The 121700-nt window shown below is 41.6% G+C and overlaps 2 protein-coding genes and 1 long non-coding RNA gene across 5 annotated transcripts; all 3 read left to right on the plus strand.

Annotated features, from left to right (window-relative positions):
• Window positions 1–4371: 4371 nt before the first annotated feature.
• CHN1 (chimerin 1) lies at window positions 4372–99258 on the plus strand. The gene is made up of 14 exons (XM_066189897.1): window positions 4372–4469; window positions 4708–4832; window positions 26110–26148; window positions 29368–29423; window positions 36755–36786; window positions 37655–37768; window positions 51257–51545; window positions 70985–71062; window positions 83851–83935; window positions 93895–94068; window positions 94782–94859; window positions 96001–96138; window positions 97126–97231; window positions 98331–99258. The coding sequence occupies exons 1-14, from the start codon at window positions 4387–4389 to the stop codon at window positions 98500–98502; spliced, it is 1569 nt and encodes a 522-aa protein (XP_066045994.1). The 5' UTR covers window positions 4372–4386; the 3' UTR covers window positions 98503–99258.
• A 459-nt stretch (window positions 99259–99717) lies between these two features.
• LOC136292977 (uncharacterized) lies at window positions 99718–107789 on the plus strand. Its single transcript, XR_010722032.1, has 3 exons — window positions 99718–99925; window positions 106096–106130; window positions 107481–107789. It is a non-coding gene; the product is annotated as an uncharacterized lncRNA (long non-coding RNA).
• A 2967-nt stretch (window positions 107790–110756) lies between these two features.
• CHRNA1 (cholinergic receptor nicotinic alpha 1 subunit) lies at window positions 110757–121078 on the plus strand. 3 transcript variants are annotated; one of them, XM_066189252.1, is made up of 10 exons: window positions 110757–110772; window positions 111872–111929; window positions 113698–113843; window positions 113985–114029; window positions 114488–114597; window positions 114827–115022; window positions 115634–115871; window positions 116975–117198; window positions 118510–118749; window positions 120686–121078. In XM_066189252.1, the coding sequence occupies exons 2-10, from the start codon at window positions 111887–111889 to the stop codon at window positions 120815–120817; spliced, it is 1374 nt and encodes a 457-aa protein (XP_066045349.1). In that variant the 5' UTR covers window positions 110757–110772; window positions 111872–111886; the 3' UTR covers window positions 120818–121078. The 3 variants fall into 3 exon arrangements, with proteins under 3 accessions (XP_066045349.1, XP_066045350.1, XP_066045351.1); XM_066189253.1 differs by lacking the exon at window positions 110757–110772 and adding an exon at window positions 110804–110885; XM_066189254.1 differs by lacking the exon at window positions 110757–110772 and adding an exon at window positions 111719–111777.
• Window positions 121079–121700: the final 622 nt, after the last annotated feature.

Raw genomic sequence — 121700 nt, forward strand, 5'->3', positions numbered from 1 at the left:
CACAGCACATTCTTTAGATTTCAAGTAAACAGCATTAGTTTAGTTTTAAAATTAAGACTGTGCTTGTGTGCTCTTCCCATTAGATCTTACAGCATTCACTTCTACTGTAACCAGAAAAAGATCCAGCTCCAAAGGTTGTCGTTGTCACCTTTTTCTATCACATTTTTTTGATGACCCAGAGAGCCGAAAGCAGGTGTGCTAAGCCCATTTTTCATTTCACTGATGTACACCACCCACTGTGTACCAAACTGCTCTAAGTTGTTGTGGGACGTGGTGCAAGTCCTGTGGACCAGGATAGGATGCCAAATGTGAGTTTCTAATGTGGTGGTTAGGATTTTGTGATTTAAAACAATCATTGCTTTCTTTAGCAATGATCAGAAAATTCAAGACGGAAGTTCCCCTAGTAGCTGTTATTTTGCTAGTCTGTACAGTGCAGATAAAAGAAAAAAAAAAATACCTCAAAACTCTACAGACTAGCATAGATGCTAGTAAAACACTAATTATGTCTGATTTGCTAAGGTTGTTCATAGCTGCTGCAGTTGATGCAGGTTTCTCTCTCCCTCTATGCCTGCAGAGTGTTTGGTAATATTTGGCTTAAATGATTTTGCCATTAATAATGAACAACAGCAGCATCCAAAAGACAGGCTCAAATGGCAGTTCTGTCATCAAAGGGAGAAAGATTATCCAAACTGCTGGCAATATGCAATGACTGTTCTGGATTTGGTAATAGGCTTGATGTTATATTCAAATAGCTGTCATCTATATAAATATTAATTATAACTAGCAAGCTGGCTGGTCAGCCTTCAAACTTTTTATTGATGACTTTTAAATTAGCTAAAATAATTGAATTTATCTTACTGAAGAAGAGATAGAAATCTGCCTTGCTCTTTTCCAGGGAGTAAATGTTCCATTGAAAATACTGTGAACTCCAATTCAGCTTGGTAAGGCAGCCCTTGGCCACTTCCCTGCCTGCCCCACAAACTTCCAGCAATTACACATTAAAAGCTAAATTAAATTCTGCACATGACAAGGCTTTTACAAATGCTGTTGTCCTGCTGTCGAGGGGATCTGTAGCAGGAAGACACTAAGATGCTACCCTATTCATCAGGTAACATCTCACCATGTCTTCACTTCTACTGCTTCCCATTAGTAAAGGACAGCCTTAATTTATGGTGGGTTGGTTTTTTTTTTTCCTTCACACAACATATTTACTAGCTAGGAACCTGTTTTTACAGTTACGTATAAATCTTTAAAAATGTCAGTGATTAATTTTAAAAATCTCATTTATCACTATATGATTAGTGAATTAGTTAAGGTTTGAAGAATAAATGTCAAGTAATTAGAAGCAATTTTGTACCAGACTCTCAGACAAGGTGATGGATCACAGAAAAGCCACTGGAAAATGGGCCACTGGAACCATGGTGCTCAGCACCCAGAGCAAGACAGCAAAACGAGAGGAGCCCAAAAAAACCCCAAACAAACAAACAAACAAACAAACAAAAAGACCACACCCTAAACAGTAGAAAACAAGTCCAAACTCCAGTGGTGATATTTTACATAAATAATGAAGCTGTAGTAACTGACTGCAGTTTTTAAACAACTTTGAGGTTTGAAAGATGAGGCAAGAAACCTCTGAAGGACGATGAGAAGGCCAGAAACTAGCATGTTACACGTGTATTTCTCTTCTGGAGCCTTTATCCTTCAAGTACATTTTGTAAATACACCCGCAAATATTCCTTCCCGGTGGCAGATACAATAGCACCTTTGCTATGCAGTGTTGAGCTAACAAGCCAGTTTTGCGAGGGAGGGCTTTTCAAGAGCTAAAGATCCACGGGAACAAAACACCAAGCTCATCCTGGCTGCCATTCAAACCAAGGTCGTGCACACCGGAGTTCTCTTCTGTTCTCTCCCCTGCGAAAGGGCAAACCTATGAGCTGGGGGTCTCTCGGAAGGAACAGCCCCTGCGGCCGAACAGGGCCAGGTGGGGGCTGTGTGCCGGCTGCTCCCGAGCATCCGCATTTCCTCCCTTGGTCCCTGTGCACGGTGATGGGGGCTGGTGCTCGGGGAGCTCCGGCTCTTTTCTAATGAAATTACCAGAGTTGTAGTCAAGTCATTGTTATCGCTTGTGCATAAGATGTGCTGGCTTGATAAGGCATTACGTAATTTTAAGATAACGTTGTTATTAAAGAGAAATCTCCATGAGGATTTCAGGTCCATTCAAAAGCAGGATGTGGTGGCAGGGACCTTCGCCTGGTGAATTTCGGGCTGATGTTTTTTTCTGCTTTGCACCTTTGATTTGCTCCCGCTGTGCTGAGGCTGTCAGCCCTTGTAAAGCCGTAGCTGCCATGGGAAAGGTGGTACAGATGTGTACGGGCACAATCCCTGCTGGCCCCGTCGCTTGCCAAGACCCGTGAGGGCTCTGGGCATGAGCCTGGGGGTGAAGTCCTTCCAAAAGCTGCTGCTGTTCCCTGAAGGCTGCTGGAGCCGGGGCCAAAACATCCTCCTAAGCCAAGCAAAGAATTCTAATCAGAAATAACCATTGAGCTCTGTTTCGAAAACTCTAATCAGCTCCTGTTCCAGGCACAGTAACTAACTGTGAAATGCCCAACATGCTTCCCTAGGTTTTAGCAATAACTGCACTAATAGCAAGGGCACTATTAGACAATTGAAATGACTAGTCAAATCACTCAGGCTGATCTTAACTGTAGTATTGATACTGCCTATTACAAAAAAATAGTTTTACACTCTGAACAGGAAAGAATTTGTAATGTAAACATGCAGTTGAATAGTTTGCAAAAAAAGATTTGGGAGTAGTGGAAGAGTAAAAGCTGGCCATTTAATTGAAGGAAGTTGGAATGAAAGCTTGCGTTTTAATTCCAGGAAATGTAAGGGGGAAAAAAAATCTGAAGATCCAACATTTTTCCAAAAAGCCAAGGAAAACACTCTGCACACAAAGGTCAAATCGAGTAAGCAGAATTGCAAGATTTTTTTGCATTGCTTTTTTCCAAACCAATTTTCATCTATTTTCAACCTTCTTTTAACCCTGCAATTAAAATATTATTTCTTGGTAGTCCATCTGCTCAGTAAACGTTTGCACTTTATATATGCAAAATGAAAATGTTTTGTAACATCAGGTCCATCACAATAGAATTTATTTGGGAAGGACTAAAAAGAAGGAAAAAAATCACTCTTGCATTTATTTTTTAAACTTTGCACAGTAAGTGAAGTATATAAACATAAAAACCGATGTTTTGAAATATATGACAGACATTAAAAATGCTTTGTTTTTGTCTTAAAGAATATTTAGGAATATTGAAAACTCCCCATGGTGTTTTCCTTTGGGTTTCTATAACAAATATTAGGCAGAACGTTGAACATGGAAACCTGAGTGCAGCTGACAGCATAAACCACCTGTTTTTCAGACAGGCCTTTATGCTTTAGTTGCCTTGTGGAAGAAAAGGTGTTTTATTCATTTGCTGAGCCTGAGCTGCATTCACAGAACTGCAACCATTAATTGCATTAATTTTCTTCCTTCAGGCTCTTCTCTGCCAAAAGCCTTGTCTTTCAGGCAAGCTTCCCACTGCATGCCCGCCACCACAGTGCCGCAGGAGCAGGTAGGACAGGCTCCACGACGCCCATGAAAACACCTGCAAAGCCCGCTTGCCCTGGCTGAGGTCTGCGAAGCCTTTGCTGAAGGAGGTGGATTCACACAGCTGTAGCGGATTAAACTTGCGCGGATAGTGCTGCGGCTGGATTTGAATTCTCAGCGCGCACAGCCCGCACCTGCGAGGAGAGCGAAAGCTGGGGCCGGGGGAGCGCCGATCGCCGGGAGACACCGGGCTGGCCACGCCGCCTCTGCCGGGGGCTGCCCAGTGCTCGCCAGCCTCTGGGCTAAGGGTCTGCTTTCGGGTGGAAAATGCCAGCTGCGCCAGCCAGTTACACCAGGAGCGGGCTTGCCTTTTCAGTTAGGCGGTTTTAGCACTGAAATTTACGGTCCTGGACAGCGAAAAACCATGACAACTGGGCTGGCTGAAATTTCTCGCACAAAATATTTTGAGGGGAAATCTGTGTGTTTGCTCTCTTCATGCTGGCATCTAAGTGGAAATTTTCACCTCGCTTTAAAGAGTCCCGTTCTTCACAGGACCGTCGGCTTTTCTGCCGGACTAGGCAGCCGCAGCCTTGTCACGGCCGAGGCGGCACCGGCCGGGGGAGCGGTGCTTTCCACAGGGCATCTCCTCAGAGGAACAGCGGTGCTCGGGACGGCCCCAGCGGTGCCCGAGGCCCGGGCCGGGGCCGGTGTGGGGATGGGCCCCGGGCCCTCCTCGGGCCGCCCCGCCGGGGGGACGCGCTTCCCTTTGTGCCCGGCGGCGGGGCGGCCGCGTTGCCATGGGAACCGTCCCGGCGGCCGCGGCGGGCGGAGGCGGGCCGTGCGCGGCGCAAGATGGCTCCCCGAGGCGGCGGGACGCAGCGTGAGCAGCGGGCGGGGGGCGGGCGCGGGCTGCCCCCGGTGCCGCGCGTCCCCAGCCGCCCTCCCGCGACACCCCCCGGCCCGGCCCGGCCCGGCCCGGCCCGGCCCTGGCCTGGACTACCCTGCCCAACCCTCCCCTTCCCCGCGGGCTGTGCCCGCCCCGCCCCGCGGCAGCAAGTGGCAGCGGCCGCCGGTGCCGCGGGGCGTGCTGACAGCCCCGCGCCCAACTTGTGTTGCAGGCGCGCCCCGCCGCTGATGCGAGAGCTGCCGCCGCGCCAATGCCAGCGCCGCGCCGCCCGGCCAGCCCCCGCCGCCCCCCGGGCCCGCCCCGCCGCCGCCGCCGCGATGGCTCTGACCTTGTTCGGTGAGTAAAGCGCCGCCGCCTCGGCCCGGCGGGCGCGGGGCTGCCGCCCCCATTGTCTGCGGCGCGGCAGCGCCTGGGCGTGGGCGCCGCCCCGCAGGGCCGGGCCCGGGGCTGCGGGAATAACGCTGCGCCTGGCGGGGCTGCCCCGCTGCCGGCCCCGCGGGGCTCGGCTGCGGCGGGCAGAGAAAAGTTCGGGTGCCTCGAGAAGCCCCGGCAGCCGAGGGGCTGGCGCGGGAGGGACCCCCGGGAGCGGCGGGGCACACGGGGCGCAGCTGCCCCCGGTCGGTCCGGGAAAGGAGGCTGTGCGAGGGCTGCTCTGGCCGTGCTTCACAGCCCGGGACGGCGTGGTGGGAACCGGCTGGAGAAAACTCTAGTTTGAACTGTTGAATGTGTGGGTTCTGCTAGGTGACGTTATTAAATTAGGCTTGCTCATGCTTCACATGCACAATTTTACAGCGGGCAAACAAACAAAAAGGTTTCAAATTGTGTCTGGCAGCATTAGGTAAATGCAGCGATGCAGAGGAAGACAGACATTAGTGTAACTCAGGTCAGTACAGAGTTAACAGGATAATCGGGATACTCTTTATTGAAAGAAGCTCGTGCACAAGTGATTTGTAGTGAATAGAGGATGTGAAGTCTGTTCATTGTGTTTAGACTGTGGATTTTATTTCATATGTAAACAAATGGCTTGCTTTCATTCATCTCCTGATTCTTGGATTGGTACAATTTCTTAAAAGATTGAAAGCCGGTTTTTTAGGTTTTCTTAAAAATTGACACCTGCTATATTATTCTGTGTATTGAGCTCCATCTAAGAAAAAGTTTAGCACGTGCTGCAGGATAGCTCTCTGCAAATAAAATCTACGCTGTGTTGGATTTAGCTACAGTGCTGCCTCCCATATTTATGTTTCCTCTTCGAGTTTTTCATGATGTAAACTGTTCATAGCTCACAGTAAACTGTCACTGTCATTATATGCCTGATCTTGTCACTGAGTTCACGGGACTTTAGGAGGTGCAGGTAGGGGGGCCCTGCAGGTTGTCAGGTGTAGAGTGAGGATCAAGCTCTTTAACTTAGAAGTGAAAGTGAACACAGAGATCAAATGGCAGATTGGGTCTTTTAAAACAACAGCTGTCTATGTTGCATTGTATCATTTTGAATTAGATGGTTAGAAAATATGTAGTTTGTAACACTGGCACTGGAGGTAAATATTGTAGTTTTCCCTAACAGAAAAAAAATTTTAGGCTGAAATACACACTTTCTCCATGCTGAGTGCCATTATAATTTTGTCTACAAAAATTTAAAATATTTTAACTTTTAATGAAAGTGGCGTTCCTATATTAGTTTTTGGTTTTTTTTAAAACTTATGTGATTCTTTTCCAATTTGCATATGTTTGATCGACTGCATGATACATTCTGTTAATTCAGATTTGCCTTACAAAGTAACTTGGTGGTTTTGTGTGTCATCACATCTGTTGTTACAGTAAATGTCATTGATACATATAAAAGAGTCAGGAAAAGATAGAGTGGGGTGCTCTGCTCTGTATATCTGTTTTTTAGACATTATCTTGCTGAGGGTAAAATCTCAGGATAGCACCCTTTTAAGAAAAAAAACTGACAATAAAACAATGCAACAGATATGGCTCATATGCATCAACAAATGAACGTGGTGCTTTTCACAAATGTAAAATCTTTACAGTATGTCTTAAACTATGAATGCAGGAGTGTGAGTTGTGTAAATGCAGAAATGTATGTGAGTGCAATATGTTTGCAGATGTGGTTGTGATTAATTTATGGTTAAGCTAGCACAGCTTACTGTATTGCTGTGAGTCCTCTGAGCTGAGGTAGCTTGCCACACTTTGTCTCAGCACATAACAAAGACTACAACATGCTTGCTTTGAGCTTCAGGAACAGTGTTCAGCCTTTATTTTAAATGTTGACTGCTGGTAGGTAGTTGTATTTTCAGTCATTGCATTGGAGCTGACCCATAGTATATCATTAAAGATATAACCCACAAAAGAGAGGGGTTTTGTTTATTTCAGCATAACCCCCTACCAAAGCAGTATAGCAAATCTGAGGAAAGGCAAAATAAATGTCTGAATGAATGTATCTGTTTTAAGGCATTAAGCAGCTGTAACTGTACTATTGTAAGTTCACATCTATCTTATATTGGTAAAATTGTCTTGAGCAAACAGGTCTCAGGAGAGTGGTTTCTTTGGTTCTGCTCACTCGCTTAAATTCTAGGCTCAATATTGCATTTGTGTTTTCCCTATCCCATAATGATGTATCACACTGAACCAAATTTCACCATTCTCAGGCTGCTTCTAATAAGTTGTGCTCCAGAAGTATGTGAAATTTGAGATAAATTGCCATGTCAACTTTGGTGGGGGAGAAAATTCCCCAGGTTTTCTGGGTCCCTTTTAATCAGTGTGTACTTGTGTGAGCACAGCAAGGGAGAGGAGAGGGTTGGGAAATGTCATAACGTGCTTTCTACATACTCTTGGGAGTGTTTTATGGTTCTTTGGTGCATAGTCCAAAGACTGTGCTAGAAGGGGACAAGTGTAGAGACCAGGCTGACGTTGTTGCAGATCCTGGATTAGCAGGGACATGCGCTTCTCAGGTAGTTGAAAGTCAGGTCCTGTTGGAGGTTGCCCTTTGCCGTTGTGCTCAGAACAGCCCCACATTGCCACAGGAGCACTGTCTGTAGTTTGCAGTTGGTTGTGAAAAAAGTTTCTAGTATTAAGAGTGTATTAACAGCATTTTTCTGCAGAAAACCACATAAAGCCTAAGGGGTTCCTGACTTAGACCTTTTCAGTTACAGCTAATTGGCAAGATTATGATGCAACAATAAAGTACAAGGGAGGAAAACATTAAGACTCTTCACTTTATCAGTTTTAGTTATTTTGAAATTCTTTTCTTCATGTTGTCATTGTCTCTCGCTCATGACCTTCCAAGATATCCTGTGTTGACAGCTGGCTGTGTGGAAGATACATAGGGGGCTGCCCATGTTCCCCTGGTGCAGTGGTACAGATAATGAGTCTGTTTGTGCTGTGGGTTATGGGAAAGAGGAGTTCAGCTGCTCCACAGATGGGAAGAGGAAGAGCAACTCCTCTTGGAATTAGTCACCAATGGGAGAGCCTGGAAGTTGTTAGCTAAAATCATACCTGTTACCTCAATCATGCTGGCAACTTTAGGCAAACGTGTCATCCCAGCAGGGTTCATGGTTACCTAGAGTTAACACTCACAGGCATGTGCTGTGATTTTGGCCTGTTCGGGGCCAGAACTTAGACTCCATGGTCCTTTTGGGATCCTACTCAGGTTATTCAGGGACTGTGTGATAAAGTTACAGCAGCAGAAATAGCCTGTTGTGACCATAGGTGGTCACCCATATGTACTCTGCTTTTTCATGGTAGCAGCCAAAGTAGGGTTTTACCAGTACATTCAGTTTGTGTTCCACTGGCCAAGCACTTGAAATGCAAGTTTGATCTAACAGTGGAAAGCAGATCATGCACAAGGACTGCATTACCAAAAGACTTGGAAGACGGTAACTTTCTCTGAGAAGCAGAACAAAATTAGTGTCTGATCCTTTTGTTTGTTGCAAGTAATAGATGCAGTAGGTTTGACATCCATGTGAATTGCTTATTAAGAGCTGGTGGGGATTTTAAAAACATCTTAGTCCACAAAGATGTACACAATTTTCACATGCAGTGTGTGTAAGTGTCTGGAACTTGAGCAGGTGTCCAGTTCTAGTGCTGTTTTCCCTCCAACAGCACGGTCGTGTTGCCTTACAAAAGGTTATGGTGATTACAGGTGTAGCCTCCTTTTTCTTTCTGACTATTTCTTGCAGCAGCTGGAATGGTGTATAAGCTGGTGTCCTTCTCTGCCATCTCAGCACAAAGTCTGGTGGCTGCATGCCCAGCCTTTGGGAAGCTGGGCTGAAGCCACTTGTCTGGTTTAGCAGGGAGGTGGTTCAGGGGTACCCACCAGTCCTGCTGTGCTGAATCCCTGCGGGGTAGCAGCTTCCTAGTGACAGGAAGAGCAATCAGTCACGTTTCTATGGCTAGACTTCCTAAAGCCATCTGTTAATACCCTAAGATGTGAGATTGCACAGTGACACGGCTAAGGTGCACACTGTCATTCCACTTGGATGACTCAACTATTGGAAAGATAACAAACAGTGTAGTGTAGGGGGAAAAGGAGGGGAAGTATTAAGTTATCCCACTGTTTTCTTGTGTCTTTGAAAAATGTTTTAAGAAAGTCAACACTGTACTTTGAAAGAAAAATAGTTTTGTTATGTTTAGTGCTTGGGAGTTGTCCTTGTCTTTTATGAATTCCCTTCCTGTTCTTTAATTTGCTCATCAACTCTCTTGTGTGAACAAAGGAAGACATTTCAAAACAGCCAGGAGAGATCTTCATGGACATATTTGTCATTAGTTATTCATGCTTTTGCCTTCTTGCTCAGAGCCTGCCAATGGATGAAAACATCCCTGAGTATTGGTGGTTAAGAAATGAGAAGCGAAGCAATTCTCTTTTAATCTTCAAAGTGCTTGCACTCTGATGAGTGGCTACAGATGAATGGGATTAGAAACAGAGCTGTAGTCAGCATGACAGATATAGTTTTATAAGGAGATGATGAACAAGGGCAGTTTTTAGAGAAATTTTAGAGAAATTTCTCATTTTAGAGAAATCTTTAGGGAAAATATCAGAATAAAAGAAACAAGCAATACACTGCTACAGGCAGAAAGGGCAGGGACAAAGAAGCCAACGACATCTCTGTTACAGGTATCCATGCGTTTCTGAAAGAGCACGTAAATAGTAATTTGCTCACTTAACAGAATTGCTTCCCCAGCTGTGAGCTCTGATGTCACACTATGCAGAATTAATTTTCTATGACTATTTACTACTATGTGTATGCAGTGAACCTTTTGAAATAAGTTCCTCCATACTTGAAATACTAATTAACAAATTACCGTTTCAAGTTCTATGCATCTGTGATTACTGTTCTCCATGCAAGCTGTGCTTACTGACTCATGACTGCTTCAAAAGGTAGGATATACTTATGTTGGTTCAAGCACATATTTTCTAATGTGTCAGTCTTAAAGAGGGAAATTTTTCTCTAAATACTTACTTTCTTTTCCCGGGAAAGGAAAGGCATTACACTTTAGGGTGCTTGATTAGCGCAGGTACGAAGAAAGTAAGTGTTCCTCTAAGAAATGGCTCACAACAGGTAATGCTGCAGATTCTCTGTAGGGTAGGAAATACTTAAAAGTTAATCTGCTTATTTCTTGTCTTGTGTGCAGAGCCTTATAAGAACAGGAAATAAACAGATCACATACAATTCAAGTTCTTCTCTATATTTGTGTATGTGGCCCTGAGCTATGCTTAAAACTTGTGGCTACCTGTGATTGTAAAGTTTACTGACAGTCCCTTAACGAAAGAGTCCAGCTGTACCAGAAAAGTGTTCTCTGAATATGCTCCTTAACTGAAGTAGGCAATGGAAGCTTGTTCATGGAATTGGGACATTTATAGCAGGGCTTTTGACACAACAGGGAACATAAATGTAGAATGATAGGAATGGTACCTTCATGGTTGCTTCTAGGCCAAAAAATAAAAGTGGAAAGAACTTTGTTGCTTACCTTATGATCTTCAAACACTTTTCAAAGTGAATACGTATTCTGTGTGGCACTGCCTGTGCTAGGTCTTTTTCACCAGAAAAACAGTGAATTCAAAGTGATCTTTTTCACCTGGTTGCAACAAACACTCTTGAAGTTTTTAGCTCTTGCTTAAAATACTTGGGCTTCATTCAATACTGACTGATACCAAGCTAATTTTAGAAGACATTTAAGCAATTTAACATCTAGTCACAATGGGAACTACAAATAGCCTAATTAGATTAAACAATTTAGGGATATTAGTACAATGTTTAGGTTTGGGGTTTTTTTTAATATTTAAAAATGAAGGTTATTTGTTAAAAATTGAAACCACTTTAGAGAGGAACTTAGACCGTCCAACTCCCATTCATGCATCTGGGAGGAAAAGTGTCCAAGTGCTGAGAGTTGTAAGAATATTTTCCCCTAGGTTCTATGCTAACCTTTCATAATTTATAGAACCTAATGAAACAAATAAGGAGAGCAGGCTTGAAAAGGTTTTGCCAGCAATGCAGTCAAGAGAAAAACCTGTGTAGGATCTATTAACTAGTAAATTTGTATAAATGGATCAAAATGCCAGGGAAGTGATACTAACAGTGTGGACAAGGATGAAAAAATTTGAGTCATGGCTTCTCAGCTTAGTGCTTAGAAGTGTGCCCCATGCAATGGCAAGTATAAAATTGTGTTTCATTTCAGTCGTGAGTATTGTATAAGAATCTAAAGAAATCAGAAGTTTGAGAATCGTTGCTGAAACTGGAAAGAACATGTCCAGTTGTGTGCTCAGGTAATGAATTAAGGTGAGATTTGTGAATTTTCTCCGAGGAGATTCTCTCGTGCTCTCACCAGCTCAGGCACATCATTAACAGTTGCATCTCTTTCCTCCTTGACACGTGCAGATCCACTAAGAATGGAGACAGTCTGTGTAACACAATCTCATCTGATGATGTTGAAGTGAAAGACACTCTGAATGTGAGGATCTAGAAAGCTTTCCTGATGGAAAGCTTCACGTTAGCCAAGGGCTGATGTTTCAGGTGTAAATGTGGGGTTTCTTTTATTTGTTTTGGACTCAGCTAATGTTTTTTGCTAGTCAGGTTTTGGGACTTTATTCTCTTACTAATTATTCTCCCTGAGAGGTCTTAACTGGTTTTTTTAGGTGTACAGAAAGTTTTCCATTGACAGAAAGCACATCTCAGTGTCAAGAAGAGATTGTGTTTACTCACGGTGGCAGTACTATAATCAGAATTTAAATTCTGCTCTAATCAGTAAACTCAAAGCACAAGCCTTTTGAAAGACGATGCTATTTGTGTTGAATAAAGGCAGATTAATTAGGGTCCCCCAGGGGTGCAGACATTGGTAGCTGCTCTGTACAGTCTAAGCTGAATGAGCATTGTTGGACAATTCTGTTTTTTCTGAACATGGGTTGCAGCACCCACAGCTCAGGCTACTGAGCTGCTCCACCCTGTGGACAGAGATTGTACAGTTCTGCACACAAATGTCCTCACAATGAAACGAAACAGACCCGAGACCTTGCCCAAGGGCACTTTAGTAGCAGAAGATGAGATGCTTCCTCCTCCCTCACAAAATCATCAACTGGCTTGGTTATTCTTTCAGTGCCATGGATTGTATCTGGCTTGTGCATCTTCACAAATTATGGCATAAAATTAAAAACCCTCTAGATGCTGCTCTTTTGAGTCTGTGTTGAAACAAGGAAAAATGCCATTTAAGGTCCCTGAAATGTTTGGTCTTCTAAAGCATTTAACAATATAGCTAGGACTTGGTAATTTCATGGCATCTGGACCTCAAGCACCCTCACTGGCCGTGTCCAGGAAGATGCTGGGAAGAGTTCCTGCAGTTCTCCACATTGTTCTGAGGGTTTGGCTGTTTGTGGAGTGAGTGATTGGTCATTGTCTTGATTCCAGTCAGGGGGAGGGAGGAAGGTTGATCACAGCCAGCTCGGAAGCCAATAGTACAGCTGTGTGTGCAGCAGTCTCTGTGAATGTGTAAGGATTGGTTGACATTTGACATTTACAGCACTCTGAATGGAAGAGGTCTATAAAATGAAAATTATATATATGAAGTGATTTCAAAGCTACTGGAAATTGTGCTCATAAAATTCTATTTATTCCTCTGTGAGTCTAATTTCCATGATATATTTTGATTCATTCATCCCTGAATTTATTTTCATAACTTTATTAGCTGTTCCATGATAAGCATCATGGAAGGCTGGTCACGTCAGGGCTGGTTTGTTTTTGTTAAAATTTTGTTAATTCTTACAGGATGTGATAAAGTAGTCTGTTTTTCCTGTGACCGAATTTAGTCCCTTGGGTGAGTGCATTAGGAAAACTGCATCCTCTGGTTGTGGCCCTTGAAGAAGTTGCAGGTCTCTGTCAGTTCTGTAAGGAAGCCCCCTGTCACATCCAGCTTTGTTGTAGGTGGCAGGATCTGGCTCTGCTGAAAACATCACATGGTTGGGTCTGAATCTGAATGCTCCTGGTGCTGGTGGGAGGGAGGTGGTGGTTTCCTCTCTGCTACAGTCCTCATCTCCATCTCCTTCCTGCTTCCTTTGTTGCAAGAGCAGTCTTGGCCGTTTAAGAAGCTGAAATAAAAATACATATTTTCTGATCTTGAATGTCCCAAGGCAGCTTGCTTGTGTGAAATTTCACTCTAAACATCAAGGTAAAACTCTGCTTCCTAAATACTAGAATTGTTTTGTTGCCTACTGCATTGTGATGTGCTACCACTTCTACAGAACCACATTTAAATTACACAGCAAGTACAAGTAGAGCATTGTAGAGTCACAGGGGGGTTTCAGCTGGAAGGGACCTTAAAGGTCATCTAGTTCCTACACCCCTTGCCATGGGCAGGGGCACCTTCCATTAGAGCAGAGCCCTGTCCAACCTGGCCTTGAGCACTTTCAGAGATGGGGCAGCCACAGCTTCTCTGGGCAACCTGTTCCAGTACCTCGGCACCCTCACAGTAAAGCATTTCATGTAGGAAAGTTTTAGAGTACTGCTGCAGCAATGTATAAGGAGAGACTAAATTATTTCTTGTGTGGTATAAATAGGGGACTGTGAAAAAAGGAGAGTAGTTCTGAAAAACAAACTCAGTACCTTAGTGCAGTACCTGACCATTCCTTGTGCTTGCATTGGCAGGGTACAAGTCAGTCTCCTCAATGCTGTATTAGTATCTGATACATACGCAGTCCAGAGCAGACTACAGACTGTAAAATTTGCTGATAATTATTTGGTAGGGCCAGTCATCCAGTGTTTTTCAGCTGTCTTTTATGGTTTCCTTGTGAATCTGGACACAATGTTTCAGTGCAATCTTGGATCATTTTTCATTAAAAAACCAGCCTACTAAAACCCCCCAAAGAGGATGTACTTCTTCCTCACCTCTCTCTTACAGGCAGAACATTCACACATTGGATAAACGTGAGTTTATCTTTCCAATGAAGGAAGCATGATTTTGACACAGCAATTAATTCTACTGATTTCCTTTTCAGCTTCTTTTTTTTTTAAAGCAGTATATTTATAAATGGGTCTTAACAAGTGTTGAGAAAAATCTTCAGCTGTTTAATAGAAACAGAAGAAGAGGAAGCTTTCACAGCATTCATTTCCAGTGGTGAGCTCATGTGCCTGTAGCTGTGCTGTTGCTTTATTGTGATGCTTAAGGAGCTCCTGGCTGACCTGTGTATCTGCCTAAGTCATCATGCCAAAGCAAGCTGTGGTCACAGTCCCCTCCCAGCACCCTCCCCTCATGTGCTCCTCCTCAGTGGCAGAGCAGCAAGCACAGCAGTAACTTGATGGAGCATCTTGTATTCTTTAGATTTTATTGAAATTGTACTATATAAGAAGATGGCCCCACCCCAATCCACCTCCAGCTGCATCAGACCAAAGATGATAATTTACCTTTGACTTGCTCTTTTGCAGGCTCAGAATTAGCAGGAGCTGAACTGTAGCCCCTTTGTCCCAGTTGTCCCAAAGCATAGTGAGCCCCAGGGTGGGACAGAGCATGCAGCACTTCTGGGACAGAAACCCAAGCAGCCTCTGACATGAGTGAGTTGCAGACTGCTCTGTCAGAGGGAGAGCTCATTCTGACTAATTCAGCTTGTTGACTTCTTTTCTCATTTAGTAGAGAGGTCTATGAGAAGCAGAAAGATCTTTTTTTTATTGCTTTTTTTGGTGGGGTACTGTTGATGCTGCTGTTAGTCATAAGTTTTAAATGTAAAAAACTGGCATCTTCCTTCTCCCACTGCTGTGCAAGAGCAGCTGAGGAAGACAGGCAGGGCTTGCAGTGTCTCAGAGCTGTCTTAGCATTTGCCCTTCTTTCTGTACAGAAATCCTGTGTATCACAGTCTCTGACAATTGCTTGCAACTTTCTGCCTCACAGCAGTTTTCACCAAGCTGGGTCAGGCCAGGACCATTTTTAAATTATAAAATGGATTTTGATCTGTCACATCTTATCACTATCCTTGTGTCTGTCTCTATGTGTTTTCCTGTGCTGTCAATTGCCGTGATAGGTTTCTTTTAATAAAGTCAAAGTGTGGCTGGAAACACCAAAAAAGCTGTTATCCAGAGAGACAGTGCTGGCTGGGAGAATACTGGGTTAGCAAGGCTTGGGAATAGAGATACTGATCTTTCTTTGATGACCTCATCTACAGGGGCCTCTGCTTCTTTCACCAGTTACCGTTCCTATTTTCTGTTTAGATGTCTTATTATGTGGGACTAAGTCTGCTTTTCACTTGTGGACATTTTCATGGGGTCCATGGGATCTTAGTTCCAGTAAGGATGATTTGATATCCTACAGATGAAGCTAATAATTGTTGGAAACCTGTTTAATGTAGTGCCACGATAACATGAGAGGTAATGACCTGTTTCTGTTAGTTGTGGACCAATTTGTCTGTCTTCTAATTAGTGGAAAAAAAGGAGAAAGAAAACAACTTCAAAACAGAGACAAGAAAACCATCTGAGTTCATCTCCTGTAGGAGACATGGAGTTACCTGAAAAAGGACCTGGAGGTTATCTCTGAGCTTCGATCATATCAAGCTTTCCAGCTTGATTTCTCCCATTCCTTCAGGGCAGTACCAAACCTTGTTCAGCTCTCCTTCTAGCAGCCTGTTTCCAGCTCCCCTGCTCTGCATTTCTCCTCCCAAACCCAGAAGAAACTGAGGACAAAGGGAAAGGCCATGCAGAAAACCTTTCAGTGCTTGCAGAGCTGCTAAAGCACCTCTGAGACCGTTTGGATGTTGCTCTGTCTCACAGTGTGCTGGGAGGTGCAGGAGGGGACCCAGAGCACAGCTGCTCCATGGACTGGCCCTGCTCTCCTTTGTCTGGCTCCTGCCTAGTGCAGCAGATGAGCCTGCCAGTGAGGAAAGTCATTATGAAAAAGATGAATGTAATGCTATAAACTGGGAGGTGCTATTGGGTGAAAAGCTTTCACCATAGTTCTTTGGCTGCAGTTATAATAGTGAGCCATTGGCATTGCCAAAAAGAAATGTGAAGTTTTCAGCTTTTCTAGCTGAAGCATCCTAATTAATTTCTTGGGGGGGGGGCTCTTGAATGTTTTATATGAGAACCAGAAGAGGTAAGGGGTGGTACATCTCTCAGACTGAAGCACGAGAGAAGCTCACAGCAATTGGAGAATGCCTTTTGGAACAAAAACTTAAAATTCCAATTAAAAAAAAAGGCATCCTACCACACTGCTTCCATTTCCTGTTTCAGACTCTGCCAGTAATTTTTTTAGGACTTTCCTTCATGACACTATAAAAAACAATCATGATCCTGGGCAGGGGTACTTGACTTGGTAGTTGCATCTGTTCTAAAAATAAGGACATAAATACAAACCATATTTTTGCCTGAGCAATGGTGTGTGCTATTGACAACTGTTTTAGAAAATGAAAAATCTGTTTGTAATAGGAATCATAATAGGTTTGTTATAACTTGATGGTCTAAGAGTTTAGAGGGGACAGGTTTGAGGAAGGAGAAACTACATCTATTTGACAACCTGACAGAGTTGGAGGGATGTGCTTTAGAACATGTGAGTCTGTCTTCATACCAGTTTTAACGGCAGTCAGAAATCAGATCTGCTCTTAATTTTCTCTGGAAGGCTCTGATTTTTGCCTGGGTTGCTAATGGGTGGTTTGATTTAGAGGGTTTTTTTAAGCCAGGAGGCTAATGAATGCACAGCAGCTATCTTAATGCAAGGCTGGACAAGTTCTCATCAGGTTTTTACCAAGGGATAGGGTGACAGAGTCAGTCTTGTGCTCTTTTATCGAGGTTTAGCTTTTGGTAAAGCCACAATGCTCTACTTAAAGGTGTATTTTACAGTAGGAAAGTGAACTTATGTTCATATGTTGGTGTTGTGTGTGGAAAAACAAATCAAAGCAACCAAGCAAACGGTGATAAAGCATGTCTTCCCATTCAGCAAATTAGGCCATTATGCAATAGATGGAGGGGCTGTATTTCAAAAGTGCTTGTCCTTTTTTTAGGGTCTCTTCTGCTCAGCTTTGACTGGACAGACATTGTATTCGGGGGAGAAGATTAATTTACAGCTGGAAGACACTTTTACACCATATCAGGTTGTTCTTTTTCACTGATAGGGTAACTTCAGAATATTTGTGTAATCAAACTCCAATCAATATTCCCTTTTAGATGTGTTAGAGAAATGAAGACAAAAAAGTATTCCTGTGAATGCCTTGAGGCCTTGGCTATAACAGTTGTCACTGGCTTGAAGTTATGGTAAAACTGATGTGTCCTTGTTAGTATGATCAATCTTTGGAAGAAGTGAAGCAAGCGATGGGAAATGAGCTTTTTCTCTGTGCAGGCAGACTTTTAAAATAGGAGACAAAGAAGGATTTGCAGAAGAAAAAAATAGGAAAGGAAATGTCAAAGGGTAAATGTTTTTTCCTGTATTATCCCTTGCTACGGTTGCAATGAGAGAGTATAAGAGCAATGGCCTCCAGAGATATTTCTCCAGCCTTCCATGTGAACTTCACTGGCCGTGACCAGAACACTGTCTACAAAGAAAACCCATCTGGGTTTAAAAACAAAGAAGTTTGATTGCAGTATTCAAACTTGTGTAACTTGACATTACTCTGAATTTACAGTGAACAAGAATTTGCTGTACTTATCTAAAAGATAATTGGAAAAATTTCCTGTTAAATCTAAAAGAGGCAATTCATCCAATAAAGGCCTATTTCTGAAAATTTTGACCTTGCAAAATTAGTCTGCAATAGACCTTTCAAATAATTCATAGGGAGGATGGGAAACTGCCAAACTTACTGATCCATCTCTTCAGGGCTGCAGTCAGACACGGTCAGTTTTGTCAAAATGAATTAAAAAAAAAAAAAAAAAAGAGGCTGTTTTTCTTTTAAATAGACGCATTAGAGAGGCATATTTGATTTTGACATCTTTAGTTGGAAGTCGTTTACTGTGTAAATTAGACATTTCAGGATACATGTGGTGATATAAATCAGAGGGTTATAAGACAGCCTTTGGCCTGACTCTCTTTTTTTACGTGCAGCTGACCTGCAGAGCCACGTCAGGAGACAATTCCCATCGTGTCTGTCTTTTCTTAGAGAGCAAAGGTGGTGTTCCCAGGAATACTGAAAATCAGCAGCAGTCTGTTGTCTGGAGACTGAGCCCCCTGGAAACAGAAAGCGACATTAAATTCTGTTTTTATTAAATGCCCACAAGGTGGCACTTTTCATCTTTTTACCTCTCTGAGAGCCAAATTTTTATACTTTCAGCAGCACTAAGAAATAATACTAGATGTTTTGAAACTTACCCTAAACAGTAAGCTACCTGTGCTTTCATGGGGTGTTTCCCCACCTCTCCATTAAACTATTGTCAAGAGAGGGAGAAAACCAGCTATGTTTTACTTGTCACCATTGCATATGTGAAAATTTCACCTTAAAATTTAATTTTTTTTGCTGTAAAGGGTTTTAAAAAAAATTATTTTTCATTACTTATGCAGTCATATGCCAGTGTTTTATCTGGCAAAGAGGAGGAAAAATGAGTGCTTGCTTCCTTTGCTTTAGTTAAATGAAAATCTAGAAATTAATGATTTGCAACCTGGTCTAATCACTTAGAGGATGAGTTCATTTCTCCTCACAGCAGTGCTTGTGAGGAGCAACATATTACTTCTTAAAATTTCCCATCATTCATAACGAGGCAGTAATAGAAGACCTGCTCATAAAAGGCATTGAACTCTGGCTGTTTTCAGTGGGTCTCTCATTCAACCCCATTAGAAGCATTCCCATGGAATTTATTGTTGCCAGATCAGATGTTTGTAGAAACAGGATGGCAGCGTGATCTGTTTTTTCTTTTTTTCTTTCCCCCTCAACACTAAAGTTGAGCATGCCCTTCTTTAGGCCTCTTCACTTATGCTGAGTGTGCTTTCTTGTCTCCCCCTTGGTCACATCACAGAAATGCCATTAGCCCTTGCAGCTTTCTGGGGCTTTGTTCACACTGACTTTCTCTTAATCATTTTTTCTCCACTAATAATTAGAAACCTAATTGTACTTTTTTTGGAGTGGTAAAAGCAAAAGCATGAGAGGATGAAAGAGAAAATAAAAATAAGTTTTGTCCAATTAAAAATTCCTGGGGCACAGTGTGTGTGATATAGTGCCATCTTGCAACTGAAGGGATGCTTTCATTATTTGGTTTGTATCTTTCCCTTAGATTGTATTTTACTCTTGTTCTCCTCCCAGATGGGGATGCCTCTGAAAAAGAGTAGAAAATACATTGCACTGTTTTCTTGCTTAGATAACTCAAACATCACTTAATTTTAAAAATCCAAAGATGACCATGTGCACTTGAATTATGGGCTTCGAGAAGTGTAGCTACCTGTGCCAAAGGGCAAGGTAAAGGAGTAAAACTTTGTTATAAGAAGAGTTGTCACTGGTGACTGTCACCTCTACCCACAAGCTTGGGCACATCCCTGTGTGCGGATGGCTTTAGCGGTGGAGTACCTTTCCTGTGTGACAGCTTTCCCAGGGCTGGCCTGGGAGCAGCTGGATGTGCTTGAGCTGGATGCCTGTGACCTCTGCCGGCAAATTGCCATCCCCTGGCAGGAGACAAACCACCTCAGCTGGCAAAAGCTCCTTTTTGGACCTAGAGGCAGTTTGTTGGGATTTAGTTGGCATTTAGCAGCTGCCTCACTCCAGCTGCCCACTGCGGTGGGTTGTATCGGCAGCATGGTGGGCTCAGAGCAGGGGATGCTCTGCTGGAAGGGTTAGCTGTCTGCACACCACTGAGGTGCATGCTGAGCTCTGACACCTGCCAGCATGTTGAACTGGATGCCTGCTGATGTCTTTTCCCTGCCTGGAGAAGGTGGAGAATATAGATGGTGGTTTGTGTGGAGACTTTGCACTGAAGCTCCTTACAGGATTGGTGTCTTAGGAAGAGCCTTGATATGTCTAAAAGTTTTCAAAGTATTTTTCTTTTTCTTAATTCAAAGGAAATTGTGTGCCAAAGATAACATTAAAGAAGCATCAAAGACTCAGTAACATTGTAGAAGTATCAGTCATTATTGCTGAGTGACATACAGAAATGTGGTGCTTATTGCCTGGGGTGTTCTCAGCCCTGTGGGGATCTTCATAAACAAAGGAAATTCTGTGATGCCTCAGTTGTGAAACCCTAAGCGTTTTTTCCACGTGGCCCCAGGCCATATGTGCCATCAGGTTCTTGTCATTAATGTCTTTGTTTGAAGTCACTATTAGAGCAACATTACATTTGGGTTAATATTATTTGTTCAGTGACTTCTAAACCTCAGCTTTTTTTTGGCAAAATAACAGTATAAGAGGTTTGGTTTAAGAGAAGAGGACTATTCCAAAACATTGCATGTCAGATCTTTAAAAGTGTGCTGTAAGCCCATGCAAGATATTTTGGTCAGAAATAGTTTGTTGCCCTGTTGCTTTGGGAAGGTGAAGGCAGGACAGATTGAGCCGGAGGATCATTTCCTTTTTTGTATTCATGTGAAGGACTTAAGTGCTGAAAAAGTATTTGTTTCTAAGAAAACCTTTCTTGCCAGGTAAGAAAGCCTGACCACAGCTTCCTGTCTTGTTTATTGATACTGACTGAAGTGCAGCTCTCTGCAGCCTTTGGCCGCTGTGTGTGGCACCCTGAAGCCAGGGTAGGCTGGGTTGCTTTCCTCATGTAATGGGCAGCAGCCACGCATGTGACACTTGCTCTTTGCCTCAGGGTCCTGCTCTTGCCCACCACCCCATTACAGATTGTTGTCTAACTTACTGCTCCTGATAGCAGAGGGGTGGAAAGAGTCTTTGTGCAAAGAAAGATGCATCCTAAGGTCTTGTGTAGGAGCAATGAAGGATGTTTGGGGTGTGCTCCTTACTTCTTCACTACACATGCTATGGACAGGGACGGATTGGTGTTATCTGCACCCTCCACCCTGCTGCCCCTCTCCAGAAGCTGCCTGTCATCATCATCCCCTCCTGCTGCCAGCTACACAGGGACTTCTGCAAAATGCTTCCAGTGCTGCTGCAGCCAAGGATCAGCTTCTCATATTTACCCTGAAACCACGGAGTTGTAGCCCATCTGTTTTAGTGCTGCTGCCTAGGGCAGTGGTTGTATTCATCCTTCAATTAACTCAGTGCTGTTTGAGTTTTATTTTGGTGTGTAAAAGCCTTCACTGCTGCTGAAAACATTTTGTGATGGCTTGAGCTTAGTTTCTGAAATGCTGTTGGCACTTATACTCTGAAAAACAGAGATCAAATGACATTTTCTGTTCAAATGTGCTGTTTTTTGTGGCTTGAGAATCTCACCAGCAAATGAGTTATGGATTTGTTTCTCTAAGTCAAGTGATTTTCTTTTATATGCATCCTTTGGGCATAGAGAAGGTGCTAATAAGGAAGATCTAGGGGCTGGAGAGGAATTTTCTAGAAGTTGCTTTTCAGGCAGAAAAAGGAATCTGTTGTATGGGTCAGCAAATGGCCACATCCACTGGGCTTGTTGTGAGTCCCTCCAGGAATTAATTTTTGACACATGCTGCTGCCAAACAAAGCAAGATTAGCATCTTACAACACACACTTTCTGGTTAATGCCTAGCTGTAGTTTATGGAAGAATGTTTATGCTTTCTTGCATCTTTTCATGTTTGTGACTTACACTATTCTTTGGTCCTAGACCAGTTCAGAACATGAAATCAGATTTTTTTTTCTCCTGATCATGTTGGTATTTTGTCCACATGGCTGAAAACTGGCCTCTTCCACAAAGTTCTCCACCTGAGGCCTCACATGTATTCGACAGAGACATTATCAAATAAAACCAAAGGTTGGGGTAAGAGCTGCTGTCTCAGCAGATAGATGAATATTTCCTCCCAGACACCATTAATCACTGATGTTAGAAAAGACCAAGGTGCAGGTACTGCCATCCAGTAAAATAAAACTAAAACTGAATTCTCTGCAGGAAATCTCTCTGTAAGTCCTACATTGCATTATGGGGTTATGCAGAGTTAAGCTGCTGCTGCTCCTCTACCCTTGAACTGGCTGATCTCCAGTGCGGAGAGAAACAGCCATTTCAAGCAGAGGTAAACATTTTTATTCTTTCTTTAAAAGGAATACACAAAGACAAGCACTCTAAACAGTTTGAGGCAATAGTAACAGTTTTCATATCTGCAGTTAAAATGTACACTCTGAAAGTACTGCAGTTGTCCAAATTTATATAGTGAATAAAACAGGAGTGGGTAAGAAAGAAGCAAAATAATGTAGGGAAATGCTACATTGTAATGTCACAATTAGTCACATTTGTGTTTATGGAAAATCTGAGATGTTCTCCTAGTGTTTGCGTCTGTATATGAGCTTTCAAATGGCTGTATGCCTGTGTATTGGCAGAAGCCCATTTCTGCCATGTGAGTAGTGAGTATTTCTGATGGTCAGTCTGTTTTCAGTTCTTAATTGCAGGTGATTCATGCTCAAGAAGCATGGTTTCCTTGTTTTTGGTGAATTGGTGTGCTCAAAGGAGGGCGTTCTGGACCCAGAGAGCAATGCATCTGCCCACTGTGACATTTCTGACTGTTGCCAGAAGCTGCCTATCGGGCTCTCCTGGGTTTTCCCACTCTGTTTTCTCTGCATTTAAGCAAATAGTAAGGAACCTTGGAGTAGATATGAGATGAGACAAGGTGGCTTGATAATGAGATGCTGAGCAGACAGAGTGGGATGGATAGGTGAGTCATAACAAGACAACATTGGGAAGCAAACTAAAGCATTGCTCAAGGATGAGGGGAGAGGTCTGGCATGCAGGTTGAGATTGCTAAGGCTAGGGGAAGACAAAGTCCTGGAAAAGACAGGAGTATGTTGTGAGTAAAGAAGATGATGACAGGCAAGTGCTGAGTGTCCAGAATTTCTCCTGTGATTAGAATATAAGGAAACTAAAGGTAGATCTTCAGGAAACATTGTACCTCTGAATGAAACCAAATGAGAAAGGATGAGCTATTTGGATCATATCATCCTCAGGATTCTACATATATGAACTGATGGCATTAAATATTGCTTGTACAAACTGCCAAAGTAAGAACAAACACTATGTCTGAGTTGCTCAGAGTAAAGTTGGTGTAACACCACGTGTCAGAAGCTTTACAGAAAGCTGAAGAAAAGTGTTTACTGTCCTACGTGGTAAATTTGCCTTATGGAAAATCTGTGTGGTTTTTAAGTACATATCATCTGCACTGTGTTTGTAGCCCAGCTGATTCTGAGGGAAAGTATCTGTCAGCTTGAAACTAGTCTCAGTTTGAAATTGCAATTTATGTACTTGGACAGTGTCTCTGATTTGAAATGTCCTTGCTGTTGGGAGTGCCTTCATACTGGTAAAAATCTCACCAGTGCTGGTAGGATCGCATCTGGACAGAGCTGATAGCATCAGCTTATGTATTTATGTTTTCTGTAATGCTCTAGGCCTTTGGAGAAGAGTAGCTTTAAGTTGAATTGCATCTCAGGGCAGAAAATACAGTTAAGATAGAACCTGATGCACAGCTTGTAGAAAATTATTTTATCCTGGAAACATTTAGCAGAGCTGAGTTACTGTGAAAAAAATCTGAGAACTGACAGTGTGGAGTTTATTGCGTTAATTAGAAAGTGCTGCAGCATTAGTGAGAAAATGTATTTTGGATTCCACATTTTCTGTGGGTTTGTTATCATGCCTGTTAGTGGTTTTCAGATACCTAATTGGAGATGCCATACATGGAAGCTTGTTCTCTCTGAAAATCAAACCCTTTTCCTAATAATGAATTTCTAAATACTTTTGATGTATTAAATGAGACCACATCTGATAACCTTTAAAAACAGGTAACTAATAGATAGGGCTGGTGTTTATGCTTGCTCTATTACATCTTTGTATAGTAGGATAGTTTTAGTAATAGAAACATTCTTGCTCAGAAACAAACCCTCTGCTTCACTGTTTCATTGTGCTTGTGTTCGCTACTACACTTTTTTTAAAAAAATCACAATAGAAATGACCTTTTGTTTTTTCATTACCTCGTGTGGGATGGCCGGAGGGTATTCTCACACTGTAAAAGCAATAAAGCTCACCGACAGATTTTTTTTTCCTAACAAAATCCTTCTGCACAGCTGCAGAACATAAATCATTCCTTCCCATTTCTGAATGTTAGGTATTTCTTGTATGAAAGTAACTGCTGTTTTTGGCTAACTTTAACAAGGTTTGAGTTTTTTTGTTTGGCACAAATATTGTCACTTTTTAGTTTTATAACCACAATGCCCTTAGCTGTAACAATTGCATGGCTTGGATGTGAGCAAGTATAGGTTAGACTGCCAAGGTGTTTGTATATTCATAACAGTCAGCTCATATTTTAAAAATACTGTGCATGTTGTCCTTTACTTAAATTATTTATTTGTGAACTCAACTAGTGCACATATTGCCAAAACCCAGAGTATATCAAAAGTAAATTCAGGTGGTGGGGTAAGAATTGTCTTCTGGGACTAAAGCCATTATTTTTACTTTCAAATTTTGCCCCCTTTCCATGCGACATTGCATTGCTAAGGGATCATGTTACAATGCTTCTGGAATGAATCCACTTGCACTGCCTTAATTAAAGGTATCAAAGTAGGAATGAATAACCCTGGCTGCATCTGTTGCTGCTGATTTGCTTTTACTACCACAGTGGAGCAGATTCAAGGTGTTCTTGCTGATCTGCAGGATGTGGTAGAGCATCTGCAGGACCTTGCAAAGATCAAACCCCATCATATTCAGGGGAATGGCAGTTAAACTGAGTGCTGCCTTAATAAGAAAATCATATTTTTAAAACCCACTGCCACCAAGGTGGTCTGCAAGGACTGCACCCTCTTCATGCGTAGAGCTAAAATATGGGGTAAAAAATGGAATAAAATTACAGTGTAGTCAGGGCAGGGAGTGTTCTGGGAGGGTCTGGCAAAGAAAGTCTATGCCAGTTAAACTGGAAAATATCTCCTTCCACTAAGCTCTAGTTTAGAGATTTTTGACATGAGTATGTGTGAAAGGTGGAATACAGCAACGATCTGAAGAAGACAGATTGTTTAGTCTAAGAGGAGGCAAAGCAAAATCTCAGCTTCAGGCTCAGTTTTGCAGGCCTTAAGGACTCTCAAGTGGAGATGCCACTCAGGCCAAAATTCAAGCAACAGGTTCCCAGATTGCTTGATCTTTATGTAACCTTATAATAAAAACTAGAATTTTGTACTTTGTTGGATGCAGCAGGTAGTTGCAGTGAGCCGATGATTGCAAACAGAACTCAGGCCTGAAGGCTGCGGTCAGAAGTGGCTTCAGACAGCAGGGCTGGCTGTGGGGGTGGCTCAGCTTGTGACCCCACGGTGTAATGAGAATGGAATAATTCTCACCAACTCCAAGGCAGATAAGCACAGCATCTTGCTGAAAGCCTTGGTGACTTGTGGCATCAGAACTGAAGCTGGTCACAGCAGTAAAACAGTGGATCAGAGTCAAAGTTTGCAGCACAGTCCTGAGCTCAAAATGTCAGATCAGTTGTAAAACAAGCCATAAGGATGACAGAACTAAGAAGACATTGGGATTTTATTTTTTATTTTATTTTATTTGATAATTAAAACCTTGGAGTAGAAATACATTGATACTTTTAATAAATACTCACTGCTTCCAAAAAGAACTAGTACTCTGTATGAAAAAACCCCTTTCTTTTTTCCAAATTATTTCACCATCCTTGCATACTCTAATTTTATTTTAAGAGTTGTTAATTGCCATCCAGAAGAAGAAAAAGCTAATGGCAGGAATAAATTGGATGGAAACTCATTTATTGGAATGTAACCTGAGATTAAAAAAGTCTTTCTGGCGTAGTTGAAAATGGAACTTAAAGATATATACTTAGTAAAATAATATACATTCTCCTTCCTCCTCACAGTATGCTGGCTTCTGATCTGCATGTTTGCTGTTTTTCATATTTGTTCCTATAGTTTTTATTCTAGCTGGATAAAGAAAATACCTTTTCACATTTTTAGTTTAGGTAAAAAGAGGGAAATTTTAACAAGTTGTTCTATGGTAGTAAAAAGTGAGTTCAAAACTAGGGGCAATATTATCCTAATAATTCTGCAAGTGCTTCTGCAGGTTTCTTCTGTGTTAGAATGTTTTCTATGCAACATTAAGATTTTTTGTTTTCTTTCAGATACTGATGAATACAGACCACCTGTTTGGAAATCTTACTGTAAGTATCTCAGCATTTTGGGTTTTTTTCCAAGTTGGAGCTGAAAAAGTTTCAGTTGAATGCTTTAAAATACTCATTTTTCTTTACGTGGGAATGTGAGTTTAAGAAGCATCAAAGGGGTTCACTTCTGTTTAGAGATAGGTGCAGTTGAACTACCCCTAAGGACAAGTGAGCATAGATTATTTAGTGGAGTAGGTTCTCTGCCCCTTATTAATGTGAATTGGCCCACTCCTGCTTGGTCTTGCTTGTAGTGGTTTGTCTGCCTAGACCAGGGCTTACATAAATTCCATTCATGCCTTAAAATTGGTATCCTTGCAAACTTCTAGGGCTCCTGTGACCTAGTGCCTTGCATCACTAGAGCTGAGCTTGAGCTGGTTAAGAAAACTCAAAATAAATAGTTTTCTTCAGGAATTTGCTGATGTAATAAAGCAAGGGCATTTATTTGGCCTGGTATGACAAATCAATCCATTTTATTGAAGCCCTTACTAGAATGGCCTGGTTTGTTACCAGCCTGCCCGTGCTCTGCAGTTCTTGGTGTGTGTGTGCCCTAGCCCAGGGGAAGCTGGCCTTGCAGACTGCCCTGGTGAGGTGTGCAAGGCTGCCCTGAGATCAGAGTGCCACTCTCTTGGGAACTTCACAACTTGCTGTTTTCATTTCAAAAAAGCCAAACCCAAACCAAACCCACAAAAAAAGCAAACAGCCATTTTTAAATGCAAAACAATTCCATGTAAAGCACTGACCTCTTATTTGACTGTGCAAATGGAGTTTTAGGGACATGGAAGAGAACAAGAGAAAAATGTAAAAGAGCATCGTAGCTTCCCACAGTGGCTCACCTATAAATTCTAGTTCTTTGCAGATAGAAAAGCCAAGATATGAGATGTTTTGAGACTCGAGGAACCACAGCAAGAAAGAAAAGTCTTCTGTGAAAAGCAGATTTTGAAAACAGAATGTTTGTGTGCGTAACACACTTAACGGTTTAGGGATGTCAGACTAACATTTGCATTACTTTGTATATATTCGGCTTGGTGTCGTCAGCCTGGATAAAGGGTTTTGCTCAAGCAACATTTCACATTGTGAAAATGTTTGCTCTCTAAAGGTTGAGGAGATTTAGCGCTTGAGAAAATGTAGTTACTTTAAAAGGTTTCTATCCTGCTCTGGGAGACTTTTTAATCAGAGGTGTGGAATTAAAGGCTAAGTGAGAACCAGGATTAGAAAGAGAGCAACTGCAAGAGGGCAGATTTGATTATTTTTTTCAGCTCTGTACCTTCTGTGAACTCAGGGAACCCTGCTTCCTTGTTCAGCTTATTCCATGCCATAATCTATAGCAGGGGGGTTGAACCTCTCTAATACCAGATCTTTATTGGCAGCTTGACAGAAGCTGAAAGCCTGGGCATGTGCAGATGTGTTTGCACCCACTCTCCAACATGGTTTGCATGTATGGTTTGTGTGCACCTACTCTCCTCCAATATCATGGTTTGCCTGCTATGGTGAAACTTCCCATGGTTCAGAAGTAAGGTCTGAATCCCGAGGCTTGATTAGATTTCTCTCTCATGACAGACAAAGAGGAATGTGTTGTTTGACTTCCCTGGCAATAATTACAGCAAGGAAACTGATGTTGAACAGTTTGAATTGCATATGTCAGTTAGAGGAGGAGGGATAAGAATCCTGTTTTGTAACTTAGCTAGTCAGCCTGCTGTGCTTCTTACTGGAAGAGGAGAAAGGTATTGCCACTGGTGAAAAAGAATTTCCTTTCAGAAAATCTTTTCAGCCTGGCTTGAAGCAAGGTGGGAAACAGTTTTCAGCCAGTTTCGGTGGAGCATGCTGATTGGGGGTCTCCACTGCTCTTTTGTGGAATTCAGAAAAATATTAACTTGCTCTTTCATTTTATTTTTTTTTCCTTTGAACTTGGCTCTGCAGTTCTCAGAATCAGATATGGACAAGGTCCAGTGCCAACAAATACAGCTTTTACAATAGAAGCTAGGGAATCTATGTGCTGGCAATATAAATGTTCATGCTATGCCTAAAATTATAATTGCACTTTTATACACCAGTGTGCTGTTCTTCATCATTTGCAAAAATCATTTTTGTAGTACCAGCCCAGCATGGAAATGACTGATTTTAGTAGCAACAGGAAAAACCATTAGGTTTTTTTATTTGGAACAAAGATTTTTTTTTTTCCAGTTTATCTTATGATTTAATGATCATTGGGCATCTTGCCATTTTCTCCATTCCCATGTAGGTTGACACATAAATACAGCATTTGCCAGTGGAAAAGACTTGGGATCAAATGAGAATCGTAATGCAGTCAAATTGTATTGGTTAAATTAATGTATGGTCTTATTATGTAAAGAAGGTGATAGCACAGTGTAGACCTTGGTATTCCTAATGATTGAAATATAATTTAATTTTAAAAGATTACAATTCCAAATGTCCATTTGCCATTTCTACTGTACTATTGAAATACTAACTTAGTGTTGACAGAAGTTGAAAGTCATTCCTTTGGTATTATACTAGGAAGTCTGCACATACTAGTAGCATTAGATTTATAGCTGGGTGCTAAGATCTGTTCTGGCTTGATGAAGCTTATTTTAAAAATAGAGAAAAAGGAGGAGGGAAGATATAAATGTAAGTAAATTATGTCATAATTTGGACCTCAGCTGTTTTACTCTACTACTCAACTTGTTATGTCTTTAGATCTGCACATCTAAAGAGAAAGAAAGAAAGGCCATCCTTCTCTTTCTTCAGGAGGGTCCTCACTGAGTAGTGGCAAAGGCAAAGGGTGTGACAGTGCACGGTTCTGAGTGATTCCTGTAAAGTCTTGACATACTGCAGGTGACTGGGTGTATGCCCAGCATAGTAGGATTGGTCTCCTTCTGCTTGCTGAAGGAAGTCTGACAGCAGCCTGATTTGACATATAATGAGCTTTAGTTTGCATTTATTATGATTCTTTTTCTGATGTGTTTGTTGGAAACTTGTCTGATCTCACCTAGTTATTCCATATTACTTGATCAATTTGTTGTAAAGAAAACCAATATCCCTTTTTGGCCTGCAACATTCTTTTTTTCTGACCACTTCTTAGTAAATTTCTGTATCCTTGGTAGTCTTGAGTTAAACTTTGCAGAAAGTCTTCTTTTTTTAAACCTCAATGTTTAATGTTAAAATTCCTAACTTATACAATGATTTTGCATTAATTAGAATTTAACTTCTGCCTTCTCCCAGTGTATCAGTTGCAACAGGAAGCTCCCCATCCTAGAAGAATAACCTGCACTTGTGAGGTAGGTACCACGCCGTTCAGTTTTATCCAGTCCAGTAATTCCATTACTGTACTTAATTGTGTCCAGCCCAAAGAGTGGTTCTTTGGGACACTTTGTGCTGTGATTGGAGTGAGTAGCCTTGGGGCACTGGTACTTGGGAATCCATTTGTTCTAAAAATGGAATTTAAAGCATCTTGATGTGTATCATCGTTTACTGAGAATCATTTACTACTTTTTGATTCTTAGATCCAAGGAAACATACCTTTTCTCTTCCTTTTCTCATCAGAAATTGACAGAAGCAAGAGCAGAGCTGTACAGTGGAACTATGCACCTGTTCATACAGACATCACTGCTAGATGTGTGAAATAAATCAGCAGAGGGAAGACCAAAACCTCCCCTGGTGCTGGTGTTTGAGTCATAATACTTAAGACTCATTATTAGCAGGAACTAAGCTATGCAGAGCCACAGATGTTATGGACTGAAGTGGTGACAATGGGATCCCATTGATAAGCGGTGGTACCGAAGCACCTGCTCATGGGATCAGCTGTTGCGGTAGATCCCACATTGCTGCTGTGCCCTGAGCTGCCATTCAGCAGAGCAGTGCCTCTCCAGGGCTGTGGTGCTCGAGGGTTTACCTGACACCAAGCATTGGTGCCAGCAAGGTTTGGTCATAACTACATCTATCTTGCACCTTCACGGAAGAACCTGGGAAGCATTGATTTCAATTGCAAAAATGCTGAATAGTTAGGCAGTATTACAAAACACAACTCTTACTGAATAACTGGAAGTTATTACATTGCTGCAATAAAACTTGAGTGTTTTTATCATGTGCTAAGAGAAAGAAAATTAATCTTTGAGATATGCTGGTTGCTTCGATGTAGCATTAAATACAGAAGGATGTAGCGCTCTCCAGAAGGTACATTAATAGCTTATAATTTAGATCACAAGGAGAAATATTTGACAGAATTAAACAGGCAGTTCTCTGTAATTTTTTTCAAAAGTCCAACTATGATTCTATGAAGTAACCAGTCAATTTTCAAAATAAAATCAGACATTTAACAAAAGTGAAGTACTGCATTTAATGGAAGCACTCATTTTCCTCTGTTAATTTGATATTTCTAAAAAAGGTATAGCTGTAACTTACTGCACTTAAGCAAGATGTAGCTATGGGAAAGAACAATACATGAATTTTACAAGAATTATAACCAAAAGGTTTGTTTTGACAAGGATTTCTACTGTTTATGAGCATCCAAGCCGAGGTATTCTGGTTTAAATTGTTGTGCAGGTGTGTCTTAGGTACATCAAATAAGGTTGGATGGAGATTTGAAGGAAAGATAGCTACAGAAGGTAAGATCCAGGCTGTGAAAAAAATAGAAGTTTTTCCCATTTTTTATTCCCATTGAAACATTGTTAAGAAGATTCTGTTCTATTTTGAGCGTTCTCTATGGTACATTTTTTCTTTACATTAATATACAAAGTATCTGAAGTCTTGTAAAAGCTTAGTATTACAATACAGGCTAACGATTCAGAGTGCTCACCTGGATAAGAAAGTATTTTATTCCCTGCCTCCAATGGATTGTGCTTATTGTTGTAAAGTGCTGTTGGACAGTTGCTTTTTCCTTCCTCACCTCAGAAGTATTTCTAAAAAAGGTGGAAGAGGTGGTATATGTGTGTGGTTGCGTGTATACAGGCATATTGTAAAACCTTGAAGAGATTTTTGGTAGCCCTCTAACACTGTTCCTTGAGGTGCTGACATTATGCCTGTACAATCACTGGAGCCTTTTACTTTCTGAGCCTTATTTCTGAATCTTGCTGTTGTTTACTCCCATAGTGACAGACTTACAGTGTAATGCTCATAAAGTTGCCTGATTTGTGGTGATGGGTGAAAATTTTTGTTTCTTCAGTTATATGCTTTGAGGATCTAATTTGTGATTGTTTTAATTCCCACATTAGAACCTTCATTTTTCGGTATATATTTTGATTTCTTTAAAAGAAAAAAAAAAACAAAGAAATGAAAAAAACCAAACCAAGCCATAATTGAAAGTACCAGCACAGTTAAGGAAATCATACAATGTTTAACATGACAATTGTCATTATTTTGTAATTATTTGACTGCACAAAGTATATGTACTCTGTAGTCAGGGAGAAATTGTAAACTGATAAAGGAGTCTGGGATATTCAGTAAGATGTATTGGCATTATATCCCAGGCTAGTTTGGATGCAGAGAAGGGCTTGGGGGTCTTTTGTGCTGTGTGATAAGTACTCACAAGCAAATTTTATAATACATCATAGTATTTCTTTGAATACTGTGAATCCAGTCAAATAAGCAGAGACATAAATGTGTATTCAGTGTTTAAAAATTAAAAATTTTCCTACCTCTCTGGTGATGGAAATTGTTCAGCTATTGATCAGATACAGATTGTCCTCTTTTTGGAGTAGAGCAAGAAACTTACCAGCCAAATATAAAAGCATCTGTGTAAATCTTCTTCAAATACAAATCACACTGACTGCTATAACTTTATCATCCTCATTTTCACTGAATTTAAATTCTGTTAATTGGAAAATTTTATTAGCTCTAATAGAGATAATGAATTAAAATGTTGGACTGGTTTACAAAGGAAAATTTACTACTGGTGAGTGGTGGCCTCTAGCCTGTTACAGTCAATGGGGGATTTGCAAAACTATCACAAACAATCAAAACACAGCTAAGTCCTGTCACCAGTGGAGAAAGAAATGAAGCACATCAGCATCTGTAATGTCTTATTTCTATGAATTTATTCTAAAGCAAGATTATGACATATGACAAACTTTAGGTAAGTTTAAAACTATCCCTGTGTCAGAGTGAACAAAAAAATGTGACATTTTGTGTTTTAAAATAGCTCCTTGAACTCTGCAGATTAAACCTGTGTCTGCGCCATGAACATTGTTGTAGAAACTGAGAAATAAAAGCTGCAGATTTAGAAACCAGTGAGAATAGAAGTAAACAAAACCAGGAAAGAATCAGTCAGGTATTTAGCTGCAGAACAGAGCATATTAAATACACATTTTATCATTGAATAATTAGTTTCTTTTTAAAAAAATTATTGGAAGCTTACTTTTAACTAATAAAAGTAAAATTGAAGATGTACATTATCATTGTGCATTTTCCTATTTCTGCATTAATTCTTTATAATGCAGATAACAGTTTTTCATTATAAGTGTTGAACAATTTATGCAGCTGAGCTGATTTGAAGTGAAAATGTATTCAGCGAGCAGTGACTTGTTAACCTTTCTCTCTGGTCTCAGCCTCTCCTGCTTGTGTTGAGGTTTGTGATCTGTTCTTTCTCAGCTGGGTTTCTATTAGCAGCCATGCATGAGTCAGTGGGGAGCAGAATCTTTTCCTAAGTGGTTGAATTATTCAGCTGTATAAACAAATTCATAAATATTAGGAAGAGAATTTTGGTCCTGACAACATCAAAGAGGTCAGTGGGAATGAACAATATGTAATTTGGTGAGGTATTAGCACATAAATTGCTCTTCTTGCCTTATTGTAATCCACTTGTTGACAAAAGGAGTGATGATTAGGGGAAAAAGCACTTGTTAAAGAATAATTGGAAATCATACCATAAAAAATCCTCAATCCTTTACTTCATGTGCAAAGGCACACATTGTACAAATGCTGATACTGGGAGGTGTATTCAACAGAATGACCTACTTAACTTGAAATGGTTCTCAAATACAAAGAATTCAAGTTTCTGCTCTGCTACACCAGTTTCATATCAGAGTAACACACAGATCAGTGGAGAGACGCTGAAGTAAAAAGAGCATTGCATTCATTTGGGATTTTTTATTGTGAAGGTGCAGCGGAGCCAAGTCTTTTAATACTCCATGAGGTTAAAATTGATGATTCCATACATTCTCAGTTATTTGGCTTCTTCATGAGGCTTGCATGCAAATGATAATGTTTTTTGTCCAATTAATACTGTATTTCCTCCGTGAAATTTGTATTTGTTGTGCATATAATCTTATATACATGTGTGCATGCATAGGCATATTTAGGGCAGCCTTGATTGATACATGAAAGCATTCCATGAACAATTTAAAGTGACTATATGAAAAAATACATAATATGGAGATAATTAAAATCACTGGCTTTTTCTGTCCTTTTAGCAGGCTTCATCCTAATTCAGTGCTAATAGTTAACAATCCTGTTAAACAGCATCTCTGTGTAGTATTGTGAAAATAGTAAAGAAGGACAGACAGAATGGATGGACATGTATAATACACATCCTTGTTAGAGCTGTTTGTAAAGGTGGCTTTATCTGCATGATATTTGACCAGGATGACTTTCCAAATTTCATGATAGCTAAGCTCTTTTCCAAAGGAATGTCTACTATAACATGCTTTCCAAATCTGTCTGATTTGTCTATTCAAAAATTTGGTTTCAATGCCTTCACACCTCAGTTTGAAAAAATGATAAATTAAGCAATGGTAGATATCTTGTTGATCTTTGTGTTCCTTGGTCATAGGGAGGAGACCTTAATTTTTTCCCGTGGCCTCTGCATCAGTGGTATGGAGATAAACACATTGAAAACAAATATCTCATGCCTTTCCACCCTCCCACCCCCATTTTCTTTTCCAAGTTAGAAGCAATTTTTAAAATCTTCCCCAGTAAACAGCAGTAGGAATTTTTTCCCAAAAGTAAAAATCCTGAGAAGTCAAAAGGCAGCATTCGACTGATCTTTGCTGAATGCAAAAGAAAAGAAACAGCTATGGCTGCCCTTCCTTACACTCAGCAATGCTTTGCTTCAAAAATACTGCCAAATCAGGAAAAAATTCTGCTGAGGATAGTTACACTGTCTTTTCAGCTATCAGCTTTAGCTAGTAGGATGGATTTCTTGCTATCATCTTATTTTAAAGTGTATTTCCTTTCTTAGGTGGTTTTAGTTCCAGTCCAGATGTTTTGGTTTTGTCTTCTTAACTTATGGATGGTAGACTGTGAAAGTTAGACTAATAGAGCTTCTGAACTGAACTCTTTTGGCTTTCAGTGCTCATGTGCAAAGGGAGGCTCCGTGGGTGCCTGTCATTGTCATTTGTAGAATTAATTTTGTAGAATACAGTCTGGCAGGAACTTTTTGGAGTCCAAGGAAACGCAAAAGACCAAGAAAGCTGCACGTTGCTTCTGGTTCCAGTGCAGTTAAGGATAAAAATAAACACTGTGTCTAAGTTGCAAGGGGTACAGTTGGTGTAACAACACCTGTCAGAAGCTTTATAGAAGCTTGAGAACATTGTTTACTCACATGGTAAATTTGGCTTATAGGGAGGCTGTGTGGTTTTCTCAGTGCACACAAACTGCACTGTTTATGGAGCCCAGTCGTTCTGAGTGAATTGGAAGGCCCCTACTGAGATCTGATGGAATTTTCTTAAAGTCTTAATGTATGTCATTATAGATGCCAAACCCCCCTAATATTATCATAAATGCAAAAAGTGATTTAAAAAAACTCCAAAACACAAATAAACAGGCAATAAAACTCCATGAATTGAGGTTCCAGCTGCACTGAGTCTTATGTAAGCAAAAATGTTGCACATCCACATTTATACTGAAGTTATCACAAGTTGGTAAAACTGATCAGTAGAGACAGTGTTAACAGAAGTAGTTATTTTCCTTTTTAATTCACCATCCACCAAAATGAACTGCAAGCCTAGCTACAAATGTCTGGAATTTCTGTGGAGGTTTTTTCAGATGTTTTGTTCCAGTCATCTGCCCGTTCACATTTTCAAATGTTTGCAGACTATATTATAAATTTTCTTAGGATTTGCAAGTACTTTGAAGATGCCCTGTCAAGTTACTAAGCCATTTCTGAAAAGGAATGCTTTTGCTCATATAAATTTTTTAGTTCTGTCTTATAAATTCACTGAGATAAATATAAAATCTCACTAGACAGACAACAAAATCTTATTCATGACAGGATTCTTCTTCTAACAACTCCCCTAAACTAGTGTCTTGGCTTAAGGGTTTTAGTTAAGAATTTTTGCAACTTTCTGTAACAACAACAATAAAATGCTTTCATATTTTCTGTTTATGTTGCTATCTTCTTATTGAAGAAATAGCCTGTATTAAAAAAAAAAAATCTTTCTTCTTTTTTGAAATGATCCAGTCTCTTCAGGCCCTTTGAAAACAGCTATCACACCAGTCAACTCTTGTTTGCTGTTATAAAGGAAAAGGAAATATTTTAGAACATGATAAATCTTTCCAGTAATGGTACATTTTTTCCAAAGTGATGAATCATTACAATAGCTTCTTATTTGCTGGGAATGTCAAATTGTTATTGGACTGTACATCAGGATGTATGTTGTTTTTTGTTGTTTTGGATATCTGAAATCTTTATACTCCACTGAAAAAAAAAATGGAGAGAAGTGCTAATATAAATAGGCTTTTTGTTGAAAAGATGGAAAAAAGAAACTAAAGTGGCATTCTGTGTTTCAGCATAGCTGGATTGTTTTATACTTTTGTAGTTCAGGTTGTATAACTGTTGACTTTTACTCCCCAACAAGTTTCCCCCTTTAAATTTAGCAAGAAAGAATAACCTGATGGTTTAGATTATTAGCTGCTTTCTGTGAGATCTGCTATTCCTCACTTGGTTCTAAACTTCCTGGCCAAATGAAGATGCATTACTTCATCTAAAATAATTATCAGGCAACTTGTACCCTGACACCCCTGCGTGTTGTGTGCATTTACTAAGGTCTCTGGAGCACAGACAAGGTGGAGTTACACTACACAGCACATGCACACCTGCTTTTGAAGTCTTTTAGGTGGTACTGCAGATCACACAGTTTAATGAAGTCAAGAAGTGCAAGACTTAGGCACTTGGTGATTCACTCAACCATTTGCCTTCTCTCTGAGGGGCTATAATAGTAGTGGCTTTATTTCAGCAGGGACCCCAACAGCTCTGAGATGGAAGGTAACCTGTAAATTTAAGAGTTTTAGAGATGTTTCACTGTATTGGTGCACTCAACAATATGATATGGTGCACTTGCATGCATGAAATGCAAAGTCATTTCCCCTTTCTGGCACTTCATAAAAGCAATATTTAATGCCATCAGTTTGTATATGCAGAGTCCTGAGGATGACATGGTCCAAGTGGCTCATCCTTTCTCACTCCATTTTAAGCCATTCACGAGTGCAATGTTTTCTGAAGGTCTCCCTTTGGTTTCCCTATGTTCTAATCACAGGAGAAATTCTGTTGTAGATTATTTTTGCCTGCACTTTCACATTATATCCCTTTCTGGTTTTAATGCTATATTGTAGATAGTCCACTTACTGTATAGCTTCTCTTGTTATGAAACATTACAATTTCTGTTGTTTCTTCTAGGTAGAGAACAGACCCAAATATTATGGAAGAGAGTAAGTAACAAACATCTCTGTAAGTGGTTTATCCTGACATATTGGTTAATAATAGTTACAGAAAAGGTGTCAGGTGTTCACTCTGTGTTCTTTGTTTCTTCTGCATGTTTTACAGCAGTGTGTCTCACCATCAGATCATTATTACAGTGCCATCACTTTTGTCTGCCTAAAATTACAGCTACAATTTCTGATGGATATCACTGAGTGCTACTTTAAGTGAGAAAAACATACATACGTTTCTGTACTTTCAAGGGATTGTATTTTTCTATCTCCCTCTCCAGTTGACTTTGCAAAAAAGGTGTTTCTGTTCAGGAAAAGAAAGATATCTGGTTCCTAAATGCAATATATGTTCAGTCTATATGTCTTCTGTTTCAGGTTGCTAATGGTTAGATTTAGTGTGGAGGCACAAAGCAGATCTTACGTATGTTTATTTTGGCAAAAGATGTGTAGCATTGCTGTGTTATTATATCAGCAATTACTGAGATTACGGCAACTTGCTAAAATCTCAGGGATTGCATAAAATATCCTCAAATGCTTTAAAATATTTGATTGCATGCCACTAGCACAAAACATGTGAAGCCAGCAGGAAAAACCAGATTTATTTCTATATATTACATTGATAGATGCAGATTTAAAAACAATGTACTTGTTTCATAGATATTCATTCCTAGAAGCTTTTCTAAACCATTTAAAGTAACTTCAAATACAGGCAGAAAGGGAAGTTAATTTAAACTGTAGATTCCTGCAAATCAATCATTTTTATGTTTGTTTCTTTTTTAATTACTATTGTTGGTGCTTTTTAAAGGAAGACCAAAAGGTGATTTAAAAGAGAAGAGGCATGTGTTTCAAAACCATTTTTGTTCCTTAGATTCCATGGGATGATCTCAAGGGAGGAAGCTGACCAATTATTAAGTGTTGCAGAGGGAAGCTATCTCATTCGTGAAAGCCAAAGGCAACCTGGAACCTATACTTTGGCATTAAGGTCAGTAATTAATATTTCATTTTTAAATTTATAAAATATTCAGAAGATTTTACTCTATTGCTGACTTCAGAACATAAAATTCTTTATGCTTCTTTTAATTTTTTTAAATTATTATACTTTTTTACCCTAGTTATAGATCTGGTATCTTTAACCTTCACTGCCCCTTTTTGAAGTGCTGATGTTCCTTATTGTTTGTGCCATCAGGATAACAGCAATTGTGGTTTTGCTGGTGGGTCTTCATTTTGCCCTTCTCCCACTATGGTACAGATGTGGTCCCATGCAGATGTTGGGAGAGCAGGTGATCAAGATATAAAAGGCATCTTCTGAGTTCCCCTGACTTGTCTGCCATGTACTGGCTAGGCAGCTGCTGCCGAAGAACACTTCGTTCTCTCTAGTCTCTCCACAGGATGGCAACAGATCAAAAGGAGGCCTTTTTTGTCTGAACACCTGTTAGCTAACAGTGTTTGCAGATCTACTTCTTCATTCTGCAAAGTTCTGGCAAGTGGTCAGTTATAAATAAAAAACTCAAATAAAAAATAGTTGTAAGTATTAAATAGCTTAATTCCTTTTCAGATACTGGAGGTTATTTTGGCCTATACACCTAAGTACTCAGATGGAAGATGGTGATTATTAACGATGTTGTAAATCGAAGTGGGATAGAAAAACATGGAAGAAGATGCAGTTACTGAAAGTTATATATGGCTAAAATAAGATGATAATTAGAATAACAGTGTCTTGAAATAATAGGTTGTGATTAATTCATTTTTCAGGGAAGAAAAAGTGTATATTTTCATAGGATATTTGTTTCTGTAGCAATAAGATTTCAAAGAGAAACATTAACATTTACACTAACTTCCATTAACAGTGTAAATTTGGTATTTCTTACTAAAATAATACTCAATTTCATCATCTTCTGCTCTTGCAATATTCTTTAAAAGCTAAAAAGAAACCAGTTGTAACGCCTGGCTTGAAGGCAGAACTCCCACCCCCTGCTTCCAGTGGTGCAGAAGGCACAGGGCCTATAGACTAAGGTGAAGCTGTTGAGCATCTTGTAGGATGTATTGCTACAGGTTGTTTTTCAAACGCACCTCCAGGCCAGCAAGTCAAAAGATAGCTTTTTTTTCCCTAGGTTTGGTGGTATCTCTTTCACACTGGAAAACCCCTTTGAAAACAGTAAGATCACTTTTATACCAAATAGAGAAAAGAATGGATAGTTGTTAGTGATCAGTTTGGGAAAAGGTTTCAAATGATAGCAAAGTTGTAATCATTGATTTATTTTGACAAAATTCAGTGTTTGGGAAAGCACATCAGAAACTGAAACTGCAGCATCTTGCAGCTGTTTCATTATGTTTAAGTGCTAAATGACTTGTGTATCAAGGGCAGTGGGTCTAGGTGGCTGCTCTCCTTCCCACAGCAGAAAATGCTCTGTTGTCTTGCTGTTGGCCTCGAAAGTGTATGAATGAGGGTGTTAACTCTCATACCTTAGGTGGGACTCTGTGAACTGTGGTGCTCTGTCTTCCACACATTTAGAATTTTACCACTAGGATTTCTTTTTTATCACTACTAGGCAGTGTAGCAGGAGTCTGTTTCCACTGACTGGAGGGGGAGTTTGGCTCAGTTTTTATTTTTCCTCTCCCTGGAATAATAAATGCAGAATATTAATTAAAATTAGCCAAAATTCCCACTGACCGTGTTTCTGACATTGTCGGCTCTCTTAAAGACTAGGTCCTTTCTGCAGTCTCTCTGTGCATCCTGACTGTGAGAAGTTTGCTGTGGTTGCCATGATGACTTTATGCAGTTCTATCATTTTTTGAGAGCATCACTTGTGTTTGGGTCACTACACTGCCAGATGGCAAAGATAGCCCTGTCTGCAGTTTAGATAATCCCAGTAGGAATTTAAGAACGTAATTTCCATGGCCAAAAACGGAGCTTGTCAGTAGGATGGTATGTATGAGCAAAACTTCTCCAAGTTCAACAGAAGGCTTTGATTGAGTTCAGAGTCACTGATTTTACCCTTTCTCTTCTAGCTGTATGAACCAATTTGGTATTTTCATACTAGGTTTAAGTGCCACTCTGTCTCTGAAGCAGTCATGTTAACTTTCGGATGACTTCAGTATGATTTTTGCTTTTCCTTCTTTACCTTTGTTTTACCCCTTAGATGGTGTGGGAGGAAAGAAAACTTGGTCAGCTGTTACATTAAAAAACAGACACAGAACAGATTCCAAGAATTTTTTGAAGTTAACCCAACAATTCTCTGGAGGTGCTCTAATTCTGCAATAACATAATGACAAAACATAAAATGAAACATCCTTATTTTCTGATTGGTTTTCAGGCACATTTTGGTTAAAAAATGGAAAAAAGTTGAGTAACATTTAGATTATTGAAGGTACTATCAACTCTTGGCATAAATACTTGGCTCCCTCTGTATTTCTGTGCATCTACTCAATCTCTCTCACTGTTTGTTGTCTGATGTGTCAGTCTTTGACAGTCTGTCAATTCTGATTAGGGCAAGTTGGAAACTGCCTATGGAGTGCGATTGCATCATGAAATCCCAGTTCATCGAGACATAAAAGTCTTGTGGTTGCTCTGGGTAGGAGCAGCTGATGTTGAGACTGAGACAGGTTTGTTTCCTGGCTTGTAGCTGCCGATGGTTCTGCTGGGGAGGCAGGCAATTCAGTGAGACACACGGCCCAGCACGTCCAGCTCTGGGAGATGTCTTCTTCCTGTGTTTGTGTCAGCGTGCCTGGGAATCCTGAAAAACCCAGTGCATCCAGTCGTGAAGAGCAGTTTAGTGAAACAGGATCATATCCCTTCCTGTGGCAAGGTATGATGTCTCTGTAATGAAATGTTTCCAGTCATCTTTTCTGAAATGGAGAGGAACAAGCTAATTGTGATTTGTCCTGAGGACTCAAGCCAGACGATTCCTCAAATCATCATGGAACACTTTCAGTGTTACATTTGATTCCACCAACTATTGTAGCTGATGTCCAAAGTCCCAGTGTCCATATTAGCCAGGACTGCACATCCTGCAGTTCCTGAACTGCACCATGTGTTTTAGTTCTTTACTCTCTAAACCCTTCTAAATGAGTTTTTGACCACTGTGAAGCATTAGGCTGTGGTGCATTTATGGAACTAGCTTTAGTAGATCTAAAGACCTTCTTCCTGAGCTGCTACAGCTGCAGACAAAGCCTAGCACCACTTAAATGACCAAATATAGGACAGGAAAAATAATACTTTTTGCAAGCTTAAGCAAGGCCGTCAGCTGTTCTTAGTGCAATACTGTGGAATAGTTAATTGAGTTCAAAGTCAAGTTTTTTAATATTTTTTCTTAGTAAGGTAGGGAAAGTGACTCTTACCCAAAAAAACTTTCCAGTTTTTAAAGTTTCTATTGAGTTACTGTAAAATCTGCTTTCCACTTATATAACAAGCTGCATTTTGATAGTCTTATGATGAGCTATTTTTGTCTACTTTCATCCATTATTGTGCAATTTGCATCATGACTTTTTTAAAGGCAGACTACTCTTTAAATCTAAATTTGAAATGAAAGATGGTGGGTTTTTTTCAGAAAACAAGTTTTTCAGAATTTGTAACAGAGGTAGAAGTATGTTCTTTAAGAAAAAGAAAATGATAATGTAAGTGTTTTAAGTATAGAAGTTTGACTAAATATTCAGAGCTGTCCTTCAAATAAAATTGATGTTCAGAGCCCAAGAAAGCCTGTAAAATTGTGTCAGCTCAGATACCATGTAAAGGAGGTTGAAGCATAAACACAACTGGGGACAGCAAATCAGCACCCTACTATATTTAATGCCTGTACTTAATCATGAATGCATTCACCAGTCTTTACTAATTAATTAATCAGTCAGAGAATGCCCCTGAAAATGTTTAGCAATATAGAGATTTAAAAAAATTACTAACATGAGAAAAGTCTTGTAGATCTATATCTGTGTCCTTACATATCAGCAAGTCTCTGTTAGAATAAAAATAGATAAAATACATTGTAATGTTACTTCAATATTCCAAACAGATTAAAAGCATGAAAATTCCTAATTCACTTCTGGAGTTATTAGATCTGCTTTTAAATTTGGCAAAAGAGTAGTATATTGCTTAATGTTAAGACCTATAGCAAATGACAGTAACAATAGACGTGGCTTGCAATGTAGCCTTTTGTGGTGAAGAGCTTGTTTAATAATTAGGATGAGGATAAAGAGGAAATGGGTAGAGAGTGTACTAGTGGTAGGCGTTGAAGTGTGATGGTACTGCATGTTCTTTTGAGCAGATAGCTGCTGTAGCACATTTAATTGGTTACCATGGTTTCCCTTCCTGCAAATTCTATTGTTGTGATACTGAGAATGAATTGAAATAAGGTTCTGCAGCATGATTTAAAAAAAAAAAAAAAAAAGGTAATAATGTGAGCCATGATTATGACTCATGTTTTCTTTATGTTTGGGGGTTTGGGCACATTTAAGATTATGTAGCACCAGGAAAGAATTCTTCAGGTGAAATGAATGTCAGAAAATTAGTAATCTTTATTTTAGTCAAGCAACTACACGTATTGTGCAAATTCACACATACATTCTCAATCCCTGAATTATGAAATTTTTTAAGAAACTAGCCATTGGCATTTTAAAAGGAGACTTAATTGGTAGGCTATTAGAGCATAATGCTGCAAACGAACATTGTGAGTTTCAGAGAATGACTGCTTTGGTAGCTGGATGCTGTTTATTTTCAGTGGGCTCTTTCGGGACACAAGTGCAGTGCTGTTCCAGAACACGTGTGGATTGCTGTGGGATTATTTACACATGTAGAATTTAACATTTGCAAAAGGCTTCTTAAATTCAGAGATCAAAACTGTTGATCTGCATTCTGCTGAAAAGCCTCATTGTACACACTGGGACATGGGTGAGCAATTGGGGAAAGAAGAATTGTTTGAAACTACTTTCTACTCGATAATAGCTGGATTATGTTTTTCGAATTATGAATGTATCAAAATCTGATCATAGTTTATCCTGCATCTACAGCTGAACTATAAGTAGTCAGGAGCCCAGGAAAATAGTAGCTAACTGCATCTCTTCACTTTAACCATGGTAACAGTATTCTGACATCATGCTAGTTGGTAGGAAAAAATTATAAAGACTATTTTAAAGACTAAACTTTGCAAATCTTTCTGTGTATTTTTTTTTTACCTGATTTGCAAGTGAAGTGATTGGCAGTAGCAAGGGTTGAATTCAGTTTTAGAATTTCTTTCTAAAATATTCATGCAATACTCCTTGGTTGCTAACTGAAAAAAAAGCAGGGGAAAAGGTGGTTATAAATTCTGGAGCTTGCTTTTTCTGCTCCAGGTAAAACAATTGGCCCTCTATTTAAATAATCTTTCATGTAAAAAGTTTCTTTCCCTATGTAAAATTTCACAGTAAATAATTTACTCTGTTAGTTTGTCAATAACATGAAAGGTTCAGCTATCAATAAACAACTGAGGTGTCTGCTTGTCACCTGCCTTATGTAAGTGCACCTGGGCACTACTGAAATGGCTTCACTTAAGTATTTAGAAAAACAATAAATAGCTACTAAACTTAATGAGTAATTAGCTGGCTACCTAGGTCCTCCCACAGACTAGAATGCTTTTTTCCTTATGGTTCACGTCTTCTTGCTGTGTTCCTGTTCTCCTTCCCGCCTCTTCCCATCTGTTGTTGTTGTCAGCTCTGTTTTCTTTTGGCTAGAGTGTCTAATTTATCTTTGGCAATTCAGTTTACTGCAGTCTTTCTCCTGCTAATGTTAAGTTCAGCAGTTCTCAGAGGAATACTCTCTGCTTCAGCGTGTTGTGAACTTTTTTGGGAGAGCTTGTCCAAGAGATGCCTGTGCTCAGCGTGCACAGCTCGTTTTCTATTGATGCCATGTCCTTCACCCTGGCTGTAGTTCCTGCTGTGCCACAAAGGTCTGCTGTGATCTGGTGGACACAGAGGCATTGGACTTGTGGTGAGATACCGTGGTGGAGCTCAGAAGGTCTGGGCTCACTTCTTGGCTTCATATATGACTTGGCTTTAGGCCTCATTTCTCCCTTAGAGGAGATGTTTTCTCTGCTGTCTCCCATGCTTGTTCAGTACAAAAGTCTAGGATATCTTAAAAATGGCCTAGACAGACTGAAAGTTGTACCCCATCTCTCAGACTACCCCCAGTCACAGCTCCTGAGCAGGAATCTGTGTTGGGATTTGCTGGTTTTATGCTGCATAATGTCTGCCTGGTTTGATGCTTCTAGGCACTGTTGGAGTTGAAATAATGGTTGAAAACATCAAATCGTAATGCAATCAGTTGATAATTAAATTGTGTATGCAAGTACATTGTGTTGTCCTCTCCTGTCAAAGCATACACATCTTTTCTGTCTTCTGCAAGTTCTACTGGAATGCTTCTTTTTCTCTACTGCTTTTAGAAAATGCTAAGTAGTAATCTATCTTCAAGTTAGTTCTTTTGATTGGCCTCTTCTTTTATATATTTTTGAAATACATACCTAGAAATTTTCATATTTGGAGCAACACCTTTATTTCGGTACTTCATCAGCTGTAGATACTGTGGGTGCTTTATAGAGATGTTTCCAAGATAACACACAATAGCCTTACATTGTTGTTTAATGTCATAATCGTTTTCATCAAAACATTTATTAATTATTCAAACACCAAAACAACTGACAGCAATAAGTGTTATCTGGCCCAGTTTTCCTTCTCCCTCCTTTATACTTGGTGAAGCTCAGCTGAGTTCAGTATGGTTTCTCCTGATTTGATAAGTGCAAGAAAGAAAATCAAGCTAATTTTTTTTTATATCTTGACATGAATAAATGAACTCAAACAGTCTCAGTAATAAATTGACATCTGCCCCATTTATTGCTGCACTTGCATAAAAGAAGAAATTGTATTCTAAAAAACCAGAATATAATAATAAAAAAGCTGTTAATCTTCATTGATGACCTGTTAGTAGCCCCAAGAATTGTAACAATGCATGTTACGTATGCAGGAACCATTTCATTTTATGTTACTATGCTTGTTTATTGTAAAGGAATGCAGCTTTGAGGAAAAGCCATTTAGAAAGCAGGATGAGTATATTGGTGAATCTCACTGTTTGCAGAGAAGTGATGAGCGAGTACTAGAAGATTAGAGGTAGAATACACTGAGAAAACAAGTTAAGTGAATAGCTGATTCTGTAATACCTTTAAGTAAGTTAAGTAAACCTGCATTGTAAGATTTGAATTAGCAGTGGCTTAAGGCAAATCAGATTTGACAAAATCTCTCTGGAACAGAAATCTTATTATAGTTGGTTTTTTTTTTAAATCTAAGTGAATTTGGGTTTTCTTGAGACCCTGAACAACAACCTGCCACATACCTTAGAAAAACCCCAAATAAACAGGAACAACAGCAAAAACAATGTTGTTCCACTTTGCTTTCCAAAAACTGGAGACTGGAGTGGTTCTGGACTTGTAAATCTATTTTACAATAAGAACATTTCTTTGGGTTTTGACTTGATGTCTTCCACTCTGGTTTCCTTGATATACTGAATTAAAATATCCACATTGTTTTAATAGGATAAATTAGGAGCAAGTTGCTTTTAGCGTGAGAAAGTCTATAGAAACAAAAGTGAAATACGACAGTCATGAGTGACTTGTAAACTAAAAAGAAGGTTGATTTAGAGTTTATACAAAAGAAATTTTTTTATTATGAGAGTGGTGAAGCACTGAAACAGGTTGGCCAGAGAAGTAGCAGATGTTCCATCCCTGGAAAAATTCATTGAACGGGGCTCTGAGCATCCTGGTCTAGGTTAAGACATCACTGCTTATTACAAGGGGGTTGGACTGGACCACCTTTAAAGGTGCCTTTCCAACCATTCCTTGTCTCTGTGAACTTAAGGCCTTGTAGGAAAAGCTGTGCTAAGTGAAACAAAAATGAACATGTTTGAGCATTATGCCATGGCAGTTTTCTCTCCATAGTACACAACTGCAGTGGAATTCCTGGTACATTTCTGATGTTGTTCTACTTCAAAATATACCAGAAAAACAGTACCATATATAACCTAAAATGAAAATGTTTTACATAGAGTAAAATTTGCATGCACATTTTGAAGTTTGCTGAGCAGACAGTGGTAGGGTTGATACCTTAATTTAGATTAATTAAAACAAAGTTCTATTTTAAAGTAATATGAAAGCTCTCTGTAGCATGAAGTCACATGGTAAAATTAACTCTTGAAGAACATTTCTTTAAAAAATTTGGTAAGCATTCTTCATGTATTAGGAAACTGTGAAAGTTAGTAACATTCCTGCTAGTGACATTTCCAGATGATCTTTATCCAGGCAAGCTGGCATAGGTCTCCAAATATTGCTCTCATGTAAAGAGAAGATACCAGGCTTTTAATACATTCCTATGTGCATGCAGAATTCAAATGTGTCTTAACTACTAACCACAGTCAGTCTTTTTCCAGGAAGCATGGAACTTTCATCAGGTAGAAAAGACAGTAAAACATTGCCCAAAACATTGGTATTGATTATGATTCAATAATCAAATCAATCCCAGCAATTCATATAAGTTTAGATGGAATATGGCATGCAAGCATAGTACTAAGAAGAGGTAATGCATCTGTTCAAACCAAACAGATTATTTTCACATGCTTACCACTGATCAAGAACTGTCACATTTGCCTTAAGTATTAAGTGATCTTACTGCGTATTAATAGCATACATAGTACTTGATCCCCTGACATTTTTTCAAAATTTTAAGATGGTGAAAATCAGCTGTTAATGGTAAAATAATACACTGAAGCAAAGGAATTCTTTTCTAATTTTGTTAGATTTATTTGTGCAATGCTCTATTACAGGTGCCAAGAGCTGGTTACATCTTTTCTTCATTGTTTTCAGCGACTGTTGCCTACTGCTGATGCCCCAGAGCAGTTGGTTGGTCCCTGACAGTGCTTATGATCCACAGGGAAGCACCACTGCTCTGGTCCTCACTGCCTGCTGTTGGCACATTATTTATGCAGTATTGTTTTCTGTCTTGGACAAGGACATTTGGGCGATGGTATCCTCAGCCTCGGTTGAGAGAGGCTGCTGGGAAGCTATTGTCAGTGATACAGTACAAGCTCTGAACTTTTTCATTTGATCCAGGTTAGGCAGAGAGAGTCAAAGGTTGTGTCTGCATTGGCAGGGGATAGACACGTTGCAGTACCAGGTCCAAGATGTTTTCTCTTTTGACGTATGCCATACTTTTTCCATGCTGAACTCAACTATCATGCATTCAGCATGGGTGTTACCAGGTTTTAGGGATAACTTTACACTAAATTAATGTTCATCAAGCAACAGTCAGCTAGCCAGTACTGCCCTTCCAAATAGCTCTGGAAAACTATCCGTGGTGACTGTACTCTGCCACCCCTCCCTGCCATATCAGCGAGGATTTTTTGTCTCCATTTCTATCAACCCCTAATGCATTTGATTTCATTTATGCATATTGTGTTCTTGTAAAATACTGCTCAGGTTTTGAAAACTATGTTATGTGTCAGGCAGGTATTCTTGGAAGTTGGCAAGTTCCGCGGTTCCCTGGCCATTGTCAGAGATGTTGTTGCCAGTGAATATTAGAAAAAAAAATTAGCTGCTCTCAAGAGCTGGAGACCTTCAGGGATAATTGTGTAGAAGAGGTTTTGGCTGCATGCAAGGCTTGTCTCTCTTTGACAAGGAGATGGGCCAAAAAAAAGATCTGTGGAATAATTAGTTTTCACTCCCAAGAACACAGCATGATTAATAGACATTCATGATTGCAAGATTCCTTATATTCCTGCAGCTTTTCATGGAGTGTCAAGACTCTAGTCGTAAGTGTTGGCTGAGAGTTTTCATAAGACAACTGAAATTCTGGCACCTAATTTTAAGAAAGGCTTCTGTCTTCTGGCTGCAAAGCACCTTAAGACTCTCTCCAAGGGAAGGTTAAATCCAAGTGACCTTTAGGCTCAGACTTAAGTTTTCCCAGTTCGGTGTATGAAGTTACTTGAAATTATGGAGGACAGAAGTAGTCCTGAGGGGTGTTAATTTGTCATTTGGTTGCATCTACACATTCTAAACAATGCTTTGTCTAGAAATTCTTCTCATCATAAAATAGCCTGTGAAAGTGGTGAATAGCTACTGTACAATTCTGTATGTGGACTATAAAATTCATCTTCTCAGATGGTAAGAGTGTGTCTGTGCACTCAATCCTTCACTTCTTCCTTTTGTTTCTTTAGTGAATGCTGCATACAGGTAGGTGGCTGATTCTGAGGCCTGTCTTTCATGGTATGGTACCTGATTCAACCCCTCAGTCCTTTATTATCCTTTATTACCAGCCCCATTTGCTCTACAGTTTAATACATTTTCCCACGTTATCTACTCTGCCCCACTGGCAACTGAAGGAACTAGACAGTGATTGCTTTTCAGACAACTTGGAATAAAAAAAGTCTTTTATCTGTAGCCCTGCTGCTTGCAAACAAATGCACAGTAGACACAATGAGACTGTTTGACATGTCAAAGGTCTAATTCTTTTCCTTGGAAAAACATCTAATGTTCCCCTGTATAAACCAAAAGAGAACATACTTTATCTGTGTCCCACTTTCTACTTATTAAACAAAAAGCAGCTGGTGCTGGTGCTAGTATTTGCCTTTAGGAGGAGAGCATCAGGCAGTTGAAATATCAGATCTTGGCTCTACTTAGTTGCCACGGTGATGCATAATTAACTAGGCTGCAGGAATGTTACAGAAAGTAAACATAAGGAAATAGTCTTGCTAATGGAAAAATTTAAACCATAGTTTTAAGTAAGACTGAAGATTAAATCTTTATTAATAATTTTCAATCGAACGTGTATTTTTGTTTTTATGTAATAATTTGATAAAAATCATGTTGTTGTGTGGTCAGGAAAAAATTTAAATTAGTTTGAAAGAAATAAAAGAGGATTCTGAGACATGTTATTGACAGTACAGTCTTTGCAAAAGACTGGTGTTTCATTGATTTGTGGGGATTTGGGGGGTTTATCTCCTTGTTACTAGTAGGATTCTATTTGAAAACCAGTACCTTTCTCCACAACATATCCAACTAGAAAAGGATAGAGAAAAAAACTTGATTTGGAACATGGGAAATTAGATAAGGGCAAACCATTCATCTCTTGTAAACTCTATTCCTTACAGTATCTGTTAACGACACACTTCATGCCCAGCAGTCTGAACAGACCTACAGTGTAGGGGCTGCTCAGTAAAACATACCTGGGGTAGGAGGGTGCACCTTCTGACCCTGATGGAAAGACAACTAATCTTTTAAGAAGTTCCATTTGTTTTCTGCATTTGGTTATCTTGTTCTTCAGAACCAGACAAGACTGGTTTTAGACTTTGAGGGATGTTGCTAAAATCAAGACACTATGTGTACTTCATAATAAGCCTTGCAATGCTTTTCTGTGCCTTATCCTCTCTTGATAAAATTAGTGTAATACTTTTTTTTTCTAGAAAACTAAGAGCCATGAGTGACCTCCAGCTTGCTTAAAACTCTGCTTTAAGTAGTCAGAGCAGATGTTACTGATTAGAGCAGCAGTTCACCTGCATTTCTTAATATAAGAATTCTAATGTATATTGTCATTTAAGGCCCATTATTCTTCACCTTCAAACTTACTTGATTCTCCTGATGAAGTGAGAACCATCGAGGTGCTTGTATGTGCTCAATGTGCCTTATTCCCCCTGACTTGAGCAGATGACAGTGAAGGTAGGTCACTTTGGCACTGCAAAGTGCTGAGCACTATTGGCTCATGTGGACTTCTCTGATAGTCAAGGGTGTATAAAGAGGACGTTTTGTGGTCAAAGCTTGTTTGCCATACACTGTGTTGAGTATAAAGGTGCCCTGAAGAGTAAGTCTGAATATATCTACCCCTTCTGCTATAACTTAGGACATTATCTTTCTACTTTCTGAATGACTTGTATTCACCCAGAACTGCATCTTTTGATGAAATTAGCATTGAGTAAAAATTTATTTCTTTCTGTTATTTTGTAATTTCTCACGTTTGATTCAATGGACTTTTACTTGGTGTGACATAAAAATATGCGTGGAAGTACCAGTTAATCTGCAGGAAAATGCCCATGTAGCTCCTACACAATGTGTCCCCTTTCCTTACTGAGCAGGATACAGATTCCATTTACATATGAGTGTTATGTAGAAATAGCAGCTTCTGAAGTTGCAGACTGTTGACAGGGCAATGGGAAGGTTTGGCATTTTGATGTGGAACAGAGAAAAAAAATACAGATTCCAGAACCATGTATTTTTTTGTCCATATTTGCAAGAAGAATGCAATATTTCACCTGAGGCAAGGTCTAAAATTATGCTTTCCCCTGTTTGGCAAGGCCCCGCTGAGAAGAGGAGCCACTTCAGCAAAGTATCATTATTTACTGTGTTCCTTAACATCTCCAATGAAGCATTTGATTGTAAGGGGAAACCAATCCATCCTTTCAAATTTAGTTCTAAATACTTATTTGGCACATCTGACCTCATAAGGGGCCCAATACCCTCACTGCTTTTTGACCAAGGAGCAACACTGGAGTGAGCTGTGAAAGCAGCTTCTTGCCACCATCTTCTCCACAGAAGATGTTGCCAAGTGCAAACACTGGTGTGTTTTCACATGTTTAGACTGCTTTGAGGCAGAAAATGGTTGCGGATTCTAAGTGCAGTTTTTAAAAATATGCTACTATTCAAGTATATTCAGCATTCTTATGGTTGCTAAGAGCCTGTATCAAAATGCTGTTCCATCCTGATGCAGAATGGCTGGTGTTGGATAGCTTTCGTGTTATATATCCTGTATATTACAAAGATTTGCTTGAAACTTGGGACTTAACAAGCATAACACAGAAGGACTTTTGTACAAAGCTTGAAGAGTTAGTTCTGGGCCTTTGGCCAGGAATAAAGAATGCTTGCCCTTGTGCCATTTTGTCCTGTGCTGCTCCAGTTCTGGCAGCAGTTCTGCCTCAGTGTAATTGTTGGCACTGGAGCTCAGCTGAACCTTGAATGGCCTCTTCCTGCAAGCAAGCAGGGGAGCAGAGGTCTGAGACGGCATCAAAACTCTGTATTGATCGGCGGTAATAGAGGACTCTATTATGAGAACTCTTCATATCAGAGCCAGGCAAATTGACTACAGTGATAAAGTAGTGAAGCACTAAAAAAAGCCATAAAGAGTGTGAAGTAATTTTTCAATTTTTCCATAGATAATGGAAAGGCTAAAAGATTACAAGAACAAACAGCTCGTTCTGGGACAGTAACTGTTTTGGCTATCCATCTGCAGTTGTTGTTGATCTCTCCTTCCTATCTGTGCTAAGTAGCAGTTCCCCAGCTCGGCTGGACCAGACACAGTGCACAGTCATAGCTTTAAGTGATAAAGTGTTTTTAATTGTTTGCAAAGGCTTGCTTAGTCTTATTTCTTCTGCTTGCTGTTCTTTAAAAAAAAAAACTTTCCCATTTCATTGAGGCAGATTTGGAAGTCAAACCAGAAACTTCAGACTCTACTACGATGGAAAACACTTTGTTGGGGAGAAACGTTTTGAGTCCATCCATGACCTGGTGACAGATGGATTGATTACTCTTTATATTGAAACGAAGGCAGCTGAATACATTTCCAAGATGACAATTAATCCAATTTATGAACACATAGGATATACAACCTTAAACAGAGAGCCAGCACACAAAAAGCATATGCCAACCCTGAGAGATGAACACGATGGCAAAGAGTCTACAGGAGAGGATGAGGTAGCAGAAAAGAGGGTAAGCAATTGTTAACCCACACTTTTTTTTCTGTTAGACTTTTTATTTTGTACTTTTAACCTTTCCCCTCTATTATAAGCACTAAAGGTCTCTGCAGCTATTTAGTCTACATAGTTATTTCTAGTGTTACATTAACAGTAATATTTAAACTGGTTATAGAGTTTTGTAATGGTAATTTTTCCATATTGCAAATTTTCATGATTTGAAGGTTAGTTATTTGTCACTGTGATTCTTCAAGTGTTTACAGTTATGGATGTTACCATTAAGCCACTCCTTTATTTCAAGTGGGCAAAGTATATTTAATCTTAAAATTGTTTACAGTGTATAAGACAATTGCATTTTATTTAATAATATATTCAGCTTTCCCCAAACAAATGCATTCCATAATCTATTTAGCAGTCTGCATATAACGACAGTAAAGGTGTCCACATTATAAATAAGACTGTTCATTAAGTTGGTAAAATGTTAAAACATTTCACTTGGCTAAGTTCAGCCTGTCAGAAGCTGACAGAGCTATTTTTGGCCTCAGCCAGACTTACAAAGAGGGATTGCTCTCATCAGAGAGTTGCAGTATCAGCTGAGAAGTAATTGCATCCTGGATTATAAAAGAAAAATGAAGAAGAAATCTTAGAACCGGTGAACATAAAAATATTAAAGGAGGTTGGGAATGTACTGGGCAGACAAAGCAGCTGCCTGAAATTTCATTTGTGTTTCAGAGACTAAACATAAAAGGAAACCATAATGTAAATTCTGTTGTGTTAAATGAAATACTTTGTTTATTGAAAATCTGACAAATGAAAGTCTTTTCTTAAAGTTATTTTTACATGCCTGTAGGTGTTAGTGCATGTATAATACTTCACAAACTTCAGAATTATATACATTAGGACTATGTAATATGCTTATAGTTTGTAGAAGAAATGCTAACCTTAGTTGGGATCTTTTGTCTCTCCAATCAGAAATATGTGATTTTAGTTTTTGTGGGTGTGGAGGAAAGGTGTGACTGACAATTTCCAGCATATGACTGTTACAGTGAAACTAAGCTCCATGCAGAGTCCACAGAGAGAGAGGATCATAGCTTTGGTCCTTCAAATCCTCCTTCAGCAGAATCTGTCATTCTGCACTGAATTTGCTGAGAGATGAAGCACCCAACTTAGCTTAAAGTATGAATCTTCACTGTTATCAGATCATTTTGACAAAAGAAATACTGCTGGGATATTGAGGCTAGCTGACCACATTTAATATCCAATTTCTTGCCTGCTAGGTACCAGTAGTAGAAGGGTGAGTTATCACTTACAGTTCCTGACAGCCTCTGCCTCCAGTGTGCTGTTTCAAAAGGATTTTTTTTGCATATTATCCTAGACAGTTTATTATAATGCAAAGCCTGGGGAAAAAAATCTTCTCTAAGTCTTCTGGAACCACTTTGGGTTTCTTTGGTAAAATTAACTCTTCCTGCATTTAGAAACTTTCAAGTGACAGCAGAACTCTGTTCTGTTACATTTTTTAGATTGATGTAACAGTTTCATAGTAAAGGGATTTCAATGATTAGTGTTGAAGAATGCTGTTTTTTTCCATGGATTACATTGTTTTATGTCACTCACCAATATGGTATACGTACTATTTTGAAACATTTTTCATTAAATAGCTCAAGGACTATTGAATATTTCTCAAAGATTGAAATTTTATGTGAAAAACCTTTCGACAGGTTAGACACAATCTCAGCATCCCACTCTCTTCATCTGGAATTTACAAGTGTCTAAAGGGGCTACAACTACAAAACAGTTCAACAGTAGTGGTATTTTCAGTCCTGAAGCCCAGGTTTTAATACTCTTCTTTATTTTGTCTTGGAACTATATTGATGTGAACACACTGAGGCACACAGACATCACAGGATAATTAAATGTGGAGATTTCAATTTACTTTTTGAGTCATTGTCCAGTTGGGATTGCTATCTGTGGCTGCATGGGGACAGTACAGTGTGATCTTTCTCACTATGGAGTGGCACAGAGGTGACATCTTGGCTGTCTTTGCACCTCTCAGGGTTTTGGTGGGAAGACGGCACAGATTTTCCTGCATGTCACTTCGCCCAGCAAATCTCCAAGGAAAGTAAGGCATTTAGCCCCATGTCCAACACCTGATCCTACTAGCAACCTCAGCATTTGGAACACGCAGCCATTAATAAATAGGTCTAGTAGTTTTTCTTTCTTTTTGGTGGCAGGGGTGGCAGGTTGATTCCTGTTGTCCAGTATGAAGAAAATATTGAATTGCAATGAACCAAAGAAAATTGTTCAGGGTTCAACATGAAAAAACATTGTCTTATGAGTCAAGCAGCAAGATATGTGTGCCCATTAGCCCCATAGTGAGGATGAAAATTTCCTCAGTGTGTACAGCATTTGGCAATTAATGCATCTCTATCAGTTTTGTAATGTAGTCACACAGCTTCTCCCTGCACTGTATGCTTCTTCCTCTGTAAAGAGAGAAGGAAGTCTGGGTCTTTAACATGATCATCCTGAGCTAAAATACGTTCCCAGATTTGCAGACTCTGAGGCTGTTCAGATACAAATCTAAATTTTGTGCCTGTGACTGTTGCCCAATCATGTGTGGATGGTGTATGGAATATAAGTCCTTCACAAGAAGGAAAGAAGACACAAAAACACAGTCAGAGCCTGTGGAACAGCTGGTGGGAATGGAGTCTCACTTTCTGCCATGGAAACTGGGCAGCTAGAGAATACACCCCAAGCCTGAGAATGGAATATTAAAGGGCATTCAGCCAGTCTTCAGTTTGGTGTGGGGCAGTAGCAGGAAATGTTGCATTTTGTGTTAGATGCCTCCCAGCAGGCACCTGTAATACTTTATTTGTTCCCTGCTCTTTTCTGTAATTAATATATGGTAGAATAATTCCGTGTGTGTTGGGTGACACTTTTCGTTTGCAATATATTAAAAATGAGCCCTAGTAGAGGGGAAAGATTTAAAGACTGTAAGAGATTAAAAGTCAAAACTTATGCAATCATTAGATAAGAATTGTAAGACAGATTGCAATACTCCTGATTTGTGCAAGAGACCATATTGTGGCATGATTTAAGATGCAATTTTTAATGGGAAAAGCATGAGAATATAATCTGCTGCACAGATGTGCTTCACAGATTATGAGAAAGAATATGACTGCATAGCCTGTACAAGTATACATTAAAAGTTAAAATTCCAGGTTAATGATTTAATGCTTTTCATAACCTTTGATGGAATTACTAAATATTCCAGCGAAAACTGGAGGAGGAGAGAATGAAAACAGTAGAGTTCTTGTCCTGCTTGAATGTCCCAATTAGACATTTTAGCTGTTGTGCTAAAAAGGTGGTGCTGGTTCTCAAAACAGTTTGCAAATTGTTCAGAACTCAATTGTGGGGCCATCATGGCCTGTGTGTTAAGAGAGAGCTAAGAATGATTTAAGAGGGTTTCCCATGTGCGTTCAATCTGTAGGACCTAGTCTGGAAGTGAAAATAATACCCAGTACCATAAGATTTAGTATTCTGCCTGTGCTTTGAATACTGATGGGTCTCTGGACATTCTCTACCTCGAAGGCAATTATGACCTTAGAGCAGATGTCTTGATTCAGTTAAACACTTTATAAAAATGGTAGCTCTCAGAAATTAGTAAATATCTAGAAACATATATCAAAGTCCTTCTTTAAAGCCCTGCAAAACATTTTTTTTCATTTTGACATGTTTTTGATTTCTTTATAATATGTATAATGTGTAAGAAGTTTTATGACTGATTGATTCAAGATTTAATATTTGTTATGAAAAAATGAAATCATTAGTTGTGAGTTATCCTGTCGTTCAAAATGATATGCTGGGGTAAATGTTAGGATAGCAACTGAATCACATCTATTCATGTTTACTTCAGTGATATGTGCTATTTCTTCAAGAAACATTAGTGGCTGCAAATCAATTAAAGACCCCTTCTGGACTGTACTACATTCCATTCAATTCCTGTAGATGGAAAGAATTGAGAGAAGGTTTGTGGCAGCAGTCACCCAACAAAAGCAATCTTCTTTTTCTGTTTTCAATTACCTTAGTTGGTGATACCATTTTTTCCTCTATAATGAAGAAGGCTGATTTTCTGCATCGCTCTGCAAGGAGATCTGAAAATGTAAATCTGTATAATTTTAGTAGGAAATATGCTTTTATACCTGCCACCAAAGATAATCCAGATCACAAAGACAAGCGTGATCTGTGTACATTTCTAATAAATTCATAACAGACTCCGCATACAAAATCAAGGGTGATATTTTCAGGTGTTTACAGAGGGACCAGTCATACCTTCCAACCTTAAACTGACACTTATATTTTCTTTAATGGCACTACTACTTTTCTACTTTTGCTCTCAGTCAAATCTGTTAGTAAGATCTGCTTAAACCTTTCCTTCATCAGGGCTTATTTTATCTTCAGTGACAGCCCATAAGAAGCTGTAGCTGAGGAAGCTGCAGTAGCTGTCACAGAAGCACAGGTGCCCTTATCGAGGTCTGTGATAGAGGAAGACAGCTTTGAATGGCACTGTTTGGTGCCCAGTAATGTCAATTCTGGAACTGATAGGGGCTAAAAAAGACCTGGTCTTAATAATCAGGGAGCAAAGTGTGCTTTGAGAGCTGAAGCAATCTTCATGCTGGAAGTTATTTGAAATATTTCCATTTACATGAATTAACTTAAAAGATGGGTGTATAATGTACACAACATTTAAACAAGCCATAGGTGTAACAAGGTTAATGATGAAGCAATAATGTTTTTAGAAGTGCAGCTAATGAATGTTTACCTTAAAGTACATTTAAAGATGCAGGATACTGAGCACTGAAGAATCCCATGGGTTAACTTGAGGAGATTGTCAATTCCTTTTTCACAAATGTTCCTTTCCAGTCCCTGCGCGGGTGTCCATGACAATCACTCTGTAACTTTAATGTAATTTATAAATAAAACATAACTCTGTGGAAGGCAGAAACTTCTATTTATTTCTTCTGGGTTTAGCCCATCTTTCAGCAGAGACTTCAAAGCACAGACAATTTTGTCAATTCTGAGAAAGTTCTTAGCAGGATGAAAGGCAAGCCTACTTTTTAGGTAGCTGTTCCAGCGTATCAGCAACATCATGCTCAGAAGAGATTGCCCCAGCCTCAGCCTTCCTCATCTTTCCTTTCTGTGCATTAGCATTTATGTTGGTGGGGAACCAGTGTCATGTATGGTATTATCTATGGCACCTACAGTCTAAACTAAGCCTGCAAATGGTTACAATGCGTTTTTACAAACATGTATGGTTTTAACTTAACCCTGTGTTTATTAATACCCAGGAAAGGAGAGATAAGTGCACGTTGCCCAGTGTTCATCAGCACGAAGAAAATTCTTTCTTCTAAACTGCAGAGTGCTTTTTCTACTTATAATCACCGAGAGTAACCCAAGCCCTTATTTGTGTTCATTATGGCAGTAAAATTGATTCACTTAAAAAGCTCCTATCAACTGATTTTGTTTTAAGATTCGGAGCTTCCAAGTGAAGCGTGCGCTTTGCTAATTTAAACCCCAGGTCACACACAGAATATCTAGTTTACTCTTACCAGTATCTCATGCTTATAAAAGATAATTTAGGAAGCAAAACTTGTATTGGTCTCTAACTGGACCTCCAGTGGACCTCCACTGTCACGTAGTTGTCCTGTTTCTCCCAGGCCAAATTCTTTCTTGTTCTGTTGGTGCCAGCTCTGGCTCGCGCTCAGTTAATTCCTGCAGGTTACAAATGGCTTCCCGGCTGATTCCAGTGAGCCCCGCAGGACTTGCCCGCCTGCCTGCCTGTGCCTGCACCTCCAGAGCACGTTAATGTAACGCTTACACCGTAATGAGGGGGATTAACGTGAAGTGAAAGCTGCGTGCTCCTGTTGGTAGCCCGATTGCATGTTGCTGATCCAGTATTACAAGGGTCAGAACAAATAAGGCTCCACAGCCTGCAGACAGTGAGGAGAGCCTTAGGTCGGCCTGCATTTCATGCAGAGACTGCACCTCTCGTTGCTATGCTACTCCTGTGGAGATGTTGCCTGCGTTCTGAGGGAAAACAGCTGAGGATCAGCATCCTGCGTCAGCCTTTTGTCATGGGTACAAGGCACTTCATTGCTTGCTGAGATGACCTTTCAAGTTACTTTCTGCTTTTTCAGCTTAGTGTGGCTCTTGCGATCTGACATGTGAGATGTGTACACAAAGATACAGTCTTCAGAAAGTTTGGTGTCAAATTATACTGAGACAAGCAGCTGCCATGTGAAATCGAGTGGGGCTAGTCTTTCAGACACACACATCAGACCCTCAGCAGAAGTGCGGTAATTGCCCTCAGCATATGCCCTGTACCTGATTGAGCTTTTGTAAGATTAATAGTGTACAGAACTGTTAAAAAGGCTGTAAAGCAGTACAGTTGCTGTGCAATTAATTCTAAAGTATAATGCTTGTGTTGTTACTGATAAAATGAAACCATTAGCAGTGAATAAACTGTTACTCTTTTCCTGTGTTTCTCAGTGTTGTGAGGTCAGTCAGTGTGAAGGCCTCACCTCAGTTCTTCTCAGGATTTCTAATTCTTGGCGGTTTGCATCTGGCTACATTTTTAATGCTCTTCCAAAAGTATTGTATAGCCTTAGCCTCTTTTCCATGTACTGGCAGAAATTTCCTTTTGTAACTGGGATAGGCTTGTACAAGAAGATACACAGGGAGGGAGGGAGGGAGGGAGGATTCTCCCTTTGCTCTTGAAGAGCCAAAGAGGATAGCTTTCTTTGGGCACTCTTCAGGGTGAGAATGAGTTTTCCCACCCTAGTGGACCTCAACAGCTGGGACATAGAAATACAGAGGTCCAGCTCAACTCTGGATGAGCAATGGAGGGCTGTCCTGACTTCAGTCCTAGAACGCTGTAGGAGTTTGCTGCTGACCTTCCCTGTGGCCCTTACACTTGAGGCTTCCAGAAAGGCCACCTAGAGGTACAGTGGGGAAACCACATAGACAATAAGTAAATTACAATCTTCTTTCCCCCTATTTTTAAAAAACCCCTGTAGCTACCCTTGACTTTTTATGCCTTCTCACAACTGAATAATCCATGCAGTGGCTACAGAAGGGAAAAGGTGGGTCTCTCCCAGAGCAGCCTCTAAAGCAGGTGTGTGGTTCTGATTTATTGCTTGTACAAAGGGCTTTCTGGATGGGGAGGGACTGCGGTGGGTTGATAGCTGGCAGCTCCCTCATTTGCTCTCATTCCTTAGCTATGTGAGTTTGGGGTCTTTTTATTTTTTTTAACTCCTTCTCCCATCTGGCATCTCCTAATTATTTTCTATTACTAATCACTTCTACAGGAAACAGACTGGACTGTTGAATTAAGAGCCCTATAAAAGGATAATTTTTGTTATTTACAAGTTTCTTACCTCACTTAAACTTTATAATGTGACATTGTATAGCTGGTGATAATCACCTTGGGCTACGATTGTGTCCAATCTCATAAACTGGGCAGGGTCAGGTCTGGTCACTCAAAGAACATGAGAGGCTCAAGGAGAAGTTGGGGCAGTGCAGTTGGTAGCACCTTTGGTTGTGAACTAATATCTGAAATAGCTTGCATTTTATGCCTTCTGCAGCTCTGTGTAGTTCAAACCTCTGCTAGGAGTCTGACTAACAGGGATTTTCTCCTGTGATCTCTCTCTTTATTCAGATAAACTCCATTCTCTCCTTTTTGTTTGTTCTCTGTGTGTTTAGATGGGAGTGGGAAAAGCATTTCACACTGGTCACTGTTTACATGCTTCCAAGTACAAATACATGTCTTATGGCTTCTGTACAGAAATGGAAAGGGTGTGGAGCTGTGGTGGTCTGATGTGTCACCCTCATCCAGTTAGAGAATGCCCTGATAGACAGGCACATCTGCTCCACTAATACTTGCCCATTCGTTAGTGGTTACCAAATGCTTAAGACCCATAGTGAGTGAAATGCTTGCTTTAGAGGTGGTAGCAGAAAGAGAAGTACTTAGGTATGCCTAAAACAAGTATTGGACTGTGAAAGAAGAACATTTTTCCTGTGGTTAATGCCACAGAAGCTGATTTGTTCTGGTCCTTGTTTCTTTCCTTTTAATCTTTCACAAGAAAAAAAGATATTTTCAGCTAAAGCTTCTCATGCTTAATTTTAGTCTCTAGCTGAATGTTTCCTGACTGAACAAAGTAAGGAGAGCAGTTTTACTACTGAGCTCAACAAACTACTTGCTCCTATTATTTCAAACCTGTCATACTTGTCATCAGCAAAGATAGCAACTCTTGACAGTTTTGCAAAGTCTTCCTTTGATCATTAACTTTTAGAAAATTAAACTTTTCCATATTTAACCTTTATTCTGCATGGCATCAGCAGTTAGAAACAGTGTTGCTTCTGGCAATTAGTGTTCCTACAGTCCTAATGTTTCAGTAAGATAAGAATCACCACACTGAAAATTCTGGTTATCAGTTCTCAGTTGTTGCTCTAATCTTCATCATGTTAGTATTGCTATTCCTCAATTTCAACTTGATACAATTTCCAAAACAAGTAAAGGATGATGTGTTTCTAATAGTGAAGTTCATATTATAATACACTTCAATTATATTGCTGTGTAGTGGGGATTATTATTGCATTTTCTTAGAGCTTAAGCAGTTAGAAATAAGTTGCCTAAGGAACCTTAGAGCTAGTATCACCGAGTATAATGTCCTCTATTAAGCCTTAGTCATATGTATATGTGATTTAATAAATTTTTTCATGTTTCCCAATTTGTGAATTAGATTAGTAGCACTTAGAGGCAAGCAGCTTTTACCCTTCCTGAGAGGAGATTGGAGGAATTCTGTGAAAATATGAAAAGACTCTGTTCCCAGTTCCCATTTTGCATGTAATGGTGAAACATTTTAAAAGCTCTGTGCTTTATATAATGTGTCAAATAGTTTATTGGTAGAAGATTTCTGATGATTTTACATTGCTGGAAGTCTTGAAGCCATTTCCAAAAGTTAATCTGATAGTGAATTACATTTGCATTCAGGTGTTTCTGTGAATTGGATGATGATTAGAGTAGCAGCATGCTTAATTCAAATGCACCAAAATTGCAGAAAGTATCCTGTGTTGTTATGTTTCACAGAATTTCAAGTGCTCAGGCTCTTAAGTGACAGCTTCTCATTCCCTCCAGCTTCCATCCAAATCCTTGCTCACACTGGTCGCAGCTGGTGCTTGGGAGCTCCCAGTCACCTCTGCCACACTGCAGTCCTCAAGGCAGACTCCCTGTTCAGTAAGCTGATCATGCTGAGAGCTTACTGGACAATTTTTTATGGACCTGATGGGTTCATTCTCTTGGGCTGTTTTTATTATTGAAAATTCACACAACTTCAGCATTAAAAATCTTATAAGCAGTGTCATTTTTAAAGTGCTAGTTGATGGTGGCAGTACAAATGAAAAATTGTCCTGTAAGGTAAGATGAAAAGCATGCTAAGAAAGAAAGAAGAGGTTGAGCCAGATTAACATTTTGTTCATTTCCACTGAATTTAAGTAATGCAAATATACCCTAAACTTAGTCTTTTAGCTTTGATGTGACCTGTACTCAAAATAAAAGCTGTTGGTCAAAGACCACACGCATCTGAAATTCCAGGTGTAGACAGGGACCTGGGACTAGTGTATTTCAACTGAAAATAGACATCAACTAACCATTATGTTGTACGAAACCACAGACTTGCTGGGGAGTGAAAATAAAAACCCCTAGAGTCTCTCCTGTGTAACAGAGGTTGTATGATCTGTCCACATGCCAGTGCTTCTCCCTTGAAAGGTAAATATTCTGTATAGACAAGATTTATGATGGGGGGGTACATTGCCAGTCCCGTTTTGAATCATGCAAAATCATTCCATTTTCAAATCAAGTGGTTATTTAAATTTGTTTCAAAGATGCTGTGTTTGACCATTTGAGATGATGATTTCTTGAGTGTCTGTCTCAAGAATTTTTAACAGACATAGCTTTTTGTAGGGAAATGGGATGTTTACTGCTCTTATAGGAAAAATTTTCCTGACAGAAGTATTTTAAAATGTTAATTAGGAAACTTCGAGGGAATAAATAGGAAAGATGAACCATATGTGTAAAAGGAGAGGAGAAAATTGGAACACTGGTCAACAGAAGTGAAGTGAGTCTTTTCTGAGAATGCGATCAGGGATTATAAGACTTTATGGGTGGAAATAAACTGATAATTTGTTAATAATTGATAATGTGACTTTGGGAGCAGACTAATTCTGCTGCAAATTCCACTCTGGTTTCATTCATTGCAGGTTTCAAAGCAGTCTTGATTTAAATAGAGATTTGTGCAAGGAAGTGGGAGTCCACGTGAGACTCATTGGAAGGATGATCAGCCCATCTGATTCTCCAAGTGTGCCTAATTGCACTGTATAAAATGAACAGACCCCGAGCCACTGGTGCAGCTATGCCCATAGGCACACATGGACCTACAAAACTGGTAATCAGGGTCCCTGAGGAGGTTGGTGAGCACTGGGGGTCACCCCATTGTTTAATTTTTCTGCAGTGAGGTGGTCCATAAGCCGGTTTTCACCATTATAAATTTTGCAAGCATGCTGCATAAAGCCATTTGACAGCTCCAGTATTTCTTCAAGTTAAACATTATTTTCACCTTGACTCATGGGTTCAAATCAAATGGTAATTCAGGAAGGATTAGGCGACTTTGCATTCCTACTCTTATTTATGCTAAATTAGTATGATTATGGACTGAAAGTATGATTAAGAAAGAAACTGTGACAGCAGATGTACCATAGCAACACAGCTTATTCAGGAAGAAGTGGATGGATTCAAAATAGAGGCTATGCCAAAGGAGCAGGTGTCGTCTGAAATACAAAGGGTGTTTAGAAATTAATGAGCTGCAGTTTTCAATTATAACATACATTGAATTAGTCTAAATTGAATTACCATGTAGAAAAAAGGCTATTATTAGATGCATTAGACTGGCAGTCAATGTGAAATGAGTATTATACATCAGGTAAGAAAATATTGATGAGACACAAAAATAAATGTCCATGCCATTTGTCCATGTTATACCAGTAGCCAAAACTCGTATTCCACAAGGAAAAAATTTAAAAACACCTAATAAATATATGAATAGAAAGACTTTGTGAGTTAGACAATTTTCATTATCCCTAAGTGTATACATTTTCAGTTACAAAAAGATAACAGAGGTTGATTGTAGAAACTGCTTTTATCTATAAGATTCTTAAATGGATATTATAAAGGAAATGTAACATTTATTTCTTTATCAAAGGGTATGGTTAAACTTGTCTTTTATTTTTATCTTTCCTTTTATTTGAGGAAATCCTTATAACAGTATGGGTCAGATGAGGAATAAAACCACCAGTCCCTTGTGGTTTCAAACGATTAGTCTTAACAACCTGTTTTCTGTTACAACACTTTAATTTAGTATATCAGTAACAAAGAGCATTTGCCAAAAGCGGAGCATGCATGCAGCTGCCAATTTGCATTACATTTTAACTGCTATCACTCCTATAGAGCACATGGCATTTATAAATTACTTTTAGGGTCTTTTTGGAGTACAGCCTGCCTTGACATGTCATGAGTCAAGAGGCTTTTGCTGGAGTGACCCTTCACTGCAATGAATGTCAGTCGAGCCTCAGTCACAGCAGCACAGCTCTCTGGAGACCAGCAGGGAGACACATCGCAGACAAAGGGATGGGAAGAAAATGCAATGCTCTCAGCTGAAATAGGAAGTGCTGACTCAGTGAGAGCAAGATGGAGAAGCTGCTGAGGAACAATCTCTGTGTTGCTGACCAGGGTGAGGGTTGCTCCCCTAGGCAGAGCTCCTTGTTTCATCAGCTCCTCTTCCTGAAAGCCTTATAGCTGCAAGACAGATCTCTCTAACTCCGGTTTAGCAGTGTGTCATGGGGTAATAATTAACTTAAACTGTGTGAGTAGTCCTCCCAGCCTCTCTGCTCCTTCCTTGCCCAGGGAGAGGAGTACCTGACCAAGGCATATGCTTTAACACGCTGTTTAGCATACCACCTCCATGGCCCAGGCTCCTGGCAGGAGGGGAGGAAGATATGATGGACCAAAACTGTGAAGGATGGAGGGTAGATGAGAAGGACAGAAAGTAAGATTGTAAAGGACAGTCTTTGGAGGATTTACTGAAGACAAATTCCAGTGTTTAATGATGCTTCTCTTCTTTCTCACAAATTGTCTTGAATGGTTTGCCTGGGGAGCAGTGATGCAGGGAGGGTACCTTCTGTGGCAGGGAGGTGGTGCCTTCTGTCCTCTACCAGTTCTTGGTCTCCTTCTGTACTTTTCCAGACTTGGTTGGGGTTGGCCCCCTTTTAATGCTGTTTGTTTTCAGGCAGAATAATGGGACTGTGGTAAGGAGCTACTACAAAGCAAGGAGACAGTTTCTGAGGCTGATGCCTCAGACTGAACCCATAGTCATGGGAACTTCTTTCCTCACCACAGTCAGAGTTAGGAGCTCATGTCTTAGCTTTTGGGGTAGCTTTTATCATGGTGTTTGATTGGCATCTCCTGCCTCAGTGTCACACAGCTTGGTGGCAGCTCTCCTTTTGTCACAGTCACATCCTGCTTCTTGCAAGCAGGCTGGTAGTCTCTGTCTTTAGGGAAAAGGCTGGAGCGGTGGGTTATTTTAACAGAGGCAGCTGGGGCCGTGGGGACGTCTTGCACTGGTGTCTGCAGGGAAGAGCCCTGTGGCTCCTGCTTGTCCTGGGTTGAGGGCAGGACAGCACTTTCTCATCCACAGTGTAACTCTGTGAGGAAGTGTATCACTATATATGCTGCATAAAGGAACTTGTAGCTATGGCTTATAAAACCCAGTGAGCACCATTATTGATTGCAACATCATGGCCCTACCTCTGCGCATCCCTACCACGTGCCCACATAACACCCCTGTAGTGGGATTTTTGTACCTATGGAGTCTGAGGAAACCCCTGGAATTGCCTGAACTGGCAGGCCAGTTGCTGACCTCCCTGAAAGCCAAGTCAATTGATATTAGCAAAGTCCTTCAGAACCAGATCAAAAGCAGAACTTCTTCCTGAAGGTATTGAAAAAATTTTATTTTTGCCATGTGTAGATCCATAGTTATATACCAAAATATATCCCCACCCCCCCAAGGAAAAGAATGGGTTGTGTTTGCCACTGTAAGGTGCCTTGCTTTTGTGCCACTATCCAGAAAAGTAAGCAGTCATTAGTTTTGCCTTGCCAGTAACTGAAAGAGAGGAATAGTCACATGGGTGGTTTATGCTGCATAGTGCATAGTTTGGAATTGTCATTCCAAAAGCCCATATCAGTAATTTCCAGGAGCAAATCTACAACCTGTCCGCCACTCGGAACAAAATAAACCCAGATGCCAATCAGCTGCAGTGACCAGTAGGTTTTAGGAGTAAAGCTACAGAAAAACTTCTCTGTTGGCTTCCCTTAATATCTCTCTGCTTTTTTATGAGCATGCTCTGCATGGTAAGCACACCACTGGGAACATCCAGTCTTCTCAAATAATGCCAATACGCTTTAATTGCATTGCACAATACAATACTGAAGGAACTCACTTTTGGTGCAGTAATTTCTAGCAGCAATAACAGGCAACATTTTTCCATAATTTAAACTTTGTATTTGAATATTTATTTTATTTTATTTAACAGCTTTACTTTAGGTCAAGCCAACATTTTGGCTGAATTTGTTAATTAAATTTTCAATTAAACATTTTTTAAACCTTCTCTTAAAATTCTTGATACAAAAATGTTCATGACCAAATATGGAAGTCATATACACTTTTATCAAAAATATAAATAGCCATTTCTTTAGATTTTGCCATAAGTATTTCACTGGAGGGGGTGGGGAAAGTCTGATTTAGTTAGAAGTCAGTCCATTTGGTAAACTTCGTTATAAAAGCCAGAATTTTTCTCAGGAGTAAGATTTCATCATTTAACCATGACTTAAACCCAACTCTTCTGTGGGTAACTGAAAGCAGGGCTCTGTGTTGCCTGAGGATTCCATTCTACTTGAGCACTGTGAGGGCATGACGGTGTCCATGTGCCAGGTAAATGTGACTGTGCTGAAATGGCAGCAAGAGAAGTCCCTGGTGGCTGAGACTGTGTGATGGTCCTTCCCACCCACCTTCTGAGATGTCATCTTTCGGGCTGAACTTTTCTTTTAATAGCATTCCTACCCTCTGCACATATCATGTGGGTAGAGGCTATGCCTGGCATTAGCATTCTACAAGTGAAGAAAATTCACTGAAAGCAGATTATCACCACTTTTATTTAAAATTTTGGGCTCCTCTTTCCCCTCCAGAACAATCCTATGAAAGATGTGACTGGAAAAGTTATATTTATCTTGGAACAAACTTCCACTAAGAGCAGCGTTGAGGAAATTGGGCTCAGTTTCACAATCTGACTGATTAGCTTTTGAAAATCATGTACTGAGGCCATAAAATATGCTCATAAAGTGTTCATACAAGCAAGGATTTTCTGAGCATATGCGTTTGGCTAAGTTAGCTATACAGTGAAACAGAATACTGCAAAATGTACAGTGGCTCACTGCATAGTAAACCAAATGTTTCTTGATACATGTACAATAGGACATCATCTTTGATGTTTTTAAAAAATGCATGCAATGTAACTGCTGGTTATTATTAAAATACAGGGAAGGGATCATATTATATATAAATTCTGAAGCAATAAAGGCATATTTAGTCATAACAACATGAAAATACCATTTGAGAATGAAAAGCCTGCAGTGTACTACACATGCATTCTGAAGAAAACACGATAATGTGTTTGAGAGTGGAGCCAGGTGCTCAGAAAACTAAACGTTCCATTGTACTGGAAATGCACATGGGTTTCAGGATAAACTGATCAATTATAATCTGGTTATTCTAGGACCTGTGATCTTAACCTGACTTGAAATTTTCTGTTTTAATTTGGGTTTGGTTTTGGATTTTTTTTTTCCCTGAAGTAATTTCACTTTATTACTCAACAAATGGGAATGCACTGATTTCTCTATTTAGAAAGATAATTTGTACGATGTCGACTGAACTGTGTGACTGGATTAAAGTTACATAATGTGTCTTTCAGAGAGAGACTAATTGGAATTTACTGCAAGTCGCGGATGACTTTTAAATCAATTCTGTGAAGGCTTCATAATAAGACTTACTGATTGGGAGATTAGTACCAGAAAATACACATACATTATCCAGCTAACACTGAGAGCAAATAGTGCTCCAGAGAACAGCTGTTCCTTCTGCACCCTGAAGGACTGCTCCAGGGACAAGTAAGGAAAGTGGACCTAAGCTGAACCACTCTTACAGCTGAGGATTTACAACAAATGGGAACATTTGAAACCGCATTGAATATATATTGAGTATTGAATATATTGAATAGTCTTTTCCTTTTCCCTTCAGTCCATATGTACAATGTAGAACCTCTAAACAGATGTCGTGGTTTAAAGGCTGTTGTGTTGCTGGGTGTGGCTTTTTAGTGCTTAAATCACTAAAATGTACAGGACTGAGGCTGCTCTGGTTGCATGGTCTGCTGAGAAGTTGCTCAGCTGTTGCTTCCATTTTCAGTTCACCTCAGTCCTGTGAAATCACGTCCTGAAATTAAAGAATGACAGCCTTGCAGTTTCCTTCCTCATGGAGTCTGCACAGCATATCGCTCCCTGCATGTGCAATTGTGATTGCAAATGTTTGCCACACACAATTACAAAAAAATAAAATTTAAAAAAAAAATTAAGACTTAGGAAAGTGAAAAGGAAATTACTTTCTTCTTTAGATTTTTACCTCTTTTTCATCCAGTATGTAGCATACAGTATCTTCAGATACTTCAGAGCAAGTTATAAAGATAATTTGTTGGAAAATGAAAAGGCTCTGGAGAGGAGACGGCTGGCAGGTGGGAGTGCAGGAGCCATTGGTGGAGAGCAGGCATTGAATCAAAAGCCAGCCAAAGGTGCAAGAAGAGGAGCAGGACCTGCAGGCTACAGGCAAGAGAGACGGCACAGAGAGCCTGGAGCCGGAGAGTGTCTTGTGAGTGGATAGCTTCCTGCAGGATTTGAAATAAGCCCCAGGTCCCTGACTTCACTTGTTTGCTCTCAGGGATGACTCATCTCTGCAGTGACTAGGGCTACCTGAGGACAGTGGCTTGCTCTCTCTTACTTTATCATCTCACATACTAAAAAGTTAAAGATCTGGACCTGCCTGGTGACCCAAACTGATGTCAGGAAGGTGTGTACAACAGAAATTCTTCAGTTTGGTTTTCAAAAGAAGAGATTTGGTCTGTGTAAAGGAAAACATTACTATGCAAAGCCAAACACCCAAAGTTAGGCAATGGCAGAAGAATCAGCATAAACATTATAAAATTGTGTCATCTGAAAGCAATTGTATAAATTTTAATTTTTCAGTTGCTAGCTTTATGGCTTGAACTTTCTTTCAATCTCTATTTCTGAGCATACAGCCCAGGCAAATGGCTGTAAGGGTAGGTGGTGAGCCCAGGACTCCTTTATTTGTAAACAGCAGAAAATGCTTCACAATGAACAACAGGAAGCTGATTTATGTGAAACCAATAAGCAGTCTCTGTTAGAGCACTGTAAAACAAAGCAGTGTTAAAATTAAAATTCATAATCATATAACTACTTTCCAGATTATAAGGCATTTTCATAATTACGGCCATGAGATAGGACCTTTCCCTGTTGGGTAGTTTTGCTTACCTTTTTATTGGCATTCTTAGATTTAATTTTTCAGGATCCAGAGATCTGTTTCTACCAGCATGGCTCTAAAGTTCCATTGAAAATAACTCAGTTCTTCAGATTTAGGAAAAGGGAAGTTGACAATTCAGGAGTAAGTATGCCAAAAACCAGATATGTGCTCTACTAGCTATTGAAAGGGAAATTCAGCCTGCTTTACCTTTCTTCTTAAGCAGAATTACACAAAATAATGAGTTGATTCTGATAATAAATTTATTGTTGAAAATCACTGTGTTATTTCCAACAATTTCCATTTTCAAAGAATTTATTTCCAATATGAAGTTTTGGTGATGCATTTTTTCCCTTTAAAAAATAAGAGGAATTTTGGATCACAGAGAAAAGTATAATGAAATATTTTTAGAATTCATTACTTACTTCCTGAGTCTGTTATCACTCAAAGTTGTTTGGAGAGGATGACTCCTCTGGGGCAGGTGTAGGACCACCTTGTTCCATGAGGACTTTCACCTGATGTAGTTCTTGGGAATTAAACCATGAAGTGACTTTAGCTGTAAGGAAAGGAAAGGAAAGAATGACCTCAAAAGCCTGCCTGCTTCCTCCTCCACTGAGTCCATGCTATTTTCACACTTTGTGTAGATGAAGTGATCAATTTTTGTCACCTCTTACTTGTCATCTCAGTTTTCTTGATCTCCTGTTGCCATGGAGTGTTAATACACTTGCAAGGATGGACAGAAAAATGCCAGAGGAGCATTCACCTGCAGGAGAAAGGAGTGGTTAAAAGCAAGACAGGCAGATTGAGGTAGTTGTTGGAAGAGTATTTCTTGATAGGATGGATCAAGCAGCCTCCTGCCTGTATTGAAACCGGGAGCTAAGTCAGACCTCTGTGTGAGCCAGTAATGCCTGACAGCATCCTCCTGTATAATCTATACCCAGTGTTTCCATTATTAGTTGTATTGCAGATTAGTGTTTAGTGAAACACCAGCCTTGGCTGAAACCCAGCAGATTTTTAAAACCTGTTGGGAAGGTATGGGTGGCCACACAAGAGAACAGAAGAGGGGCTCCCAGTGAGCCCAATTCTCAGCTGTATTGGCAGGACTGAGCTAAACTGGAACACTGTGATCCAGCGGCAGAGCACATTACCAACTCCACTCAGAAGCTTGTGACAAACTGTGCTTGTCGTTAGTTTCTGACTCAGGAGAGATAAAAATACCTCTGCTGCAGCAGGGAGAGCGGTGGCAGTGCGGCAGCCTGTGCAGGGGGAGGGAGGGCTGCGCGCCGGCGGTCTGCACAGGCAGGCAAGGAAAGGTCCCCTGGCACCCTGCACCTCAGGAGGGTGGTCAGCCCCACGGTTTAAAGCTTGGCTGTAGTCAGATCAAGGGTCCGTTTCTGCTGTCTCTGACAGAGACTGATTACAAATGCTTGCAGAGCACCAGTAGGCAAGGGGCAGAGTGGCCGTCGGGGTGAGCCCTCCCGGCTGTCAGTGCTCAGCTGGAGGGAGCCGCCTGAGCTGGGCTGCCCTGGTGGGCAGCTCCGGATGGATGTGATAAAGTCTGCCCTGCTCCTTTGCGAGCCCCCTGATTCTGGCTTCTGTGGGAGTTGAGTTTCAAGGCTTTAATGGTTGTGTGAAATAGTTTGTGTGAGGGCTGGCAGAATCGGACTGCCCTGTGTACATTTCATCGTCAGTTGCATCCGTCCAAACTTCAGGGTTTGGTCCAGTGGGAGACTGCTCATTCACCTTCTGTTAGGATCTGTAAATTCCTAAAGAGAGGCATCACCAGCAGTTCACGGTTCAGGTCTTTGCTGGGTGGAGTGCTGCAATGAACTTGGGGTGACATTTGTGTTCATACCCCTAGAAGATGTGAAATTGGTGAGCATGTTTTCACACGAAAAGTACTGAAAAACTTAATTTTAAGGGAATAGCGGTGCCCATCATCGGTCACACTACCCGCTCCTGGCCGTACCTCCTGGTGCACAGGCCATGGCAGACGGGGCGGGGTCGGGGAGAGCCGCTTCTCGCCGTGTCCCCTGGGGCCGTTGGTCGGTGCCCTGCCTCCCGCGACACCCGCAGGAGCGCAGAGGTGCCCTGTTCTAGCGGTGCGCGGCTCATCCCGCCGCTCCGGGAGGGGAGAGCCGCTCCGGGCGGGGCCGCTCCGCCCGCCTCGCCGGGGCCCCATTGGCTGCGGCCGCCCCGGGGCGGGGCCGCTGCGCTCCGCGCGGAGCCGCGACGCCCCCGCGCCGGGCAGCGGGCGGGAGCAGGGCGCGAGGCGTGCGCGTCCCCGCGCCCCCCGAGCCGGCCGCCGCCGATGGAGGGAGCGGCCGCGGGCTGCGCGTCCCCGCCGCCGGCTGCCGCCCGCCCCCGGCCCGCAGGCCGCCCGCCGGCAGCGCCGAGCCCCGCGCCCCGCCGAGCCCGTGCCCTCCATGGCCGCGCCGCCCGCCCCAGCAGCCTAGGCTGCGGCATGGTCCGCGCCGCCCCGCCTGCCCGAGTGTGACACAGCCGGGCGCGGGCGGGCCGCCGCCTCCACGGCAGCATGCCGGCCAGGGAGCCCTGGGCAGCGCACCGAGCCGGCGGCAACGCGGGGCACCGCGCCGGGCACGAGGGCCGGCAGCGCGATCTGCTGCTCGCAGCCTTGGGCATGAAACTGGGCGCTCGCAAGGCGTCTGTGACAATCTGGCAACCTCTTAAACTCTTTGCTTATTCGCAGTTGACGTCGCTCGTCCGAAGAGCAACTCTGAAGGAAAATGAACATGTTCCGAAATACGAGAAGGTTCATAATTTCAAGGTAAGACGTTTTCCTAGCTAATTTCTTCTTCAGGCACGGGAGCTTTAGCTCGTGTTTTAAAATGGGTCTGGTATTGCAAGGAAATCGTATGTATGTGCACTGTGACTTTCTAGGAACTTAAAAGCTGCAAGTAAACCACGTTGCCGGTTACATCAATTAGGCACGTTTAGAACATGCAGCAGAGGAACTGGGATTTTGTTGTTGGCTGCTTGTGTGCACGCATTTATTTAGATACTATTTGCCATATCCAGTTATCTCTTTTATTTAGAATTGGTTTATACGGAGAGAGATGCTAAAGGTGAGGAAAAACAGCAAAGTTTTCTTTCAACTCGAATGTAGTCCAGTTTTACTTTCAATGCCAAAAAATCTCTTAGATCTATAGTTAGATGATTAAATTGCTCTTATCTCTGTTTGTTGATGGTAAACAGCTTTGGAGGTAAGAAGTGTGTTCTGCTGCATCTGGATTGAGCAGATGGTCTGCATTTCCCTCAGTTCTGGCTTTTCTCCTGTGTCGATGAATTGAGTGTTGAAATTAGCAAGACTTATACCATGAAGCTGTTGGACATCCTGACATCGGCAACTACCTTTTGTTTTAATAAAAATTACTTAGTCTTCTACGTAGCTTCTAGTTATTGTTTTAATTGCCTTAAATAACCAATGTTCTTTGGTAAGAGAGATACATGTCAATACAACATATTTATGTTTTGTGTCTGGGTGTCCAGTAAGGACTCAGCAATGCAACCTTTTGGTGATCAAATACATTTGATGATAGGCAGTCTTAGTTTTAAGACTACATAAACTGATGTTTTACTGGATTCCTGTAGATGACAGTACAAATTTCAGATGTATAATTTGAAGGCCATATGTTATCTTTAATGTAAAAAAAAACCAAACCAAAAAACCTACTTTTATTTATTTTAAGAGAAGAGCAGATTGTTAATATAATACAGGCATCTGATGATATAAGCATCCGTTAAATGTCTCCTGTTTTCAGTTTTGATTTCCATCACACACACATGTTGGAATGTGGGAATGTCCACATGCATGCACATATATTAATTTACCTGTCCTCCATCTGATTTTATTTAAACCACCTTCTGGCTTTTGAGTGCAGATAATCACCAAAAGTGGAAACTTTATGTGATCAGATGTTTTGTTTCATTTGAGTTCTTCCATTAAGCACAAATTTGAAAACTATGTACAGATTGGTATGTAAGAAGTGTTTAATATAAATGCTTGGCATAACGTAATTGTGCTGGCTGACAGTTCAATGCGGAGCATTTTTTCACAGGCTCATGAGGTGTCCTAAATATCTGCAGCATCTTGCAATTTTCATTTGTTCGTTAGAGTTTGAAGATAATTCTTGCAGATGCCAGCAGATCGTGATTTTCCACGTACTACAGTGTATGTAGGATAATAAGTATTTAATTTTGCACATCTGTGTTCCCTAGTTGCTTTTCTTTAGCAGCCTGAAACACATCTGTTTCAAAAATAATCTGATAACCTGATTTTCATTCATTCAGGTTTGTTTATTTCTTTTTCTTCCATAAACTCTTTATGGAAAGTTTTGGAGCTGTGAGTTTTCCAGTCTTTTCCAAAAACAGACTGTGTGTCTGCTCCAAGGTCACAGCCGTGGCACAGACTTTCCACACGGATTGTTTTCTTTATAATAGTGGTACTGTAATACCTTTATACATACTGTTGCCAGAAAAATATACCTTGAGAAGTAGGTCTGTTCTCAAGTCACTGGAATGGAGTCGCCTTTCACAGCTAATTTTTGCTACAAAAGACTGGAAGGGGACAAGCCCCTTACAGGGTGTGCTGCAACCAACCTTCCCATGGAAGGAGTGCTTCTGGCATTCATGAACACTAAATGCGGCTACTCTTCCATCAGAATAAAAAGTAGAAACGTAAGCTCTTAGTGTGTACTCTGTTATGGCTCTAAAATGAATGGCCGTCGTTAGCTCGTGTGCTTTTCTCCTCTGTCATTCCTTTGCATCTGTCAAATCTTCTTCCTCACATGTATAGATGTCATCATTTAAAATGTCTGCATGAGTCTCCTAGGTTGTCTGCCAAGTAGCTTATCTGTCACCCATGTGGGGAGGAAGGAAATGTCAGGCCCAGAGTCTTCAACCTAGACTTTTGAAGGAAACAACTCAGAAATTAAATAAATTTATCCAGTTCAGCTAATCAACAGTGACTGCTGTCCCCAGGGGCTCCACAGCAAACAGGAGGGTGTTCGCTGCTTTGTACCTCTGCAGCCAATCTGCTTTTTGTGCTGCAGGCACAAGGCACCAGATAGGCACCCCTATAACCCTCTCCCAGCTGCTTCTTTGATCACTCACATCACTGCTTACAGAAATGAAGGGGTCTGAAAAATCCTTTTATACTGGAAATGCTGCGGCATCGTAGCAGAGACAGGAGAAATGGAGAGCTGCAAATGCACACGAGCAGCAGTGTTTTCTTGGAGAAGGGAAGGTGACAGCTGCAGCCACTCCAGAGGCAGGCTGGCCTTAGCAAACCTCCCAGAGACTTGACCACAGGCTAGGGGACCTCAGTTCTCCCTCTCTCCCTGCACCTCCTGTCTCTGTGGGGTGGCTGGGGACACAGGTGCAGTTTGAATGCTCAGACTCTTGCCTGCAGCAAAGCTCTGGTAGAGGAACACGGTGGCAGAGGAGCAGTGTAGTGAATCGTCATTACAGGGGTGCAGTGCCTAGGGGAGGGGTGAACGTGAAAGCTGCTTTTAGATCATCAAGAGGTCTTCTGAACAGATCCATTAACCTATGTTTTGCTCCAAGGGTTGTTTGAAAGGAGAATGTAAAGACAGTTTTACTAGGAGTGCTGACATGGCAGGGTTTTTGAGAGGGTTTGATCTTACTTAAGTCTCCTGGAATGTGAGTTGTCTCCTGCCTGAAGGGAACAGGCTGGGTAGCCAAGGTGACAGGGATCTCTGCAAGCAGAGCTGGTCGGTAATGATCTCCAACTCTGTAATATTCTTCTGGATGGGGAAGTCGGGTCTCTTATGAGCACATCTCAAATGTAAATACAGAGTGCCTGAACTCTCTTAAAATAATCTCCATAAGTAAAGAAAGGGATGATTATTTATAAATGTCAGTTCTGAGTTTTAAATGCATGTCCTTCAGGATGAAAGCTAGATGTGAAAAGTATTCTACTTTTAACATATTTTTGCCTTTTCCAATTTATATAAAAAATTAAATTAATATTTCTGTGTTCTTCTCTATAAATCTAATATAAAAGACCCATTTTCTAATAATTCAAATATATCAGATTAAAGAGGATTAGGTTGTTTGATACAGTAGTTTATTTAGCTCTAATTGAATAATGGAATTTGATGTGAATGTGACTTGATTTGCTCTATCTTTTTGTATATTTGGATTACTTTTGCTTTCCCTCCATTTAATGTGCTTTTCTGAAATCCAGCACACTGAATGAGATCTCTTGTAAGATGAATCATTAGACCAAATGAGGACAGTCACTTCACCATCCTCAAAATTTGAGCGCCCCCTTTTCTCACAGAAAGGCTTTTTCTTTCTTTCAGTTCACTTTCCCATTATGGGGACTAAATCTCCCCACAGTCTGTGGTACAGACATATCGATGTGGGATGGGGTGCATGTATGTGATTGATATCAAGCTCATTCTTCTACCCAGTGTGGATGAACAAGAGCATCTTCTGTGTGGAAGTTCTGGGAGACCTGTGCTCTTTGAAGTGCTGACAGGGAGCATAGCTGAAGCCAGTGGGGTTATTTTCTTACCAAAAGGACTTAATCATAGGGGAAGGTTCTGTAACAGAAGAGTTACAAAGTTCTGTAACTTCATAGAAGTGGACAGAACAGATTCGTACCTAATCATTCCTATAAATTTATTCTACCCCTGGATCCTACCAATAAGAATGCTTTTTACTGTCCCTTACAATTCTCATAGTTGCTTATATTGTCCCCAAAAGGCAGTAAGTGTGGTGGCTGGTAAATTAAAATGAAATTTCTTACCCAGCTGATATTTAATCTATCCAATAAGCTTAAGTGTAGGAAGCAGCTGGGCACTTCTGGGCAGTCAGATGAAAGAGGAATTTAAGGCAATAGAGGAACTGCAAATCTGAGGCGAAAAGATGCCTGTGGCAAGGTGCCATGTGGATGGAAAATGAGAGGAGGACCAGGGGAAGCTCTGGGTTGGAAGGTGTGAAGTGGGCTCTAGGCCAGAAGACTTAGACAGCAAGTAATCCAAGTTGGGTTTAAGGTCTTCGCCATCTTTTCTCTCTGGTGAGGCAGTTTATTAGGGTAGAGAACACATAGGATTCCTCTTGCTCAGTCCTCTGCACTTGGCCACTCTTCATCTCCTCATCTCTCCATTTCTGCTCTACATCCTGTAGATTTTTGCCGATAAAAAAGGTACATCTAATGAGGTACCTTTTGCCCTGAGTCTGCCCTATCTGACGTGGAATATCTTCTGCATCTTCTCACCACCTGGTGCTGTGCTTTGGCTATGGGCACTGACCTCACTCCTTTGCCTGCTGTTTTCATGGGGCTGCGGAAAGAGATAAAACTATGCTGGAAAATGTTCATGATAAGGAGGGCAGTTGTGGAAGAGGAGCTGGGATTTATGGGATGATATCTCAAAAGGAAGAGGAAGGTGAAAATCTGAGATGAATAGCAAGAAGTCTCCTGGGTTGTGAAATTTGTTAGTCAGTGCAATAACCTCCTCATCACTTAGCAAATTTAAAATAAGCCTGGACGAAACACCTTAAAGGTCTTCACTCCCCTCCAGCTTTTGTGACTCATGGGCCCTGGGGAAGTTTTAGCTCCCTTGGCTGGTTACAGGTATTTTTTCAGACATCTCTGGCTCCTAGTGACTTGAGCCTGCAGAACACCCTGCAGGTGTTTTCTTACTGCTGATAGTCCAAGGCACAAACCCACTCTTCTGCCTAGATTAGTGCCATGGTGCTTCACTGAAGCAAGAAGGTGTCTGTGCCTGTCAGGGCTGGCCTGAAATCTGTGCCTCCATGCATCATTTTCCCCAGGATATTGTCTTGTTTTTCTCTTACACTTCACAAAACAGATCTGTCTCCAGAAGACTTATTTTTTGCTTTCTCTTTGTGCAGTGCTGGGTACTCTCATGCTGTTTCCTAGTCACTATCTTACTAGTGGTGACGGCACAGTCAATTAATTGTAATAAATAACAGTTGCAAGGCTGCTTGCTAAATCAGTTAACATTAACAACATAATTCCCTTTCAAGCCACTTCTTCCAGAGAGATGTTTTTCCATGGTTGCTTAAACTAAGTCAGCCAAGGTGCTGATGAGCCTTGTTTGTTGAGATTCCTTATCCCCCTCCTCGACTGAAGCAATATCCTGGCTTTCTCTTTGAGGATGACCCACTTGAAAGGCCAAATGGGGAGCTCCAGAGCAGAGACAACATGATTTTCCAGAAGTAAGTGGAGGAAGAATATAACCTTAAATATAAACGAAGATTGGAGGCTCAGGTGAGGACCAGTCCCTGGAAAGACTTTGCTAATGCAGACAGACTCAAGCATCGCTTTAATGAAGAGGCTGCTGATATTAACAAGAGTTACTCTGCTAGTGAAATTTGTATCACATCTTGGAAACAAATAAACCCCCCTGGCCCTGGCCCAGATATTTTTTGGGGTAGTTGCATTTGTGGTGGATGTTTTGCTAGTGTAATAAGTCATCGCAAATCACTTCCATGCCACATCTTATTCTAGAGAGCTTCTCTGTAGAGCCATGGCTAAACACTTAGAAACTGGGAGATGGAAAATGCAGAAGTGCTGCAAAAAGGCCAGAAACTATAACAAACTCTTACTATATTAAGCAGAACCATTTTTCTGTGGCTTCTGACATGAACTCATTTCTATTTCTGATGTCCTGAAAACTGGGGCAGATGCTGATTTTCGGTAAATTGATCTAGTTCCACTGAAAAGAGGATGCTGTATTATTTGTTAGGAACAGAACTGGCACCGGTCATGTTTTTGAAATATCTTTAATTGAGCCACTGTACTAATATGAATATTCAAAGAGAGGGCTGGGTGCCTCTAGGATAGTCCCTGGGGAGAGTCAGTGTGTGTTCCCACAGATAAGAAAACCTCAGGAAATTTAATGTTTCTATTAGACTCCTAGAACTCGAGGGGAAAAAATGATTCAAAGGCAGAGAAAATACCTGGAGAACTTAAATGGAAAAAAACTTCCACAGAACTTCTGAGAAGACCTCATCCACTCTGGGTTGTTCCTTCTGAAACTCATAGTTACATTGTAAGGCAGTTCAGTCCAGAAAAGCTTTTAGGCATTGATGGATTTTAATCTCCTAGAGTATTTATTTAATGTTACTTGCACTCTTTTACTTTTTTGAGGAAAGCCAGAGCTTTTCCAAAGCAGATTCCAAATAGCACAGTATTACTTAAACCGTTCTGGTTTCCTAGTGCTAGTCCCTAAATTCAGGCTTTGCCACTGTTCAAAAAAATGAGAGAGAGAGAGAGAAAGTCTTTTTTCTAAATCCTTTATTTATTTAAGCTGTAATTTCTTCCCGCACATTTTTATTAGTCCCCACGTGTGGATCCTGTGAGTTTGCCTTGTGCACAGCCCAAAACCAGACCAGCTAATTTCTCTGGTAAGGCTAGGAAGCACTGCTCTGGGGAGGACTGAGACTTTGCCTCTAGAAGCTTCTAGAGCATGTTATGCTCTCTCATCATCAACAGCTTTTACTCCAAGTTAGCCTTAGGATCCTGACAGAAGCATTTATTTAGAAATCTCTCGGGTTTATGTTCTATTTACACCTAGGATATGTATGTATTTACAATTTCAGTTTTAAGGATTTTATTCAATTTTCACCTCTAGTTCCAGAATTTTTTGTATGGAGGCATGTATCAAGTAAGTTGGACCTGGAATAAAATGCAAAATGTTCCCATTTCCAGATGTCAGTGTAAAGAAAATCTGCTATTCCATCCTGAAAGAAAGGTGGCCATTTTCACTCAATTTACAAGCAAAAAAACCAACAACCTGCAATTCTCATTTTTCGCTTTGGCTCTCGTAGAGCACAAACTAACCTCAATTTCCAGCTGTTCCCATCTCTGCTGACACAGGCAGTGCAAACCAGAGAGTAAACAAGATCTGACAGCGCTTCTGGCTCCAAGTGGGTGAGGACATGGAGGGAGCTTGTCCTGCTCCACATTCTCAATGCCCCCACTGGCAATAGCGATGCTATTTATACCCCATGCTCTGGGCAAGGCAGCACTCTGACAGCATCTCTCCTCTCCGGAACTGCTGCACATCGTCATTGGGGAGGTCCCAGGCTGGCGCCCCGTGGTTAACACCAGCTGGGCTAAGCAGAGTCAGCTGTAGTTCTGGAGAAGGTCTGTTCCACTGGTCTCATTTACCCTCATTTCTGTTACACCTTCGCATGAAAGCAATTATCTTGCAGATACTGCTCTGCAGTGTGGGTTGTCATGGCAGTCTTCTTGCTTCTCAGATTACTTGTCAGCTGCAATATTTTCTTCACAGGAGAATTCCATGTGCTGGAATATTTGAAGTGCTTTGAGACCCTTGTTTTAGAGGCACTATCTAATCATCATAATATGTACAAGGATAAATTGGAGCATTGCCCAAACTGTTGGTTGAGTTTCTCACTCGTATCTTTTCTTTACTCTTCATGTCCAGGCAATCTCTGTCTGGACCAGGGATGGATGAAAAGGGCATGCCTATTGGATGCCAGTATGGATTTGCTCAGTGCCTGATAAAATCAACTGTGACAGGGAAAACAGACGTTAATAATACAGGCTGAGTTCATCGTTTTAATTGAGATTTACAATGTCTCCTGTATTCAGTTAAAAGCTTGGTAAAGCCCCAATAGGCAGAATTCGGCTGATGGAATTGCAAATCAGTTAGGACCACTGAGCTGACAGTCTCCATCAGCAGTGTCTCATCATCCTTGGGAATTCGTTTGAAGGAGAGAATAGCCAGTAGACCTGGACCTTTGAAGCACCATGTGGTGCACGAGCTGGGGGTGTGCCATGTCCCTGGTGGACTTGGTCTCCTCTCTGAGCACTGACAAGGCTTCTGCCTAATGTGTAAGGCTTTGGTAGCCCGAAAGTATAGACCAGCAGTATTTTTTCCCATGCTTTTTCAAGGTGAAGTACCCCATCCCACAACAGATGGTAACGCCTGGATTTTCCAGACCCTGTTACTCTGGCCGGCAGTTTGCTGTGGAGGGCTGTGGAAGAGGCTCTGGAGCAGGGTCTGATGGAACAAACATTCAGTGAGACCATGGCAGCAGCCTCTCAACAAAGGAAGCCTTTTTTATAGACTATCCCAAACACTTCTGTTTTATGTGCTCAGTACTGGTTTTCTGTAACCATAGTTCCAAGTCCAGCCTTGTTTTCTTCCCATCAGTGGCTTTGCTAAAGCTCTGTTGATCCTCCATCTTCCCTCATACCACGTTTGCACAGCACTTCACTGATATTTTCTCATTCTCTTCCTGCCTGCCTTGACAAGTGATAAAATGTAAGTCTCCCAGTTAAGAATACAAATTATCTGCTGCCTTATTCCTGGTCTTCAGGTAGCAATTAAGGGTAGCTGAATAACTGCCTTGGAAAAGCCAAAGCATAAAAAAAAAGTGGAGTAACAAGATGCACGGGTAACTAACTTCAACAGTGACCTTTATAGAGCCTGAGAAATAATGGGGAGAGATCTGCTTGAGGAGTTCACAGCTTGTGGTATAATCTGCTGTCAGAGGCACTGGGTCATTTTTTATTTGGTTCTCCTAAAATTTTGTGTTTTCTAAAAAAATATTAATTCAATGCAAAACAAAAATAAGTGAACTTTTCTAACACTCAGAGTTGTTAATCACAAGAATCAAGCTATGTTTCCTTGGTATAAGAAAATGCCTTTTAAGCCTGAGCAAAAAAACTTTTGCATAGTTCACAGTAGTTATTTTAAATATTATATTATTACACCTTGTCGATAGTGCAGGAGAGTTCAAAATAGAAACGCCTAGGGTGTAAACCTAACATGAGGCCCTCCACTTACCTCAGACTTGCAGGACAGCTTAGTAATAGTATTTTATAGTTTCTGAGGCAATATTTTCCTTTAAATTTATCTAGACTTCTCTTTTACACTGATTTTCTTCTCCTGAAATTTTACAAATTAAGATTAAAACCAGTTTAATTTGCTCTCCCACTCACTCATTTTCCAGATTCTTTTAAAGAATTACTCCCATTTGGAAAGAAAAAAGAAGATTTTTGGGTGGGAGTGAGAAAGGAAGGATTGGGAGATGTAAAGCCTCAGTTGGCAACTCTGCTCTCTCACATTTTATAAGACAGTAAAATCTGCATATGGCAGATGCTCTTTTTTACAAGTGGAAAGAAACCCCTTGTAATTTAAGTCAGGATCTCTGGGACTCTGCTGGGTGTGTTTTTAGAAATTTTTCTGGAAAGCATCTTTTAGTTTTGAAAACAGACATGTTGCTTGGCTAGTTTTTAGAATGGGAAGTGAAATATAAAAATCAGAATGCTGTATTAAGCAGTGCCATGTGATAAATGCAGTATTGTTTGCAGGTGCTGGTTCTTGAACTAGCAAAGGGATGCTAAGGTGTTTCTTTTTAGCTGCCAGACCCCACCCGTCCTCTAACTGGGATTAGAGGCTGTTCTGGCCTACCTCAGTAGACCAATTTTCCAGTATTTTCTGGCATCATCCACTGTGTCTGATTTAATTCCCAGGGAGGGTGTGTGTTGAGGCCAGTGCAGGGTTAGGTGTCCGGTTCCACTCCACGGAAGTGGGAGTATTGATGCTCTGGCACTGCTGAGCTCTGGGAAAAGACAGCACTGCTCAGAAACCCCTCAGGAACAGAGGCTTCAGAGCTGATCTTGAAGGGTTGCATACACCAGGACTGGAAGGACATTGTGACCTCTGGGGCTCCTGTTTGTTATTGCCAGAGAACCTCCCATCGCAAATGGAGGATGCAGAAGCAAGGCAGAGCGTCATGGGACACAGGAAAACCTACCCTCACCTTTTAATCTCTTTTGAGTTTGCAATCAGAATAATGGGTAAGAAACATTAATTTGGATGGGGCAGCATAAAGCAGAGCAGACTCTGGGTAAATCCAGCTGATGATATGGAAAGGCATTTCAGTATTTGGAAGAAGCCTGGCTGCATGGGATGAGACAGCAGTGCTAATGCTGCAGAGACAGTGGTTCCGGAGGGCAAAGTCAGTCCTGGTGTTGTGAGACTTGACCAGCACACACAGTGTTGGTAGGGAAGAGGAGAGTCCACCTTGTCCTTGTTGTTTTTAGGTTGATGATGAATCATGTAAACTCTTCTGAGGAGCAGGCTGAGAGCCAGGGTGATATCAGGGGAACTGGCTGTGGTAGAATCTAGGTGAATCACAGTTAATACATGTGAGAGAAACTGAGCTCATCGAAAAAGCTCATAATATTAAAATGGAGGCAAAAGGTTGGAGTGGCAGGTTTGGGATGTGATAGACCCTGCAGAAGAGTTTCTAAGGAGAATCAGGAAGAGATGGAAACATGCAGACCATGGTGGGGAGCAAGATACCAGGAAGGAAGAATGTTCACTACTAAAACAGCCAGCCTGGAGATCGGACATCTGAGGTTTAGTGAGTATCAGCACTGGGGATGGCTCTGGAGAAGCCAAGCTGGGACTCCAGCACCTAAGGAAGCATTGGAAATGCTTCAGCAAACAGCACATTCACTGATTTGGTGTTTGATGAATTGAAATCAGCAACCACAGAGGCACAAGGCAGGATAGTATAATTCTTTTTATTTAGAAAGAACTAATGTGTCAGTCAGCATTTTAAGGAACAAAACAAAATTCCCCTCCTTTGTGCAATCAGAGATACTAAAACCAAAACAACTTACAAAACTGAAAAATACTGTGTAAAGAAATTCGTGATTGTCCAGACTTTTGAAATGTCAATTTTGTTTCAATTTTCCTCTACAAAATTTTTGAGAAGTATTTTAAAGAAGTATGTTTCAGGGGGAATTTGACCCAAAAACCAAAAAAGATGGTGACTGAAATGATGCCTTCTTTCTTTCCCTGAAAAAAAAAAATCTGTTAGTCCTGCACGCATTGAAGTACAATGTTTTACTTGAGGATATTAGGATGTTCTTATTCTGAGAAGGGAACACTGCCAAAAACCTGAATAAAAACCACCAGGCTGAGGAAGAAAGTCTAAAGGTGTGGGTAGTGCGGGTGGGTAAGGGAACGAATGGTGTGAAAAATCTCTTTGTGGTGAGAGGAGAAAAGAAAATGGAGAGTACAGATGCTGACAGTCTTGTCATCGTTTGCTTTGAGGAAGTCAGCCAGGGCTGCCGGGAGAAGAGGCCTCCTGGAGCACATCTCACCTTCCAGAGGTGTGTGGGATGGCTGGGGACAGGCAGCCTGGGCTCACTTTGGACCGGGGCCTCACTTAGCATAGATGTGCACGTGGATTACTTGGTGAATCCGGGAGTGACCTTCCAGACTGTCTCCACAGTCTCACTGCTGCTCTGAGGGTACTGAAAGCCCAGGAGGCTGCCGACCTTCCTTTAGCCAGAACTGAGCTGTGGTCTGAATTGCAGGGTGCTGCTCTGCGTTGTCGCTTGTGGGGGTGTCAGCTGGACCCAGCTGCCTCTTCCATCAGTGGCGTGGGGGACACTTGCCCCTTCAGTCAGGCCGCTTTGCCTTTCAGTGTTCATAGCCAGAGCTGTGTGCAGATGTCAGGAACAAACGCTTCTACCAGCTCCTTCTCTCTCCTGCTCCGCACTGATCCGACTGGGCACTGCACACACGTGAGGTTACTGCCTGCCCCCATACCCGCTCAGCAGCTCTGAGGAGCCGAGTGACTTCAGCCTAAAGCATTTTTGCTATATTGCACTGCAAATTTCATTTCTTTATGATCATCAGCTACTAATTTTATTTTCAGCCTGTCTATTCTAAATAGCGGCTCAAAGCCTTTTACGCTGGCGAAGGCGGTAATGGTTTTCTCTGTAAAGAATCCTGTGGTTTCCTACAGCAGGAGCTTTATCACAATAAAATCAGGAGCAGTTAATGGTGGCTGCAGGATTTGTAACAAGCATGTGAGCCAGGAATGAAAGCAGCATTGGGGTTTTTTCTTCTTTAGCTTTGAATTTTTTCCTGGTTCGGTGGATTCTTTTTTTTCATTTTGGATTTTCAATATGTAGCATTAGTCTGAAGAAAATTAATTTCCTATTGGAGTTATTCTAAACTGAAAAGTCTCTAGGCAGATTTACAGTATTTCTGTGTGGCAGTGGTATTTTTGCCTGGCAGGACTCTTTCCATGTGAGGTGAAATCTTACAGCCCCCTACCCATTTCACACAGTGCCTTATGAAGGGAAGGCCATAGCAGAAGGCATTTGAAATTGAAAAGTGAACTCTTGCACAGTTGCTGCAAAAGCCTTGCCTTGTGGCCAGACTCTTGCCCACACAGAGGAATGCCAAGGGGTGGGAGAGGGGCTATGCCTGCTTCTCTGACCTGGTCTTAGAGCAGACCCCCCACAGACCCAGTTCTGCTACTCTGGATGGCTCAGGATGGAGGACTCAGTTTTCCACACTTCTGCAAATTTAACTGTTGTTAAATCTTTCTTAGTTCCTCTCTTCCTTTCCTGCCATGATAAAGGAAAACTTCCAGAAACTGCATATGGTACCTTCAAACAAGAGGAATTCTGCACTGTTTACATGCATTGATACTGTTATCTGTGAAATGGTTGGGTCATTTTCTGTAATTCTCCTTTCTGCTGCTGTCTTCCAGGTGCACACGTTCAGGGGCCCGCACTGGTGTGAATACTGTGCCAACTTCATGTGGGGCCTCATTGCTCAGGGAGTAAAATGTGCAGGTAACAGTCATGCAGTGTTCTTTTCCTGAGTCATTCCTCGTGTTGTAACTCTGTAATGTGCAGCCTGTTCCACCGTGACACTGTGGGGCCAGTCTGCTCCTTGTTCAATGGAAGGAGGAAATGTATCCACTCTGCTGCTGATGGTTTCAGGTACCTGTTTCGGTAACTCACTGGAGTGATGCAGAGCACTTGCAGAGAGGAGGCAATCGTCATCATTAAGATTTTTCCCCCCCACACACCCTTTTAGAATGGAGGAGCAAGTAGATGCATAGTTAGCTTTATTTCTTTTATACCATTCCATGTATTGGTAGGTTTGAGAAAGTCATTGGAGATCTTGGTGTGCAATGTGGGCATCAGCAAATTCCCTGTTGCTTCTGTGAAACAGACGTTAAGGTTAATTTTATGTATAAACCAGCTGACTCTCAGTGTGCCATAGGCCCTAAATCACATCTCCTGCTTGCGAACTGAAAAGAAAGTAAGAAAAGGGATGATGAATAAGGGATGCCTACTGAAATGTTACATAAACATTCAGGTGCTGGTAGAAATGTATTGCATACATGGGTATCACTGCAGGCATTTCTGGAATAAAGCCTCTCCAAAGGAAAACAGTTTGACAGTTTTATTGATAAGGTTCTTCTGAAAGGAAAGGACAGTCGGCTTTCTTTCAAAGGCAAAGAAAAGGATTTAAGTGATCAAAATAGTTTGCTGTATTTAAAAGCTATCTTATGACATTCAGCAAACTGTATTTATAAAAATGGTGCAAAGAGATGTTGATGTATGAAGACCTGCTTACGTTGCCCTGGAAACTGAATTTTCAAGCTAATTTAAGAAAATCTGCTCTGTTTAAAGCTTTCTGAAGTCTTGTCTCAAGCAAATAGAAAGGCTTCTTATCACAGAACTGCAAAAAAGTAATACTTTAAATCATTTCTAGCCACAGAGGATTGAAATATTTTTAAATTCTTCACCTATAACTATTTGAATGCAATATTTTGTTGTTACCATTAGAGTCTGCACTGTCCAGGATGCACAAAGGAGTGCAGCTCTGTTTTAAGACATTATGTAAAAATGGCATTTCCTTTCTCAGTATTTTCCCTCTACTAAGAATACAGGATTGCAGCCATGTCCTCTACTTCTGACTGAAGATTGTTAGTACTTTTTACTGCCCTTGATTTTATACAGGGTGTACAGTGCTAGGAGAGGAAGAGGAAGCTTGATTTTGGTTTTCTGATTAGCATGTTTTTGATGACAGTTGAATCAGTAAGTGTGCCATCTTTATTCCTTGCCTTAGATTCTTCCATTTGGGCATTTAGGAGAGATGTCAAGTATTTTTCAAATCAATGTTAGGTAACTTTGATGCAGAAAAACAATGAAAAGAAATGGTATAAAGGATTGCAATGCTGCATGGCACTGTGGAATTAATACTATTGCTTTTACAATTAAATCCAAAGTGCTTATTATTTTGTACTGTCCCTTTTTTTTTTTAAACTGAAATGGAGCTGATTTTCTAGATTTATGCAGATTTTCTAAATTGTCGGTTTCCAAAAGCTTCCAAAATCTGATTTTCTTTCCTCCTTATGAGGATGGTAATAAGTACTGCATGTATCCATTCTCCTTGCAGTGTAGGGAACATATGTGTATTAGATGACTTCATAGGTTCAGAAACTATAATTAGGGCTTTCTGTCTTGTGTGAGGTTTCACGTCAGTGTTGGTAGCTTCCAGTAATTTTTTTGATCTTATTTGTATTTTAAAATCCTATGTTGAGCAACCATGCTTGCTGAAGTGTCAGCAAGGATTTGGGGTGGGGTGAGGCTGCAGCAGTGTCTGCCCATTCCCACAGCTGAGGCTGTGCAGCCAACAGAGCCAGAAGCTGCACAGATCTGGACATTTCAGGGAAGTATTGGAGGTGCACAGGCACAGAACAAGGGCCTGCACAGCCAGTGCTAATGTACTAATGTAGGGGAGCTCAGGCTTGAGTGGTGTGAGTTTGGCCAAGTTTATGTGGTCTTACAGTGGGGTTTTTTTTAAAAAAAAAAAAAAAAATTGCTTCTGAACTGAGTCATTTTAATATGGAAACAATGAGGCACAGTAAACCAGGAGCAACATGAGCCCATTGCTTTTCAGAGTAGTTTTGTACTTAAAAAAAATTACAGCTTTTAGCAGGATGCAGCCCACTTGAATTCAAGTGGGGTTCAGTGCCATTTCAGGGAAATCCATAAAATCTGTTTGGTGGTCTGTATAATCATTTCATTGAAAATACCTATGAGCAAAACTGCATGGATCATATGTAATTTTATACTTGTTAAAGCATTTGCTTTTTATAGCAAACAGTTGCACATCTCAAGAGGACTCTATTTGCTGTTCAGAAGTAATATGTTTAACAAATAGAAGTGGATTACTGCATGGGCTACTCTCAACCATTTTAAATCCTATTCTGTGCAGAAGCACAAAAACATGTAAAAAGAGAAGTGTAGGACAGTCCAAGACCAGACAGCAAAGATAAATGTCACCCATTTCAGAAAGGAGGAAGAGCCAGTGGAAAAAACAGAGCTTATTTCTAATGGCTGATAGTTTATGTTACACAAAGTAAGCCAATCCTTTAAAAAATTATCAGCCAGAACCAAACATTCATAAGAGTACACATGCCATAGCAACCAGCAGTGATGCCTTAGCAAGTTCAACTGGAGTCATGCTTTGTTTCAGTCCAGCCTGGCTCAATGTCTGTCTCTCTGACAGAGGACAGACTGGAGTGTGTTCAGGATCCTGTCAGGTTAGTAATTCCTGTAAGGTGGATTCTCCCTAACTTGTCCTTGTTCAGGTTTTGTGGTAGACAAAGAAGGAGGATTGTGTCTTTTCCTTCCTTAAAGTTGGGGGGTAAACATAGGCACTACATTGGACACCTGATGGATGGTTGTTGGTTGAAATGAGATGTTGGGTGTTACCTGGACTGCAAAGCTTTGGGGATTAATACAAACCACCAAACATGAGAAGAACTTCATTGTCTTCCAAAATTAGAACTGGGGGTGATGTCTGGGATTTGGATCCTGTAGGAAATTAATGGGTGGGTGTACTATATAGTCTGACTTCTGCTGGAGGTATCTAACAAAAAAGAGATAGTTTCTTTTTCCTTAAATGTCATTCTCTCAAATTTGGTCTTTATTTCATCAGCATCTTTAAAGACAGATTTGCTTCCTTAGGGAGAATCTTTTTAATAAATATCTGCCCTACTGCCTCAGAGGATCATACTTCCAGCTTTTGCATCCAAGCTACAGGCCCTTAAATTTTTTGTGAGATGAAGACACATCTGTATGCAAGGAATCTGCCTTTTCTGATGGCATGCACCATCTCTAGCATGCTTTCCTGCACGCTTCTGCCTTAAGCAGAAATGACTGAAGAAGTATTTGAAATTATAATGCCACCACTTTATGTAAACATTGAAGGTCAGCAGAAGTTAATGAAGATATAAGATTTTACTCCAGATCAAAATCCAATTCATGAACTTAGCAAAATGTATTCTTAGTTACATTCCTCCTATGTAAAGCTCTCCCGTATTCACAAGGCTCATCCCACTGCCCAGAATGTGTTCAGAAGATACTATAACAATATTCAAAGAAAATTTGCAGATGTGCACCAGGGAGGTTTTTTTAATGGAGGATACAAACACGTAACAAGCAGTAGCATTACCAGAATAGTGATTTCTCAGAGACTGGAGCATTGCTGATGCAGTTCATGTGCTACCCAAGTGGACTGGTAGACAGGCAGATTAGTAGATTTGTCAAGCTGCCACATGTATCCAGCCCATCAGGACTCTCCAAATCCTCCCTCTATACCCTTTTGCTTGTTGTTTATAATGAATGAGCAATTTAATGAGAAGATTTTATTTTCTTCTTTTTGAACAGGTTGGTTACAAAGCATTAAATAGCTTATCTTAAAGATAATTTTTGTTATATCTATTTCCCTGGATGCTTTTGGTGGTATTTTGGGCTGCTCCTAGTAACACCAGGAAGCACAACCCTCTGAGGCTGTACACAAAGCACAATTTCTGCAGCCTTAATAGTTTTGCTCCGAACTATCTCAGCCTGCTACACATGTAGCGTTTCGTATCTTTTACTTTCCCTGGAGCAGGTAACTTCTCTCTGAAGAGCTGATAGAAATTAACTTGCAGCTGAACTATCAGTGTGCAGATAACCAGCTGCCACTGGCAGAGCCCAAGCAATATTGCTGCCAGCCCTGACCACGGTAAGATCTAGGAGTTCATTTTCAAGAGTTAAAGTACAGTCTCAAAGCAGGACTGTTTTGTGAATTACTGTTCAAGTGTTTAATTTCCCCATTTCATCCATTTCCTTCTCCAGCAACTGAAAGATGTACAGCTGCCCCATTTCCTTTGCTGTTTGTTTTGCCTTGCTTTGAAATGCTTTATGTGGGACAGCCGTGTGTTGCTCCATTGGTGTGTAAGGATGAAGGAGGGCACAAAGGATCCTGTCCATCCTCAGGCATTGATTGTGCAGGCAGAGTGCTCATGCTTTCCGTGCCTGGAAAAACAGCTGATGCTCTTGTGACTAAAGTCAGCAAAGGGAAAGGCAAGCTGTTCTCATCACGTTGCCCACTCTCAAGGTATTTTGCATGGCTCAGTCCTGAAGAGCTTCCCTTCTGCCCACACTGGTGCCTTAAAAACATCCAAGCTCTTTCTGAGATGAGCACCCAGATTCTGCTGGTTGTAGAGTGCTGGGCACAGACAGTCAGCCCAGTAAAGGCCCAAAGAGCAAAGCAAAGCCACAGAGGTCAGGGCTGTGGGAGGCGGACTGGACAACAGCCTTTGCCCAGCACAGCAGGTGCTGATGCTGTTGGAGATATGTGCTACCTGACAAGCTGTTCCACCAGCTCGGGATCTGGTGGTACTGCTGCAAGGAATGAGCTCTGGAATTTTGAAATGCTAATCAGACAGCAGAGCCTTGCTTCAGAGCTGTTCCCAAGGGGAAGCTATTCTGGAGCTATATATTCTTGAAACTGTAAGTCCTAAAAGCAGCTTTATCTCCAAGCCCACACAGACCTGGAAGCCTTAAGCAAGCCAGTGGCCCAGCCAGGGAGCTGCCGAGGAGGTAGGCACGTGTCGTGACAGGAAACCTGGGGAGTTCTTGAACAAACTGACTCTAATCTTTCACAATTTCCATCCCACAAAAGAGAAAACATTGCTCCTTCTGCTACAGAAAGAGTGTTAAATTTTTAAAGAAAAGCTACGAGCTCATGAGTGATGTGTGAGAGCAAATGCCTTTCTAGCCTATTCACCTTTGCAAGAAGGAACGATGCCAGTACTTTGTGCTTGTGTAGTAGCCCACTGTCCTCTTGTGACAGCTCAGGTGTGAGGGTGTTGCCCTGTCTGGTAGGTGCTGCAATGGACCAGCCCAAGGCAACACTTGGTGCCAGCACCGCAGCTCCCACACTTCCCTACATTTACCACAAACCTCAGAAGAGTCTTGAAAAACTTCTTGCAGATAATGTAAATCTATCCTTTAGCTCTTAAAGCTGCTCTCAGAGTGACAAAATGCATCAATTTTGGGGGGGATAATTCGGACATATAATTAGAGTGATGTATGTAGCACATGGTATTGTTGCGATGGAGCATGATCAGCAGCCATGTTAGCCCGTAAATCATAAACCAAAGGAAATCTAAAACTGACTGAAGTCAAATCAACAGTATAACAAAAAACGACAGCTAAGTATATTTTAGTCTCTGCAAATATTTATAATGTGTGCTCATGGGGCTGTAGTAACGTACATCTATCTTTTGGCTCTGCTCATGCATTTAATATGAACATGTTATTTGTTCTCTTGGCCCAATGGACTAACATCAGTATTAGCTGTTTCTATAACATTACCAACCTTCTTCTAGGCATCACAGAAAACTATTGTCAGGCAGGTTTTAAATTTATTACTTCTCATAGAAGTAATGTCACAGCCCATCTGAACTCCTAGATCAATATGCTGTTAAAGCCAGGGCAGCTTATCACCGACTTTCAAACCTGTCATCTAAAATTACTTTCCACGCACCCTCCTTAAATTTCCAAACTTCCTATAAACTCTTGAATTTATGACTGCATTGGTTTTGGTCCATGCGGTAAATTTGAATGGTGGCCACAGTTTGATAGCACTGTAAAAGGAATAGTAAGAGTGACTTACAATTCTACTTCTAAGAAATCATCTCTATAAGGTGAAACTGATAACATGAAGTCAACAGAAGTTTTACTATTAACCTGCAAGAGCTCATGACTGCATCTTTTACATCTGTTCTATACTATTCTAGGATTCATCAGTAGATACAGTGTTTTAAGGGGATATCTGTGAAGCTCCTCACCAGCCAGAAGGTTCTGTAAGAAATTGGTTCCTTTAGATCCAGAGTAAAGCTGCTATTCTGGATTTATTTTGTCATAATGAAAAGTAAATAGACCCTTCATTTGAAATTAAATTAATCCCCTTGATCTTAAGGAACCCAGCCAAATAATGAAGCTCATGTGCAAACAAGGCAAGCAATCCTAAGACTTTACCCCACAGCAGCATGCAGGGAGATTGAGGACTTGGCTTTCCTCTTCCTTCCTTCTTGATTGTAAAATTATGGCTTTTGAAGCTTTCAAAGGATCTGCAATGAGAACAGAGGACTTCTGGTTTTTTTTATTTAATAGTATTCAGTTTAAAGTACAAGTCACGTCCTTTAGTACTAACAAGTAAGTTGAGTATAGTTAAGTACAAAACTGGGACATTCCCGGTGCTCTGTGGAGAGGAGGACTGACCTCCTGATGTGGTGCTTTTTACCTTGGTGGAGTTAGCAAGACATCATCCTTAGTTATCAACTGAACCACAGATGAGTGAAGTGTCTGAGACATGGATGTTCTGCCTTTTATGAAGTATTGTCAGCTGGGGTTAGAGGCCCACTTGGTTCAGGAAGCACAGCACTGGTGAGTTTCAGGTTCTTCATTGGAAAAAATTACCATTTTCTGGTGCAAATTCACTGCAATCACCTTGATACATGTACTGATATGAAATTGCTAAAGTAAGATGGTTTTCTGTGCTTACACAAGAGGCAAAAAGCCTTAGTTATTACAAGGACACCACACAGCCCAATAATACTGAACATAAGCCTCACATGTTTTCTAAACGTAAGGTATCTGAAATATTTCCAGGTTTTAAATGTTTCTCAGGAGTGTTGATAAGCCCTTAAGCAGTGAGTTGGTACATAAAATCTAATCAAATGCAAATGAAGAACAAAAGAGAGAGGAGAAAAGTTGACTTCTGCATTTATAATTATTATTCTGGGATTAATGAGGTCAGATTCAAAGCCTGTCTGACTATGGGATTAGCAATAATACTGTCAGAAGCAAGGTTTTCACAATGAAAACATCTCTGTAAATTGAGATATTAATGAATTGAAGCTTTCTTGTATATAAATATAATTAAGATGATCTCAGTCAAAGCAATAATTGGTTTAAATCAAGTGTAAGATACTTGGGAGTATGTGTTTTTTCTTTCTTTTCTGTATTTTATTTTTAATGATTCTTGGGTTTCCAGAAACATAACTCTGAGCTATATTGCTGTCTGTGTGAAGCAGCTAATTTGCACTCACAGAATCCTTCATGAGTTCTCAGGAGTGAAGTGCTGCCATTCCGGTACTGTAGACATCATTTTTGATAGACAGGTATTTCATGCTTGTTGAGAGAGGTGTTTCTTGAGGCAGTTTTAGGAATTATATGTACAATAATTATATTTGCATTTGGAAATGCCATTATTGTACTGTTAAGGTTTATTCCTAAATAAAGGAAGTCAAGATTTAAGATTTTCTATGTGGTCTCAGTTTGCTTCCCTTGCGTGTGTGTTATGATGTTGCCTCTAATTATTTGGTTATTTATTATTTTTACTCCTCAATTTTGTCTTTGTTTTGAAAGCAGACTGCTTTAATAGCACCTATTCAGTATTTTGTCTCCTTATTTTTAAAAGTGCCGGTCTTACTAATGACACAGTATTTAAACCTTACACCAAAGATGAGTAATTTGACCTGTGCATTTCCACAAACATTTGTTGATTTGGTTCTGCAAGACCCAGAGGAGGCAAGAACAGCTTCTCCTTGCCATATTACAGCTGGAGCAGTGACTCACTGAAGGGCTCAGGTCACACGTTTCAGTGAATGTGTGTTCCCTATTTAAAGCACAGAGAGACCTGGCTTTTCAAAGTTCAGGCAAAATGTGGCACAGGGCACAGGTATTTAAAGCACGGGAGGAGCTCCCCTTGCCTGTGCTGGCTGGCAGGTTCAGAGTTTCTTTGTGCTGTGCCCTAAAACTACAGGTAGGGAGATGCTGGGCACTTTGGGGTCACTCTGGGGTCTTGGACCGCTTGACTAAATGTGGGATTTAAATAAGTGCTCAGGTGAAAGCAAGGCTGTCACTGTTCCCTCTCTGCCAGGAACGAGACGCCTTTGCCCACACTGAGGAGCCCGGGTGACCAAACCACTCTTCCCCACAGGGGAGGGGCAGCAGTGGGGTCTGTCCTCGCCCAGGGTCCTGCACAGCCGGCTGTGACCAGGCAGCTGCTGGGGAGAGCCTGGGGGAGCTGGGAGCAAAGCACCCAGCCAGGCTGGGCCGCAGCACCCTCGGGGACACCCCGTGTTTGCAGCGGTTTGGGTGGCGTGGCTTTGCCCACGGTGGGGTTCACAGCACAGAATCACATCCAGGGGGGAAATTCAGCACCGCAGCTCCCTGCCCGTGCTCCTCACGAGGAAGAGAGGTCACTCCTGCACAGAAGCACCTCAAGAGAATTCTAATCAGCCATTTCATCTGCATCAGGATCTGTGCAAGTTTTGATGGATTGAAGGTGACATGCCAAACTTTAATTGTAACCAGAGGATCCTAAGTGACAAATCTGGTTGCTTTATAGCCCTTTTTAAGTAAACAAAGTGCTTTTAGCAGCAGGCTGCGGCTGACTTAGCGGAAATAAAACTTGGCCATGAATTCTGGGGTTTACTGTTTCGGAAAGAACAAAGTCAAATAACTTGGAGCTTTAATAAAAGTACAAGTATTGGCAAAATCAGCAGGAACAAAATACAGAGGGATTCTCAGTAGATAGATACCCAGTCCTGCAGTGAGAGAAGAAAGTACAGATTTTCATCAAGGCATTGATCCTTCGAGCTCCTACATCTCTTAATACTGTGACAGTGCAGGGCACTCCGGCTGGCAGGGCAGCAAGGTGCAGAAACGCTTGCAGAACAGGAGGTCTGATGTTCCAAGTGCTCATCAGAGCATGGCAGCCGCCCTCACTAAGATGTGGTGCCGCTCTTGCTGGGCTCAGCTGTTTCCTGACCAGCACCTGGGAGTCTGCATGGCAGAACAGGAGAGATGGCACTGAAAGCAGAGTCACAGGGTCAGTGCCTGGGGTCACCTCCCCTCCAGGTAGGGCAGGGCTGCCACACCCGTCCAGAGCTCAGAGGTCCCTGGAGCGGCTCAGGTTTTGGCACTGCCTTTCCAGCTTGCTGCTGAGGGGTTGTAGGCTGTTTGTAACCCAGTCTTTACTTTCATCTCCCCCAGGAGATGTCTAAAGTGCCAGATCCAGTACCACACTGAAGATGGAGGTGTTAGGAAATCCTCAGTAACTTGAGAGAAAAGTCTTCATTGTGACAGTAATGTGTGTAATAGTGGTGGGGAGCATAATTGACACCTAGCTCCTGATTTGAAAAAACATATGAAAAGCTTGTCACTCTGTGTTAGACCTTCTAGAAAAAGAAAAAATATCTTGGGTAGGAAATCCTTCTGCCTTCAGGGCTGTCCCTACCTCAGGTGTTTGATGGAAAGGGCCCTGAAGAGAAGTAACTGTTGTGAGCTGAGGTTAGGTCCTGCCGGAGCCATTTGTCCTCCACAGCACTGATCTCAGAATACATTTTCAGCAAACACCAGCCTAATCATGTTTTCATTCTTCCCCTCAGATTGTGGTTTAAATGTGCACAAGCAGTGTTCCAAGATGGTCCCAAATGACTGCAAACCAGACCTGAAGCATGTCAAAAAAGTGTACAGCTGTGACCTTACCACACTAGTAAAAGCACACTTCACCAAGAGACCAATGGTGGTAGATATGTGCATTAGGGAAATTGAATCTAGAGGTAAGGCATCCTTAATGGACTTTTGTTGCTTTACTGATAATCCGTTTAGATTGATCTGGGTCATCTGGGTTTCTGCTGAAGTATGATTGCTCAAAACAGATTCGCAGAAGACATTTTATGACTGCCAATTACCCTGCACAGCTAATATTATACTGTGCATTATTTCATAGTTCATACCATTTATAATTTTTATAGATTCTGCTAGAAATTGCTTAATGGGCAGTTACTGCTTTGTAGTTACATATTAGTGCCTATATCTTTCCAATAATGTATTTATTTTAAAAATTAAGTGAACATGGCAAAACAAAGGGGCTTAATATTAATATTAATGTGCTCACTCTTGCTAGTTCCCCTAGTCCACACTGAGTATCCTTTTCTAGCATTAGGATATTTTCATTCTGAAATAATGACTGATCATCAAGTATGTTAATCTGAGTTATTTTTAAATGAGTTGTGATTGGTTTCGTATGTTCCTTCAGCTCTGAAGTCATTTGTGTAGATACAGTTTAGTGCTGATAGAACAAGGCATCTACTGCAATGGTCCTGGTTAAAAACCCAGGATAAGGTTTCATTCTGGAAGAAAAACCTGCTAAGGCTTTTAAAGCATGTCTACTTGTTCTGCCTTAAATGAAAACCTTGCCAAGGGAAGAACCAGGTAGAAGCAACTGTGAAAATAAGGACTAATTTAAATCTTTTTAAAATGTTCATTGCAGGTCTTAATTCTGAAGGACTGTACAGAGTCTCAGGATTTAGTGATCTTATTGAAGATGTCAAAATGGCGTTTGACAGAGGTACAGTCTTTCCTGCATGCTGGAACTTGGTGCTGATGTATAAAAGATACACAGTTTTTCTGCAGAGCCTCTGTCTCACGCTCCACTGCACCGGTGGTCTGAAGTGACAGCTGTGCTGGCAGGAGAGGAGACGCCCCATCAGAAAAGCACATCAGCTTCACTTTGGCCTTTATTACAAAAATCTACTTTTCTCCTTCCATCAGTATCTGTGCTCCAGTAACCATGTGTGTAGGAAAGGACAAAGCTTTGTGAACTACTGCCCTAGTTTGCAAGTCAAACTGTGCTCGGAGGGGTGGGGGAGGGATAGAGGGTAAGTGGTGAAGTGCCTTAAGAGAGCTGTGCAACTTAAATCCATCTTTCTGGATGAAAGCTCCAAAATAATAAGATGAATGCAATAGTGCAAACAAAGTTTGAATTATTACAGACTAAAAGAAGGTCACTGAGAACAAACTCTTCTCTCTGAGAAAAGACAGTGGGAAAATTAAAGGATTTCCAGCTGCAGTCCCTCAATCCCAGTAGAAATCAAGGCCAGAATCCATGCTGGAAACTCTCTTTCCTGTTTGTGTGGAGGACTGGACTGATTCGGACAACATCTGCAGTGTTAGCAGGGTGGGGACGTGCTGGGAAGCCAACTTCTGGATCTGTGTCCACTGCAGTTTGGAGTAGGTAGTATGTTGTAGTTAAATGGTGAACACATGTTTTTCCTGTAAAATGGGGGGGCTGTGGACAAAGCTGGTTTTCTGCCTTTTGCTTTTTTTTCCCAGACTCCCTGATTTCTCATTCAGTGCAGATGCATGTGTTGTTTTGCAATGCAGTGTGTTCAGAAGTAGCTAAACGTCCACACCTTAATACGAATATCAGGCAGGCAGGTTTAAAAAAAAAAAAAAAAAAAGCCAAATTGTGTTTTTTAGTAATTATTTGAAACAAAGAAAAGGTATGTTACTTTATAAAATGCTTATGGTTTTCACCCTGAAACCATGAACATCACAGTCCAGTAACTGTTTTACTTTAAAAAGCCAAAATCTGTAGTTGTTTCCATTTCAATAATGTTTGCTTAAGCAAGTTACTCTTTTTCTTTTGAATGCTGCTCTGCATCTGTTTACATTTGCAAGGCTTTAATTTCAGTGCCTTCTCCACACAGATGGAGAAAAAGCTGATATTTCTGTGAATATGTATGAAGATATCAATATTATCACTGGTGCACTTAAACTGTACTTCAGGGATTTGCCAATTCCACTCATCACGTATGATGCCTACCCAAAGTTTATAGAGTCTGCAAGTGAGTATAACATATTTTTTATCTGCTTTTCATTCTCAGCCTTTTCTCCTTTTTGTGCAGGACCGTCCTATTCATTTTCTAGCTGTCCCATCAGCTCTTACCCTGCATGCCCAATTTAGTAAGGATTGCAGGATTAAACATGCAGTGCACATTACAGCCTGACCGCGTGATGCTCCGTGAACATGGTTACATTTTCCTTTGCCTTTGTCACCAGGAATGTTTCCTTTTCATCACGCATTATGGATTACATCACTTGTGTATCTTGCATAAATCCTGGGCACTTGACAGTGATTATTTAAAGTCTGTTTGGTTTATGGTGCCAGAAAGAAGGTGATTTATGGAAATGCTTGGAAATAAGATGTCGTTTGTTTCTGGAGTTGTCCATTTTGAGTGTTTTCATAAGCTGATAACCACTCATCCCAAAGCCACCTTTGGAGCTGGCCTTGCAGAAAGTGGGTCTACAAGCACAGCAGTAAGCCTAGCTGGAATATCTCTCCCAAACTTCCTGGCTGCCTGAAGCTTTTCTGTGATGTGTTCACACCTGGAAAGGTGTGAGGTAGCCGTGGGTAGAAAACAAGGACTGCGTGCTGGCCTTCCAGCTCCTTTGGAGAAGGCTTTCCCAGGTTGTATGGAGGCAGCCAAAGGCACTGATGGCAAAGTTCCCAGTACCTTCTGCTCTCCCAGAGTTGGCACCTGTAGATTGTTTGTGCAAAACCAGACCAGTCAGCAAGGATTACCAGAGAATTTTTTTTTTTAGTCGGCTGCAGGGAATCTTTCAGTGGAGTGCAGTTTGCTTTGGGGGATTTTCTTTGTCCAGAACCAGTCACATCCTTATGGTCCTCTGAGCACCTCTTTGGATGGACAAATCCTCCATGAGTAATCCAGCAGAGCTGTGAGACCCTATCTCCTGTGCAGGCCACCAGTTGTTGCCTTTCTGTGTGTGAATTCTGGCTGTCCTGTGGTGACAGTTGAACATCTGTGTTCCAGAAACCACGGATCCGGATGAACAGCTGGAAATTCTCCACGAGGCGCTGAAGCTGCTGCCGCCTGCACACTGTGAAACATTACGGTATCTCATGGCACATCTGAAGAGGTGGGTGGAACAGCTGCAAAGAACTCTAAGCCACACTCATTTTTAGCCAAAGTCCATGTTAACACCTCCAGAGAAGTCTAGCCAAGGCCCACCAAATCCTGGAGAGGGCCTGTGGCAGGAGTGGTACTGTGCACAGCAGCAAAACTCAGACACAGGATTATCCCTTGCAAAGCAGAACCGAGGTGGCATGTGAGGGTGTCCATTTTAGTTTCTCAAGTAACGTGAACTTACTGTCAATAGGTAAGAATCATTCCCTTTCCTTAGAAAAACTACTTCATTTTAAGTTCTCTTCTGCCTTTTTTCATTTGTAGTTCTTCTACAAGTAGGACTGTGTTGACTCTGCTGAGTGCCTCAGGCAAAATTCAGCTACTGAGTTTCTGCCTGATTTGTCCTTTTATTTCAGTGACATTTCTAATGGGTGTTTTAAAACGGACAAAGGGATGAGAGAGATAGGAACAAAAGGTCCACCTTACAGCTTGTGAAGTGTGAAGTTAGTTTCTCCTCATGCTATTCAAGATTAGCTCTTGCTGCTCTACCTAGCAAGTTGCTTTTCCCCGTCATATTTCTGGTATGGGTGAATGGTAAGGTAGAAAGGTGACAAAATTCACTATTTTTAAACTTCTGTTTAATGCTTTGCTAAATAGAGCTGTGCTGCTCAACAGGCCATTGTCTTGCTGCTGAATTCAGATAATCAGATACATCTCCTTTATTTGGAATACTTACAGGCTGGAGAAACAGCAATTTGGTTACATCAGTCTGAACTGTTTTCAAATAAAAACTAAGGCAGAAAGGGAGAAACGGAAGAAAAACCTTGAGTTTGTAGTATTTGTATACCAAAGGACTTGTTCATGCAGTGCAAGTGAGCACAGTCTGTGTGCTTTGAGGGGGACAGACCCTGACTCACCACAAACCGACACAGCATTTGCTTTCACTCACCCCCAAGTGTTTCACCTGACACTCCCATGTGTGACCTGCTGGAAACAGTGGCCTGTCCTTGGGGAAAGGCACGCATTTTTGTCCGGTTTCCCTGATTTTCAAGTATATGCAGGCATGGTCTGGCACAGAGGAAATGTGAGAGTCACTGGGGTTTTTTTTACAGAGTAACGCTCCATGAAAAGGAAAACCTGATGAGTGCAGAAAACCTGGGCATAGTTTTTGGACCAACTCTTATGAGAGCGCCGGAGCTGGATGCGATGGCTGCACTGAACGACATCCGCTATCAGAGACTTGTGGTGGAGATGCTTATAAAAAATGAAGACATTTTATTTTGAATATTTTGGGGGTTTTGTAATAAAAAAGGAAGCAACAGTGTTCTATGGATGAAGGAATATTTTAAAGTAATTTAATGGCTCTTGTCACTGAATTCCATATTTGCTAGAGCTTTCGATGTATTCAGGATAAAAATGAAGGAACTCTTTGTCGTTTCTGTAGTGCCATTCAGCTGATGTTGAAAAAGGTTAACACATACTTTCCAGTACTAGTAATCCTGGGTGTTTATCATGTTAAAATAAAAAACAAAATGCCTAAAGCTATTGCATGATTTGCTCCCTGTTCTCCCTGTTCTGGTGAGACTCATTCCATGAAGAAAACAACTGAACTGGTGCAGCATCTTTGTTCTGGATAGTTTGTGATTGTAATTCAGCATGTTTCTCCGTGTAAACCTGTTGTGAATTTGCTTTTTTGTTCTATGTAATTGGTTTCTGATTCTAAAAAGAAGGCAGACTTATGTGAAATGGAGCCTCTGGCCATTTATTGACATTTCATATTCTTCTCTTCCACTTTCGGGGCTGATTTCTTTTTTGGGTTTCTTTCCATTTTTTCATCATATAGTAATTTGTTTTTAACAGAAACAAAATTGTACTTTAAATGTTACTTTAAGTAATTCTTCATGATGTTTATGGTGGTTGCAGTGAAATCTGCAATACTGAACAGTGTTCCTTTATTATTATTGCTATTTCAATTGTAATTTTGTATTTTTATCTGGCATGCATATATTAATTTATTAAATTTTGCTTTTAGAACTCTAACATTATGCTATTTATTTTTACTTACTGAACTTACTTCAAAAATACTGATTGTTTAATTTCTTACATTGGCACTTTAACACCAAACAACCTCTGACTTAAAGAAACAATTCAGAGTTTTACCAGTTTTGACAAGACTAAGTATTTTGGGTCCTGACACGTTGCTGAGGTTCTCACAAATTCCTGTCTACTTTGAAAACTCCTTTCTTCTTTGTCCAAAATGCTTCTCAAGAAGGCTTCAGAACTCTTAAATAGACCAAGAAAAGTATTGTCAAACCATCTACTACTCCATAAAATATACCTATTGTTATAATTGCCTATATGTGAACTGGAATGGCAGTTTACAATTACACAACTGTAGCTGCCCACAGTAGATGGATACACCACTGAAATCAAAATGCAGACACATCCCAGAACATTGGCCTTGCACTTCAAATGTTCAGCTCAGGTGCAAGCTCTTTGGTCTGCCCTGCAAAGGCAGGAGGAGAACAAGGAGGAGTGATCCATCCCCTAGTGATCAGAACCAGCTGTTCTGTCAGCAGAGCTGACAACAATAAGGTGCCTCACTGCATCCCACCCTGCCTTGCTTGTCTGGCTGGGAGAGAAGAGGTGAGATGGTGGCCCTTCTGCAGCTCTCCTGAACTGGGGATTGAAGGATCCCAGGAAGAAGGTGAGGCTGGGGATGTACACTGGTAAGCATGTGGGGAATGCTGCTCTGGGCTGGAGGCTGCTGGGGAGACAGAACAGGAGAAGTTTTGAGGGAATCTAAAGTACGGTTTGGTTTGAGGTTTTTTTCAATCATCTGTAGTATTAAAAGTGGCTTGCTGTTACAAGTCCTGTTCTAGTTAGTGCACATTATCACTTTATTTATGGCAATGAACAGTAACAGATGGAAAACACATTGTCTCCGACCATAGCCTTGCCTCCCCCTGGCCCAAAACGAGTGGCCCGCCCATATGCTGCTCAGTCACATCTGCCTTGCACCCCAGCAGCCACACATGTTCACCACTACCTTGCTCCAAGCCAACTCCCAAACGTGCTGCATCTCCCGCCTCTGCCCTGACACTCTGTGATGTGTTTCCTCACTCGGCCCTGTGTTTTGGATGGCTTCCCTTGGGGATCCCTTGCAGTGGCTCTGGTTGGTCCTTTGCAGCGTCCTGTCATTGCACTCCGCTCTCAGCCCCTGGCCGTGGCAGGACTCAAATGTCCTCAGCTCTGTGATCAGGAGAAGGGATGTTTTTTCCAGCTAATGCTGGTGGGGGTTGCACTGCAGTGTTTGCAGTGCCCGTTCTGTGCTTGCCGTCACAGCCAGCTGTGGCAGCAGCATCCTCTTCCCGAAGCACCGAGCAGGAGCTGACACAGGGCAGGGCTGTGCCGTAGCAGCTCTGGCTGTGGTGGTGGCATTCCGTGTCCTTTGGTAGCCTCAGGGAGCCTCGGCTGACCTGAGCACAAGGCGGCTGGTGTTCCCCAGCACTGTGCAAGTAAACCTGAACTCGGTAGTTGCAGTTCCCCTTTCTACCGCCTATAGCAGGAAGCACGTGGTAAATTGCAGTAATTAGGATAATTACCTTTTCTTCTGATGTGAAATATCCAGCTTCTCTGTCTCGGTGCAACAGCAGGCGGGTGCTGCTGACACAGCTGCTCCCCCTGCTTTGCTACAGGTGCTTTCAGCTGCACTTAGAAGCAGCGGTGGCTGTCGAGAGGTGGATCAGTGAGAGGAAAGAGCGCCGAAAATAGCGAGCCTGGATTTGCTCTGGGGATGGCCAACGCACACGGGGCAAACAAGGTTTTTTAGCAACTAGTGAGCACCAGCCTCTTGCTGCAGATGCCCCTTCTCAAGCACAGTTTAACAAGTGATTATAATAATGGAAGTTTCTGCAGGAAAGGAGTAAAACGTAAATGAGGAACCACTGCTGAAAGAAAAAACCCCAAAAACATACATACACACAAAAACCCAAAGCCAGAGCAAGCAAAGGCCCTACAACCCCCCACGCCCAAAAGTAAAAAAAAACACCCTCCAAAACCCCATGTCAAGAAATGCAGCTTTTCCCTGATGCCCATGCCCCGCTGCCCCCATGAGCAGTGACAGCAGCTGCAGCACAGGAGCTTGGGGTCAGGCAGCCGGGCCCTGCTGGCATCAACACCCTCTGCTCTCCCCAAGGCTCACATTCTGATGGGCTATGAAGGAAACTGCATGACAAGGGATGACACAGCTGCAGAATGTATTTAACACCAGATAACATCAATATTCAACTAATTAAGGCTGACACTGTCTGCCAACCACCCTGCTCACTCCACACGGAACAGAGCTGCCCCTACAGAGTGCACATCTCTTGGACCGGAGTATGTGGGTCACATGTGTTAGGGTCAGGAATATGGAATGGAGGACCCCAAGAGCCAATGAAGTGCTTTCTTGACTTGGAATCCCAGGAATCTGCATGCTGTGACTTTTCTTTTTTCTCTTTAATTGCAATTTGTTATTAAGTGTGTAGGCAAAAGCCTCCATTTTAATCTTGTTTTTGTTATTATTGTAGTGATCTTTCCTGAGTGGTAATCATTTAAACAGGTGGCGCAGAAAAAACATTGTCTTTGCAGTGAATTTGATATTTCTTTTTGCTAACCAGGAAGATGCATGCTGTGTGCATGGGCGTAAAAGGAATTGCATGATTTAAGTTTCATTTATTCCATTTTTTAATTAAACATAGAAAGTGGATATTGTTAATATTTGTATTAATTAAGTAACAATAGAATAAATAATCTGGATCTATGAGAAGCAAGGGCTATCACCAAGCTGATTTGTTCTCTGAAGGAATTGGTTTCCATGAGGAGTTAAGGGCTGTCTCTAGTTCAGTTGACCTTGTTGTCTCCAGTGCTGCGGGGTACATGTGGACAGCTTGGCAGAGATGCTGGAGACAGCTCACTGGCAGCACCCTATCAAAGGGCAGCTGGAGACAGAAAAAGGATTAAACTACAGCTCCCCATCAGAGGGATGGGCGGGCATCCCCATTTCAGACTGCAGAGCTCAGGGAAAACAATGTGTGCAGAGGCCGTAGGCAGGGAACCTGTGGTGAGACTTTAGGAGAGCTCTGTGATGAGGGAAGCAAGCTGCCTTCTGAAACAAGAACACGAGCTCCTGCTAATGTCAGGTTAGCTGACAGGATGGAAAAACATGTTATTTATGATTAGGTGCAATAACAAACTTTTCTGGTTCTTTCTGCCCCAATGGCAAAGGAAGCAAAAAAGGCTTCTAAAAGGCATATATGATATACTCACTTTGTTCCTGACCTAATTTTTGCATGCTGATGAATGTTCTGCAATGTTTTTATTATAGCTATAATTATATTGCAGTTGGGGAAAAAAAACATTTAGTGAACCTAGCAATCATGGGTTTCTTTTTTAGTCGTGCAAAATTACTGCTTAGCAACTACACCTCAGCCCTAGAAAGCTTATGTAATGCACAAGGAGGAGGGCCAGGATGTGTGTGATGGATCAGAGACTGCTGAGCAAGCCAAGACAAGAAGAGAGCCTTGTGCTCTGGCCACGTGCTGGCAGGACTGCAAGCAAAGGGCAGGGGCCCTGTGCCTGGCAGTGGGTTCTGAGGGGCTGAGGGGCTGGGGTGGCACTGGCACTGTCCCCCCAGCAAACTTCTCCAGGGTCCCCTCCCTGCAGCATGGGACTGGCTGGTGCCCTGAGCTCTGCCTCCCGCTGATTCCAAGGACCCCAGGCTGACATACTGAGAGGAGGAAGCCTTACCTGGGCATTGGGGGGTCCAGCTCTTCTTCAGTTTTTCAGCACGTTCTTCCCCATCCTTACTCATGGACATTTGGAGTTATGCTCTTCACCAGAGCCCTTGCATAATCTGATCATTCTGGCCCACACCAGAGATACTCTTCTTGATACCTCCTTCTAAATCTCAATTTGGACAGCATCATTCAGTGATTATTGAATGTCTCTTGCTGATTTCATGGTCAGAGTAACATTTCTCTTTGATGTCTCCCAAGAGTGAAGTCAATAAGCTGCTCAAGGAACTTGTTTAAGACCTTTTATTTAGATGTCCTTTTCTATTTCTCATTCGTTTTGTCTCAAGGACATGTATAGCTCCTTACATTACTCAGGTGTTTATCAGTTCTCTGCCCTGGTCAATTGGAACAAATGGTTCTTAGGCCTCTGGGAGCTTTTGATTAATGTATTTCCTGAGGCAATTAGGCATTATTTTGAAATATATATTTGGCAGCCAACCAGGATTTATTTTCAAGCATTATGTTGCCTGTAACTTTTCTTTCTTGTTATCAAGCCTATAAATTGAATGCTAAACTTTTTCTCTTTGCCTCTTTTATTTATCTCTCATCACTAACTCTGTCAGTAATGCAAATAGGATTGTATAAACTATTAAAATTACTCATTTTGTAGATTAGAATTCATAAGGTAGTGTATCTTAAAGCTTGCTTGAAGGATCGCTCTCTAAACTCAAAAGAACTCAGCACAATGCTGTTGCTCACTGCTCAAATTCAGCACCTACTCTGTTCTCAAAAAAGAGAAGGGGAGAGATTCCTCTAATTTGTCATCTGTTCTTTTATCCCCTTTCATGTCTTCCAGCATTATGATGCTGGAAATATATTGTTTATACCATGCAGCAACTCTCATATGACATCTTCCACTAAACTACTGGAATTCAAGTAGACTGAGATTGCTGCCAGGTGAATTAGACACCACCAATGTGGTGCAGGACGAGATACGTCACAAAAAGGGAGATTCAAAGTCCAGCTGAGTACTTGTACATAAAGTAGGCAGAGGCAAATAATGAAATACATGTGGAGGAGGTGGAACATCTGTTGCAAGCTGCTGAAAGATCTGTTGCATAGACATTTGCAAGTCCCTTCCTCATGAAAAACTGTGAGCTTCTCCTGGAAGTACTTCTCCTTGCCATTCAGAGAAAAGGCATCATTTCCAAATGCATTACAGTACAGTGGGTACATTAGGTTTCAATTTTGCTCAAAAAACTCCCAAACTCCTGCAGTCCATGATCAGCAATCCAAATGTTCACTCTTCTCAATCATTTCAAATACAGTGCAATGCTGCGTCTGTACAGCTCCTTCATGCCCTCTTGTAGGAAGAGTTGTTGTCTGCCCACAGCTGATTTTGAAGTTCCCTCTCTGTAACCTAAATCAAGAAGGGTTGGTCTGAAGCTGCAGCAAGGAAGTGGTCATTGGCTGGTGAGGATATTGGCAGTGGAGGAAACTAAAGGAGAGTCACAGGTACTGCCATGGAAAGTGTGGACTGGCTTGTTCAGGGGCCTGTGGCCATCCTTGGTTTGGAAATTGCCCCCAGCATTAGGAGGAATTGGACTTTCTCTTGCGTTTTGTGGGAGGAAAACCTCCACTGATGTTCCCTTTTTGACCTGCAGCTCTCTGTGAGGTTTAGCCTCACACCTAAGCTACTGTCAGTTTGCTAATAGTGTCAGTTAAGGATATGGTTCTTGCTGCTGTCATAACTTTCCTGGAGAGCCAGCAGTCAGCACAGCAGCCTTTCCAATACCCATCCCAGTATACATCACCAGTGACCTGCAAGTGCAGGGGGCACAGAGAGGGAAGATGTAAAGTCTTCAGAACTGGTTACCTAAAGTAGCCAGGAAAAGTGACCAAGGAAATTGGTCATGTGGAATATTGTTTTTAGTGAAGGCAGTATGGTTGGATGGATGTTGCATGGAATGATGTGTATCATCTGGACACTGCTAAGCTGCTCACACCACAAAGCCACTTGCTGTGCTGTGCTTCACTGTTGAAATTTTTTATGTATGAACACAGGCTGTGTGCAAACTCCAGGGCTGTGTAGATGTAGCCTTTGCTTGCTAGGAGGATGAACTTCATAATCAGGCTAATCCAAAGGTAGACTTTGTAAAGAATCATTAAACTGGAACTCTCTTTTCCAGTGCCAGTTTCTCTTATGGGGCTGCTCCTCTGGCTCCTGCACAGCTTGGGTTACACTCACATTGCTCCCCTTGCTGTGGAGTGTGTTTACCAGGATATTCCCCCAACTGCCTTGAGTACGGTGTTTTGAACTCCTGTCAAGTCCCAAATATTGGTGAGCAGGGAAATCTGGAATTTGTCTTCATGTGAAATGTTGAGTAAAATCCATGGGTTTGTCAGAGGAGTGGGAGCCACCCCTGACTCCTGCCTGGTGTTCAGTGGCCCACCCCTTTGTGCCCCACCATTGCCAGCCCCCACCCTCCTGCAGGGACCCAGTTAACACTCCGAAGGTGTTTCTGGAGTTTAGGGTACATCTCTGTTCTTCTGTTTTATCAAATGCAAACACAAGCTTTTAAGTTCCCTGTTGTCTAACACAGCCAAGATCTTGCAGGCTGCCAAGGAGGCAAAATAAATTTTGTGTGATAGGTGAGAGCTACACACCAGGAGCCACAGAAGTCAGTATTTTCCACTAATTACCAAGAAAATTCTGTATGTGTTGGCAAAGATCCCAACATAAGCAATAAAAGCGAGTACTTGGCATGAGGTCAGTCCTGGGTAAAGCACATATCAACAATTCCAAGTGTGTTATGTGCAGGAGTAGAAATCTGTCCCTGGGAGCATGGCTAGAGGGTGGTATTTCCTGCTTTAAAACACTCTGAAGACTCAGGTAGCACAGTGAGGTAGATGTTGACTTTTTAAAGGCAAACTCTGCAGCCCCAGGTGAGAGGGATACTTTGCAGAGATCTGTGGTGTTGTCTAGGATCAGCAGGGGCTTATGGAGGGGAAGCACCCTGTGGGGAGGGAGAGGGCTTTGCCACCAAGCCTACTGGCAGAACTAAAAACAAAACAAGCTTATTCCTATGTGTTTATTCAGATCGTACCAGCAATGAGAGAACCTGCACCCCAAAGGTCAGCACCCGTATGCTCTCACAGGGTTACAGAGGTGTTCTCAGGTTCACAAAAGTTGGTCCTAATTGCACTCACTGCAGGTGTGATGTGGGATGGTTCAGCATGTCTGCCTTTCACCAGGGCACAGGGGCCCCACGGAAAGCAGGTGACATCCAGATGGTATTTATGCTCTCATCCCATAGCTGAGGTTATATGCGGAATGTGCTGTGAAGTGCTCCATATTTCAGGATTTATTTTGTATTTGGGAGTCATGACATTGCAAAAGGGTTGTCATCAACTATATCCTTGTGGGCAGCAATCAGAGAAGGGCCTGTGTCAGTAAATCTGTGCAGCAGCTTCAAGCATTAAAACAATCCTACATTGCCACTCCTTCTTTCCACTGGCTGTTTAGTGGAGCACCCCTCAAAATGCCTTTGGGAAAACTCTGAACTATGGAATACTGACCAAAATGTGTCAGGCCTCACGGGAGCTGAACAAGCATCTTTTATGTGAAGCTAAACTTGAACAGTCTGCTCTGCAGTTACTCCAGTGGAGAATCATCTGCCTTTAGAAACAGACAGATGTATTTAAGCGGGTAGATAAGAGCATCCAGAGGAATACTTCAGGCTAAATGCTCCTGTGGTCCCACTCATGAAAGCCACTGTATGGAATGGGCTAGGGATATGCTACGTGAATTTCCAGAAGTCAGGTAATGCTGAGCTTCACTTTCTGCACTGGCAGTAACTCAATTATATACTTACAAATAGCCTCTGAATATGCACTTAAAACATAATAATGTCACCTCCAGAGGTAGAGAGTCCTAGGAGAGCACTCTGGTGCCCAATACTCATTTAAACTTTGCTTTGGATATCTCCACTGTCAGGATGCAGCAGAACTGGCAGCAGAACTGGTTCCCAGCTTTGACATCCAGGCCACCCTTTCTGCCTGGTTTTACTATCAACTGCCAGATTTTGTGTTTTGTGGAGGTTTTTTGGCAGCTACAGTGAGAAAACTCGTGGCTGGTGATTACAGACAAAATTCAGAACAGGTAGTAGCAGTGGTCTGTGCCAGATGACTGGGTTTTTCAGCTTGTGCTGCTGAGGAAGGGCAGAGCCTTAATAAAATACAGGTGTCACCAAGCTGCATCTAAGAATGAGTGACATTTTTCTGACCACAGAGGCAGAGTAGCTCAGGAGTCCTGCCATGCAGGAAAGTCTTCCTTAGGGGATGGACCAGCAAAGCTGCCCCTTTGCTGTCCCCACCACTCTGGCAGGGTTCACACAAGCTGCTGTGCTGACAGAGCAGCCCACAGGAGCAGGGCAGAGCAAACCTCACAGCTAATGGACTTGTCCTCTTTTGTTTCTTGTTTAGCTCTCCAGCATGACTCACCTTGGCCCCAGAGATGAGCCTCGTGTTTGGATGGGAGCCTGAGAAACAAACATGTCAGGGATGTCAGCTGGAGTTAAATTTGCCTCTGCTCTATTCAGTGACTGTTCAGCTGCAGGACTGGTTTCCTGGTGTGTCCATAACGAAAAGGCAGTGTGACTCTGCAGCCTGCTTACTGATTCCTTGGACATTTTGTAGTTGTTCAGCTTTTGTCTGTCACCTCTTCTGGTTCTGTTTTCAGTTATTCTTGTCTTCATTTTTGCTGAATTCATGGTTACCACTGCCTTGTTCAAAGTGGGTAAATAAGTCCCTGTTGACGGTGTCCTTTCTGTCTGAGAAGTGTGCCCATGAGGGCCAGTCCCAGTTGCAGTGTCTCTTCTCACGTGCATTAGATTAACACACGTGCTACTGATCTAATGGTGTCTTTTGTGATTATGGTTTCTCTGTTTGACTGGGGACCTTTTCCTTTTCTCTTTCTTTCAAGACTCAAGTTCTTTTCTTTCCAGAAGCATCATTTAAATTAGGTAACTGTGCACCATGTCTCTGCCATAACATGAAAGAGGTTAAGATCGCCACTTAGGAGCAAGTTTTTGGTATTTTCAACTCCTTTGTGCGATGTAATAGAAAATTAAGAAAATATGTGCAGAAGCCAAATTTGCTACAAACATCCGTGGGGATAAAACATGTTTGCGGGTTGGTGGAGGTGTGTCTGAGTATGGAAAACTGCAACTTCGGATTTCTTGATTTGAGGAATTTAACCTTGTCTATCAATAACATTCTGACACATACATTACTGCTTAGCGTGTTCTTATGGGCACTGGAATAAACCAGGTAAGTATAGTCCATCAGCATCTCAAGACTGTCATTAATTCCTTGAATGAATTGCTTCTGGAAAATATTTGCTCCCCGTTTTGCCTTGCCACGGACAGTTAGCGGTTTCTCTGCACATGCCCTCATCCAGCTGTTGCCATCTGGTGGCCGTGGAGCCGCGCGGCCGGGCTTCCCGCGGGGAATGTGCGCCGTGACGGTGACCAGGGCAATCCGGGAACAAACACACGGCACCTTCACAAATACTTGTCTAGCCACCTGCCTTATTCAGAGCTGCCTTAATCTACCGTCTCCAACAATGCCCTTTTCCTGATACAAAAATGCATTTTAAAAGGTATACACTGCATTTGAAAACTAAAGCTAAAACTGCTGGACAGTGCTATTATTTTTAACCTTTTGTTCCTTTAATTTCCCCGATGTACTCTCTAACCTTTCTCTGTTCTTTTTATTAGTTTTGCTTCTGCTTCTCACCACTTCCACCCTCCCACAGGCCCTGTCGTCCGTGTGTCTGTTGGAGCCTCTGGCACCTGCTCTCTTCCATCGGGCATTGCCTCTCTGCACGCAACCCTATGACAAAAATTTCAGTTAAAATCTTGTATTCCGCCCTCTGTAAAAAGCATTAGGTATTCTGCTCACCTTCACCGTGTCTGCAGAGTATCACTCTGCCAAAGAGACCTACCTGCAGGAGTATTTGTTCACAGCTGACTTCCTCCGGGCAGGAGCCCTTGCAGCGCTTGTTCCTCGTACATGGACAGAAGGAGCAATGCCCTAAATCTGACAAGCAGTGGGTTTGCTGCTTTCCAGTCAATCTGACTGAAGCTGATCTGCCATTAGCACGGTGGGTAGTGGGTTTGTCTCAGGGATTGGGAGGGGGCTCATAAAAACAAGCCAAAAAAGTTGGACTCAAGATAGATGTAAAAAGGGGGTTTTATGAGGGAATGAAACATTGGTCAAAAAATTCTCTGAATACTCTGAAGGAAAAAAGAAAAATACCTATCCTAGTAATGGATCAAATTCAGGCATTCAGTGCAGCTCAGCCCCTTCCCTTGCTTTTTCACCTCAGTCATGATGGGTCACATTCCCCAGTTTAACAACAAGCAGCATTCACTTCTCTGTCCGTATTTAATTGCAGTAGCTCAGGTTGCCTGGGGGTTTTTGCAAGGTTAAAGGCTTTGTGCCTCTGCCAGGGAACATTTCTGGCAGCCAGGCAGTTCCTCCCCAAAGGCCTTCTCCAAATACCTGCTCCTTCCTCTTCCAACACAAGCACTGACTTCCAGCCAGGGAGGGGAGGCTGGCTCCCAGGCTGGGGGGCTCGGCTCAGCTGCGAGAGAAATAATGCCTTGCTGGGGCTGCCCACTCTCTGGGGCCCCCACACACTCTGCACCCTGCCGTCTCCGAGGGCCAGACCTCCTCAGGAGGGACAGACACTTTTGTTACCCGAGAGCTGTCACCTGCCAGAGTGTGGAAACACTCTCCTCTGCCCAGAGCCAACCTGGCAGCCCGGCCTGGGGTGGGCAGGAATGCTTTGAGACCCTGAGAGGATCCAGAGGGCCGTGGTCAGCATTCTCACAATGCCTCCGTGCAATTGTATCTCCAGGGCAGCTGCCTGTCCTGGGATAAAGGCTGGAAGCAGTCGGACGCGGGCTTGAAATAAGATCGCTGCAACAATGGGAGCTGCCGGCCACAAATAGGCCAGGAACGAGGCCAGAGTGATGTAGGTGGGGAGTTTTTATTAGAGGATAAACGTAAATGCAGAGGCTGAATGCTTAGTGGAGGGAGGTGGGTGAGGGAGAGTGATTAAAAAAATAATTAAAATAGTAATAAAGTCATCCAGCCTGAAATACCAAGCCAGCTGGCAGACAGCACAAAGGCTATGCAGCAGAAATAGAAAGTATATCTGGTGTCACCCAGAGGCCAAGCTAAGAAAGGTTTTTGTGGGGAATGTTTTCTGGAAAAGAGAATTTGGAGCACTCTGTGGGAATGGTTGTGGTTGGTCACCCAGTGCCATGTCCTATCTCCACATGGCAGGTGCCTGAGAAAAATGCAAGAACACCATTAGCATTAGGCAATATATCCCCAGGACAGCACCCCAGAGTCCTGAGACTTGTGATTCTGGGGCTTCAGTGACAGACTTCTTAGGGGGAGTGTGTGTGTGTACATTCAATAGTATGAAATTATTTAGCAGACTATTTTTTCTGAATACAGAAAAACCTCTGCAAACAGACACTCCTGTGGCACCAAACTCCACTGCAGACACGCTCTGTGAAGAAGTGTCTTGGTTAAGCCTGACAACTCTAATTTTACTTCAGTGCCCTCTACTTTTTTGCATGGGGACAGCAAGTGAATCCAAATCTGCCTTCTCCAGACCATCTGGGATTTTACAGACCCTACCAAAGCTCTCTCTCCTGCTTTTCTTTGAGACTGATGGTTCATACTCTATCTGTTTCAGGTACAGAAGCCAGTTTGCATTGTGTATGTAGTTGTCACTTTCTCCTGGGCCTCTTCCAAGTCTTTTGAAACCAGATGACCTGAACTGCAAAGAACATTCACAGATTTATAGTGGTATCTTTCCTTTTTGCTTCATCTCCTGTCCTAGAAACTGATGGACTTGCTTTTGTTATGCTGCTGAACATTTCACAGGACTATCTCTCTCTTGGTTTTGTTCCTAAGTGGTATTGTTGAGCTCAGAGTAGATAATCATGTATATATGAGGTAGATAGATGTGTGTATATATATTATTCTCCAGTGTTTCTTGTTCTCTTTGCTAACCTGAATGACCAAGTATTATTACCAAACACATCACTTTTCACTCCTTTCCAGGTGATTTATGGCAATAAAGAGCGAGCACTTGCATACCCTACAGAAATCCACTGGATCTGCCCTGCTAAACAAACCAACCAGTCATGTTTCTACCACTTGACTTTCTCAGCTCACTAAGCACAGAGGTGGTGGCAGCCAGGAGGGGAGGGTGTCTTCTCTTACTTAGTTAATAGCTATCAAGGTGAGGTCTCTACGAGGAAGTCCTGGTAAAATCAAGGGGATGGATCTCTCTTGAGAATATTTGTTTACTTCTCCAGAGATTTCCCATCCCTCTGTGAAGCCAAGGGAGCAGCCTCCTCCCAGCATGCTGTCTGTATGCTGGTGGGGGTGTATCAGAAATAAGTGACTGCTCTGTTTTGTCTCTGGGGAACAAACCTTAAACCTGGCAGGTTGTTCTGTTCACAAAAAAAAAAGTTTCTGAGATCTCACCAAGGTGTTCGGTTACTTACAGACAATTCTTTCTTAGTTTATTTGCATGTGTGTGTGTTTGTTTAGTAAGTCACAGATCACATTGATACTTAGGAAAAAAAATGACCTTCTGTAAACTGCAGAAGATATTTGATGGGTGAAACACACTGCGCTCCCATTTCCAGCCCAGTGGTGCAGTGGCCCTCAGCTGTCACTCCCAGAACAGGTGCTGTAAATCAATACCCTGGTGGGTATATTTTGGCAGCACAGCCCCCTCTGAAGAGACATCAGAGGTGCTTTGTGTGTGTCTCCGTCTGTAGGACAGCGGCAAGAGGATGATGAAGGTCCATTGTGTACTCCTCCTCCTCATCTCCGCAGGTAAAGGTGTACCAGCCATTGCCTTGAAGGGGGGAGGGGGTTTCTCCTTCCAGAGCATGCGGGACCAGGGCTTTGCATATACATCAGCATGAGCGAGTGTGTTTTCCACGAGCAGCCTGTCCTACTGGTAAGGTTTTATGAACACACCAAATCATTTAAAGGAAAGCTTTGGAGTGCATTAGTAGCAGCTCAGATATTTGTAATTTCAGGCAACAGATATTTTGAACTGTAAAGTTTGTGTTTAATTGTTTTTTTCTCTGCAATCTGTTTTTCATGCTCCCATTTGCCCTAGTGCTACATGTATTTCAGAATATGTGAAAGGATCTAGTAAGAGTGACTTGGAATATGAAAAATCATTACAAGAAGCTTCATTAAATTGTGGGGTGACTGACAAGGAGGTAGAATTGATTTGCAGCTGCATGTGCCATACTAAGATCATTCTTTTTAAACTGTCCCTTAAAAGAATAAATATTTTGTGATCCTAAAAGCTTTTCAAAATGTTCAAGCAGTATGCTAATTTCCTACCAAGCCACACCAGAAGGGAGCAATGTGAAAGGATTTTAATTGGATAAATATGTGGACCTTCAATTAAATGTGATGCTGTGATCATGACTTAAAAATTGAAAGATGTCTCCTACCCACCCTTGCTCAGCCTCTTGGCAGGGGAAGCAAACAGACAGCTTTTCTCATTGGCATCCAAAGTATTTTAATATAATCACATGGCAGGATAGATAAGGCCAAGGCAGAATCCTTGGCAATCTCAGCTCAGCTACCTAAAAGGAGTGGATGAAAAGTCATTTAGGAAACCAGGGGAAATCCTAGCTTAGGCTGGAGTCAGCAGCAAAATTCTTATTGACTTCTGCGGCCCAGGATTCAACAGAGAGGGGGAGACAAGTGTGCAATCTGCCAAAAATGCTTGCAGTGAGGTTCAATTGTTCTGTTCCCTCTCACTATCTTTGGGAGGGGAGACATACAAAAACATCCCCAAGCATCCCTTCCATTTGCTTTCCTCCCCTGTTACAGTGAAGCAGGTACAATCTGAGGGCATCATTTGCCTGCTTCTTCTGCCACAGGCTCTCTAGAAACAGGGCCCATCTGTTTCCCAGTGCCCTTGCTTCTTGGCCATGCAGTGCCATGCACAGGCACTGTGAAGGCTCCTCTGGAACAGAGTTGCTCCCAGCCATTTTCACTTGTGAAATTTTTCTTTCAAGGCTCTTTGGCACAGCACGGCCAAGACATGCTGGGCAGCCTGTGAGCAGAGCTGTCGATGGGCCCACCCCACACAGTGAGTGGGTTCCTTCTCTCATCACCTGCACAACCTGAGCAACTCCCATTGTAGAGACGAGCTCTTGTTTGACTTAGATTGCAGATGCAAGGAGTCTGGGTGGTGATGCCTTCTCAATGACTGGTGTGCTTGGCTCTCTCCTTTAATGTTACTGTCACAGGGAGGTCTGTGGAATTGAAGGTGGAAAAGGCAACATTAGAAATCCCTGAGACTGGATATTTTGTGTGTTTAGCTGCCCATAAGTAGTGCATGTTAGCACAGTTTCAGGCTGGAAGACTCCTAATGTTCAGTCTGATGTTCATGATCCTGCTTATTTGGATTTGTTCATCTCCTGGTTGGATGGCAATGTCACAGGGAGAACTTGGTGTTATCCCCACACTAGCAGCTTGCCTGGCAGCATTTCCTTCATGCCAGCCTCAGACTGACAGTGCTGCAGCCTGTTCCCTGCCCCTTCTGACTGCTGCCACCCCTGCTGTTCTGCAGCTGGGCTGGGGCTGTGCTATGAAGATGAGAGTCGCCTGGTGGAGGACCTGTTCAGTAACTACAACAAGGTGGTGCGCCCTGTGGAGGACCATCGGGACGCCGTCGTTGTCACCGTGGGGCTGCAGCTCATCCAGCTCATTAGTGTGGTACGGTATGAGCACGGGTAATGCTGAGCCACTGGCTCATGTGATTGTGCCAAATGGTGTGGTTTTTCTAAAGAAACAATTTTTACCCTTTAATCCTGATGCTTGCTGATACTGCCTCCTTTTATTTCCTTTTTTTTTAAGGATGAAGTAAATCAGATTGTGACAACCAACGTACGCCTGAAACAGGTAATGCTAAATATTCTTAACCATTTCATCTCATTCAAATAAATGTACTAGACGCAGTCAGGAATTAACTACACTGTCATACTTTTGGGGTCAACTTGGACAGGTGGATAAGACAGTAGGGCATTTCTTCTTACTGAGATCTTAAGAATAAAGTGCTCCAGGTGCTAAGAGTCTTGAGAAAAGCATTTGGGGCTGTATTTCTAACAGTAGGCTTCAGATATATTTACCTTTGTATTGTTTTCTTTTGGGTTTTTTTTATAAGCATCTTAAACCAAAATTGAAGTTAACGGAAAAGATGAGCTGGGGGTCCCACTCCCATATGTTTATGCTTACCTGCATGTCCCAAAGCAAGGGAGGAGCTGTTTCTGGGAAGTACTCAAACTAACCCCAGTTTGAGTACTAGCTAGTTTTTAACTAGCTGGGAGAGGCTCTCAGGGGCTGAAATCTTCCCTCTTCAGCAATGGACAGACGTCAACCTCAAATGGAATCCAGATGACTACGGTGGCGTAAAAAAAATCCGCATCCCCTCAGATGATATCTGGCGGCCAGACCTCGTTCTTTACAACAAGTAAGGGGTGCCAGCTGCCGGGGGAGGGAGGGAGGAGGAGCTCTGCCTTCTGGCACCACTGTGGTGGGACATTTTTCCCATGACATGCCTAGCGGGTACAATTCCTCAGAGTAAGCTTCTCCAGGAGTAGGCACTGGGGAGTCACTTGACCCAGAGCCAGAGAAATCCTTTTGTGACTGTGTAGATTATGCTGCCCGTATTGCTTTAAATGTCCTTGTTCTTTCTGCAGTGCAGACGGTGATTTTGCCATTGTAAAATACACCAAAGTTCTTCTGGAGCACACAGGTCTGATCACTTGGACACCACCAGCTATTTTTAAGAGTTACTGTGAAATTATAGTCACGCACTTCCCCTTTGACCAGCAGAACTGCAGTATGAAGCTGGGAACTTGGACATATGATGGTACAGTGGTTGTTATTAACCCGGTAAGCAAGGAGTTTGTAATTGGGAAAAGCAGCAAAGACCTGTATATGTTTTTAGAGAAATCTCAGATTTAGAATGGAATATGACCTAGTTTTGACTTGAAAAACAAGCAGACCCTACCTGTAAAATAGAAAATTCTCATTTGTAGATCTAGCACAAGATTTCCTGGTTTGGCTCCTACATTCTGCAAACAGATTATCCCTGTGCCCTAACAGTCTCCTGTCTGTCCTCTGGCAGCTTTGCACCACTTTTTATAGTGCTGCCTGTTCTGCTTCTGTTTGTTTTCTTGGGTTTGGGGCTTTTTTGAGGGAGTGCATTTTCTCTGCTCATGACTTTCCACTGCCAAGGACTCTTTCCCTGTCCCTTCAGGTATGTCTCCTATCTGTAATATTTTTTCGGTCTACTATCTCTGACTGTTTCTGTAAAATATTAAGCTGAATGCTGTGTAGAGGCAAAATAACGTAGACAAGAGCTGTTTACTCACAAAAAAAAAAAACAAAACCCACAAAGTGCATGAGTTATTTGGAATCCTGTTCCTGAGCCAAACCTGCCCAGTTTTGTTTTGGTTCAGAATACCTGGTATTAAGAATTTGTTTTGGTGTTTTGCTGCCAGGAGAGTGATCGTCCAGATCTGAGTAACTTCATGGAGAGTGGGGAGTGGGTGATGAAGGATTACCGTGGCTGGAAGCACTGGGTTTACTATGCTTGCTGCCCTGACACCCCTTACCTGGACATCACCTACCACTTCCTCATGCAACGCCTGCCTCTCTATTTCATTGTGAATGTCATCATCCCCTGCCTGCTCTTCTCCTTTTTAACAGGGTTAGTTTTCTATTTACCCACAGATTCAGGTATGTAAATTTATTCATTCTACTTCCATAGAAATTGCTCTTCTAAGAAGTTCCTGAGAAATTCCCAGGATTTGAAATCATCAGCCAGCTTGAAGGCCAATGCATACTAAAACTGGGCATTTCCACTGAGAGTAATGGCTTTGAATATTCTGCAAAGAAAGGATAAGTGCTGAAAACTGAAACCGTTGATATAAATAAATTGCGGTGCTTTCCCACAGAAATTGCTGGCCAGCTAGCCAGTTAACTTCTGCAAACTAAAGATTTAGCTGGATAACTTTTGTGTTTTGCCATAGGTAGTCAGTGCACTAGTGTGTCCTGCAGTAAATGAGCACACAGGGGTGACAGAGGCCCTCCTGCATGGTGTCATAACAGAGAGCTCATTACCTGCTCTCACACACATCACCTTGTGTGACAGAGCAATCCTGACCGGTTCTGGCCTCCTTTGTCTCTGCTGAGCCCCTCATGATCCCTGCAACCATTTCCTCTGCTTCATTCTTTTTGCTTTTTGTCAGCTTTTCATACCACTTAATTTCAGTGTAAGCCCCTTCTTATGAAATACTTGAGGCTTTTTTTTTTTTTTTTTTTTTTTGAGTGGAAAACTTTCTACAAAGTTGAACTGGATAAAAAAAATGTGTGAATAATGGTTTATAATTCATTTTTGACATCCTCCACATGCAAGGAGATCTCGCAAAGCAGCTGACCTGATGTCAGATGTGAATTTAGTCTGCTCTCTCAGCCCAGAGACAGAGGGTAAGGGAAGCAAACCCTCAGGAGGCTGTGGACCAAGCACTAATCAAGTGCATACACTGCATTGTTCAAAATGCAGAGCCCATGAAATGCTCCTAGCAAGTAAAAATATCCACCACCCACACCTCAGCCCAGTCATTCTGGTAATTCCCACCTTAATGCTGGAGCAGATGCTGTTAGGCTCTCAGGTTTGCCCAGCCTACTTGCTGCTTTGGATGCTGGCAGAGATGATAGCACTGCCAATGCACACAGGTGTTCATGTGAACAGCTCTCACCCACATCCTGCTTCTCAAATAAATGCTCTCTGTACCAAATGATAGGAGTAGCAATGATTTTGAGGGGCTTTTCTATGACAGGTGAGAAAATGACTCTCAGCATCTCTGTCTTGCTGTCTTTGACTGTGTTCCTGCTGGTCATCGTGGAGCTGATTCCCTCCACATCCAGTGCAGTGCCTCTGATTGGCAAGTACATGCTGTTCACCATGGTGTTTGTCATCGCCTCTATCATCATCACCGTCATCGTCATCAACACGCACCACCGCTCCCCGAGCACACACACCATGCCCCACTGGGTCAGGAAGGTGAGCTCTCTGGCTTGGCACACTTGCTGGTTTTCACCAAATGCTCCATATTTTATTGGCAGGTTTTCTAATAAAAGTCAGAAACAATTGGGGAAGTAAATGCATCATGTTAAAGGTCTCTAGGCGCAAGAGCCAGTGTTTACTACTTAGCTGTGCATAAAGTCAGCAAGATTGCTAAACTGCTCCTTCAAGTAACAAAATTGTCCACTGGGGTAGAGTCTTGCAGGGAACAGATGAGACAAAATATGAGCAGCTAAAGGTAGGGAGCACGGAAAAGGAAATGTCCATCTGGAGTCAAATTACATATCCTGCTCTAATTCTCCATCTGACTGCAAGGGACTTCTACCTGCCAGTGTCCAAGTCCACCAGGATGCATGAGTGCGCAGAGCACAAAGGCCACTGAGAATACCTGAGTTCAGCATCCTGTTTTGCAAAAGATGGTTTAGCAAAAGCTAAAAAATCTTCCCTGTACTTTTCTGGTATACAGTTGCTCTGCAGCCCTTGGGAGTAAAGGAGATCCTTGCACAGGAGTCTAAATGGTAATCATAAGTTGCAGAAAAACTTGGTTGTCTGTCATCACAAGTTCTTTGTCAAGGAGACAGTATCAAAAATCATCTGCTTCATTTAGTAATTCTTGCTGTTTTGAAGCCTGCCTGGGTTCATACTAAACCATGACATGAAAGGAGGTTTTTCTGTGTATTTCTAATTATACTTTTAAAGTTACAACTTATATTGGATTCCCTCTACAGCACAGACAAACCCTGCAGAAGGGAAATTTCATCAGGAAATGCTGCATGCGCTTAACATTGCTCTGGCAGCAAGTCTCTGTCACTCCAAAGGAATTTACTGTAAACCTTTTATGCCTGTATAGAAAACATTCAAAACAGTGAAATCAAACGGTAGTAGCCAAAGGACTTTCTTTGTAGTCCATTCTTCAAGTCAGGTTTGCTGGCAATATGTTTCAAGTTAGATGAGATAGCTAGAGCTCAGTCAGCTCATGCTGGCTGAGGATCTGCCGCACGGCATCGCTTCCCGCTGTATGTGTGGACGTTGGGTGTACAGCAGGGAAATGGCTTTCAGAAGACGTGTCGCAGGCCTGAGGGTGACTCCCTCTGCCCCGGGACACGAGGCTGACAAAAGCCCCAGTGTAACTAAGGCGTGGGCTGTGACATACTCAGAGAGGGAATCTGTAGCAGACCCAGCACGGGAAGCGATCTGGGAGGGGAGAGGCTTGTCTTTGTTCGACACACAGCTGCAGCTGTAACACAGCCCCATAGAGCAGCAACTGTCATCTTCTCCCTTTGTTTTCAGATCTTTATTGACACAATCCCAAACGTCATGTTTTTCTCCACAATGAAACGACCATCAAGAGACAAGCAAGACAAAAATATTTTTGCAGAAGATATTGATATTTCTGACATTTCTGGGAAGTCAGGTTCTGTGCCTGTCAACTTCTACTCCCCGCTTACCAAAAATCCAGATGTGAAAAACGCTATAGAGGGAATAAAATACATTGCGGAAACTATGAAATCGGACCAAGAAGCCAGTAATGTAAGGCACTTTTTTGTGCATGATTCATTTCTAGCTTTCAAGTTGCTACATCTTACTTTTTTGGCAAAATATCCTTGCCTTACAAAAACACTCCAAGCCCTGGTTTGGCTCTAGCAGTGGACAGTCTTCTCCCCTTAGTGGAGTCAACAAGGAGCAAAAAATAATTGTCACAGATGTTAAGTGAATATTTGCTCCCCAAAATAAGAGAAAAAGAAAGAGTGTCGGTGCTAAGGTTTTCTTATGTGATATGGAAAGCCATAGAGATGGAGTGTCTGTGAGAAGAAAAGCAGTTTCAAGAACTGTAAGAAAGTTCCAAAACACATTTCTTCTGTCTCCCACTCAGGCATCTTACCCCTATGGTAAGTAAGATCCTACTGCTTTTGAAAACCCAGGAAGCAAGCCAAATTCCAAAAGACTAGTAGTGTTCTCTGAGAAGTGTTAAATGTAACTTACAAGTTACATTTCCAATTTTGATACGGTTTTGTTTTATTCCTGAATACTACAAGCAGTCCCTCCAAATGAAGTATGTCATGAGCTACTCTGATTACTGACCTTTTCCACATTGCAAGCCAAAGGAAGGATAAAAGCATATAGAGTCACACATGGCAGTGTTCCCTAGGAAAACCTAGCCCTGCCTCCTTCTAGCACATTCAGTACAGTTAACCCCTCTTTTATTCCATCTTTCACAGCTCACACAGCTTTTGCACGGGTAATTTGGTCTTGGTATTTCACCTTCCCATGTGGTCATAGACCTCTCCTCCTGAGCTTCAGGCTAGTCTGAAGACGGGGATTCTCTGAAAAAATCATTTGACCCACGCTTTTGAAAAGGAGGTGCCTCCTTCCCACAGACAGGATTTACACCATGGTGTTTTTTCCTGTGACCAAATTCCTGGAGCATGTGAAATGGCTCTGGCTGTAGGCTCATGTTCCCTGTGACTCCTTTGCCTCTCTGCAGACAAATTGTTGCCTTCAGCAGGGCTGGCGTGGCTTCAAGATCTCTGGGCTTCACTTCCTCCTTGGCTTACAGGGAGGGTCTTCAGGTTACCAGCAAATGCCCCCTTCGGAAGTGGAGCCCAGCTGTTTGTGTCATCTGGGCACTAGTGATGTATCACTTCCAGGGGGTTTCAAAAGTCAGGTTCCCTAAATAAGCTGAAGGTTGTGGCTCCAGAAAGCTGTCACTTCATTGCATTCACTTCTGAACCACCCCATAACAGTATTTATTATCGGTGTCTTCTAGATAAATTATAAGAGCCTCTTCTACTTGTGGGAGAGCCAAGGCACAAGCAGAAGGTGCTTTAGGTCAGCACATGTCACTCTTTAAGGTGGAGTTACAGGGTGGAAATCATGAGCCCTGCTGTACTTGCTGCCTAGCACTGTGCATGTTCTTACTGTGCTAGGCTCCTGCCGAGAGCATCCAGTGAAAAGGTACAGAGCATGTGGTTCATGGTGTCCCACAACTGGAAAAAAAGACTAGTAGAGCCATCAAGAAGGTTTTACAAGACATTAGATTGCATGGAAAGTAGGAATTAGAGTTTTAAATTAACAGAAATTGCTTAGATATTCCATGAGAACAAAAAAGCAATGGAAAAACAAAAGTCAGTTGGGTCAAACTAAGCATTTTGTTTTCAAGATTTTAAACTCTCTTTCAGAAGAAACAATTGGCCTAAAATTTAAGTTTTTCAACATTTTTTAAAAATTAAATTGTTCAGCAAATTGCCAGGGTTTCTGGTTAGTTTAGCATTGAAATTTGTATTTCTAGGTTGCTTAGGCTTTCTTAACCATGGACCTGCTTTTGAGAAGAAAATCAGCATTTTTTGCATAGCAATAATGGCACTTACAGAAGAGCCTTCCCCTTGTTCAAGACAGTAAATTACAAGAATGCTGTAACAAACAGGGCTCTTCAGAGATTTTACCATCTCCTTTGTTTCTTTCCCAGGCTGCAGAAGAATGGAAGTTTGTTGCAATGGTACTTGATCATCTCCTCCTTGGCATATTTATGCTAGTTTGTTTTATAGGAACATTAGCTGTATTTGCTGGTCGCCTTATTGAATTAAATCAGCAAGGATGAACGTCAGCTGGAAACTATTTTCTACCCTGAACATCTGAAAGCATCGTAACCATCAAAATCTGGCCAGCCTCTGAAAGGTTCACTGACAGGAATCAGTAACTGCTGGGAAAGAGCAGGGATAATAAAATGTAAGGCTCCATACTCAGCACTTCTGAGCTGCTGCTCAGTAGCATTTAATTGCCAAAAGAAACACTTGCATTACTGGTAAACTTGAATGTCTGTCAGCCAGGTTTTGATCCATTCTACCCTTTATTAAAAATGTTAATGTATTAATAAGACTGTCTGACTTTGTAATCAACAGATACTATTTCAGTGAAGTCAATAGCAGTGTAACAAGCTTTAGCTGAGCTGTAAATCTGTATCCAACTTTAGCATTCAAGCTGGTTTAAATTTCTGCTCTGTGGCTTTTGTATAAGCAGGGTCACTCCTCTGCTAACACTAGATATAACCGTCAGAAATATCACAAACTCCATGCTTAAGCACTTGATTTTCACGCACAAATCTGAACTGAACTGACTGACATGCATGACTCTACCCGTAGAAGCTCTCGTTGCAGCAAAGAGGAGAGAGTTACTTGTTCTTTACTGTGGGAAGGATCCAACCTATCCCTAGGATAATCTCCATATTCAGCCTACCCTGGTCTTGGAAGGTTGATTTCTACTCTGCATTTGGAGTGATGACTAATGGGGGGGGGGGGGGGAGTACCTTCTAACCTGAGGGTGCTTATTTCAACACAGTTCTTCCTGTTTCCTGAGAGCTGTCCCCTGCCCTGCTGACATAGACATTGTGCGAGCATCAGTCAGCCACAGCAACACACCGCTCATTCCCAGGGAAGGTGCGGATCTCAGCTGCGCTTGTGCGTGACGCGGTGACGGGACCGCTC

Source organism: Chamaea fasciata, unplaced genomic scaffold (genome assembly GCF_029207755.1).
Source record: "Chamaea fasciata isolate MVZ Bird 193981 ecotype frontalis unplaced genomic scaffold, bChaFas1.0.hap1 SCAF_8, whole genome shotgun sequence".
Taxonomy (NCBI): Eukaryota; Metazoa; Chordata; class Aves; order Passeriformes; family Sylviidae; genus Chamaea; species Chamaea fasciata.

Excerpts from the sequence above, each read along its gene's own strand:
- CHN1 (XM_066189897.1), top strand. The coding sequence starts at position 4,387 with ATGGGAACCGTCCCGGCGGCCGCGGCGGGCGGAGGCGGGCCGTGCGCG. Across the intron at positions 51,546-70,984 it reads ATGAGGTAGCAGAAAAGAGG|TTGACGTCGCTCGTCCGAAG; the intron begins GTAAGCAATTGT and ends GCTTATTCGCAG. Across the intron at positions 97,232-98,330 it reads CTCATGGCACATCTGAAGAG|AGTAACGCTCCATGAAAAGG; the intron begins GTGGGTGGAACA and ends TTTTTTTTACAG.
- CHRNA1 (XM_066189252.1), top strand. The coding sequence starts at position 111,887 with ATGATGAAGGTCCATTGTGTACTCCTCCTCCTCATCTCCGCAG. Across the intron at positions 111,930-113,697 it reads CCTCCTCCTCATCTCCGCAG|CTGGGCTGGGGCTGTGCTAT; the intron begins GTAAAGGTGTAC and ends GCTGTTCTGCAG. Across the intron at positions 113,844-113,984 it reads TCATCCAGCTCATTAGTGTG|GATGAAGTAAATCAGATTGT; the intron begins GTACGGTATGAG and ends TTTTTTTTTAAG.